This window comes from Gouania willdenowi, chromosome 12 (genome assembly GCF_900634775.1).
Source record: "Gouania willdenowi chromosome 12, fGouWil2.1, whole genome shotgun sequence".
Lineage (NCBI taxonomy): Eukaryota > Metazoa > Chordata > Actinopteri > Blenniiformes > Gobiesocidae > Gouania > Gouania willdenowi.
This window is the reverse complement of record NC_041055.1, coordinates 32,381,847-32,526,025: the sequence shown is the minus strand read 5'-3', so window position 1 is coordinate 32,526,025 and position 144,179 is coordinate 32,381,847. Positions and strand designations below refer to the sequence as shown.

Below are 144,179 nucleotides of genomic sequence, written 5' to 3'. Positions count from 1 at the left end.
TGTGCAGAAAAGCCATTAAACTTTGATGTAGAAGTGTCAGAAATGGGAGTAATGTACCAAAAATGCATTAAAAGGAGCAAAAAATATGGCAAAAAAAAAAGTTAAAACATGTTGAAATATGCCAAGTTTGGTGCAGTTGCAGAAATAGGGTAAAAATAAGCAAAAATGCGCTCAAATTGTTATTAAAGGCCTCTGGCGATCCTCTCTCAGTCTCTTGTGACCAAAATGCGTTCCTGACCCCAAGGTTGAGAACTCCTGGTTTAAAGTAACATGCAGAGCTCCGCCCTCATTTGTGCTTGTACAGTGAATAATTTTATTTTTTAATGATCTAAGTTAACATTTATCTGACATCTGTGTGACACCTTTTTATTGGAGCGACGTCTGTGTTTGCTTCAGGAACACACGTGTTTAAGTCTCACACACACACACACACACACACACACACACACTGATCATCCCTTCATTAGAGAAAGGTAATAATGTGTTTCTACAAGCATCAGGAGGGCTCAGGGTTCCACCCCCACCTAACGGAAAGGTCAAAATATTGGATTTCCTCAAAGGTTATTATTTATTCCTCTTTATCGACTGCTGAACGCTCCCTAACATCTGATCCAGCAGCTTAACGTCTCATTTCTAAAGCTGAAACAAGTGTTTCATTAGGAGCTGCTGAAATCCCTCCTCACTCCCTCTCTCCCTCTTCTTCTTCTTCTTCTTCTTCTTCTTCTGGTCATTTTTAGGAAACCTTCCACTTTCCTCTGTGAAGCCCGTTCCTTCCTTTTAGGGACCACCAACCCAAATCCTCCCTCTGCCATCTCGGAGCAGCGGGTCACACCCTGGAAATGACTCTTTTTATTACAGTTCATAAACAGCGGCTCCCGCGGCGGCTTCGGAAAATTTCCCATAAACTTTGATCAAACAGACGTTAGCCTCTCTGGTCCTCAGCCGCCTTTCTCCACACGTGGAAATAGCTCCGCTCAATCACAGGCAGAGAAAACACGGCGGTAACAGTGCAAATAGCAAAGCAGTCACAGATATATCAAGTCATTATTGACCAGAACAGCAGGGGAATAGATCTCATATAAAAACAATAAGTTACTCTTTGCTTTTTTCCTCCTCCTCCTCCTCCTCCTCTTCCTCTTTGAGCCGAGCCACGGATGTCAGGTGGTGATGCACTGGCTGTAAACTTGGTAGCTTAAAATTAACTGCTTCATGGGGAGCTTTGGGTGAGCCATGCAAAGTCAGAAAAGCCTCCAAGATGGAAGACGGCATAGAGGGAAACAGTGGAAATGAGAGGAAAAAGCTTTTTGGGATACAGTATTCAGCTCAGAATCCACGCTGAGGTCAAAGGTCAGCAATAATCTCATCATCGGTACCTGCTTATCTATTACAGGGTGAATAACTACGCTGTCATTGGACGTAAAACAGATTAAACCAAAAGGACGCCATTCTATCGCACGACCATTGTTGGTTAAAATGTCATTGTCCATGGTTACATGATGTTTCTTTTAATTCTGAATTAATTATTCAGAATAAATTTTAGATGCCAAATTTGTTCATTTGTCTTTATTCAATTCCGCTTTATGTCTGGCGGTTGGGAAGACTTCTGATTGGACAGGGAGGAACGTGACGTATTTACATGCACCGGAAAAACATTTTTTTTAAATTTGATTCTGAATTAAAGGGGAATTACAGCTCTCATAAACATAGCTATTGTTTGGGAGCCATAAAAATGACGACATTATAGATTTGACCTTTATCCTTTAAAACATCCTTCAGAACGGCCATATCCCAGCAGGACCACAAAAACCTAATAAACAATTAAAAAAACGTACAAATTCACATAATAATGCACAAAAGGACATCTAAAATACACAAAAAAGCAAGAAAAATACACACAAGACGATTAGAAAAACATAGAAGCATAAACAAAACATCATCAAAATCACACAAATTCTTTCAGGTTTGCTGTGTTAATGTTCTGATTGGCCATTATTCTAATGCTGACATGAATGTTGATCATGTGACCCTCTGATCGGATCAATCACATGTTTGTTTTTTGCTGTGATAGATTAGCCATCTTTGGTTTTGGGTCTGTTGACTTTTTTCGAGTCAGTTTGTGATGATTTTTGTCTTTTATGTATTTTTGTTGATATGATTTCATTGGACATTAAGACTCAACAAAGTCTTCAAATATCTTCAAATAGAGTTTTAGTTTAACGTAGTGTGGTCTTTGTTGTTAATATAGTCATGTTTAAAGTGAAGCTTTTAGAACATGTGGTTCTTCTGATCAATGCATGTTTTGTTGATGAAAGTCAGAGTTTAGATTAAAATGCTGTTTGAGGGAAAGTCTTAAAGATTTTTGTTCTTATTAGTAGATCTATGTCTAACAAAAACACATTATTATGCACCATATTTGTATAATTTCCTTTTAAAAATGGGACTACTTTACAGTTTTAGAGCCTGTGTTCCTCCACCTTGAAATCACATGACTGATGATGTCACACGGCCCCACTGCCTGTAAACATCCCATTGTTTTCTATTGGAGTGAAACATTCAGCCTGATTTATTGATCATTTAACAGATTTCTAGATCATTTAACCCTAAGTAACTTATTTATAAAGCGCTTTTTGCAGATAAAATCACAAAGTGCTGTACAGAGCTGTGGAGAAATGAATACAACAGGTGCAACATCATAATATCATAATAAAACATGGGTGTATAAACATCATTGGAGCAGCATTATAAAAGGATAATAAAAATTAAAAGTTTTTCTGAAAAGTAAAGTCTTCAACAGTTTTTAAAAGTGACCACACAGTTGAGCTCCCTGAGAGTCTGGGGGCCACAGCCTGGTACACCAGGTCTCCTCTGGTTTTACATTTAGTTTTTGGGGTCTTTAGGAGACCCTGACCTGAAGACTGAAGGCTTTGTCCTGAAGTGTAGGGGTACAACAAGACTGAGATATATTGAGGGGTCTGACCATGTAACGCTCAGAAAGTAAAAACTAAGATTTTATAGTTTATTCTAAACTTAACTGGAAGCCAGTGCAGAGTAGAAAGAATGGTGGTAATGTGAGATGTTCTAGAAGCAGCGTTCTGTATGATCTGGAGTCTGTTTAGGGTCGACTTAGTAAAACATGTAAAAACACAATTACAATAGTTAATACGTGATGATATAAATGTGTGTATGACCAGTTCCAGATCTGAAAAATCACGGTTCGATACGTACATTTAGTAAACCAACAATGTATTTAACATTATACAGAATATGACAATAAAGTTTAAAAAAAATACTTTACAGTTGTAAAGTGGCCTGGTAATTATAATATTGTCAAACAAAAAATACATAAAATATTTTAAAAAAATAAGCTTCTCACAGCTTGTTAACAGCTTTTATCTGTTGCTGTAAAAACTCTGATGACAGTTGTTCCAGCTTTGGTCAGATCTGAATTACTAGGCAGAGGCTGTTTGAATGCTGAGTCAGCTGTTATTGTCACAGTGATATTAACACTGTGACGTTTCCAGTGAGTTAGCATGTTCGTCGTGTTCCCAGAAACACACCTGATCTCAGCTGAACAATGTGAGCACGCTGCCCTTGTTTATCCACTGGTCGTTCTCCGTTGCAGTATTTCACCCGGAAGTTTCCCAAGCAGAGACTTTAGCGACAGGGGAGGGGCCTGCAGCTCTGGTTTCTCGCTAGCGTTAGCCATGACGTACACATGTAGCTGCAGGCAGAAGTAAACACACGCAACTTCCGTTCCGGAATCTCACCCGTGCACAACTCTGTACCCGAACCGAACGTCCTGTACTGAAATGGTTCAATACAAATACATGTATTGTTACACCCTTAGTGTATATATATATATATATATATATATGTTTTTTTGTTTACAGAAAGAGGATAAAAACTGTTCACAAATCTGTGACCACAGGGGTCGACAATTCCAACTCTGAGGTTTGGTTAGTAGACAATGAAGCAGAGAAGAAGAGCTCTCCCAGGGACCTTTACTCCCTTAACAGTGCGCTGACATGCTCTGGTGGCTGAAGTTAGAGAGTAAATCACAGGCTGTTGAAGACACACCCAAAAGTCCTTCTATCCTCAGCGTTTGTGCGTTGGTGATTTATGACCTCTTTACACAATATGTAAACAAACTGTTCCTAAACTCCTTCATTTATTTGTCTCGAGATTTTGTTTGTTAGAATTTTACAACAACTTGTCAAAGGATTATTTTTTTAGACACAAAGTAGAGAGGAACCTTGTCTGAATGTGAATCTCTGTTGCTAGTTTTATCTTATTCTTATTCCTGCCACTGTTCCAAATCCAATAAAGGGTCATTTTTCCTCCTCCCACAGAAGTCGTTAACACATTACAGAGACTACGGATCACACGCTGGATGATTTATTGAAGCTTTTTCACAGCTTTAGCTTCAATAATGAAAGCTTCTGTTTGAGTCACTTCGTCATGTGTGGTTCTGGTGACTCTAGTCCAGGATTTGTAGCAATCCCTAACACAGTCTAACACATCTAAAGTCACACACACACACACACAGGAGAGGCATGTATATAACGTACATAATATATACAAATATTTTAAGTGCCATGAAACACTGACTCTACATAATATACATGAATTCATTTGTTGTTCTTTTAAAAAAAAAATGAATTTACAACATTAATCTAAAAATTGTGATTTTTAATGACGCGGTTCAGCCTCACAGAGATTTTGGACTAAATGCTGGAATTCATTGGATTTTTGAATGTCTGAGGAAGATTTTGAAACCTTTAGATGAGATTAGACTCAGAATATATGGATTCAGTCAGACATGGCATCGCTTTAAAGGTGAGCAGTGATGGATTGATTATGACGCCATTTTTTTTCCAAGTTTGACGAATTAATTGTTTTAAGTGTTTGCTGAGATGGTTGTGTCAGAATGGTTTATATGAGGGACGGGCAACTCTATCACCTCTGGGGCCACACAAATGTGATTGTATCTGATCCGACGGCCACATTATTAGCATTAACACGGGGGAAAATGGTTTTGTCTTTGTGGTTTTATTGTTTTGTCAGTTTTCAGTCATTTTGGGTGTTTTTGGAATCATTATGTGCCGTTATATGTTTCTGTAATTACCTCCGCCAAGTGTGAAGCGCCAAAGCGTTCGGTTATGTTTTACCCTCAGTTTATCTGTCTGTCTGTCTGTTAGCAAGATAACTTGAAAAGTTGTGAACGCATTTGGATGAAATTTTCAGAAAAATTGATAAATGGGACAAGGAACAGTTGAGTATATTTTGGTGATGCTCTGGCTACCAAAAGAAAATCTTTAGATATATATATACATATATATCCCATTAATTTTCCCATCCACACTGTGGAACTTCTTGTTGACGACGTCATAGGTTTTCTCAGAATCAGCTCATTGTTGACAGGTAGTCATGGTAATCCTGAGTTTACCAAGTTACCGTGACTGGAGCGTGTTGACTAAGCTTGAGCTACTTGGCGGAGGTCTGTGCTCTCTGAGTGCTTTTCTAGTTTTTTGTGTTTTTGTTGTAATTGTGTGTCTTTTTCTGTCATTTTCTTCATTTATGTTGTAGATTTGTACCTTTTTGGAGTCACTTTTTGTGTTTTTGTTGTTCTTTCCTGTATTTTCCTGTCATTTTGTGGAAATTTGTTGACAGTTTGTGTGTCTTTGGCACTATTCTGTAATGTGACATTTTGTGTATTTTTGAAGGTTTTTGTGTACTTTGTGCATTTTTCTGGCAATTCGTGTTGGCCTTTATATTCCTTCCAACTTAAAAAAACATTTTTGGGAATTGACTGCACAAAATTAGACTGAGGGCCACATGTGGCCCCCAGGCTGCCAGTTGCCTGTGTTTGGTTCACATGGTCAAAAACATTAGATTCTAAGCATTCAAACAGTATATGGTACGTGTGATATGCTGCTGTATTTGAAAATAATTTAATCCCTATAGAGCGTGAATGAGTGAGAACATATATGTTGACTCGTATTCATGACGGTAGACGTTAACGACATTATCAATTATGTGACTAATCATTTTTGTTTTATTGTATATGGTACACACATTGTGGTTAGCATGAATCTAGACACGGTCTATATATTTAATTCTATTTCTTATTTTGCCCCCCCCCCCTCGGTAAGAATTTCTAACTCCGCCAATGGAAGGAGAGGCAAACATTTGCTGCCTCGCTACAAACTAATGCTCATTTCATCATCAGACGAGCTGACACCGATATATATTTACATGGAGGAATGTGGAGGCATGTTGCCTGGGAGATCAGACGCTGGGTTTAGAGAGAGGAGGCAGCACAAACAAAGAGCATGAGAAGGCCTCTGGCTGCACACACACACACACACACACACACACACACACACACACACAGACACCCACGCCTGTGAGCACCTGAGGGGAGGCAAACACACTTTCCCATGTTTGAAGTGAGTCTGCAGTGGCACGCTGAATAAAGCTTCAAACACGTATCAATACGATTGGCTGTGCCAGGCACAGCAGTTTAACCTCTTTAGCGCTTTAGCTGCTGTCTGCTAACGTCTTTCTTCACACAGACTCACACAGAGGCCTGATGGGTACACACACACAGTCCCAGTTTAACTGTGCCGTGCCACTTCCCTCCTTTGACAGTCCCCCAACACCCCCAGCGCACAATCATCCCAAGAAAACACAACAAATTCTCCCACTTTGCCACAGAATAAACAACAGAAATCAATGCGCACACAAGCACACAAGTGGTGATGTGCAGCAGGAATTTGCAAGACAGTAAATAGTGATTCAAGTTCTTCTCCACGACAGATGTCTCAAGTTAGCCTGTTTATGGGAATCAACTTTTCCTGACACTTTTCCTTCTTTTCTCCCTGAGAATGTGAGCTTATACAGCAGTGAAGGACAAACACCACGAGCCATGCAGGAAATATTTCAACTTACTTGTAAACACTGACAATTGTACAAAGATGAACAGGAGCCCCATTAAAATGTGTCACTTCAAACATTTCTCTGCACAGCTTCCTCCAATTATTCATAGGCAGCACATCTGACTGCCTGTTAAAAAAGAAAAGAAAAGAGAAGAAGTGAATATACGACGGATTCAAGCATTAATATTTGAAAAAGGAGGTTTGTTCGACAGATTCTAAGGCGGAGAAAAATTGTATTCTCATGCAGTGCCAACTGAAAACACACAGATTAGGATCAGGAATTCTACCTGTGTCCACAGTGTAACATGTGAAGAGTTCCTTCTTTTTTAATGTTGTACATTTGCCATTAATTAACCTCTGTTAAAAAAGAGAACACTGGATGCCTCTATACTGGCTAACTATAGACCAATCAGAACCTTCCATTCATGTCCAAGATCATTGAGAAGGTGGTCTTCAACCAACTGAGTCAATTCTTAAAATTCAACAAAATATTTGATAAATTTCAGTCAGGTTTTGGTTCTCATCACAGCACAGAAACTGTTCTGATCAAAGTGATCAATGACATAAGGTTGAACACTGATTCAGGAAAAGTATCTGATCTCATTCTATTGGATCTAAGTCTGCATTTGACACTGTAGATCATACAATTTTGTTACACAGATTGTAAACATGGGTTGGACTAAATGTTAAAGTAATGGTTTAAGTTCTACTTGGAGGATCATAGTTATTTTGTAAACATTGTAAACTTTGAATCTGACAGATTGCCAATGTCCTGTGGGGTTCCTCAGGGATCTGTTCTTGGACCTCTTCTGTTTAGCCTTTATATGCTTCCTTTAGGACACATTTTACACAACTGTAAGGTTGATTATCAGAGCTACGCAGATGACACACAACTATATCTATCACTGAACCCAGATGACTATGGTCCCATTGAGGTGTTGTGTGACTGTTTAGAAAAAGTAAACTGATGGATGAGTGAAAACTTCCTTCAACTAAACCATGACAAGATGGAGGTGATTGTCTTTGGTAACAATGAAAAGAGGACTGCTGTCAGCAAGTATCTGAGTCTGGATCTTTAGAAGATAAAGACCAAGTCAAAAACCTTGGTGTTCTGATTGACTCAGATCTGACATTCAGCATCAGATCAAATCTATCACAAAAACATCTTCTACCACCTAAAGAACATCTCCAGAGTGAAAGGTTTAATGACTCAGAAAGATCAGGAGAAACTGGTCCATGCTTTTATCTCCAGCAGACTGGACTATTGTAATGGTCTTCATCAAACATCTACAGCTGGTTCAGAACTCTGCAGCTCAGGTCTGAACCAGAACAAAGAGGTCAGAACACATTACACTGGCTCCCAGTCAGCCTCAGAGGAGACTGTAAAGTTCTGCTGCTGGTTATAAATGTGTGAATGGGTTTGGTCCAGAATACATCAGTGAGATGTTAGTCAGGTATGAACCCAGCAGGTCTCTGAGATCTATGGACACAGGTCAGATAGTGGAGCCCAGAGCTCACAGTAACCATGGTGATGCTGTGTTTAGTTGTTATGCTGCAAAGAAGTGGAACAAACTGCAGCAGAGCTGAAGTCAGCATCACATGTGATCATTTTTAAATCAAAGTTAAAGGAACTTTTTTCTCTACTGTGTATGATTGAGAGAGATTTATGGTCATGTTGATGATGTCATGTGTTTGTTGATGATTTTAATTGATTTTACTGATGATTTTAAATGTTCTTATTGATTTTAAACTGTTGAATGTTTTCTGTTGCACTTTTGATCATGTGAAGCTCATTGAGATGCCTTGTGCATGAAATACGCTATACAAATACATTTGCCTCGCCTTGCCTCTTTAGTTTAATGAGCACAACATTATTATTGTTGTTGATAAAAATAAAAAATATATATATATATAATGAACTAAAACGCCTCTTTTCCAAATATGGTCAGGGGTTCTCAACCTTGGGATCGCGCGATACTGCGATGCCTTCAAGAAACTAAGGACATTTTTTTAAATAATTTGAGCCCATTTTTGCTCATTTTTACCTTTTTTCTCCAACGACACCAAACTTTCCATATTTTAAACTATTTTCATCACTTTTTCTCGCCAGTTTATTTTTTGACAATTTTAACCACATTTACGATTCTTAATGCCCATTATTTACCAGTTTAAATTAAATGTACCACTTTTTCTGTCTGTTTTGCAACTTTTACCCAATTTTTGTGGTTTTTAAAATCACATTTCACCACCTTTTTCAATGTTTTTAGTCACTTTTAACCCATTTTATTTTTGATTTAAAAATGATTTACATCTACTATCTACTATGGCCCAAATAATAATAAACTTTCTAGATGACAGTGGATATTATTCAGATAAATTCCCTACTTCACTGTTTTTAGATGAAGGAAACAAAAAGGGACGATTTAAAAAAACAGTAGTCGCTGCAGTTGCATCCAAACTTACCATATTTTAACCTTCTTTCCTCACTTTTCCCTCACATTTGATGACTTTTCTGCACATTTTTCCACTTTCCAGACATGTTCAGCACTTATGAACTCTTTCCACCACTTTTCCACCTAATGTCCCATACGTTGACCCATTATTGTCACTTTTAACCCATTGTATTTGTAATTTAAACAAGGATTTACATTTTTAAGATGACTAAAACAAAGGCACAAAGAAACTTTCTGAGGTCGCGGGCTGGAAAAGGTTGAGATCCACTGTCTAAAGGTCTATCTTTGCTTAAAATGCAGTATTAGTGTTAGTATTTTTGGTGTAATCCTGCAAAATAACGAAACAAACAAAATCCAGTGAAACTAATCATCTCTGTGATGAAAACTGTAAACTCTAAGATTATACTGCTAAAATTCATTCATTCAAATGCTAGGAATTACTTTGTAAAGCCATCGTGTGCTAAATGCTAACCAGGATTCTCATGATAAGAACAATACTGCTCGACAAAAGAAGATTTTCTTTAACGATTTACCATCACGATGAGGACTGAGCATAGAGATCACACTACGAGCACAGTGTGTGTGTGTGTGTGTGTGTGCCCTATTGATCCCACACACACACACACACACACACACACACAGGCCCCTGGTGACAAGACGCTGCTGCCATCCAAACCCGGAACCGTCATTCTCCTCCACACACGGACACATGAAAAGGAGGAGAACACAGGGGAATACACTGTTTATACACACACACACACACACACACTGACAGGCCACACACAGGTGTTTTCCTGATAACTGTGCCAATGTCAACACATGCCGCTGCTGCTGCTGAACTTGCGTTGCAGCCATAATGAAGTCGAGCCTGTTTTTATTCTTCTGAGCTTCTTTTTGACAATATGCAGCTCGGCTCGTTCACTTCTGACCCCAAGGAGGAGGAAAACCAGAAGAAAGGAAGGCAAAAATAAGTGACAATGGCAGCGTGTATGAGTGTATAAAGAGTGTGAGGTGGACTGGGCACTGTGTGTGTGCTGTCTGCTTCGATCAGGCCGACGTCGGAACTAGGAAAGGCCAGAAGAAGAATTTCAGAAAAGTCAGAACTGTGTCATAGGTGGAGTTTGAGATTCTTTAGTGTTACATTTTCTGAAATGTATAAAATTACAGAAAATGACAACAAAAGTACACAAAAAGACAAGAAAAATACAAAAAATGACTCACAGTACTGACAAACAAGCTAAACAACAACAGAAATACATAGAAATTACTCTAAAAACACAAAATGACACACGCACAAATACACAATATGACTTCAAAAAACATATCTTCCAGGAAAATACACAAAAGGACTACAGAAATGCACTAAATGCCTCACAATGAGAAAGTCAACAACAAACATACACAGAATGACAGGAAAACACACAAATACTATAAAAATTATTTCCTGTATTAATGCTCAGATCGATTCATTATTCTAAATGCTGACATAAACGTTGATCATGTGACCCTCTGATCAAAATAACACATTTTTGTGGCCCAGCTGTGATAAACGTTGCCGACCTCTGGTATAGACCGCTGTAAAACAATACAACGTAACGTCCTATTTACAAGAAGAAAGCAGCTCCGCCCTGATATTTTCTTCCTTTTTAATCTCTGTGAGGCTGAACCGCCCATCCATCCATCCATCCATCCATCCATCCATCCATCCATCCATCCATCCATCCATCCATCCATCCATCTTCATACCCGCTCATTCCCGTTTATCAGGGTCGCGGGGGTCTGCTGGTGGAGGTTGAACCCCCTCATTAAAAATGTTGTGAATTCATGATAAAATCTTTCTGCTTCATTTTTTGCTGCAGTACCATACATGAACTGTTGGAGGCAGTGCTGCTTCAACATTTACATTGTGAAGAAGATTTGCACAACAGAAGAAGAACTAACCTAAAGTTCCTAAACTTTGGGACCATTTCACTGAAAACGTAGGCTGCGTCCCAATAACCACACTTGTGCCACCCCCCCAACCCCCCCCACAGTAACGCGCTCCCGCCGAAGGGTCTGAGTGCATACGGTGTCCCAATCATATGGAGTGGGCTTTAGCTCCGCCCACTATGCGCCCTTCACGCACACCTGTAAGAAGCGTGCATGCTAGTTGACTTTGATGAAGGGAATTACCCATGAGTCCTTTTGAGTCGCTTCACCATTTACATTGTGAAGAAGAATTGTGCAACAGAAGAAGAACCAAGTCACATGACTCAAGCACTAAAAAACCCTTGTACTGTATTTATAAAAGAACAACAAATTAATTCATATATATATATATATATATATATATAGTACAGTCAGTGTGTTTTATGGCAATGAAAAAATTTGTCTATTATGTACATTATATTAAGAATTGTATTCATGAAAACTTTAGATCACGGTTTTGGGGGAGGGGCATATGGCTCCTCCCCTGATGTAAAGCCATCCTCGGCTGTCGGAGAAGTTTTGTCTTCGTCTGTTCTTCAGATCTGTGTGTTTTCCTCTTGACTTCTTCTTGGCCTACGTTCCTCGCCGTCAACTCGCTGCTCATTGGCTCGTTAGCCCGGGGTCCTTGCCATGGCCTGGAGTTATGGTTCTGTCGAGGCAGCTGCTCGGTCAGCCCTGGGGGTCCTCGGAGGCAAATTAGGTGTCAATGAGCGGTCACTGAGGTAGACTGTCTGCCCTCACCAGCACCGCTCTCAGGTGTCCAATTAGAGACCACCTTTAAGTTCCCCTACTGTCCACTGCTGAACACACACACACACACACACACACACACACCTGCCCTGTTTGTAGGTGGATGAACTTCCCACAAGTCATTGCTTCTCGTCTCTCTCTTTGATCAGAACATCTTTAATCTCTCTAGAAACCAAACGTCTGTTTCAGCTGTGAGAACCTAATCAATCAATGGCCTCTGTCGTTCTTCACGGAGGTTTACATGTTCTCTTTGAACATGCGTTGACTCCAAACACGTTTATGCTGTTTGGACGTGAACGGGAGAAGAAAAACAAACAAGTCATTTCAACACGTTTCCAGGACAACCCACGCACTTTATTCAATAGTAACACTGTTCATTTTTAGTTTGATCTGATGAAAACTTTTTGAGGTATGAACAATATACATTAATATATATTCATCATCGTTATGCAGTCCTTTATGATATTTGTGATGGTTTTGGGTTCAAATCCTGTTGGGATATTATTTACGTTTATTTTGCTTTGTCGTGCTTATGTATCACAGCTGGAACTTTGATAAAGACAATAATTATCTGCCTTTATGTTTTATTTTCCCTTCATTCACAGAATTAGAAACAAAAAATGTTTTGATATTTTTACCACATTTGATGATTCGTTTTTTTTTTTTTATATATATATAAATGTTAGGAATAGTTTCTTCATGAGGAAAACTCAAGATTAGAAACTCTTGATTTATTTAAACCTTTAACCAACTCATGTTTAACTTATTTTGCTCATATGTACCTCTCCTTACTGTACTCTGCTCCTATGGGAAAACTTTGAAATGAGATTCTGCTTGTGGTGGTCGAGCCCGTGTAGCGGTTTGAGCTCTAGAAGAACAAATCCCCTCTTTCACATTTGCTTTTTATATGTTGTGGTATTTAACCATTGCCTTTAATAAAATGAACTCATTGTAGTTACAAATTAAAAAGTGAAGTTCCTTGAACTTTGGTATTTAAACTCATTTCCACTTTCAAGACATTTTTTATAAACCATTTCTACCACTTTTACACCTAATGTCACATATATTGATCAATTATTGTCATTTTTAACCTCTTTTCACCAGATTTCATGATTGTTTTTGCCAATTTAACCTCATTCACCATTTGTAATTCTCATTATTTGCCAGTTTAAACAAATACATTTCTAAATTCCATTACCCACAATTTGCCACTTTAACCAATTTCTGTTTTTTCTAAAAATCCCATTTTACCACCTTTTCCACCATTTTTGGATGGTATTAATAATAATAAACATTCCTGGATAACAGTGGATATTATTCAGATGAATAAATAAATGTGGTTATCACAGATTCATAGAACAATGGACCATCATTTTACTGACTTTATGGATGGACCCCAAAAATCTCTCCCCTTTATTTTCCCTTATAGATGGTCCTGTCTGCACCAGCTACAGTGGGGGTCCCTGCTCTCTGGGACCTTTATTTTGGAGGGTCGCGGGCTGAAAATATTGTGCTCTGGAGCCCACGTCATAACATCTTCAATCGTAGACTTTCTCACATTTTTCTTTGGGATGAAACCAGTCACCTGTTCCTCAGCACACAAAGAGCAACGACACGTCACATGGACCAGGAAGTAGTCTGTCACACGCTGTTGCTTCTTTCCTGCTTTAACGTCTCTGTGAACTCGAGGGTCTTCATCGTTTCAGTCCAACTCTTTCTTCCCATCACGATCAAACTCACATGTTGAGCATATTTCTGACACTCCTGTCAGCGCCCGTGCACGTTTCTAGTTTTAAATCTTGTGATTTTGGTTCCAAATGTCATTTCTACAAGCAGTCAGTCACAGATACTGTACGTGTTCAGTTCTTCTAGTTTTCATTGGGACGCAGGCCATGAAGGAGCTGAATTTAAAAGATGCTTCATTTGTTCTTCTTCTGACACAAACGGTGCCGGGTCAGTCTTTAGGTGTGTGTTGGGGGGCGGGGGGTGGTGATTGGGGTGAGGGGAGTTGGAGGTCGTGCTGTGCTCTCTGTCGTCCACCAGGAGACAGAATGGAAGACATCACAAAGAAGCCTTTAAAAATACATGTGGTACCACTGTTCATCATTTATTGATGGTGGCTCCAGCAGGCCTGGCCGTGGCCCCCACCATGGCCCCACCCACCACGCCCCCACCGACGTGACGCTTCACTCTAATCCAGACCAGCCTCAAACTGGGAAGGTTAACTATATGCAGGGATCACTTAGTGGGAGAACCACACCCAAATCTGTATAGCACCAATACCAGATATTCCTTCACTGTCTTATTATTATATAAATAACTATATCAACAATTATTGTTAAAGTGTAAAATAAAGATTACAATGATATGCTTGATTGTGTTTTAATGCTGTGTTTGGTCTGAGAGTCCTGGACTCGTGCACGTACATGTGACTCCTTGGAGCCGTGCACGTGGCTCCCTGGACTCGTGCACGTGGCTCCCTGGACTCGTGCACGTGACTCCCTGGACTCGTGCACGTGGCTCCCTGGACTCGTGCACGTGACTCCCTGGAGCCGTGCTCGGCTCGGCCTGGGGCACTCTGTGTTATTTTGTTAAATCAGTGCTATATAAGCGGCTGCTGGTCACACAGACAGTGAAGCCTGTTGGAAAGCTGCAAAGTATTGATTATATAATCTGTGACATGTGACCGACATCAGCTCCCTGCTGTGAGACACAGGAGCCCAGGAGGCAATGAGAGAAGACAGAGTCCTTCACTCACTTTGAAATGTACTTATTAGAAAATCTACGTCTAACAAAACACATTATCATGTGAGGGATCAATAAATCTATCTATCTATCTATCTATCTATCTATCTATCTATCTATCTATCTATCTATCTATCTATCTAATATTATGAACTATAGTCATTTAATTGCTTTTTATCATATTTTATTTACTCAAATAGGATTCAAACAGTTGTGACCCGAAAATAATCTGTGACCACAGGGGGCGACAGTTCCAACTCTGAAGTTTGGTATTAGACAATGAAGCAGAGAAGAAGAGCTCTCCTAAGGGACCGTTATGGCGTGTTCACACCAAACGTGTCAAAAGCAGCAGGTGTACATTCACAATACATGGTGGACGGCCTTCTAGGGAGCGTCAGAGGTCCCTCTGTGGATCCTGGGATTTTTTCCATCATTTAACATCTTATTACATCATTCAGTATCATTTTTTTTAGATCATTTAGTAGCTTTTTTCACATTATTGAGCAGCTTTTTAAAAATTATTTAGCAGCTTTTTAGGTCACTTAGTAGCTTTTTCTGTCACAATGACAACTTGTGCTACTTTTAGTTTCCATAAAAAACAGGAAATCTTTTTCAGATTGAGAGAAGTGATCAGAGGTGATTGTCCTGCTGACTCAGAGAAACTTTCATTCCTGTTGTAACTACAGACACAGACTGGATCTCTTTTCTTACTCGTCCTCTCACAATTCTTACATATGATTTTCTTTTTTCTTCTGTTATTGCTGAGTCATCTCATTGTAACACTAATCCAGCCCTCTGTGTACAGCTCAGGGCGTTTAATATCATCGTATATATATATATATATATCGTCCTCCAGTGGATGAAATCCAACAACCTTCTACACGTGTGTCCATTTTTCCTGTTCACGTTTGTATTTTCTCAGATCTCTGCTCAAAACTCTGAAAATATATATTCTGAGTTTGAATACATATGAAAGTCTGAATATTTATTTGTAAAGTGATATTTTTCCGTAAATATATCAATATCATTGAACCTTTGTTCACGACTTTAAAACATATATTTCATGAAATAAAAGAAATATTAATTCATCTTCAGTCTTAAATAGAATAATGCAATTAATTGCAAGTATTATTACAGAAAAATTTGTAATAACGAATTATTTAGGTTTTTTAATCAATTGACAGCCCTAATATGTATATATATCATTTTATTTCAGACCACTCAAGGACACTTTACAATAAAATAAATAAATAAAAACAATACAGTACATTGTAAAACAGAATAATTCAAAAATGAAAAGAACAATGTATAGGGGAATAAATATATATATATATATATATATATATATATATATATATATATATATATATATATATATATATATATATATATATATATATATATATATATACACACACACACACACACATTTGAAGTGTCTAAATCAATCAATGAAACATGTGTTTATATGTTTCTTGAACATATCCATTCATTGATCTATTTTTGATCTTTATCTGAGGATTTAGAAACATCAACATGCTGATGCGTGCACGCGCCTCGTTTGACCGCTGATAGTGCGCGTGCACGACACCGTGCTTTGATTTATTCCTCATTTTTGACCAAATTTTGCTGCTATTCTTTTGTCTCGAGTTATTGTGTAGTTATTATTGGATTATAAGTGTGTGTGTGTGTGTGTGTGTGTGTGTGTGTGTGTGTGTGTGTGTGTGTGTGTGTGTGTGTGTGTGTGTGTGTGTGTGTGTGTGTGTGTACTTCACTTCATTAACCCTGATCCGGGGACAATCCTCGCAAGGGGGGGTGTTGGGGGGGGATTTACTCCATCCTTTCATATGCTAAGAAAAGAGAAAAGATGGGGGGGGGGGGGGGGGGGGGGCTGGTTCCTGGTCGTGGTCGTTATGTGGATCCGTCACGCCCCTCCCTGATGTGTCTCTAATGATGTTTTAGTAGAACTTTAATAATTCTATATTTAATTCAATCACACGCTCCATCAAAGGCCGTCACTGTGATGTGTCACGCGCCCGTGGAGGATAACAGGTGCCGTGCGCGCGCTGCTGTCAGCAGGGCAGGGGGGCGGGGCTTCGGCTATCACAGCCATCATCGACTTTCAATTAAAAGCCATTAAAGTCTTTTGTCTAATCGTTAACGTCCTACACGTCATGCCGTGTCCGTCAGACTGAACCCCGTTAACCTCCACCGTGCGGGATCTGCGGGGCGGGGCGGGGCGGGGCGGGGCCCTGGAGGGGCCGCTGACCAGCTGTCCCACGCTGGGCCCGGTCAGCAGCTGTTAGAGGAAGAGGAGGATGGACGCCTTCATCTCAGCATCATCATCACTGAAGCACTTCATCTATTAATATTTTAATATTTCATCATGTGTCTGATATTAAGTGTTATAGTTAGTGTCCATTTTCGTTTTTGTTTAATTTCGTTAATCTGTAGTTTGTTGTTCCAGTCTATTTCACTATTTATTGTGTTGTATTTTATTGCGGCAACATTGAATTTCATTTAGGAGGAAGTTTTAATCGACTAAATTTGTTACAGATTTAGTCGACTAAAATACATTTTGTCATCAAATTTTTATTTTCTTTTACGTCAAAGTCTTTTGACTGAAATGCAGTTTTAATGCTTAGTTTTAGTCAAAATGTGTGTATAGTCATCAGGACTATTCAGTTATATACAGTATATTATGGTTTTAGTCGACTAAATATGTTAAAGATATAATGACTAAAATTCAGTGTTAATTTTCACAGCAAATTTTGATTTACTTTTAAGATATAAAGTCTGTTAAAAATGCAATTTTAATGCCAAGTTTTATTCAGGACTATTCAGTTATAGTAGGAAATATATATATATATATATATATATATATATATATATATTTTTAGTAATCATTGATCAACCTGATATTGTATAATATTAATGTTTGTAAACACACACGCAGACAGATTTTATGTGATCAATGCACATGATCATGTGATCAATTGGTTCTGATTGGATTTCGTCCCTGCATGTGACGAAATTATGTTCTCGTTTTTATTCGTCGACGGAAATATAAATATATTTTGATATAGTTTTCTTTCAGTTAAACATATTCTAGTTATTGTCTTTTACAAACATTGTAGTCGAGTAAAACGATGACAGAAAAATGTTTAATTGTTTCAATGTAAACGGTGACGAGAAAGTATTTTTACTTTTGAGAAAAAGACAAATGTCTTGATCAATATGAAGTCATCGCTGCTGATTATAGTTGATACACTTTATCACTGCAACACAAATAGGATCAATGATGATCAATGGTAAATTTAGTTTGATTAGTTAGAAAAAAAGTCCACTGAGGTTTATAAAAGATTTATAAAAGATTTGTGAAAATAGAAATATTAAATTAAATACTTAAATTAAATTATCTATCTATCTGTCTGTCTGTCTGTCTGTCTGTCTGTCTGTCTATCTATCTATCTATCTATCTATCTATCTATCTATCTATCTATCTATCTATCTATCTATCTATCTATCTATCTATCTATCTATCTATCTATCTATCTATCTATCTATCTATCTATCTATCTATCTATCTATCTATCTATCTATCTATCTATCTATCTATCGGTCTATCTATCTATCTATCGGTCTATCTATCTATCTATCTATCTATCTATCTATCTATCTATCTATCTATCTATCTATCTATCTATCTATCTATCTATCTATCTATCTATCTATCTATCTATCTATCTATCTATCGGTCTATCTTTAAAATAACCTCTAAACTAATCTGAGCTGAGAAGGAAACGCTGACTAAAGCGACTAAAATCACAATCTACAGGTAAATCTGCAGCGAAACAATCTTTTTCAGCTTGTTTACTGTGATTCACTTTTCTTTTATTTATGATACAATAAAATTGAATTTTTTTTTTTTTTTTTTTTTTACATATTCAAAGCCGAAAAGCTTCAAGAAACATATTTGATTATATACAATTTAATTACATTTATCACTCCTTCAATTTAAAAATACATTTGTGTCACTTTAAGGGAAACTAAATACTTATAAATTATTTTTTAACTTTAAACTTTATGTTTTATTTTGTGCCAACAATTATTAAACTGCTGGTTCTAATGTTTAATCTGTGTTGAATATAAAGCTATGGTATAGTATAGCTATAGTCGTGTCATAATCAGCCTTAAAGAGGTTTTTTGGCCAAAATCAATCCCAAATCCAACCTTTAAATTTAAATATATAGATTATTTTCATGGATTGGATTAATGATAGATTATTTCCTCTGGTCCCGGTCCACGCTTTAGTATAAAATCCAGACCATGTTTTACATGAAAGACTTTAATTTTCCACATTTAAAAAAAGTTTTCCTCTTTCACACAAACACACACCTCTGGCTGTGACTCTCAGCGCGTCAGAAAATTAATTAATTTCATGGAAAGACTTAAATAAAAAATAAAAAAACTACCCAGGAAATATACAAGAAGACCTACTCCACAACTTTGATATCTACAATATACAGATTTTATCACCGAATGAGAGAATAATAACAATCAAAGGTTTATCACGGCTTCATATGAAAGAACAGAAGTTTAAAAGCACAACGTCTGCTGGAATAACATCTAAATATATCAACAGGCCTGTTCGCTCCAATCAAGCCCCACACAGTGTATAAATCACTTTATAAACCAGCTGTTATTGGCCTTATTGAAACTTAAATAAGGACAAAAAAAAATCATAGAAGCTCATTTTATCCTCATCAGAACATATGAATTTACTCTGGAGTTTACTCTTTTTTTCATTATTATTATTATTATTATTATTATTATTATTATTATTATTATTATTATTATTATTATTATTATTATTAATATTCACACGCCTGTATAGCTTCTGGTGGCTAATCTATAGCCATTTATCTTAAACAGAACCGCTGTGATCACCCAAAGACCCAAAAGACCAAGAAAAACACCATTTTTTCTGAATAAAATGTAAAATATTCTTATTTACAACAAGTGCACATCTGCAAATACTCCATCATAACTTAGATCAGCAATTCTCAACTGGTGGGTTGCGGACCTGTACTGGGTGGGTGAAAAATAACAAAAATAAATACTGAATGTCTCTCATGTTGGACTTGTCTTTTATTTTGAAAGAAACTTCTCTTTTGACATGCATGCTGTGAAATGCATGTGTTGCATTGGAAAATATATAGATTTATGTTAAAAAAAAAAAAAAAATAGAAATAAAAAAAGATTGTATGTGTGTGTTTTTAACAGATATTTTTGATAAACTAAATTGAATTTTTTTAAATTTATTTTTTTAATAAATAGGTCGCGATTTAATGATGGGAGACCAGTTGAGAACCCCTGAATTAGATTATTATGAGCCTAATAATAATAATAATAATAATAATAATAATAATAATGGTAAAAGAATACTGAAACGTTGCACAATAAATAAATACATAACTTAAATGTTGTGACTGATACAGAAAAATAAATAAATAATCGATAAATAAAGCAGATGATTTTTCTCCTTTTACGCAGAGTCTCTGTCTCTGTCCGTACCCATGGTTCCGGTCCTCCGTGTTCCCGGTACCCGGTGCGGCTCACCGGGGCTGGTTGGGCCGCGGCAGCACACCGGACAAGGTCGGCAGCGGGGGCGGCGGTTCGCTGCCCCCCTGCAGGCCGTGCAGCAGAATCCTGGGGACTAGAGGTCTCTGCAGGGCCGGGGGCGGCGCCGAGGGGCCCCGGTACAGGTAGAGGGCGGCCCCCGGGTCCAGGTTGGACACCAGGCTCTGGGGGTAAAAGTACGGGGAGGGGAACATCCTCTGCAGGGCTGAGTAGTTCCCGGCCTCCGCCAGCAGCTCCAGGCCCACCGCGGTCTGCCGCTTCCACTTCGTCCTGGAACACACGCACACATAGCGGCTTTAGACAGGTGTGTGTGTGTGTGTGTGTGTGTGCGCGTGTATAAATATCACCGTCTGTTCCGCTCTGATCCGATTACTAAGTGTGTTTGTTGTTGTTCTAAAATCATCCAAAGCTCAGACCTGCAGCTTGTTTTCACACCCAGACCGTGTTTGGATCGCATCACGCACACACTCAAACACGCACGCGCGCACGCAGGTGAATAATTCATATTGAAGATAATTGAGTGGATATAGTAGTTTGTTTGAATTATTAATGCGCACACATGCAGCCATGCATTATTGATCCTCCAAAGTGTTGTTTTCTATTTATTTCCGTTATTTAAGCTGCGTTCATTTCACTCCCAAATAAATACAAGCAAAGAAAAACACTTCAGGCGCGTTTTTGTGCGTCGATACGGACGCTGTTGCGCGTGTGTTCGATTTGGTAAATTTGTTACAAGTCATGTTCATCATTCATGAAATGGTTCATGGCAAAAACGTTGTGAGAATAAATAAAATAAGAATAAATAAATAAATAATAATAAATAATAAATAAAAATAAGAGAAAAACAAGATTTAATTTAATCTTCGATACTTGATTTTATCTTATTCATTTCTTTTTTAACATGTAAAAAAACAAACAAACAAAGAACAATATGCATATGAAATAAAAGTTCATTTGCAAAAGTTCATTTTCCAAAACAAGTGTAAAAAAATTTCAATAAAACATTTATGCACGTTCAAAATAGCAGAAAAAAGTTAATATATAACCAGTTTAACCAATTTATCTATATATACATACACATGTATATGCTATATACACTATTTAGTTATTGTATATTTTAATGAATTAAAAATGAATAACTAATAAAATTGCTGAGCCTTAAGACTTTTCAATTTAAAATTAACAATTTTACACAGTGCAGTCCAGATTTTTAACTTGTTTTATAGTGAATATGAATATGAAGATTATCCAATGAAAATTTCTAATAATTTTTATTTTTTAAAGAGTCTAAAATGTACGCATTAATTTTTCTAAATGCTGATTGCCTTACTGCTCACCTGCGGTTCTGGTACCAGGTCTTAACCTGGGTGTCGGTCAGGTTTAGGGACGCCGCCAGCTCCATCCGGTCCTGGACACTCAGGTATTTCTGCCGCTCGAAGCTCCGCTCCAGTTGCGCCAGCTGGTGGTCGGTGAAGGCCGTGCGGGCCTTCCGGGGCTTCTTCAGCCGCACCTGGGGACTGTCTCTGCTGCTGGAGATTTCCCGGTCCTCTTCTTTCACTGCGCACACACACAGAATCAGACACAGGCTGCATCCATCAGCATCAATCACACACACACGGTTTGATTTATCAAAGCTCAAAATTAAACGCAGTGTAAATGTGAAATTATGTGCGTTTAACTTTGGAAACGATGTGAAACGTCCTTTATTTTTTATTAAGTGGGAAAATAAAATACAATAATTCAAAAGTTTATGATTGAGTCAAAATATACAGCTTAGTTTTGCTGCTTTATTTGGTTTGTATCTCTTCAACTTATGTCAATGTGTCAACAGACAACAATATTAATGCACTTATGAATTTAAGGATGAATATAAATATGAATGTATATTATATTTATTATAGTTTATACTCATTTCTTTTTATTATATTTTATAATCGTCCATATATGTATCATTACTATTATTATTATTATTATTATTATTATTATTATTATTAGGTTTCTGCTTGGGTTTTTGGGGGGGTTTTTGTTTTTGTTTTTCTTGGTCCATATACCAATTCCTTGTATTGTCTAAAAACTCAGTAAAACTGATTGTGATCAGATGATTGTGTGACTATAGCGGATTTAAATCTGTAATCCCTCTTTGGTTTAATCTTATGAAAAGCTTCTGAATAATTTCCTGTGTATTTGGGGCTTGATTTGACCATAAATCGTTATGAAAAGCTGCTTCTTCAAATGTTGGCACTTGAAATATGTGACGCTTTGTTCTTTCCGCGTGCGTGTGGGTGTCAGGGCGCATTAAAACAGCACAGAGCACACGCACGCGTTCTATAGTGCTATACTTGAATCAGTTGAGTCGTCTCTGGAAACGCAATAATCCGCCTAATTGAGCCACGAGGGAACGGACGGAGGCTTTTTCAAGCGCGACCGGAGGAACTTCACAAGCTCGGAGCGGAAATGAGGAGGAATCAGGACGCGCGCTGCGAGCTCCATCTAATCTGATTAGGAGCTCGGACAAATTGCATCAAATCCCGGGTTTCTTTTTTTTTTTTTTTTATCACACAGGAGTAGAATCACGGGTGGAAAATCAAAGGTGGAACACTGTGGCGCATGGCGCACATCCCCAGAGGATCCGTTCACTGCGTGAAAGACGCACGAAGAGAGATTTATACAGTAAAAAAAAAAAAAATGCCATTAGCCTTAGAAATAAATGAGAATAACATATTATTTTAACACTGAACGACAGAGTCGAGCAAATATAAGTGTGTGTGTGTGTGTGTGTGTGTGTGTGTGTGTGTGTGTGTGTGTGTGTGTGTGTGTGTGTGTGTGTGTGTGTGTGTGTGTGTGTGTCCATCGCCTGCAGCGCTGCTCTGCTCCCGGCTCCTCTTCATTACTCTATCACTGAGCTATATGACATGTCTGTTATGGCTGACATGATTGGAAACATTGAGGCCCTTGATGGCGCTTATCTGGAGGCGACCCTGTCACTGTCACCACCATCCTTCCCTTTCCTTTCCTTTCCTTTCCTTTCCTTTCCTTTCCTTTCTTTCCCCCTCTTCCTCACATCTGTCTACGTGCGCACCCGGGACACATTGGGCTCATAATCCGGATTGGACACCCGCGCGTAAATACGCACACACAGGCCACAGGTTTCCCCTCACGTTTATTTATGTATTTATTTAGTCCTTGTTAATCCAAAGGAATTATGATTACTCCAACTTTTTAAAGATAATTTTTCAAATTTTCAAAAAAAAAAAAAAAAATCCAAGTGATTTAAAAAAAATAAAATAAATCAAAATAAATAAATCCAAGTTATATAAATAAAATAAAACTATTTTTTAAATAATAATATTGTTTTATTACATGCATTGAATCATGATAATTTATAATAATGTGATAATTACGACCAACATGCTGAGCAACGACCTTGATTATATTTATCTTTTATTGTTGGATTTATTTTCCAATCTTTGTCTTCATTGATTTAGATTACAAATAAATTCAGGAAATGATTTAATTTTCGAACCCATGCAGAAAATATTACAATTATGACAACCAGAATAAAAACTAATTATACAAAGGTGTCATTTGTTTAATTTAAACAACTCAGAGAAGTGGGGATTTTGTATGATTTTTATTTTTTATCTTATTTTATTTTTTGTCTTGTAATGTGTGCATTTACAATATTTAATGAACAGTATTTTTCACTTTCTGTTTTTTCTTTGTTTATTTTTTTATTTGTAATGTCGAGCCTCTGTGACATAAGTAATTTCCCCTTGGGATCAATAAAATATTTCTGATTGTAATTTCTTTAATAGTTAAATATTTTTCATTATAAATGAATTAAATAATAATAATAATAATAATAATAATAATAATAATAATAATAATAATAATAATAATAATAATAATAATAATTACCTTTATATTCACTGTCTGAGGACGAGTTGCTGTGGATTTTCTCCAGAAAGTCCTCCGCGGTCTCCTGGGTCGGTTGCCCGTTGCTGGAGTACGGCGCGCACGCGGCCAGCGGTTTACAGTCCGCCAAAATGTCCCGGATGAGGAACGACGAGGTCACGGTTCTCTGTTGAGAACCGGCGGAGATCTGCGCGTGCTGGAGATGCTGCGGGTGCGCGAGACCGAGGCCCAGGTTGTGGCTCTGCCTCCGGGCCGCCTCGTCTCCAAAGTCCCGGTCCCGGGGGGAGGGAGGGGACGAGCAGCCACTCTCCACGTCAGAGCGCGGGCTGAAGTCCAGCGGGGAGTGGCACCCCCCCGCCAGGCCGTCCCCCTTAGACACCGGACTACCGGGCCGGTGGGACAGCAGCGAGTCGATGCCGAAGCTGGAGCCGTTGGTGGACGAATCCATGGTCGGGATTAGGATTCAGAACAACATCTGGGATTAGGAGGAAGTTTGGCTGCTCAGGGATTAACGGGTAGGGGGGCGGGGTGGGGGGGTATCCTGGTCCCGGTGCTCCAGGTGGTCCCGGTGGTCCAGATACCAGCAGCAGGTCTTTAAAGTGTTTCTAGATTATTCTAGATTAGAATCCTCTGGTGGAATAATCCAGGATCACCTTCACTCCTTGACTTCAGCACCGCGGACAGCGACCCAGTGCGTGTTTCCCTGGAAAGAGAATAAAAGCCTTTGTGGAGAGGAAGAGGAAGAGGAAGAGGAAGAGACGTCCATGGACGCGCACACGCACACGCGCACAGACAAAGTGGGTTAAAGAGTGAGCAGCACCAGGACCAATGAATCCTACAAATGAAACTTAGAGAAAAGTCAGGACCAGGTTTTAACGGCGCCGCGGCCACGTGAGTCCCCCGCATAGAGCCCTGATTGGCTGAGGGAGCAGGACACGCCCCCTCTATCCATCCATCCTCCTCCTCCTCCTCTTCCTCACTTTGATAGAAGAACCCGTGGATTCATCAGGAGACGCGGATCCAACTGTTTACAGGCAATTTTCGCACTGTTTGCTTTCATTACATCATTGATGAGGCTGATAATGGGTTATTACCGCGGGGGCACGCACGCACGCGCACTGCCTTCCTGTTTCCGACGTCCACGGCGATCATTTCCGCTCATCATTTTTTTTTAATCACTTCAGCCTCACATGGAAGATGCTTTTATTTTGTTACTTTTGGAGTTTACATCAACGTCTGCAGCATTATTTTAACTGTATTACTGTAAAATAAAAAAATACATAAGAATACTAAACTACTATTACTAATATTAATAATAGTAATAATATACGTTTATTATTGTAAAATAATATCAATAATAATAATAATAATAATAATAATAATAATAATCAAAAACAGTCTAAAACGTTTTTCTTTGGTAAAATAGGTTACATTATTCATTGATTCCTTGAATTATTAATTACAATTATTTATTTATTTTGAATAAAAGTGCTATAGTAATAATTTAACATTACTACTACTACTAACAATAATAATAGTATAAAATAGTATTATAATTATGGAATATTTACAAAATATATTATTATTATTAGTAGTAGTAGTAGTAGTGTTTGTTGTATTTGTTATATAAAAATGAGCTTTGGTAATAATTCTTTGAATTATTCATTCAGTTTTATTTATTTTCAGTAGATTTGAAATAAATCAATTCCTACCGTCTAATAGTTACAGTTAAATTAATATTAGTAAAGATTTATATTCCCTGGGATTTTCTCACATTTGTCCAAATTTGCCTCCAAGTCTGAAGTCTGAAGCCTCCAAACAATCTAACGCCTTCTCATCATCATCATCATCACAAAACACAGAACCCCCCCACCCACCCACACACACACACACACACACACACCACCCCATGTGACCACCAGATTGGAGGCGCGCGTCGCCGGTTTTAGACACCGGCAGGTTAGTGAATCCGCTCCCGGCCCCATGGGGTCCCATCACGGCTGCAAGCTGTCACATAAGAGGGGACACACACACACACACACACACACACGCACACACACACACACACACACACACACACACACACACACACACACACACACACACACACACACACACACACACACACTAACTGAGCCATGCCTGTCTGCTGGTGCGAAACGGCGCTGAGTTTATAAGATATATTGTTGTGTCTGTGTAACACACACACACACACACACACACACACACACACACACACACACACACACACACACAATAACAACAACTATTATATAACACGAAAGTAAAAATTATTATTATTATTATTATTATTATTATTATTATTATTATTATTATTATTATTATTATTATTATTATTATTATTATTATTATTTGCCCACAAAGATCTAACTTTATTTCTATAGATTTTATTTGGTGCATCATAACGAAAGAAATTATAAACAATTATTTACAACAATACAAAACAATAATAATAATAATAATAATAATAATAATAATAATAATAATAATAATAATAATAATGCAGTTTAAAGCAAAATGAATGAATCCTGAATCTCAGCACTTTCCAAACAGTTAATCAAATAAAAAAAGAAACGTTGACCTAAAGGATAAGATCTACAGAGGGAAGGGTGAATCGAACAGGTTCCAACTTATAAAAACAAACAAAGAAATACATATTGAATATTTTTTTAAAGTAATTTCTTGATTTTAGAGTAAGCAGGTCTGAATTTTTATTGATTCAGCTTTGCGACAGACAAGTTATAAAAGTGCATTAGAATTAGCTCCAAAATAAACATACAAAATAAAATAAATTAGAATACATGTTTATTGATCTCTAAATTCATATGCTGCAGCAACACAATACAAGAGCCGACCAGAACAAAAATAAATACCAACATGAGATAATATTGCTAAATATAAGGTTGTAGGAAATACATAAATTAGAAAAAAAAAACAACAACAACAAAGGTGCAAATGACAATTGATAATAACTTTAAGAACTCACAAAATTACACAGAGAAATACACAAAAACATCAAAAGTACCAAAACAACAATCCAATTATTGTTATTTTTTTTTTAAATTACAGAAATGATAAATGATAAAAACACAAACACTTTTTTGGTTCTTTCCTGTATTAATGCTCTGATTGGTCATTATTCTAAATTCTAAATGCTGACATGGATAATGTGCCTCAGATCAGACCATCTTTATGTGGGCGCGCCCTGATAAAAGTTTCACATCTCTGGTGTAAAGAGAGGGAAGGGATGGACAGCTGAGGATGGAAGGACAGAAAAACACACACAGGTGGAAAATGAAGTGTGTAATTAATGTGGAAAATACAGACAAATTCAACTTAATATGATGATGATAAAACTCAATATTTCCTGGTTGTGTTGGAGGAGCTGCTCTGAAGACACACACACACACACACACACACACACACACACACTGTGTCATATATCTGGGACATGACTTGTGTTGTTTAATTTATAAGTATTTACGAGTTAATTCCTCCATCAGATTACAGATGTTCACATCAGTTCAGATGATCAAGCACACAAACAAAGCCTAAAACGTGGCAGCGCTGCAGCTTCATCTGCTCTGACCTGTCACTGTTAATCATCCACCTTCAAACAAACACTTTATTCTGTTGTTTTTCTTGTTAATGATGGGATTCCTGCCCGGGTTAGCATGTGCTAAAGCTAATAACTTCCTTCCTCAGCATTCCAGGATTCATAGAGAAAGTGTAAAAACATAGGATACTTTAGAGCTTTTGGTGTTGTTTGGTTGTCGTGTAAAATGTGTGTATTTCCTGCTCTGCTTTGTTTTCTAGAGAGGGAAAAGAGTGTTGCCTTTGAGTAAACTTTGGCATCTCTATGGTTTGGGAACATGGAGTAAAGTGGTGTCTTTGGAGGAGGATAAGTGTAAGAAAATGACTCGTCTCCCCCCAAACAAACATCACGGGGGGAGGACGAGTAAGGAAGGGGAAGGGAGCAGCTCCTCGGACCAGTCAGGGATGCAAATGATGCACCTGAACGCCATCAGGTACCGCGAGTTGACAGAAAATAATGAGAACTTGCTGAATCTTTTATAAGGTTAACACTCACATTTCCCAGTCAGCTGTCACACAAGAAAGAATTTAGCACATGCATGCGGGCGAGATAACCCTTCATCGTCTCATTAATGCTGACAAGGCCCTGGACCGCCGTGGTTTGTGTTGGTAATTTGCAGCAGAGACAGAGCCCTTCTCCTGGAGAGAGGGAGGCAGAGTAAACGAGGAGAGGAAGAAGAAAGTGTGGGGGTGCTGGTGGTGGTGGTGTGTGTGTGGCGAGCGCACCAGGAGTCTGATTCCCTCCTAATTGGAAGCATTGGGCATTGTCAACGTAGGATCCTCAGCTCCCAGTGACAGGTAGAGCCGTCACCATCATCGCCCACTTGTCAGCGCAAAAGACCAATAAAAACAAACTACTTTTGATTTAATTGGAGGCCTAAGCACAGTGTGTGTGTGTGTGTGTGTGTGTGTGTGTGTGTGTGTGTGTGTGTGTGTGTGTGTGTGTGTGTGTGTGTGTGTGTGTGTGTGTGTGTGTGTGTGTGTGTGAGAGAGAGAGAGTGTGTGCCTGCAGGGCCAGGCCGGGGGGTGTAAAGGAAATCATCACTTCAGCCATCAACGAGCCCCCCTCGCCTCCATTAGGGGTCAGTGGTCGTCCCCCCCCACCACCACTGTGAGACAGGCACATTCTGATTCGCTCCCCCGAGAGTTCTTGAGCAGTTAAAGGAGAGTGAGAAAAGAAAGAGAGAAAAGAGTGAAAGTAAGAGCAGAGTGTGAAAAGAGTGAGGAGTGTGAAAAAGTGAGTGTGGAAAGAGTGACAGTGTAAAAAAGTGTGAAAAAAGTGACAGAAGAGTGTGAAAACAGTGAGAAAAGAGTGTAAAAAGAATGATAGAACAGTTATAAAAGAGTGAGAGCAGAGTGTGAAAAAAGTGAAAGAAGAGTGAGAGGAGAGAGAGTGAAGAGTGTAAGAAGAGTGTGAAAAGAATTATAAAAGAGTGAGAGCAGAGTGAGAAAAGAGTGGAAGAGTGAGAGGAGAGTGTGAAAAGAATGATAGAACAGTTTTAAAAGAGTGAGGAGAGTGTGAAAAGAGTGAGAGAAGAATGATAAAAGAGTGAGAGGGTTGTAGAAAGAGTGAAAAAATTGTGTGAGAAGAGTCTGAATAGAGTGAAAGAAGAGTGAGAAGAGAGTGAGGGCAGAGTGTATAAAAACAGTGAAATAATAGTGTGAAAAGGGTGATAGAAGAATGTGAAAAGAATGAGAAAAGAGTGAAAGAGTGAAAGGAGAGTGATACGAGTGTGAGCAGAGTGAGAAAAGAGTGAAAGAGTGAAAGGAAAGGAGAGTGGGAAAAGAGTGTGAAAAGATTGAGGAGAGAGTGTGAAAATAGTAAGAGAAGAGTGTAAAAAGAATGATAGAACAGTGATAAAAGAGTGAGAGCAGAGTGTGAAAAGAGTAAAAAAAAAATACTGTGAAAAGGGTGACAGAAGAGTGAGAGGAGAGTGTGAAAACAGTGAAAGAAGAGTGTGAAAAGAGTGAGGAGAGAGAAAACAGTGTGAAACTCCACAGTTTTCTCATTCTTATCTTATATCACATGATAGAAGTTGTTTTTTATTCAAAATCCTTTAATCTTCTTTCAATTAAATAAAATAAAAATTGGGCAGAAAATCAAATATATTTATATAGCTTCTGCAGGACTTAGTGTTTAGATTTTATCTGTGTTTTACATACTTTACATATCATTAGACGTGAAAAAGTGCAAACTAGTGCATGAGTTTGAACTCCTGGACTGGAATCTGGTGAGAGTCGACACTGGATGTGATTTTTTAAATCTTGGATTACTTTAGGGACGACGTTCCCATCAAATGTTTCATTTCTAACTCCCAGATAAAGAGTCATTCATGGCTACGTTTGTACAGTAAACCGTGTGTATAAAGAACATTTCCATCCCTCGTGCGCTGCTCTACCAACGCTCCGTTCACGCCTCCTTTAAGGAAGCCTTTCATTATTTCTGACAGAGTTCAGCGAACACATCTGCTCAGAGGAAAGGAGTGGGCGGAGGAACGGCGTCCACATGTGACCATCCATCACTCCGGCCCCTCATGAGAATGTCAGTGAATTCACTCAATGGGCCAACGTTGTGTGACCTTTGACCTGTTGGAACCTCTCAGTCACACAGTCCAACACGACTCAAACTTTGTTTGACTCAACCTTTTAACTTCCAAACTGAGCACAGGTTGTATTTTGTATTTGACCGACGGTGTCATAAAAATCTATTTTTACACATCACATTAATGTATAAGATAGTGTTTAACCTGTACTGTATGGTTGGCTTTTATTTTGGTTGTATTTGCTGTTGCTCATGTTAAACATGATGCTAACATTAATGTCATAGCACAGCTAATCTAGCAGGTGTGCTGATTGCAGTGCTAAGCTCCTCTGTAACCCAATGTTTCTCAAAGGGGGGTACGTGTACCCCTAGGGGTAAGCGATGGCACTACAGGGGGTACTTGAGAAAGAGAGAGAGGAAAATTAACAAATAAAAATCAATAGAAATATGGGGTTTTATAATGTTTATTTTAGTTCAAAATAATAATCATATACTAAATATTACCAGCAACTCACAAAACGACAACAAAAACACACAAATTAAGAGAAAAATATACTGAACAATAAAAAGTACAGACAAACAACAACAAAATACCCAAAATGACAAAGAAAACACACACACACGAAGAGAAAAAAATACTCACTATTACCAGCAAAACGACAACAAAGACACGATAAATGAGAGAAAACAAGATTACTAGAAAATACACAAAAATAACAGAGAAACACAAAAAAAAGACAATGAATACTAAAAAATACGACAAACAACAACAAAATACACAAATTGACAGAAAAAAACACAAAATGGTGATAGAAATTATTTTGATTAGAACATAAACTGAAAATACAAGAGTCAGTCTTGGTCCCACACCAGGTGGAAGATGATCGAAATTCATAAAAACTAGAGAAATAAATCTATTCAGGAAGCACTAAACACTGTTTCATTCCTCTTGTTTTCAAAATAAGATTCCTTAAAATATGTGTTATCACTCATTTATTCTGTCATTTTGATTAATAATTACTTTTTGACAGAATTCTAAAAAAATAAATAAATAAAACGTTGGAGTTGGACATAAGGGTGGGGGGGGTGGGGGGGAGTTAGAGAAAGGTGGTACATGAGCAGAACAAGTTTGAGAATCACTGGGTTAACCAATCAAAAAACAGGTGGAAAAGGAGGAGGAGTTATAGTTTTGGGTTGGCGTCGTTCTCCAGGTTCAGTAAATCAGGAAACGAGCTCTACTCTGAGGCTCTCAGTGGTGGTGCTGTCCATGGTGCTGAATGTGGCTGTATTCACACCTGTGTTAGAGGCTAATGGGAGACAACTGTCGTATATTTGTCTGTAGCATCACAAAGTCAGAAAAAATAAGCTGTTCTCTCATTCATCAGAAATCCCGGGAAGCTGTTAGCGTACAGTGAACATTTCAGATCATGCTGATATCAATAAACGAGCCAAACGATGTTCAGTTTGTCTGTAATCATCTTACAGTGAGCTGCTCCACAGTATGGAGGCATCTCTGAGAGTAGTTGGTGTAATGATAATAGCGATGATGATGATGATGATGATGATGATGATATATAACTACAGTGTGAGCTATCAGCGTTGCAGTGAAGGTATGGAGGCCTCTGTGTCCGTCACAATCCTTTTATGGTGTTTCTCCACGTGAAAACCAACATTAAAAAGTAAAAATGTTGTGATAAGAGGGACAAAATATTGTAAAAAAAATAAAAAATTAGCATGTGCTGGTGCATCGAGCATCAACATGAAAACAGGACTTTAATATGCTCAATTGCCACCAAGTGGTCAGTGGTGTGTATTACAATTCCACAATTTTTGACAATGACAATTTCTCTGTAATTTAAAAAAAAAAAAAGTTAAACCACAGGAAATGTTCAGAAAACATGAACCCTGAAAATGACTGATCATCAATTTTCCAAAAACTGTGTTAAGGGTCATTCAGTGCCATTGACGTAATAATACGTCAATTACGTTTTTTCACGGATGTTGCTAGGATACAGTGTGACTACTGTGAATATAAGAATTCTCTGTTGATGTAGTGACCACCTGTGCCCTACAGGTGGCAGCAGTGCACCTTTAGATGTGAGATTAGCCACTGATGCTACCATTAGCTCAGGAGGGAGATAATGGCGCTATGAAGTGATATTGTGACGTATCCAGCAGCTCACAGCACCACATACTAACACAGAACATGTGTGGACCTGAGTGGATTATTGATAATGTTGCGATCGTGAGATAAAACCATCAACTAACCGGGCAAAACGGGTCATCTCTGTGTGAAGGGAGAAAGTTACATTTGTGTGATTGACTGGGGGCTCACACTCAACCAGAGCATGTGTGGAACTACAGTAAGTGGACTATGGAGAGTGGCGTTGGTGATAGAAAACGAACAAAAATAAGGGCAAGGGTGAGACTCGGCATGTCCAGGAGGAGGAGGAAGTTACGTGTGTGGAGACTGACGGGGGAGAGACTTGGAGTAAATACAAAAAGAAATCATTCAACTTTGACCGAGATAGTAAAATAATAATAATGTTGCCATCAAATGCCTGGTCTCAGTGTTGTTTTTGTAGTTTTACAGAAGGAAACCAGTGTTGAGGTGTCACTAAATCAAAAAAAAAAAAAAATTTAATCAATTAAAAAAAAATGCTTCAAAGTCACTAAAAAGTTTTTTCAGAAAAAGACGTTTTTCTCAGCTTTGTGAGAGACTTACCTCTATTCAACTGCTGGTTACAGAAGAACGAAACAAGCTATAAACAAAATTCAGATTGTCATAGGACAAAATATTCTGTAGGTTTTTAAAAATCAGTCAAAATGCTCATAAACGGCTGGCACTGAATGAGTTACGTCATTCCATGTTATTTCACAAATGGCCCATGCACTTTGGTCTAAAAAAGTTCTGAAATTTTTACCAATTATTCAATATGCACTCTTAATTTTTAGTTTGATGTAACAAATACAGATATGGCCAATTTAGTGAGGTGGGGTATGTGTTTTTATTTTTCATCCATGTTCATCTTCCAATATATCAGTAACTCCATCACATAGAAAGGTAAATATGATATAGTAATAAGCTCCACCCACTCTCTCAGAATATAGAAATAGATCTGCTATACATCCTATCTGGTGGACATGTCAGCTCCTCTAAATAGTCAGTGTGTGTTTGGGTCTGGAACATGTTTGGGTCTTCAGTAAACTACTTAGCATATGTCTCAGCTCCCTGTAATGTGATCAGCTTAGAGCTATGAACATAGACTGTTCACATCACTAATGATTAGTCACAGATATACATTGGTTCTAGACTCACACGCTCTGGAATTCCGCCAAAAAACATATTTTTACTATTTTTATTGGTCCATAACTGCACATGGGAATGTAAGAAAACATCTGATCTGTTTTAATTTATAGTGTATAGGTTACTTTTTATTAAAGTATAAAACTATTTTTCTTTATGCAACTTTTAATTTTGGACCCAAACATTGGGTTATTTCACCACTCGTGAATATTAAAAATCCTTTACATTTGTCCATTGTAGCTTAACTCTGTGTCTTATAATCATTTATTGTTTATTAGTTTTGACTAATAATAACAATAATAATAATAATAATAATAATAATAATAATAATAATAATAATAAGCCATTGCTTGGACTCGCAGCAGTAAAGGATATCAGGATGTTGCACAGCTCTACTTTCTACTTTTTTAACACAACTTAACAATAATGTTTCTGATAATTTGAGTGTTGACTTTATTAAAAACACATGAAAGCAGTTTTTGGATAAAAATGTGTTTTTCTCTTTCACACGTTGACTTTATTGCTTGATCGACTGATCTGTCGTCTTAAAGTGAAGCTGTTTTATTCCTTTTTTAACACTTCAGGTTGTGCAATCAAAGCCAAATGTAACGATTCACTTTGACTTTGTCTCGTCATCTTTTCAAACATGTGTTTAGTGTCAAAGTTGTTTCAGTTTTCAATGATAATGGGCCTTGTGTGAATGTGTTGATGGTGTTTATAGGGCTCAGAGGGCGGGGCTATGGGGAGACCATCATATACACACAGAGTAATTAAACCAGTGAATTAGTGTTTGAGGCGATGCAGCAGAAACCTGTAAAACCTGGAACAGAAGCTGATGTCTGAGTAACTTATCTGAGTGATTTCATCATTACTCAGTGATGTTGGAGAGCTGTGAAACTCCCAAAGTTACATCCTCACGTTGAGAACCCTGAAGGATATGGAAGAAATCCTACAAAGTATCAGGATATTAAAGATAGAGCCAGCTTTTCCACAATGAAATATAATTTACATGAAATATCAAGTGAAACGTAACACAAAATAATGATTTCTGACCATTTGTTCGTATTTAAAATACAAGCTCTCATAATATAATAAATTCTCAAAAAATTGTATGACACTGACACAAGTGAGGTCACAACGTCTCAATCATTATTATTATTATTATCACCTCATCCTGTCAGAAGCTCCGACCGTGACTCTCATCGCTTCATTAGTGAACTCCACACGCTACACACACACACACACACACACACACACACACACACACACACACACACACACACACACACACACACACACACACACACACACACACACACACACACACACACACTGAGAGTCTAACAACCTTTGGCAGATCTCTGTGTGATGAGAAGATGATGAGGGAGGCCCACCTGATTCTAAGCTCCTCCTCCTCCTCTTTCTCTGATTTTGCATGTGTGTGTGTGTGTGTGTGTGTGTGGGGGGGGTCTCAGTTTGGATGATGGTACCTGTCAATCATTCCCATCAAACCTGTAAAGTGATGTCATGAACACAGACATGAACATTGAAGAACAGTCATGTGGAGACAGGACCATCTATAAGGGGGAATAAAGGGGAGAGATTTTTGGGGTCCATCCATAAAGTCAGTAAAATGATGGTCTATTGTTCTATGAATCTGTGATAACCACATTTATTTATTCATCTGAATAATATCCACTGTTATCCAGGAACGTTTAGTATTCTTATAATCATCTTAAAGATGGAAATCCTGGTTTTAATCACTAATAAAATGGTTCAAAGTGACCAAAAATGGTGAAAAGGTGGTGAAATGGGATTTTAAAAACCACAGAAATTAGTTAAAAATTGCAATTTAGAGTGGATAAAAATGGAGAGAAAAAGTGGTAAAAAGGGTTCAAAGTGTCAGTATTGGCTTAAAAGTGGCAGAAACAGGGGAGGGGGGAGTCATGTAGTTTAAAAAGTAAGAACAATTAGTTTAAACTAGCAAATAATAAGCATAAAAAATTGTAAATGAAAAAAGGGGTTAAAAGTGACCAAAAATTGTGAAATGGGATTTTAAAAACCACAGAACTTGGTTAAACCACGTGTTAAATTCTGTGGATTTGGCCCCTGAAACATTAGTCATTGTGTAAAAATAGTAATTGAGTTGTAGATATTTCAGCTCTTCCAAATACACAAATACCAGGTTCACAGTTTTTTTTAAGCTTTTATCACATGATGGCAGTCATTTTTAATCGTTTTTCCAAAATCCTACAATTTTAATAAAAATAGTCCACCAAATTTTCCCAAATTGAATCAAAATTCAATTCAAAGATTAGAGTCTGTAAATTCCATTACTTTACTTATAGGGCAGAATAATATTAAAATTGCTTGTTTTCTCACCTAGAACTCGGGGCCCACCTGTGTCGTATGTCTTTGGCCCTTGAACTAAAATATGTTTGACACCCCAGGTTAAAAGTTGCAAATTAGCACGAGCAAAATCAGAGAGAAAAAGTAATAAATGTGTCAATATTCAATCAATCAATCAACATTTATTTATAAAGCCTTTTACAACACTTAAGATGATCAAAGTGCTTGACAGTAAAATCAGACAAAATGAGAATAAAAAACAATTACATGAACAATTACTTAAACAATAATAAAATATGGAACAACAATCAAATGAAATCAACTGAATGATAAAATAGATAAAATTTCACCACATTACTGAGTATTAAAAGCCAGTCTGAATAAGTATGTTTTAAGTCGGGCTTAAAAATGCCAAAGTCATTGATGGTGCGTTTGTCAGGGGGCATCAGGGGGCATCTTGTTCCAGAGTCTGGGCCAGTGTTTGTAGATGGCTCTTGGGACTTCCAGCAGGAGCTGATTTGTGGACCTTAGCACCCTATTAGAAGATCTGACAGATAAAGAGGGACAAGGCTGTTGAGAACTTTAAAAACAAAAAGCTCATTTTTTAAATCAATCCTAAATGATTCTGGGACCCAGTGGAGGAAAAAGGACTGGGTGATGTGTTGACGTCTGGGAAACACCAACATAAAGTCCATCTCAATAGTCTATTTGTGAACTGATAAAAGCATGAATTGTCCTTTCAAGGTCAATGCAATTTAAAAAAAGGCTTTACTTTGGTTAAAAGACTTAGTTGATAAAAACTTGCTCTGACCACACTGTTCATCTGCTTATCAAATTTAAAACTGTTATTGAAAACCCCCCCGAGGTTCTTCACAGACAGTTTTAACTTTGAAGACAAGGAATCAAAGTTCACAAGAACATTGTCACCAAATAGAATGTACTCTGTTTTATCCTCATACGAATGGAGGACATTTTTCCCATCCACGACATGATGTCTGCAATACAGTCTGTTCGGGCTTTAAGGGCACCTCTTTTGTTTGGAAACACTGCAGAATATACAGTAGCTGAACATCATCAGAGTAACAGAGAAATGCTAAATTGTGTCCAGCAATGATTGACCCTAGTGGCAACATATAAAGTGAAAACAACAAAGGGCCCAAAATAGAGCCCTGGGGCACTCCACAAAACAAACAGAACAGATCATTTTAGAAAAAGTCCTAATATTGGCTTAAAAGTGGCAGAAATTGAGGGAGGGGGTGGTAATATTATTTAAAAAGTACAAACAGTGTAATCTGGCAAATAATGGGCATGACAAATTGTGAACGTTGTTAAATTGGCAAAAAAATATAGTGAAAAGAGGTTAAAAGTGACAATAATGGGTCAACATATGTGACATTAGGTGGAAAAGTGGTGAAAAGTGTTTATAAGTGCTGAACATGTCTGGAAAGTGGAGAAAATGTGTAGAAAAGTCATTGAAATGTGATTTGGAAGTGTTAGAAATGGGAGAAATGTAGCAAAAATACATTCAAAGGATGAAGAAAAAAGGGTAAAAATATGCAAAAATGAGCAGATTTCCCAACAATTCATCAAACACGACCAACAGATTTTTACTCCAAATGTACCCTTTAACCCTGTCAGTCCAGAACCTCAACAGAAGGAATGATGAGGAGAATCCTGGGCTGATGAGGACCAGAGGAATCAATCACAGCGGGGGGTCGAGGCTCCCGCCCTGATTCATTCCAACGTCCTTTGACTGGCCTTTAAGTGTCTCAGTGGTGCTAAACCCTACGGATGTCCTCTTATCTGTGAAAGCTCACCGACCCTCAGCTCCTCTGGAACAGGCCTTTCTTTATTCCAAGGACAAACACTAATGGACCTGTGGAGAGAACAGGATGAAGACTGCTGCTGCAACATTCCCCTTAAATATCCACTAAAAACTTAAGCTCAGGAATTTGAGGGTATTAAAAAATGGAAACTTTCCATGGGAACAACCAGGAATTGATTTTTGATTATTTTAAATCAGGGATGTCAAACTCATTTTAGTTCAAGGACCAAATATGGACCATGTGGATCACAAGTGGGCCACAGGTTTTAGGTTGGAAAACAAACCATTTAAACATTAATGTTCCCAAGTTTGCACTTCCAGTTATAAATTAAACATAAATTATGGAAAACATCAACAAACTGATGGATACTTAAATGTCCTTTGATTTTTCTTTTCTTTTTTTTTTTTGACCAGTTTTTCTTAAATTTTGGGAGATTTTGTGGAATAATTTGAGAAAAATTGCAGAATTTTGGAAAAAATGTAAACACTTTACAACTAAATGTTTTGGTAATTTAATCAATGATTCAAATTTTCACTTTCTCCTGAATAATATTGATTATAGCAACAGATTGAAGCTAAAACCTGATTGGATGAAAACTTCCTCAGAAAAGACAGAGAAAAGTTCTGTGAAGAAATGGAAAATGTTTCATATCAAAAGATTTAATACATTTAATGTGATTAAACATGGATGTCTCACAATCTCCAAACTTTGAACCAAGCATAACTTCACACTCGCACAGAATGAATCTTTTTGAGAAACAAAAGCACATTTGATCCTAACGTATAGCAATCAATCATCCTCCGACAGGTGACACGTTTCTGACGCCTGAAGCCTGGCATGATTCTGATCAGCCCTCAAAACATATCGATTGTTGGGATTGTTGCACCTGCCACACCCGACACGGACCACTCACCTTGGCCTCCACGTGTCCTTTAGCACCTGCTCGTCTAATACAGGAAAATCTAATACATTTATAATAAAATCATTGCTTAATAAGAAGAAGTTGGTCATGGGAATGTATGCAGGAGACAGTGCTGGGAGTTCTGTAGTGTCCCATGTCATCCCCTGTGTGTGTGTGTGTGTGTGTGTGTGTGTGTGTGTGTGTGTGTGTGTGTGTGTGTGTGTGTGTGTGTGTGTGTGTGTGTGTGTGTGTGTGTGTGTGTGTGTGTGTGTGTGTGTGTGTGTGTGCGTGTGTGTGTGTGGAGAATAAGACCCCAGAAAACACTCATTAGAGTTGACCTTGGCACTTGGAGTGAGCGTTTGATGGATCGACTACAGGGCCAAACAAGCCCCGAGGGAGCCCTGATCTTATCTCCTATTGTACACACACACACACACACTCTAACACACACACACACACACACACACACACACACACGCACACATCACAGTAAGAATAAATGTGTCTGATACAGAGGAGGAGGAAAAAAACAATATATCTCACTGAGGTGTCGTTACCTGTGTGTGTTTTTGGGAGAAGCTGCAGATGAAAGTTGTGTTTTTTTCGTGACACACACACACACACACACACACACACACACACACACACACACACACACACACACACACACACACACACACACACACACACACACACACACACACGTATAAACAACATTGCCATGACAACCACACCCTGTGAGATACACAAAGAAACATGAGGCAACATCCACCTCCAGGAGAGCAAAGACACACACACACACACACACACACACACACCCTCCAGCTGCAGGGTGGCATCACAGGCTGTAGAATCTTTGTGTTCTTCCTCTTTTTTCTTTTTCTCGCCACCGCCACAGGCAGGAAGTGACAGTGTGGAGTTTTATTGGAGGTTCACTGGTTGTGTTGTTGTGTTGTTGTGTTGTTGTGTGTTTCTAAACTTTTGAATCAGGCCGACCACGATGTGCAGAGTTGCTTTAATAGCTTCTTGTACTTTTTTGAGTATATTTTTAAATCAGTAAATTTACTTGTACTTAAATACGTTTTAACAGAAGTAAAGTACTGCTTTACATTTCTACCCCCAACAGTTACCGAGTAAATTATTATTATCATTTTTCTTGTGTTTATTGCATCATTTTGTGTGTTTTTTTTTAATTTATGTATTATGCATTTTTCTGTCATTCTGTGTGTGCTTCTTTCTTTTTTTGTCATCATTTTATGTATTTTTCCTAAATACTTTGTGTTTTCTGTCATTTTGAATATTTTATCATTAGAATCAGAATCTGATATACTTTATTTATCTAAGGGGAAATTACTACTTTTTACAGATGTTCCAGAAAATGTACATAATTAAATAAAAGACTGATAAATAAATAGGAACTAATTAGTGCACACCTCCAGGAAAAGTTTTCAAATATACAAATATAATACTGTATAATATTATAATATATACTACACATTTTACTGCCTTTTCTTTGGTTTTCGGAGTCACTCTGTGTGTTTTTTTAAGTTTCTACATGACATGTTTACCGTATGCAAAAGAACTGTTCCAAGATTTATTTCCAACATAAAACATTTGGCGAAAGTAGTAACTTTTATTTTCATTCAGCGACTTTTTACTTGTTTATTTATGACTTACTTGTACTTTAGTACAATTTCAATCAAGTAACAGTATTCTATATGAATAGAATACATTAGTACTCTTTACACCTCTGCTTTTATCACAATATTGTATTTTCAGTTCATTTTTCAAAATTTCTACTTTAATCTTGTCTTTTTTACTTCAATCCCAACTTTATCTTTAAATTTAATTTTAAAAACTTCAACTTTCATCATAGTTTTTATAATTTCCAGTCATCTCTCTCCTGATGTGACCTTTGAATTTTTAGTTCATGTTCTAATAAAAAACAATTTATATTATAATTTTTCGTGTCATTTTGTGTATTTTGTTGTTGTTTGTCTGTTCTTTTTATCTCTTTCTTTATGTGCTGTTGGTATTATTCAAATTATTCTCTCTCAGTGTGTGTGTTTCTTATGCTTCTTTTGTGTATTTTGTAGTGTAGTGTTTTTCTCATTTCGTGTGTTTTTGGTATCTTTTTGTGTATTTTGTTGTTGTTTGTTCATTTCATTATTGTCGTTTTGTGAGTTGCTGGTAATATTTAGTAAATACATTATTTTTAACTAAAAATAAACATGATGAAACACCATATTTGTATTGCTTTCATTTGTTAATTATCTCTTTCGCTAGTACTCCCTGCAGTGCAATCGCGTACCTGTAGGGGCACACGTACCTTTATTTGAGAAACATTGCTTTAGAATATAGTTTGGCGTGCTGGAGAAAGTTAAGGAAACGTGAAACTTCTTGTAAGTGACCAACTCATTCAGTTGTTTCTCAGCCCCTGCAAATACAAAAAATCTATTAAAATCCTGAATATTTGCACGGCTCAGTTTTCCAATGAGGCATGAAGTCATTTTGAATTTAGAATTGTTGAAATAACTCTCAATTTTTCAGCGCAGCATGAAAGTGATGATGAGTTTCCTTTAACTGTTTACCTGTTCACCCTCTCACTGTGAGGCAGAAGCTCCTAGAAACTCTCCCCCAGGTCCTCCCCACGTTTACGTTTGAGGGGTGGTCCCTCCCGCCCACCCTGATCTCACCGCCCTGTCTGTCTGTAGCTACAGATCTAGGAGGGGGGACTGTAGAGGTGGATGGATGAGCTCCTTCAGGATCCAACCCACCACCACCATCCAACGCCTTCTGACAGTTGCAGCAGCAGCAGGAAACAGCGCACAGATGTAGCTGTAATTGCACATGGTTGCGTCATGAAAAAGTAATAATTTGCTGTCAGGGACGTCAAGGTGTCAGCGTTCGGCAGGAGTTGATACGATATGGAGGAGTGCCTCCAGAGTCACTCACTCACTGCTTTAGAAAGTTCACTCCCAGAGAGAAAGGAGACGGGAAAGAGTTGGAAGGATGAGAAGGACAGGGTGAGAAGGTGTGTGTGTGTGTGTGTGTGTGTCTGTGTGTGTGTGTGTGTGTGTGTGTGTGTGTGTGTGTGTGTGTGTGTGTGTGTGTGTGTGTGTGTGTGTGTGTGTGTGTGTGTGTGTGTGTGTGTGTGTCAAAGACGGAGAGCTCTAGAAATAATTGCAGTCTATTTTCCTTTTTTGCTCACCTGCTTCATTTATAATGCATGCGTTGAATATGGTAAATTAAACATAAGTGATCAGCAGTGTAGGTTAAATTAAATAACACACACACACACACAGTAACACACACACGTACTGACACACTCTTTGATGTGTGACGACTCACTGAGTCCCAACACACAGGATCATGAGAAGTTTCAACCTTTTCTTCAGAAAGCTACAAATAACTTTGACCCAAAAAGTAAACTCTGGTTGTTTGACCTTTGACCCTCGGTAACTGGTGCACCTCACTGGGAGCTGCTTCAGTATTTTCAATTAAAGTGCAACTATAATGGAAATGTGTTTATTGTGTACCAATAAACTAAATATGTGCACATTTATTTTTTTAAAGAAAAACACATTTTAAATGGTTCTTCCACTGTTTTTATAAATTTGGTCTACAATCTTTGAATTTCAATTTCATTTAATTTCCTTTAAAAAAAAAAATAGGACTACTTTACAGTTTTAGAGCCTGTGTTCCTCCATCTTGAAATCATGTGATTGATGATGTCACACGGCCCCACTGGCTGTAAACATCCCATTGTTTTCTATTGGAGTGAAACATTCAGCCTGATTTTTACATCATTTAGTTACTTTTTCAGTCAAAATAACAACTTTAAATGTTGTCGCTGTAATGAATTTCTGGTCATCATTATGTGGACACTTTTGGTAACTTTAGGATGCATCAGTGTTTCCTAGGCTAAAGGAGGTTATAAAGGAAGCATTGAGACTCCTTTCTTTAGCTTTTTGAGAATTGGAACGCTCCTTATCATAGCCGCCACTTGAACACTTCCCGGGGTTTAAGGAAAAGTGGATAGGAAAGGAGTTAGGATGGAATGTTAGGACACACCCCTTGAAGAAACAAACCTGGAAGTGAGGTTAAAATGATAAAGGCTTTGTAAAATTCCAAAATGATTCCCAATCAGCCCCTGCAGTGAGCGTTCCCAGAGCTCACATCCCAAAGTTCTCCTGTAAACCACCCAGCTGCTCTGTAACCTTTGACCTCCAGGTCTTTCTTTGAACAGAGACTTCAGTGAAGCCTCTACGGCGTGATCCAGGCCTTTTTATTTCTGTTTTATATGAGTGAGAGGATAAAACACCTGCTGGCTTTGGTTCTCCAGAGTGAAACGTGTCCATGAAGCTCTGCTGTAGTTATTATCACGTCTCATTGTTGCTTAATGAACCTTCAATAGAGCAGCTTGGAGCAGCTTTACACTGCTGCTCTTTGTGCAGCGGCGAGGGAGGGGGGCGAGGGGGGGCGTTAAGGGTCAGGATTTGCAGAGGCTGAGGTACAATGACTCAGATCTTTCCCAGAGATCTAAAAGGACGTTAATCAGCCCGTTGTTGATGATCTCCGTGTCTGTTCATCTTCCCATGGAGCGGCTCTGGAGCTCCTTTCAGCCTCGTCCTCGCTGCTTTTCTTCTGCCGTGTTTGTGTTTGGGATTTTCCAAAGTGGCCCCTGAGATCAGTTGACCTAACCTTAGCTTGGCACTGGAACGGGTTGTGGGGTCTTAGCTTGAATCATCTCCTACATTTTAATCAAATCCTTCACTGCCACACACACAGGAACACACACCAAAGTGCACCAGTAGGACTATATGAGCTGGTGACATGTCAAATATTTAATATATATAATCACCAGACTCCTCCCACACACACCCACACGAAGATCTGTCACAAAAAATTACTTAGTGTCATTTTTGTGGGTGATGACATGATTTCCTCATATTCCCTCACAATTAATTTTCATGTTGCTTTGTGTGATTTTATTTTTTTTTTTGTGCTGCTTTTCACAATTTATTTATTTTTTTGCTGCTTTGCACAATTCATTGATATTTTTTTGTGCTGTTTTGCCAAATTTGTTTATTTTTGAGCTGCGTGACACGTATTCGTGTGGAGCTGAATAACGCTGAACGTTCGTGATAATCAGCACGAAAAAAAAATGTAAATTGTGTTGGAAACACAAACATTGTTATTTTTGTGACAGTGTCACGTTTCTCTGTGAGATTTTGTTGTTTATACACGACACAATGTTTGTGCGCTGTCATGATCGGACGTTTGTTTGTATGAGGTTGCAGCATCGCCATGACAACAAGCTCGGAAACATCTTGTTTGGACCCACTTTTTATCCACATTTACGGTGAAGGGATGAACACATGGTGAATACCTTGTAGTGTATGTCACCAAACAACACACACACACACATACAGTGTGTGTGTGTGTGTGTGTGTGTTTCAGCTCCTCCTCCATCATTGTACACACACCAAACTGACAGATATTAATATGCAAAACAGAAGGATGCTGAACAAAATGATGATAATTAAATGAAGATGTTCTGTGTAGAATAGTGCTTAAGAGCGCGCACGTGGGACCGAGCACATGGTGAGCCATATGCCTGTGTACGGTTAGTGCTGTCCTTAGGGTGGGGGTATGGGGGGATGTGAGTGCTTTCCTTAGATGGGGGGGGGTCCATTAAAGCACAGAGCTAATGAAGCTGCTCACTCATGAACTGTATCTAACTTCCTCCTGGTTTTAGGAAGTCGTCAGACGACAAATATCAGCTCTGATTCACTGTCACAGATGGAGGGATGGTGGCTCAGAGGTCAAAGGTCACTGAGTTCTTCACTTCCTCATCTTATGTTTCACAGAGACGAATAGAAATGAATCTGACTTTCCTTCCTTCCTTCTTTACGTCCTTTCCGTTTTCCTTACCTTCCTTCCTTCCATTCTCCTTTTCTGTCCTTCCATCTTTCCTTCCTTTTTTACTTCCTCATGGCTGATCCTTCTTTCCTTCTTTTCTATCCTCTTTCCATCTTTCTTTCCTGTCTTTTTCCTAGCTGACCCTTCTCTCCTTCCGTCTTTCCTTCCTCCTCTCTGTCATTCTTTTCTTCCTTTCTTTCCTTCCTTCCTCTTTCCGTCTTCCTTTCTGTCCCTTTTTCCTTCCTTCAATCCTTCCATCTTTCTCTCCTTCCTCATAGCTGATCCTTCTTTCCTTCCTCCTTCGCTCTTTCCAGCCTTCCTTCCATCTTTCCTTCCTTTTTCCAGGATGATCCTTCTTTCCATCCCCAGAGGCGTGATGCGGGAAGTGGGGAGCGTCTCCGTGTTGCCGGGGGCGACAGGCTCCACTTACACAAACGGCAGGATCAGCGCTCCACACAAGAATAATTAGAAGATAATGGGTAGTAATGCGGCCCGATCTGTCCCGATTATCTTCTGGCAGCGAGCGACGCAGCGCCATCTGGTGCCAGATCGTGGGGCAGCGGCTGCTGTGGCACATGAAAAGACGGTGGCTTTAGGCCTAATCCCTCCCCCGTTCTGTTATTGACTGTGAGTGTGTGTGTGTACAGTACATGTGTAGGTGACAGACAGAGTCTCTCTGATAGACTGGATCAATGTCTGTCTCTCACTCAGATTCAATTCCTGCGTCTGCCTCTGCGTAGTCTTTCTCTCACAGATCTACGTAGATTCTCCATGACAGGACGTCGCTCAGCGTGTGTGGCCTGAGATTTACTGCGTTAGGTGTTGGGAAAAGAATGTTTGTGTAATGTTAATTTAAAGTGTGAGAGACAACAGGACAAAGGTGGTCTGTGATGGTCAATAAACCTTTTCACACTCTCACTCTGGTTCAGTTCTTGTGCATGAGGTCAAAGGTCAAGAGGGATAAACTCGCCATAGCTGACGGTGTAAACAGTGAGTCAGATAGAGATTTAGATGATTTTTCCCTTGTTGGAGCATTGATTCTTTGAAAAAAATTGCAGAAATGTGGTATCGGATCGGCAAGGTAGAAATGCAGAGTTAGCTGCTAAAGCTAATGCTGCTAAAGCTAATGCTGCAAGCGAGCTAAAAATTCAGGTTTTTCCTGACTTTTCAACAGTGATCAATCAGCTGATCAGCATTGTTTCACTTATTGATCTGTCCATCTTGTGCATTTCCTTTAAATTTGTAAAATAACATCTTACTAATATTAATCATGGACCTGGTCAGTGAATGGTGGACCTCATACATTTACCTTTTATAAGTGAGAACTCGTATATCTCACTTTACCATCAATAATAACCATACATTTTATTTATAAGCACTTTTTAAAAACTCAAAAACACTTTATTACAACTACACAAGTCAAAAAAAACAACTGTCATCAATAAAAGTAAATAGAAAATACAGGAGTTGGAAACAGAGGAGGTTGGTTGCTTTGACACGTCTTCTCACATTGGTTTTACTAAAGTGTTCAGATATGTGCATCATTAGAGTCTGAATTCCTCCCCCTGGAGACCCAGGTAGTCAGTGTTTTCATCAACCAGGGGTCACCTGTGTGGAAGCGAGAAGACTGCCTTGCTTCCATACTGCTGCTGAGCTGCTCCATCGGTTTTTAAAAGTGCTCGGATCGGCCGCAAGTGACATCAGCGGAAAACCCTGGTCCCTCCTCCAGTCTGAATATGTGTAATATTAATAATATAAACTATTAAAACACTAAAGATCTCTGGAATAACATTACAAACGCTGTTAGGTTGGAATCATCAACAGAGTGAACAAGTTTATTTATGTTTATATTCCTCTGACCTATGACCCCCCAGGTAACACATCCAGAACAGGCTTTTTCTAAAGGTCCAGGGGCCAATCCGGCCCTTTGGAGCTCAGCAGAAGATTAAAGAGAAAACATGAATCTTTGTGATGGTGATTCATTTGTAGGTTCCTCAGTTCATCCTAATTCAATGAAACCCCATTTTTTAAGCTTTTTTCCAATGCTTATGTCACATGTTTTCTAATCGCAAATTGTTGAAAGACCTACATTAATTTTATAAAATCCTGCAATTTTTCAGAAACAATACCACAAGATTCCCCTAAAAGTTACACAAAAACACAATTTAGATAATATTGTATTTATATGTGAAAGTGCAAACTGCACAACAATGTTGAAATTGCTATTTTTCCACCTAAAACCTGCAGCCCACTCCGTATTTGGCCCCTGAACTAAAATGAATTTGACACCCCTTAATTAAAGGCTTGAATATAAATATATTCTCATTAATAACCATAAAGTAGGTCGCAATGGATGGATGCTCATATTTCTTTAGAAAAATTACAATGAAAGGCAGAATCGGGATCTGATCTGGATGGAATTCTGTTTGATGATTGAGGAACTGATCTGATCAGGTCAAAATGAATTCCAATTGAGCCTATATTTCAAACTAGAAATAATCAAACTTTATGACCTTACCTTTAGTTCTTACCTCTTGATTTGCTTGAAAGTCGAGATTTGCAAATTTTTCCAGCTTAGAAAGGCTGGAAATATTCCATTTTGGTAAAAAAACACATATAAACAAGAGCAAAGAAGAATCTGTGGACTCACATGGTCTATCTGCAGTGAGTGCAACCTAAACACGTCACAGAAAAACATTTCACACTTATTCCAGATTACAGAAAGACAGAGCATATCACTATTCTATTTCTATTTCACAAAATTCTGTTACATTTCTAATACATGCCAGCTGACAAATATCAACATTTTTATATTTGATATAATGCACGTCACTGCTGCTATTAGTGCCAAAGACTCATTGACTGATGCAGGCCGTGACGTGTCCACTTCAGGTGCGTCCGTACATTCTAGAGTGTGTGGCAGAGTGTTCATGGAGAAAGCTCAGACACGTTCTTCTCAGAAAAAACTGCTCCATCGGCAGAGAAATGAGCCGTCAGAGGATTCCTCAGACACCCCCCCCCCCCCCCCCCCCCCCACTGTGATGTGTGCACACAGAGCCTTAGGTCAGAGGTCATGGGTAGCAGCCTTTACCAGTTCAACTACAAGGGCACTGACCATTTCTGATGTCAGCTGACACTGCCCGCCCCCCCCCCCCAGTGGCTACTATGCACACACGCACACACACATCCTTATTTACATGTGCTCGTTTGTTATGACTTTATGATTATATATGGGCCTTTGTCTGCACGTGCATGTAACTTCAGCGCTAGCAGCTGCTCCCATTAATAACAGGATGCAGAGCGGGGATAGCGGGCGCTTGTTAGCATCACACACACACACATACTCTCACACACACACACCTGCAAAGTCACCTGCACTACTTGTTCCCAATCTGACCATAAATTTGAAGTACATGACATGTTAGTATTTGTCCTGGAAATTGAACAAAACCGTCATGGAATATTATTGTGGAACTGTGTGTGTGTGCGTGTGTGTGTGTGTGTGTGTGTATAATGAGGATGACTGGACTCTATTGTGGGGGTGTGTGGGGGGGGTCCCCAAACGGCAGCAGAAGTCTTTTCAAAGATTGAAAAATTGTGTCCGTCGTTGATCTGCGCGCCGGGAGCCGTTCGGGAATAAAGGCGTGGAAATAGGATTTATTTAGCACGCCTCATCAAAAGGGAATTAACAGGGTTTGGGGATGGAAAACGGGGCTCTGTTTAGAGCTGGGATGAATGGCGGGATCATCTCTGTAATCCCACCACCCAAAACACTCAGTCCGAGGCCACGCCCTCTATGCCCCCCCTCCAGCTGAAGATGCCTTCTGCACCCGCTCACAGCTCGGAATCAGCTTTGTAAAAGAGGTTAAAGCACAACACCTGCAATCCATTCCTTCTTCTTTCTTCTTTTTTCCACTTCCTGTCTCCCTACAAACACATCGCTGCGTCGCTGTCAAGCTCGATGATAGCGAGGCTTGACGGCGCCAAGCTTTGGCGCCCCCAACATGCAACAAAACAACAAGCGAGCGTGTAAACTAAAGCAAACAAAGCCCTCCTCATCACTCCTGGAAAGACGGCATCCCTCCCACCTGCCAGCGCCGCCGCCGCCGCCGCTGATGATGAAACGTACAGTAACACAAGCAGCCATTAGCTGGGCGGGCAGGAAGTGCGCTGTACAATAGGGGGGAGATGTGGGGGCTTGTTGTGGCACATCTCTCACAGACATCCTCATCTCTGCTCATATTTGTGAGTTTACTAGTTTGTGAGACCTGGCAATGCATCAGCAGCTGTGGGGGAAAATATACAAATAGGCAACAGAAACCAATAAAATTGGATAAAAATACACAAAATGACACAATAACCATCCAAAATTACAGAAAAAAATACAAAACGTTAAAAAAAATACACACAAAATTACAGAAAAATACACAAAACAACTACAGAAAAGCCATAAATATTATTAATTAGGCTCATAAAATTAAATGAAAATACACAGTGACTTAAAAACCTTCCAAATTTACAGCAAAACACACAAAATGACAACAAAAATAGACCAAATGACTTTAAAAAAAACACACAAAATTACAGAACAATACAAAGAACAACTACAAAAGCCTCCTAAATACCAAATAGAAAACTTTTTGACTCCAAAAACACAGTAAACTGTGTGTGTGTGTGTGTGTGTGTGTGTGTGTGTGTGTGTGTGTGTGTGTGTGTGTGTGTGTGTGTGTGTGTGTGTGTGTGCGTGTGTGTGTGTGTGTGTGTGTGTGTGTCACCTGACAGGCTAAACAGTGCGGGACGAGCAAATCGTTCTCAACGAGACACTAAAGTGAAGTTTTGCTGAAGTTCCACATGCAGCCAAAGCTCATCTCTCAGTATTTGTGTAAGCATGGGGGGGTTGTAGGGGGGTTTGGAGGGATGTCGATAATTGACAGGGAGCTCGTCGTTTCACACGACAAGGACAAAATGAGGTGAAACGACCTATTTTTCCTGGTGTCACAGAGAAAATAAGCTCCACGGTGTGTATGTGGGGGCTTGTTTTCTAACGTGTGTTTTTCTGAGTCACAGAGGCTTAAACGAGGCTAAAATCTGCACATTTAGACAAATGACGTTTTAATTGTGGTAAAATATGCAACAGTTTTCATCTGCACTTGCAGTTCCCAGGGGGTGGGTGGGGCCTTCCTCCTCTTCCTCCTCTTCCTCCTCTTTAATGGGCTGGGCCACAATGAGCAACGATGTGTGTGTATACGTCTCATCGGTCGTGTAATTCCAGCCGGTTTATGTGTTGCGGAGGGCCCCGGCAGCCCCACAGCTCCTTTATGTAACACCCAGGAGATGATGGCACCAACCAACCCCATCACTAACCACCTTCACCCCCCTCCTGTTTCTCCAATCCATCCATCCTCCACTGTTTTCTTCTTCTATCTCCTGCAGCCCACAACCTAATCATCTGCAGCTCCCATTGCTGTGATTTATTGCCCCATGTGCTGCTTAGAGCCAATAGATCAGGCCTGCAGCAGGGGTTGGTGATGGGAGGGGGGAGGACCTGGAGAAAAACCCCTCTGTGATAAAGTGCAGCTGTGAAGCAGCAGGAAAAGCAGCAGCTAACATCTAAAGCTGTGTGTCAGTGTTCTGCTCCCTCAGCGTGAACGTCACTGATCTCTGATCCTCTGACTCACTTTGGTCATCAACACTTCTCAGATGTTTCACTCACGTTTTCAGCTCTGTCTTCACTCACAGCTACAGTCTGGACCTGCTCTAAGCTTCTTTATTCACTGACTGATCTTCATCCATCTTCTTCCTCACATCAGATCCATGAACTCCTCTGAACCAGTGGTTCTCAACATGTTCTAATTAATGGGGACCCCCACTGTAGCTGAAGGTGGTTGAACCAATGGACGCACACTGTAGCTGTTCCCACTCAACGTTCTTGAAGCCAAAATACAACGCTTAGGGGCGCTGCCATCTTGCAAATTTGACATCATTTGGAGCCAGAGTCTGCGCAATAGGGTCCGGTGGGAGGAGCCCTGGTAACAAGCCCCACCCATTTAGCGTACTGGCCTGATGACTTATGCAGCCCAGCTACAGTACGCCAAGAACTTAAGCATCCTTCCCTTCTGGAAACTCTACCGACGTCTTGTTTAGATCATAAAGTTTAGTACAAAACCACCATACAGTATATTTACACTTTAATATCTAAACGTACTCTATCTAAAAATGAAGACGTTCCGTCACTCCTTATCTGCTATCAAAAACTGGTTGACTTTGAATTATCTGCAGATAAATTCTGGTAAAACAGAAACTCTGATCATCGCTCCAGATAAAAAGTTCCCTTTGATCAAGAACTCCCTTGTTGTTCTGGGCTCATGTGTGAAAAACAGTCTCAGAAACCATGGGTTGTTTTTGATAAATCAATGTCTTTGGGTCACTGTCATCAACTGACTAAAAACTGTTTTTATTATCTGAGAAATATCTCCACAGTGAGGAATCTGCTGTTCAAACCAGATATTGAAATGATCACACGCATCCATCTCGTCACACAATGATTAGTGTAATTAAAGTCGACTCTAAAAAAACTTCAGATTGTTGCTGCTCCCAGAACGTCCCACGTCACCCCATTCTATCTGGTTTTCATTGGCTTCCAGTTAATTATCACATTGAGTTTAAAATTCTAGTCCTTACTTTCCGTGCGATGCGTGGTCAGACCCCTCAATACATCACTGACTTGTTGTACCCCTACACTTCATCAGGTCATTAGGACAGGGTCTCCTTATGATCCCAACAACTCATTTTAAAACCCGGGGTGACTTAGCGTTCCAGGCGGTAGCACCAAGACTCTGGAATAACCTACACCTCTGTGAACTTGTCTGTGTGGACTCTGAAGACCACGCTTTTCAGAAAGACTTTTGGTTAAATTGGTTTTAATTTGTATTATCTTTTTATGATGTCCTTAAATTATCTTGTGTTTTATTATCCTTTTGTGATGTTGCTGCTGCTGTTTTAGTTTCATTTTTGCCTGTACAGCACTTTGTCATTTTATCTGTGAAAAGCACTATAGAAATAAAATGTACTTACTTGAAATGTGCCGTAGAAGTGTCAGAAATGGGAATAATGTAGCAAAAATATATTAAAAGGAGCAAGAAAAAGTGATGAATATAGGTTAAAATATGGAAAGTTAGGTGAAGTGGCAGAAAAAGGGTAAAAATAAGCAAAAATGGCCTCAAATTGTAAAAAAATAATAATAATGGAGGATTAGATAAGCATATACTATACTTAGTATACTACTATACTTTTTCCTATACTAATGTAAACAAAGATGCTTAAGAATTTGAAGATGTATGATGCTGTTTTGTTGTTTTTTCTTTTATTCTGTTCTTAAACTGTTTTTAAGTAAATAAATGAAATAATCAAATCAAAATTGATGCTATAGTCCAATTAAAAAGCTTTAACCACGTTTGACACACACACACACACACACACACACACACACACACACACACACACACACACACACCCACACACACACACACACACACACACAGCGTGGCCCTCTGTCTGTGCGGCTGAGGCAGAAAATGAGATTACTGTATTCCAATGACTATGCTAATGCTAATGCTAATGCTAATGTGCTCGTGCTGTCGGCCCAGAAGGATAAAAAAGGATTTATCCTCCGCTCATTGTTCACAGTTTTGCAAAGTGCAATCGTCCTGCTTTGGTTCACAAAGGAAACGTCATTTAAAAATCATTTCTTCTTCTTTTCTCACTCGTCCGATTTGCTTTATTCACGGTGTGTGTGTGTGTGTGTGTGTGTGTGTGTGTGTGTGTGTGTGTGTGTGTGTGTGTGTGTGTGTGTGTAGACTTAGTCACAGCATTACTTACACAGATAGGATTATTTTTCCCAAACAGATTGACCGACACAATGCGTCCCACAGTGGAACCAGATGACTAAGGTAGAAGGTTGACTATCTACCTGCTTGACTTGGTCTGAATCACTAATAATTCATTCATTTCACTGATAAAAACTCAACTAAAGATTAAAAACATCATATCAACTGAATCCAATGAGAACCATTTGTGTTCAGTGTTGACGGATGGTAAAGTCTGAGCTCTGAGTATCAGGTTCTACTTCATAAAACCAGACCACAGGAGAAAAAGGGAAACATGTTGTCATTCAAAATAAAGTGTGAGGATTTGAACCTATGACCACATCCTCATTCCTGGTCAGTGTCAAAGTGGACGAAGTGAACCATAAGAAAAGTTCTTCAGTGAGTAATTGAAGATGTGCAGGGCGTTCCCACCTCGATTGAAATGTTTGAGAACTAAATGGAGGTGATGAGGACTCAGTGAGGACTACTACACATAGAACACAAACTGAAGGTTAGAACAAGAGGGGAGTGAAAGTAGAAACAAAAATGAGGGGTTCTGATCTAAAAGTCCAGGTATTACTTAAGGTTTGAGATGAAGCCTTTTCTGCACATTTTTTTTCCACTTTCAATACATTTCCACCACTTTTCCACCTAATGTCTATATGTTGACCCATTATTGTCACTTTTAACCTCTTTTCACCATGTGTCATGTTAATTTTTGCCAATTTAACCACATTCGCAATTTGTCATGACCATTATTTGCCAGTTTAAACTATTTGTTCCTACTTTTTTCTGCCACTTTTCAGCCAATATTGACACATTGAACTCTTTTTACCACTTTTGTTTTTGTCCACTCTAGATTGCAACTTCTAACTAATTCACCACCTTTTCCACCATTTTTTTTTTACACTTTTAAGACATTTTTAGCACTTATGAAGACTTTCCACCACTTTTACACCTAATGTCACAGCGGTTTACCCACTTTTACCCCTATTCGCTGCAATTTATGTTTATTTTTCCTACATTTTTAAATTCCATTTACCCACAATTTGCAACTTTTAACCAATTTCTGTGGTTTTTAAAATCCCTTTTCACTTTTCCACCATTTTTGGTCACTTTGAACCCATTTTATTTGTGATTAAAACCTTTAAGATGACTATAATGATAGTAAACTTCCTGGATAATAAATACAGTAAATGTGATTCATAGAACAATGGACCATCATTTTACTGACTTTATGGATGGACCCCAAAAATCTCTCCCCTTTATTCCCCCTTAGGGCAACCGTGGCTCAGGTGGTAGTGGATCCTCTTCTGATCGAGAGGTTGGGGGTTCGATCCCAGTACCTGACTATGTGTCGAAGTGTCCTTGGGCAAGACACTGAACCCTAAGTTGCTCCCAGTGGTCGACTAGCGCCTTGCATGGCAGTCCTGTCCCACTGGTGTGTGAATGTGAGCGTGATCGGGTGAATGAGCTGATATGTAAAGCACTTTGAGACTGTTTCAGTGGTGATAAAGCTCTATATAAAATCAAGTCCATTTACCATTTACCTGATAGATGGTCCTGTCTCCACATGACTGTTCTTCAATTTTCATGTCTGTGTTCAACCACCTTCAGCTACAGTGGAGGTCCCTGCTCTCTGGGACCTTTATTTTAGGGGTTGTGGCCTGAAAAGGTTGAGAACCACTGCTTTAAAGCTGGTGACATGTGATTAATTACAGATTCAATTCAATTCAACTTTATTTACATAGCGCCAATTACAACAAAAGTAATCTCAAAGCGCTTTCAAAATATAAAATTTGTAATAAAAGAAAAAAAATCCATCAAATCCACATGAACAAGCATAAGCAACATTGGGAAGAAAATATATAATATATAGGAATAAATCTCCGTTAGAACCAGGTTCAGAGGTGGCAGCCATCTGCGTGGACTGGTTGGGGTTAGTGGACAGGAGGACCAACAGAACAGGATAGAGAGATAGAACATCAGAGTGTCTCAGACTGGTTGAGTCGTGAACCACAGATCAGGAAGTGACATCATCAGCTTCACGACACCTGAAACAGAGCAGAGAGAGAAGGACGAGGAGAAGACACTGACTGCAGAAAAACATGATACAGTGGAATGAGAATGATATATGGGGTGGACGTCAGTGTTAATGGTGTGAAGCAGTGTGAGCAGTGTAATGGGTTATGCAACAAGGGACAGAAGTGGGGGGTTGTCTACGACCCGGCACAACTGTGTCTGACTGGACATCATCCCATTGCAGCCCATTAGAGCTATGTGTGTAGATGGTGGATCATGTTTGAATATATTCTACTATATAATCTTAGTTCTTAGTTCCTATTTGTAGGTTTAGAGCTTTATTCCTAGTGGTTAAATTAACGCTATTGTACGGTATACGCTTTAGTAAATAAGTAGGTTTTGACTTTAACCTTAAAGATAGAGAGAGTAGCAGCCTCCTATACTAAGACTGGGAGCTGGTTCCAAAGGGGAGGAGCCTGGTAGCTGAACGCTCTGCCTCTTGTTCTACTTCTAGACATTTTAGGAACTTCCAGAAGACCATCAGACTGAAAGCAGAGTGATCTACCTGGACAATGGGGCACTTTATTTACCTTTTTATGCTAAGAGCTTCACCCATTTGTGAAAGATTCATAGTTGATTCCTATTCTTAAACTTGACATATTTAAACAATTGTGTTGCGGAATAATTTAATACTCATAAAAACAAAAATCAATGATTATTGGTGTTTTGTTTTTCACAAAATCACATCATCCGGTGTGTAACAATAAAGTTATACAACTTTGAATGAAAAATACAGTCAAAGGAAGACTTTTCTTTGTGTGTGTGTGTGTGTGTGTGTGTGTGTGTACTTTGGGAATATCATCATATCAGATTGAAGAACAAAAGAGGAGCGCGGGAGCAAAAGCTGTTTCCACACAAGCTGTTCTCATTCTTCTCAGCTTCCGGTCCACTGGAACAGTTGATGGAGTTTAAATGAAGCAGAATTAGGAGATCAAGCGAGACACAGGAACTGGTTGATGGTATCCCAGAAAGACCCCCCCCCCCAATCCCAAAGGATGAAAAACAGAACAGCTGACCAGGAGAGAATCAGAGGAGGGGGGTGTAGGGGGCGGGGCTATGGGCCAGATAAGGGGATGAAGTATCTCCTAAATGTGATAATCTCCAATCACCTCTAACATCAGTTGTGTCAGGGCTGGGGGGTTAATGAGCTCAAAGCCAATCAGGCGTTATGTGCCGCCCCCCCCCTCTCCTCCCCCGTACTTATTCTCATCATCACTGTTGTTCTTCTGGATTAATCCCTTTTACTTCAGCTGATTTGAGCACGAGGACACAGAGGGAAAAGCCTATTACCCAAGCTCCTCTGCTTTCAACTATCTAAATGCTAACGATGTGGGGGGGTGAGGGAGGGGTGGGGTGGGGGGGAATGGAAACCAGAGCAATGTGGACGTGTTGGCAATAGAGAAAATCACACACTGACCATCCATCATTTATTCATCCATCCAGTCATCATCCATCCATATGTCCGTACATCCATCCATACGTCCATCCATCCATCCATTCATCCATTCATCCATCCATCCATCCATCCATCCATCCATCCATCCATCCATCCATACGTCCATACATCATCCATTCATATGTCCATCCATCCATCCATCATCCATCCATCCATCCATCCATCCATCCATCCATCCATCCATCCATCCATCCATCCATCCATCCATCCATCCATCCATCCATCCGTCCATCCTTCTGTCTATGCGTCCATCCATACGCCCGTACGGCCATCCATCTGTCCATTCGTCCATCCATCGTCCATCCATCGTCCATCCATCCTCCATACGTCCATCTGTCCATCCATACATCCATCCGTCCATCCATCCGTTCATACGTCCATCCCTATTTTATGTATGGCTTATTTGTCCTTCTACTTGAGTAGATATCACTGCTCTTTCTGATCATGTCATGTGTCACTCTTGCGACTTTAAACAATCCCTGTGATTCATTTCCATCTCGTTTCGTTGCTATTGTTCAGAAATACTCTCGTTTTTTATCTCCCTGAGCAGCATCAGAGTAACTTTCTACTTCTACCTCTCACATTCTCTCCTCTTTCAGAGAAAATCCCATTTGAAGTCTTATTGGCCAATGAAACAGTGCAGGGTGAGAGGCAAGTGAACAATCAATCTTTGTAATGTGATCCATGGATTGAGCGCGAGCGAGTAAATGTTTGCACAGGCATCCATCCAATCCAACGGCATCCATCCAACGGCTCGCAGTCAAACGAATACTGCAGGAATAAAGGAAGCCAACCAGGGCAGGCCTCGTCTTCTTCCTCTTCCTCTTCCTCTTCCTCTTCATCTCTCTCTCTCTCTCTCTCTCTCTCTCTCTCTCTCTGTGCTGCCCGACAGCAGCAGGGGATCAAGCACATTATATTCCAGCGCTCTGTGCATTTTTCATATACACCCTTCTTTTTATGTTTTATGTACGCAGGCTCAGGGGAGAACAGCTGTGTGGGCACTGCATCCTCTGGAAGTTTAGAGAAGAGGAACTCATTCCAGTGTAAGAAGTGGAGCAGAATGCCAAACACAGGCTCGTATTACCTGTGAACATAGCCTCAGCTAGCGTACCACATTAGCATAATACACGGAAACAACACCTCAGCTCGCTCACACTGCACTGATTTAAAAACACAAGTTCTCAGCTCGTCTGACCTCCATGACCTCCGTCTGAAACAGTCAAATCCTCCTGTGCAGGATTAATGGCAGACGTTGAAGACTTTCTGGAGATAATCTGGTTCTTACCTTTGATGGGAATCGATGTTTTAGGGCTGCGTCAGATTGAAAATAAACAGAAAAGTCAAGGATGTGGGGTGATTTCATAATTGACTCTGAGCAACGTACAGACTTTATAAATCTCCTCCCTCAGAGTTACAGAAAAACTTCCTGAGATTAAGTCGTGTTTTTGTATATTTTATATTTAACTGAAGTTTCACCAAATGTTTCCTTGTTTTGTCTCGTGATGCCACAGCGATCTTTATTATTATTTATTGTTTCTGTGTCAAACAGGATGTGCAGAGAATAAAGAAAGGAGGTGTTGCAATTACATTTTCAATTATCCATAAACAATTACAACTAAATTATGATTACAGTGACTAGCATTTTTTCCAATTACAATTAAAAATACAAATATTATTTTTTCACTGAAAGTCAATTAGAATTGTTCAAATTCAATTAATCACAATTACTGAGCCGTTAATTTATAGCTTTATTAAATGTAACCTTCCTCTTGCGTTAGCTTTCTGTTAGCATCTCTGATGCTAACGGGTCAGCTTGACCTTCATCTTAAATCAGATGTAAAATACACTAATAAATATTATCTATCATCTAATGTATTTCCTATTTATTGGTTACCTTGTTAGGCTTCCTAATAAATTAAAATATAGGTTTTAATATTTTTGGTGTGGACGTCTGAGTTTTTTTTTCTGTCACAATACCCATAGATTAAATATATTTAAAAATAAATAAATAAATAAAATGATCCTCAAGAGAACTAAAATGTAGTGGGAAAACTTGATATGAAACATATTTTAATAATTATTAACTACTGTGTAATTGTAACATGATTTTCCAGTTTTGCGTTTTAATTAAATTGTAGTTTTTATAGAATTCCCCAGCCCATTACCATTACAAACTCATTTTTTCCAATTTCAATTAAATTTCAATTATTTTTATTGTCAGAAAGTCCATATACAATTACTTTCTCAATTATTAAAGTTCAACTACAAATAATCACAATTACTGAGCCATGAAATAAATAACCTATAAAAGTTACCCTTTCTGTTAGCATCTCTAATGCTAACGGGTCCTAAATCAGCTGTAAAATACACTAATAAATATTAGTAAATAAATATCATCTCATTTATTTTCTATCTATTGGTTACTTGTTAGGCTTCCTAATCAATGATTATATAGCTTTTAATATATTTTTAAATGGTAAAATGTGGGAAACCTTGATATGAAACACATTCTAACAATTATTAACTGCATGTGTGTAAAACTGTACATAGAACATTGTTCTCCAGTTAATTGACAGTTAATAAAATTTTCATGGCAATTACAATTACAAAGTCAATTATCTGAACTCAATTACAATTTCATTATGATTATGACAGCAACAGATTTTTTTAAATTACAATAAAAATTACACCATAATTGTAATTGATTATCAATTACACAATTAGAATCAGAATCTACCCCAACCCTGGTGTGTGTGTATGTGTGTGTGCGTGTGTGTGTGTGTGTGTGTGTGTGTGTGTGTGTGTGTGTGTGTGTGTGTGTGTGTGTGTGTGTGTGTGTGTGTGTGTGTGTGTGTGTGTGTGTGTCTGTTTTCAGGGTACACACTGCCACCCAGTGTTAAAACCTTCACGTCCATAAGGCTAAACAGGAGCTCAACACACACACACATACACACACACACACACACATAACCCATGTCATATTACAAAGTGTGACAGGAATCATGGCTGTAACCACAGTTTTCCACTATTTTTATCCCGTGTGTCTCACTCTGTGTGATTTCAGACAGAAAATGGAAATGACTGAAGCTACAGCTGTGAGACACGAGCACAGCAGTGGATGTTTGAATGTTTGATGACCATCATATGTGCTGTCTCACTCAATCAGTCATTCTTCATCTCCTATGCCTGCTGCTATACTCTCCGCACTGACTGCTACTGACTGCTACTGACTGCTACTGACTCACTCATTCACTATAAACTCATGATCCACAGACTCCACTTTACACAACTTAAGAGTCAATGAGGTATATGGGCATCATCTGGCGAAGTTGGCATGATAATATGTGAGAAATGAAAATAGAAATACTTGTAAATCTCACAGCAGGGGTTCTAAACCTTGAGGTCGTGAAACACTGGGAAGGGGTCCCCAGATGCATTCAATTTCAGCCCATTTTTGTTTATTTTTACCCTTTTTCTGCAACTACACCAAACTTTCCATATTAATAACTTTTTCATGCCAAATTTTTGGCTCCTTTTAATGTATTTTTGCTACATTTCTCCCATTTCTGACACTTTTCCATTAAATTTCAATGCCTTTTCTGCACATTTTTTAACTATCCAGACATGTTCAGCACTTATAAACCCTTTCCACCACTTTTACACCTAATGTCACATATGTTGATACATTATTGTCACTTTTAACCTCTTTTCACCGTATTTCATGATTATTTTTGCCAATTTAACCATATTCACAATTTGTCATGTCCATTATTTGTCAGTTTAAATCAATTGTTCCAATAATGACACTTTTTCTGTCCTTTTTTGCCCACTTTAATTTGCAAATTTTAACCAAATTCAGTGGTTTTAAAAATCCATCTCCTTTTCCAACATTTTTGATCACTTTTACTTATCTTTTACATCTTTAATGTAATTTTTATTTATTTTATTTTTTTTGGGGGGAGGTCGCGCTCCTAGTCTGCTTCCATAGAACCTTCAACTTTTATCACAATATTGTATTTTGAGCTCATTTTTGAAATTTATTCTCTAAATTTTGACTTTATTCTTGATTTGCCTAAAATTATTTTCTCCATCAAAATGGGCATTGGCATGTAGTCAGGGTAGGCAAGATAGGCAGTGCCTACCCAAGGGTGAATTGATATTTTGATTATTTGTTTTAATTATAATATAATTATAAATGATTTATTTTTCCATTTCCAATTGCCTACAGTACCTATAAGTTTGAAAGTGTCTGCATTTTGTGCGTTTCATAGCCCAAATTACTAAACAGCGCTATTTCCTGGAACGGCTGCCGTCTCACTGCACTGTAAGGCAGGAGGAGGAGCCAGGAGGAGGCCACACCCTCTTCCAAAAGCACATTGCTGCTCTGCCTCTGTTCCCATAGCGTGTTTTTATGTGTTTGCACATGCTCAGTCAGGTCCCCAAGATGAAAACCATTTACGTCCAAAGACAGCTCTCTACTCTGCCTTTGGACGTAACCGTGCTATGCTAAATGCTATACGTACGTTCACAGTGCATTAGTGAATTGATCTAGCGTGGCTGCTGCTACGTTCTCTAGCTAGTGGGCAGGATAACACTACAGTCATGATGACAGCGCCAGAGATGATAAATAAACTTTCTTTTGAGGAAAAACAACATCTTTTAAAAGATGGAGACCAACACCTGAGCTACCAGACCTTCAGCAAAGGTAAGGTCAGAACATTGTTGGTACTTTCTACAGTGAATGGAACAAAAGGAAGGATTGACTTTGTGGATGCTCCTCACTGAGGCTGTTCTGAGTTGTTGTTGTTGTCATTTTCTCTGTTTCTGTGTTTCCAACACAAATAACAGATGTGCTGCTGTGTCATGAGATATACTGTATGTTGTTGGGAGAGTATGGAGGCTATATTAAATTATTGTTTATTTTCTTTAATGATGTTTATGATGTTGATTTTGTTAGTTTAACACTTGCCAGTAGAAACATATGAAATTGTAATTGATGTTAACATTGGTGGTCTGGATTTGCAACGCCCCGCCTACCCAACCCTAGTGCTCACAGCACGCCACTGATAATGGGCCCTAATCCGTTTCCGTAAAATCCAACATGCAAGAGTCAACCAAAAAACAGACAAACAGCAGAAAAAAAAGCTAATGTAAGAATAATAAATCAAAACAAAAACATAATTCAATGATTTTAGGTCACATACTTGTTTTCTCAGCCTTTGAAATGTTGATTTCTTCACTAAAATGAAGTTAATTGCTGCAGTTCTTGGACTCCAGAGGAAACGGTTTAGAGAGCGTTTCTTTTCCTCTGGGAGAACAGAGCTTTGAAACTAGAGGAAAACAATAAAAAAAAATGGTTCCTCGGGACTCCAAAGAAGCTCCATCTGTAGTTGGTGTTTGATGGTCTTTAAAATAACAAAGGGACAACATTACTGTGTATGAAAAGATGAATAATGAATGTATGTTCACATTATAAACGAATATAATCTAAAATAGCTTTATTCTCTTCATATTTAACATTGAAAAGTAGCTTCATAAATGAGTAGCTCCATGAACCAATCACAGGACGACTTTGCTGACTTCTGACTGCAGGTAACAGGTGCAGTGAAGTGACTCCATGGCATGATGACACCTCCACCGTGTTTCCACACCTTCTTTGTTTCGAGCTTCACATCCAGGATGAAAACAGCTCCGTCTGAGCCTGCTGTCTTTAAAAAAGCTTCACTCACTTCTCAACATTCTCTTCACTACTTTATTTTATAGCAGAATGTCATTTTCACTTGCTGTGACAGTTACGTTGTTAAAGTAACTGACCTACAGCTGTTATTCTTTGGTTAGATATTGTATCTTCTACATTGATGTCAGAGGGTTCTTCTTATTTCCTCCCAGATTCTTGGGATTGTTTTAACGTTGTTTAAATTAAGCAAAGCTGCAAGAATGCCAAAAAATACAGCATTCCTCTCTAATCAGGCTTGAACATATATATCCTCCAAAAATGTCTGGTCACCAACTGATAATTCTGCTCTCTCTGTGTATTTTCCTCCATGTACATTTTACTGACCACTCCTCTCAGTCATTACATCACTTGTCTCAAACTCAAGGTCTGTGGGCTAAATTTGGCCCTTTATACCATTCAATTTGGCCCACAGGAGAAAGTTAAAAAGACAGAAAAAACCTAATTTTTGGTCTAGATTACCCAATAACTCAGTTCTCAGCTCCTCAAAATACACAAATTTAATGAAACTCAACAATATTTGGAAGATTGCCATTTTCACTTGCTTTTATCACGACAGCAATCATTTTAAATCTCAAAGAACTCAATTTTCCTGAAATTATTTCATTTTACATATCTTTTTTGCAAACTTCTGGACATTAATTGCCAAAATGCTTGTTTTCCAGCCTAAAATCTCTGGCCCACTTAAGATCAAACTATTTAGTATTTGTATTAATATTTCATGTTTTTCAAGAGTTAAAGTGTGTAATCCTCCACTGGTTTTACAAATGTGGCCTAAAATATTTTAAATGTAGAAGATCTATGTCTAATAAAACACAATATTGTGCACCATATTGGTTTTAAATTAAATGATTACTTTACAGTTTAAGCCTGTGTTCCTCCATCTTGAAATCACTTAATTGATGATGTCACAGGGCCCCACTGCCTGTAAACATCCCATTGTTTTCTGTTGGAGTGAAAAATTCAGCCTGATTTATAGATTATTTAGAAGATTTTTCAGTCAAAATAACAACTTGTGCTGTTTTTGGTTGTTCTAAAAAACCAGGAAAAGTTAAAGATGTCGATGTAAACCTCTTTTGTTTACCAAAAAAATATAAAAACAGATGTGACACAAAAAAAATCTGTGACCGCAGAGGGCGACGGTTCCATCTCTGAGGTTTGGTAGTAGACAGTGAAGCAGAGAAGAAGAGCTCTCCCAAGGGACCTTTACTCTCTCACTTAAACAGTGCATGGCTGAAGTTAGTGAGTAAATCACAGACTGTTTAAAACACACAAACCCTGAGGATGGAAGTCTTTCAACTTTCTGTGATTTACTCCCTAACTTCAGCCACCAGAGCGTGTCAGCGCACTGTTTAAAGGAGAGTAAAATTGGCATTTTGACTGAAAAAGCTACTAAATGATCTAAAAATCAGGCTGTATGTTTCACTCAAATAGAAAACAATGGGATGTTTACAGGCAGTGGGGCAGTGTGACATCATCAATCACATGATTTCAAGATGGCTCTAAAACTGTCCTATTTTTAAAAGGTAATAAATCAAATATGGTACATTGTAATGTGTTTTGTGTTAACCACTTTGTACTAAAAACAATGGAAGGTCTTATTAAATTAGCCTTGTCAGCCTGATATGAACATCTCTAACATTGTGTACGGCCAACACTGGACCATTTGGCTCCTAATTGTTCCTTTTGTTCTCGTCCATCTCGATCTGCATGAGGCTGAACCTCCTAAAAAAGGAACGGGCCGCAGAGCGTGGAGATAAAGAAAGATAACGAGGAGGACTAGAGCCCTGTAGGATTAGCAAAAGTGTGGATAACATCAAGTGAGAGTGAAAACGATGGAGTGAAAATGAGCTGATGATATTCTGTAAGTTCTCCTTGAGCTCCCAGAGGAGCCCGTCTGCAGGTAGCCTGAGGGAGACGCCGGCTTTCCTTCACGCTTCACCGAGTCTTTGTCATACCTGATGAATCCATTGACCGGCCCAGCCTGGTGCTTTGTCAATGTGCTGTGACTAATCCAGGAGGGGACACACTCTGGTTCTCACCCTAATTAAAAGAGGATTAGAATGGGATGGAAGCTCTGGACCTCGCCTTCCCAGTCCTTCCAGAATATTCATGCAGGCTGGAATTGTCTGTGTTTCTGTGGATGCCAGCACCTGAACTCCACCAAGCGTCTGTCGCTGGCGTGCTCCACGCTAACACCAAGACGGAGGCTTTACAAATTTGGATCAGTCCATAAAAAAAAACAAAAAAAAACTAAACTAAAACCAGCACAGTAGCATTTCACCAACTGGAGCGTACATATGGTGTGCAGCGTGAATCTGCTCCAATGTTGTATTTCATTACTGATTTTAAAATCTAATCCTAGAGGCTTTATTGTCATGTTGTGTAGGGATATGTAAAGTGATTCCGTTTACAGTGGCTGCTTTGTTCCTGTCACAGCAGCCTGGTTATTTTTAGCTGAATCAGCTGAATCAATCTTTCTCTCTTCAGTGGACAGGGTTAGAGAATATTACACTTTAGGGGGCTTCTCTACTTTAATACATCTACTTCTGTGACTGATTACAGTTTGTTACATTTTTAAAAAAAAGGATTAAATGGATCATTAGACATGATTTCAATCCCAAGTCTGTTTCTGGACTGAGATCTCAAGGCCCAATGATGGGATTCTGATGTTTCTGATATTATTCAACAGATTTTTGGAAATGTCAGAGGCTGAGCCCATGTTTTAAACCAGACATAAGCAACTGGTGGCCTCTGGGCCAGATGTGGCCCTCGCTCTAGTTTTATGTGGCCCCCAAAGTAAACGTACAAATTGACAACTAAAATACACAAAAAGACAAGATACAAAAAATGACTCCACAAACCCACAGTACTAACAAACAAGAAAAAAACAACAACATAAAAACACAAAAAATACTCCATTAAATGCAAAATGACAACACAAATACTTAATATGACTCCAAAAAAAGATATATTGTTTCCTGTGTTAATGCTCAGATTGGTTATTATGTTAAATCTCGACATGAATGTTGATAATGGAGCCGTTTGATTAAACAAACACATTTTCGTGGCCCCGCTGTGTGGAAGTTACCCACCTCTGTTTTAAACCAAACACTCAACACCAGGGATGTCAAATTCATTTAGTTCAGTGTCCAAATACAGACCAGTTTAATCTCAAGTGGGCCGCAGATTTAAGACAATTTCATCCTTATTTTGCCCTAGTTTTCATTGCAATAAGTAACAAATATCAGCCTCAGTATCAGGATCAGGATCTTTACTTACCGGTAAATTTTTGTGATTTTGTGACCCATTTGTGTTTAAATTGGGGAAATTGGTGCAGGATTATTTGAAGACGTTTTCAGTACTTTGGAAAAATTGGGAGGTCTTCCAACAATTTCAGATAAAAAATGACTGATATCACTTGATATAAGTGTACGAAAACTGTAATTGAACTGTAATTTGTGTATTTAAATGAACTGAGATAGTCATAGGATAATAATTTACACAATAATTCATGTTTACCTTTCTCCTGTAGGCCAAATTAGATGCTCTAAAGCAGGGGTGTCAATTTAATTTTAGTTCAGGGGCCAAATGCAGATCAGTTCGATCACAAGTGGGCTACAGGTTTTAGGCGGGAAAATAAACAATTAATGTGGCCAAATTTGCACTTCCAGTTATAAATTAGACAAAGTATGGAAGGCATCAATAATATCTAAGCAATAAGTGACAGATACTTAAATGTCCTTTGATTTTTTTTTTTTATTTTTTTTTAGACCAATTTTTATTGAATTTGAAGAGATTTTGCCGAATAATTTGAGAAAAAATTGCAGGATTTTTTGGAGAATTTTAGAGTTCTTTAAACAACAATTTACAACTGAATTATTTGGTAATTTACACAATTCATGATTCATGTTTCCTGTCATTTTCACTTTATCCACCGGGCTGAATTGGATGCTCTAAAGGGCCGGATTTGGCCCCTGGGCCTTATTTTGACAATGGGGTGTACATTGACTGGCTAAAAACATGTGACCTATCTGATCTGAGGGTCACATGATCAATTTTTATATCAACATTTATTAATAACAATGACTAACCTGAGAGTTAACACAAGAATTTTTTTGGAGTTCATCTGAGGGTGGCCATTATTTCCTGATATTTTAATGTATTTTTGTTTTTGTTTCGATATATTCTTCTGTCATATGGGCCATTACTACAACACTGGACTATATATTATCGCTCTAACTTCTAGGATTTATTCTATGTGTGCTGTACTACGACGCTGGTTAACTTTTTACCACGTAAAGCGATAGGATTAGATCGAAGTGAGTATAAAAGCCCCGCCTCCTGACCAATCAGTTCTCTTGGAAAACGACCTGTTCATTGTTAGAAGATTTTGATTGCTGCAAATCTTCTGGAGCCATTTTGTGTGTCATTTGTGTAATTTTGTTGTCATTCAATGTATTTTTTTTTTTTGTCATTTTGTTTATTTTTTGTGTTTTCTGAGTTGTTTTAAGTGTTTACTTTGGGGGCCACACAAATTTTGACTGAGGGCCCATGTCAGCTCTACATATAAATATTAATTTAATCCTGTAGATAGCGCTGTGGTGTAAGTTTAGCACTTCTGCGTCACAGAAACAAGGGTTTGATTCTTAATTTAGACCTTTCTGTGTGGAGTTTATTTCACAAGCTCTAACTTACAATGAACACACCTCACTTCTCACATCAATAGGCATTACAAAATAAAAGTCATGGAAATGGGAAACAACAATAGAAATCCTTACAATAGCCTTTCAGTTTTTGAATTTTTATGTAAATTTGATTATTGTTGAAAATCCTCCGTCTCCTTTGATGTTTCACTGAAGCTGAAATCAGCTCTCAAACAATTCTACAGCTGCGTGCTACAAATAGTTAACCTACAAATAGCTATAGCTAAGTTTAGTGAGTTAGAAACACAGGCCTTTCAGCTTCTGCCACAGGCTGTAATAGCACAGACTTGGAATGCAGGGACACGCATACATGTATAAACCATCATATAGGATGCAAATCTCCAAACATACGCATACACTTTATTTGAACACACACACGTACACTTGGGCAGATTTATTTCTTCTTCAAAACATTTTTAATTTTAATTTTTACAATTAATATTTCAGCTGGAGATATTTCTTTAATCAGAAAAACACAGTGTGTGCCTCATAGATCAATACATCAAAGATCATTTGCACAGAAATGATATTGAAACTACTGCTCATACATTTGTTTTCTTCTCTTTTTATTGACATTGTCATAAAAGTTTCGTGCATTGCATTGTGGGATATGGAGTCCTGTAGATAGATGCATAGAAGTGTTTTTATATGTCATTCTTACTGGGATTTCTTGTATTTTTTTTGGCAGATGTGGAGGACAGTGATTGGTTCTTTATCCTTTACCACAAGACATTATTAAACTGACATTAATTAGACTGTAGCTAACTGGTAAATATCCAAGTGTGCTCAACTTTTACTGTTCAAGCACCTGCATCTTTATGCCACTTTTGACATTTGAATAAGGGAATTCCAGTGCAACATTTCCAGTGAAAGCATGGAAATGTTTAGGTTTCAGAAAAATTACAAAAAAGTTTCAGTTTTTCATAATCCTGAAGAAAAAGGGAGTGTTAGAGCTGTAATAACTAGAAAGGAATCACACTGATTTAAGTTCATATTTTAATTTAATTTCAAAATTAGTCAGTGCATTTTTATTTTGCTAGAAAACTGGTTCCATAATCTCTTTAGGATTTGTACTCATAACTCTGTTACATCTACAGTAGTGCTACTGGGATCAGTTTCTATTCTGGCAAAATACGTCCTATTTTTTGTATAGTTTTTTTAATTTAATTAACAAAATAACAATTCCCCATTAAAACACACAAACTGCAAGGGAATGATTGAATGCACGAATAATATTATACACAAATAATAATAAACACAACCTGGGATGAGGGAACACTTTATGGCAGTGTTTTTCAACCTCAGGGCTGGAATTCATTTGGGGTCACCTGAAATGTCTAGTGAATAATTTTAAAAAAAACAACAACAAAAAATCTGATTAAAATAAATTTTTTGTATTTTTTTAGATTAATATATTATTTTTCGAAATAAAACACCACAGACAATCTCAAGCAACTGTATTATATACTTTTACTTCCTCAAACATAAATCTAGTAAAAAATTTAATTAAAATAAAAAACTATCACTATAGTGCTACTTCACACTATATCAACATGATCAAAAAGTAATGTTTTAGAAAAAAAAAAATGATATGGGGTCGTCAGAAATTTGTGATCACGGCCCAAAAAAGGTTGGGAACCATTGCTTTATTATTTATTTATTTTTATTTTATTTTTTTAATGTTTATACAGTTGGCAATGATCTAATTGTACTTGTGTAAATTTGCTGAAGGAGGATTCACATTACTAAACACATATAATTAATGTTTGTTTGAGGTTACAATTAAAAGTCCTGCTGCGTCACTGCGCTTTTAAGACTAAAAACAGGGTGTGGTTGCCAAGTTGGGTAGTTCCCCGCTTTTTGATTGCGTTTTTGCTCGTTGTTTAAAAGCAATCTAAAGTTAAAAAATATAAACATGGCTTCCGGTGTAAATACTTGTAAATAGTAAGCTGCCTTTGAGACGTTTTTAATGAGTTTGAACACTTTGAACGCAGGTGATGATTGACCCAACCTGGCAACCCCGATGGCACACAGCCTGCCTGTGTTTGGGTGTACACACTTCACTGTGACGGGCTACTACTGCTGTTTAAAGGCTCTATTCTACACATTTCTGATTTTATTGTATTGCTCTTTTCTTCACCATGCATGCTGAAAGTGAAGATACAGCGATGAAACCGAGCGAAAGACGTGAACGTCAAACGGGTAAAAGTATAAAAGTAGCTTCTTTTTTTTGGATCATGTTCGTGATATAAACAAGGTCCAGAGGTGGAACCGGAGTCAAATCAGTTTGAAGTCGTTTAGTTAAGCCAACATTCTTTGTTTTTAAATGTTCTAACCATATATTGTTTCTATTTAGTCTTAATTTTTTTAGCACAAGATGGATATTTTGGTAGCTAACGGAGCGGCTAATGCCCAGCGCGAGCTAAAAGTAAAGTGTTAGCTAGTGGTTGTTGAAGCTAAAGCTCACCAACAACACCACGTTCACCTCGTGCAACAATCCATAATATTGAAGCTCATTTTACGAATCATCTACAGTTGTTACACACGGCCCACATGTTGCTTCTCAACATGTGGGCCGTGGTCCTGGGGTCCGCCCACTATCCTATCAGCGGCTTTAAAGACCTTATGTTGACAGTTTCACTGGTTAAAGTTGCTTATTTTATTCATTTTGAGTATATGAATTTGTGCTAATGGACAGTATATATCATGTTTATATCAATGTTCTCATGATATATTTTAGTCGATTTATCAGCTATTAACTGATTTATCAATTTTTAAAAACCCTGATATTGTTATCGGCAAAAAATACCATATTGATCGGGCTCTGATTAACGAGATTATGAAATGATTTTTTTTATTATTGCGACAGCGTATTAGGCAACTTTAAAATAAAAAAAGAGGAAAAAAAATGTTTATTTGTACAGTTACGGTATGGACAACCCCCAGTGCTATTAGTACGTTTACTAAAGTACACCTATGCAGTGTACTGTTAGGGTTTTTTTACAAGATTAAAGTCATAATTTTGCAAAATTAACGTTGTAATATTTTGAGAATAAATTCACAATATTACGAGAATAAAGTCTCAATTTTATGAGAATAAGTCTTAATATTGCAAGATTAAAGTCGTACTATTTCAAGAATAAGGTTGTAATTTTAAGAGAATAAAGTTGTATCTTAATAAAATAGTTTTTTATTAGATCAAAGTCATAATATTTCAAGATTCAAGTTTCAATTTTTTTAGAATAGTTGTAATTTTATGGAAATAAGTTTGTAGTATGGTAAAATCGTGATATTATGAGATTAAAGGCGCAATATTTTGAGAATAAAGTCCTAAGATAATAAAGTTGTATCTTAATAAAATAGTTATAAAATCTGGGATTAATTTGTGAAGCTGCTCAGTTCATTATTTTTACGTGAATTCTCACTTGGTACTCGGCTGATTCCCACATGTGTACGCTTTACTCCACTGTGTCACCTGATGACATGCTGACCAATCACTGACTCTGTCTGTAGGTCCAGACAAACATGCTTTTCATGATGCTGAAGGTACGAGTCTCAGCATGAGCTCCAAACATTGGTAGTGATGTGAATGTAACCAGATGCTGAACCTTCCTGACGCCACATTACATTTAACAAACAGGAAGTGGAAGCTAATGGAATGGAGTGTTTGCATCGTCCAGTGTGTGCCACAGAATCATATATTAACCACTGATTGTGCATTAGTGTGTGTTATTTTATTAAAAAGCTTTATTTATTTCATCTTTTTCTTCCAGTTGTGATAGAGAACGCAGACGCTGACATCGGAGTGTGTGGATGGCTCCTGGTCATCTTCTCTCTGCTCCTCATGCTGGTCACGCTGCCCATTTCCATATGGATGTGCATTAAGGTCAGTTTACTGTGCAGATAAAAGTCTAAACTATCACATTGTTCCCTTAAAGTCTGAATTAGTGCAGTGCAATATAACGACAGGGTTGGGGTCAATTACATCTTTTAGTTACAATTATGTTTTCAATTACAATTAATCACAATTACTGAGACTGAAATAAATAATCAAATAAAAGTTAACCTTCCTCTTGTGTTAGCTTTCTGTTAGCATCTCTAATGCTAACGGATCCTAAATCAGCTGTAAAATACACTAAAAACAAACATATATCATCTAATTTCTTTCCTATCTAATCTTTACCTTGTTAGGCTCCCTAATAATTGATAATATAGGTGTTATAGATTTTTGGTATGGGCGTCTGAGCCTTTATTTTTTGAAGAGTATAGCCTGAGATTTAAACATTTTTTAAATGGTAAAATGTGGGAAAGCGTGATATGAAACATATTTTAATAATTATAAACCACAGTACATATACACGGTTCCCCAGTTTTGCGTTATATTATAATTGACATTTTTTATAGAATTTTCATCGCAATTACAAGTCAATTATCTAAACTTAATTACAATGTAATTACGATTACAACAGCAAGAGATTTTTAAAATTACAGTTACAATTCTCATTACAACATAATTCTAATTAATTATGGATTATGGGATTACAATTGCAATTGACCCTAACCCTGTATCATGATATATGTCATAGTGTAATATAAAAAGATCTACCATACGACATGACCCTCTATTGTGTATAGCGCTATTTTTAGTCATGCACCCAAAATTTAGCCTCCAAAATTTTTTATCCAAAAATTGCTCAAAAGTGAAATAAAAGTGCATTTTTGGTTGAACTTTCTGTGTTTCAATCCATCTGAGAAGGGCTGGCTTTAGGTCATTCGGTGCCCTACGCAAGAGTGGACTTTGCCCCCTCCCAATAAAAATGAATACATCTAAAAAATGTTGTTTAAACACACTGTGTACACATTATTATTTATTTTAAATATCCAGACAAAACAATGCAATTCTGTGACACATCAAACCATATAATTCCCTGAGGGAACAACAACAACAATGGTGCAAAATCCAAAAGCAATGCAAAACAGAGCAATCAAAAGTTAAAATAAAATGTTTGGTTTTACTAGTCAGTAACACAATACTTAAAACGAAAGAACACAATGTGCAAACAACACAATAGAATTATATAGAATAGAACAAGAATTACTACATTTGCAAAAAAGGCAATGCAATGAGGGAGGTAAAATAAATAAAAGAAAATTCAATAAAATAGCATAAATATGGGCAGAAGATTAATAGGCATTAATATTTCATTAAGAGAAAACATGGTCTGTGATTGAAAGGGTATGTTTCACATTTATTATACATTTTTAAATTATTATTATTATTATTATTATTATTATTATTATTATTATTATTAATTTTAAAAAAAAATTGGGGGGAGGCCCTGCATCTGAGCACTAAAGCCTCTCCTAAGCAGAGGTTGAGACGGAGTAAAAACAAAGAAAAGTTTACTCTCAGGTTAGATTTATTCAATTCATCTTTATTTATATAGCGCAAATTACAACAATAGTCATAGTGCTATCAAAATATGAAATTCTTAAGATACAAGTTGGGATGAACTACGGCCGGGCCCATGGAACATCTCCCTGTGCTGAATAGCACGTACCATGTTCTCGAGAATTCGGTCAAATGACTTGGTTCCACTTTGTAAAAAAACGTCTCCAAGAGGCTCAAATTATAGCCAGATTCAACGAGCTTTAACGGAGGAGTAAATAATAATTTCGTTCAGAGGAAATGAGCAAAAATAAAGTGAAGTGACTTTGACCTGAACTAAATCATGAAAAAATGTTTAAAAACTGAGTTATCTGCTTTCACAAATTAACTTGTATTCTTTTTCTCTTTTCATTGCTGAAAATGAGATTTTTGATTGACTTTACTTTTTTGTTTTTGTGGTTCAACTATGAAAGATAATGAGTAAAGTATTGAAAGTATACGTCCGCTGGTGGTTTATCTGGTTTCTCTGCTCCTAGCCCCACATAGTCCCAGACTTTCATTGGTGACCAGTTTATCTGGCGTCGTTTTCATTTAGCGTCGGTAGTTTTCACAGGAACAGCAGAAGAAACGGTAGAGCTGTTAAAAGTGTTGGTGTGTGAGTAGTGTGCAGAGCTCTGGTCATGAATGTAATCAGCTAATGGACGAGAAAGACATAAAACTGATTTATTTGTTTGACTTTTCCAGATCGTGAAGGAGTACGAGCGAGCCATCATTTTCCGCCTTGGCCGTATTTTACGAGGAGGAGCGAAAGGACCAGGTCAGATACTGTTTATTTTTACCATCTATCCTCAAAATTGTGTTTGAAAAAAGGAAAAAACACACATGAACATATACAGATACTGAGTCACATGACCATGTCCTGGCTAGTCCTTCAGCTCTAATGCCTTTAACTTAGTTAGGGAATGATTTATTATTGATTGTAATATCTAATCTAATCATCAGCCATGACAACACAGAGGCTTAAAGAGCAGGGCTGAGATTAACCATGCTCAGTGTCACTATAAAATACAGCGTCGAGCCTTCTGGCGTTTGTAAAACCAGTCCGTTGATGGTGGTAGGATCAGTCATGTTTTATGTGAAAATTAAAATTGAGCCGGAAACGAAATTTGAAATTAGCAAAACGCACGACTATGTTAAAGCTACTCATCACGGGCAATTTAAGCAACTATAGTCATTGAAGTTGTGTTCAATGTAACAACACTTCTATGCATCCGTCTACAGCAGTGTTTCTCAAATGGGGGTATGTGTACCCCTGTGGGTACACGATAGCACTACAGGGGGTACTTGAGAGAGAGAGAGAGAGAGAGGATAATTAACAAATAAAGCGTCAGTCTTGGTCCCACGCCAGGCATGAGAGGTCCAGAAATTATTAAAAAAAACTATACAAATAAATCTATTCAGGAGCCACTAAATCAGTGTTTTTCAACCTTGAGGTTGCCTGGAGTTTAAATGAGGTTGTCTGAATTAATGTGTCTGTGTGACATTTTACATCAGAAAACTTAACCCAGAATTGCTTTATTGGAATTAAAATTATCAAGATTTATATCGTATATCTCCATTTTGAGAAAAAAAAAAAAAATATATATATATATGAGATATGAGTTTTGGTCCATATCGGCCAGCCCTAATCACAACCCGTATGGTCAGGAACCCTCAAGGATTCCTGACTTCTTCTTCATTTACATTTGGGATTCTTTTTCTAAATATAAACACACACTGTTAGATGACACTTTAAATGTTTACATTCCATAATTGTTGGTGGGCAGCTGTTCACATAGACCACATGTCAAACTCAAGGCCCGGGGGTCAAATCCAGCAACATCCAATTCAGCCCACTGGAAAAAAGTAAAAATGGAAGAGAAAACATGAATTATTGCATAAATGACCAGATATTTAAGTTGTCGCAGTTTTTGCCTTTCCAAATACACACATTTAATAAAATGATCCAGATGTAAACATTGTTGTTTTGTGCTTATACCACACAAGTGCAGTCTTTTTGTAAATTGTGGAAATAACAAAATTTTTCTGAATTCCAACATTTTCCCACAAAACTCTCCTAAATTACTAAAAAATGGTCACACAGTCAAGGATTTTTAAAGTGTTGATCTTTCATCAGTTATACTGTACGTGGACGTGAAAACAAGGGCACATTAGTGCACTTTATTTCTAACTAATCTGTGTCCCATGTGAGCTCAGACTGCACTGGATTTGGATTTGAGTTGGACACCCCTGCCATAGAGGATCTGCTGTCTCCTAATTTAGGAATGCCATGGCTGTTTATTATCTGCTGCTCAGATACAGTTCTTATTCTTTGGATGTTTAGGATTTCAGTCCCAGGTCAGAGTGAAGCCTTGTTTGTGACTCTGTGGTCTCAGAAAAACACTGTTTCCTCTCCGTCTCTGGACCAAAATAAAAGCATGTCTTATGTTAACAGCTGTGAGGAAAGACATTGAAAATGTCAGTAACAAAAAAAGAGAAGGATATGGTGAGAAATGTGTGTACGTTGTGGTTTTCTTTCCTGGCCCTCCCCCTCCTTCCTGTTTCCTGATTGGCTGGATGTCAAAAAGCCAGAGTGGCCACAGTTGATTGTTTTCAGAAGAAGTTTGAGTAAAATAAACTCCCATGAGATGTGCTTTATGTTCATTTTTTATTTGTTTTCTAAAAACCAGGATGTAACCTCTGAAAATACTGAACAGGGCTGTGCTGTAAATGTCCCACTAACGTACTATACTCTACAAACTCAATGCGTATATACTGTCTAGTATATACTATAGTATGATTAGGATGATGAGCGTTCCCACTGAAGTATACTTCCAAGTTTCCCAAGATGCATCTGGAACCTCCGGCGTTAAAAACCTTGTTCACACTGAGGCTAAATATCTCTGTTGATTCACCACCTTTATTTTGAACGTTCTGAAAACATTTGAAGTGAGAAAGTGACAAAGTAGAACATCAACATGTGCTCATTGGATCCATAAAACTCACATAGACATATTTTGTGCTGACATTTCTGAGATTTTCAGAGATCCTCTATTGTGTTACTGACTAAACTTCCTGTTAACTTCAAAACAAGAGCCCTATTTACAAAAGATTTAAAAAAAACTAATGGAAGACAAGAAGAGATGCTTTTATTTTGAAAAGGGGATCTTTGATTTTTAGCTTGAAGCTGGTCCCAGGACCATTTTACATTCAGCTCCAAATGCATCATGGGACGTTTGAGTATGACTAGTGTGCCCACAGTGCCTATTTATAGAATGTCCCCATGTAGTATACATCCTGGTATTTTTCACATACTCAATTTATTCATACTATCTAATGCACGTGTGTCAAACTCAAGGCCCAGGGGCCAAATCCAGCCCTTTAGACCATCCTATTTGGAAAGTTAAAAAGACCAAAAAAACATAAATTATTGTCTAAATGACCAAATAAATCAGTTGTATTTATCTCACATATCTAATATTTGGAGGGTTGACATTTCTCCAGGCTTTTTTCACGACTGCAGTCATTTTACATCTGAAATTACTTCCAAGAACTACATTTTTCTGAAATTATTTGACAATTTCCCCCAAATTAAATACAAATTGGTCACAAAATCAATTGAAATTTAAGAGAGAGATTCCTGGAGAGTTGAGGGACTTCCCTTCTGACAGCGCAGGGTTAATAAAGCAGCTCATTCTCCATCTATTGATAAGTTTAGATGGTTAACCATGTATTACAGAGGCTGTTGAACATAATGAGTTCTGATAGCTGTAAGATATTTGTCAGATATTGAAACATTATAGCTCTAATTCATTGGAATTGTCAGAATCGTCTTCATTTCAACCACTGAACAGATGGCTGAGATCTCTCCGTTTAAACGCACAATATCTTGACGGGGAACGCAGCCAGCGCGTGACAGGCTGGCTCAGTATTAATGTTTGCTAAATGATCGCACACCTAGCACATGTCTGTCTCACTCAGGCCCCGGCCGTCGCCGTCGCCGCCGCATTGTTTGAGGTGCTAATGCGACGGCAGCGACTGGAAGCCAGCTTTGCTGGGTTGTCAGCACAGCTGCAGACTTATGAAAGGAAAGCGGGCTTTGGCCTGCTGCCAGGCTTTGATTCATCCTGGTGTTCCCAAACATCGCAGAAGAACACTTCTCATTATTGTGTTTACCAGGGCTTTAGTCCTCCTTTCAAACTATTTGCATTCTTCTAATTCCGCAGGCTTGTTCTTCATCTTACCGTGCACTGACAGCTTCATTAATGTGGACATGCGCACCATCAGCTTTGACATCCCTCCTCAAGAGGTATGAACACACACACACACACACACACACACACACACACACACACACACACACAAACTTTTTAAATTAGCATCTCCTGAACAAAAAGCAATGTAAATGCTGTGAGCTTAGCCCACTTTGCCTGAGGATTGTAAGAGAAACATTAAAGTCAAAATGAAAGTGAACATCAAAGGAAACTAAAGTAGAATTTTAAATGTTATATACTGTATAATGCTGACATTTTTTAAATATGCGAGCTAAAAGTAGCTACTGTGTTTCAGATTGTAAAGTTTATTACAACAAAGCCTGAACATATGAAGTTACTGTAGATGAAACCACACACACCCTAAAAGCTCCTATAAACACTTTCTCTGCATTTGTAATGACTCCAATTTTTCCTTTCATAATTGATCTAATTCACTTTCAGTGTTGACCCATTGCAACTTCGTTGACACATTTTAATTCTGTTTTATTTCAAACCAAACATGCCTAATGCGCTTAATGTAATAAACTAACGTGATTATTTTTCATATTGAAACACAGCAAAAACGCATGGAAACAAACACGCTGAGATCACGCCAGTCGTTAGCTACACATGCTAAAGCTAACATTAGCCCACCTATTGTAGAGTGAAAAATATTGTGATATTGTCCCAAAACATGAAGGTCAGGGTTTAATGATAGGGCCCGAGATTCCTAATGTGTGAATATTAACAGGTCCTGACCAAAGACTCAGTGACGGTCAGCGTTGACGGCGTGGTGTACTACAGAGTCCAGAACGCCATCCTGGCCGTGGCCAACATCACCAACGCTGACGCTGCCACTCGTCTCCTGGCCCAGACCACGCTGAGAAACGTCCTGGGAACCAAGAGTCTGGCAGAGATCCTGTCTGACCGAGAGGAGATCGCACACAGCATGCAGGTAAAGACAGCAGGCTCCGCCCACCAGCACCACCTGTTCTCATCTACTCCAACACATCCACTCTGTAACAGACCCACCACGCTCCACACAGCTCTACAAGCAAATCTCATTTGTACACAAAACATTTAAACGTTTGTTTTTCAGTCTGAGGGAGGGTAAACACAGCCGTTCGCGGCCCACCCATCTGTCCATGTGGGACCGCTCTGGTCTTTCTCATTCAACATACACAGGAGTGGAGAATAGGAAAAGTACAGAATCCAATAATCTGGGTTTTACCGCTCGACATCCCGTCAATATCAATACGTAAAGCTCTAGAAACTAATGGAACACTGACATTATAGTTTGATGTTTCAATCCATTAAACGCTTTAGAGTGAGTGAATGTGGACTTTATTTATAAATTAGAGGAACTAATTATTACTGTCATCAAAAAAGAAAGTCAAAATACCTTAAAGGGATCTTCCACTGATTTTACAAGTTTGGCCTAAATCCTTTTACTGTCTTTTTAGATCATTTAGCAACTTTTTTAGATCATTTCGTATCTTTTCAGATCATTTAGCAGTTTTTTGGATCATTAAGAACTTTGTTTTAATTATTTAGCAGTTCAGAATACTTTGAAAAAACAAATATTGATGGAATGAACAAGTGATAACACACATTATAAAGACTCTCATTTTGTAAATAATGCGAATGAAACAGTATTTAGTGCCTCCTAAATGGATTTATTTCTATAGTTTTTATAATTTCCGGTCATTTCCCTCCTGGTGTGGAACCAAGACTGACCTTTGTATTTTCTAATCAAGATCATTTCCATCACCATTATTATCATGATCATTTTTAGCTAAAAATAAACAATATAGAACCACACATTTTTAATGCTGAAAATTGTTAGATATTGACTCTTAAGAATTTTAAGATGCAAGACACTGTTTTGTTGTTATTTATTGATGTTAATGTTCTTTTTTTTAAGTTGTCATTTACATGATCAAAATAAAAACAATGAAATTGTAGTTGACAATGAAGCAAAGAAGAAGAGCTCTCTTAATGCCTTAAACAGTGTGCTGACACACTCTGGTGGCTGAAGTTAGAGAGTAAATCAGTGACAGTTTAAGGGTTCCCACCCAAAAGGACTTCTACAGTTAAAGACACTGGGAGGGGGTCTCCCAGTGTCTGAGCCCATTTTTGCTTTTTTTTAACTCTTTTTCTACAACTCCATCAAACTCACCATATTTTAACCTTTTTTTTGCCATATTTTTCTCCTTTTAATGTATTTTTGCTACATTTCTCTCATTTCTGACACTTCTACATCACATTTTAATGACTTTTCTACACATTTTTTCCACTATCCAGACATGTTCAGCACTTATAAACCCTTTCTACCACTTTTACACCTAATGTCACATATGTTGACCCATTATTGTTACTTTTAACCTCTTTTCATCATATTTCAAGATTATTTTTGCCAATTTAACCACATTCACAATTTGTCATGCCCATTATTTGCCAGTTTAAACTAATTGTTCCAATATTAACACTTTGAACCCTTTTTACCACTTTTTCTGTCTGTTTTTATCCACTCTAATTTACAACTTTTAACCACTTTCTGTGTTTTTGCTCCAATAATTCATTTAAAAGGGTTTTCCATTTGAATTTTTTTACTCACATCTGACTGAGGGATGAGCAGCTGCTGTCATTTCAGCAGTGAGAAAGACATCTTTACCTCCATCTGCTGGACATGGACATGAACTACAGGAGAGTGCGTGTTTGTGATGGTGGCAGAATGTTGTCGAGCACTGTTGGACTCCTGAGGGGTATTCCGTAAAGGCGGGTTAACAAACTCTGAGTCTATCCATAAACTCTGGGTCAACATACCCCGCGATGGGAAACTCTGGGTATCGGATTCCATTAAAGCTGGTATGAAGTGGGTTAATCAACCCTGAGTATGTAAACCTTGGGTTACTGACGTGCACGCGCACGACAAAAAGCCATCATCAATGGATCAGAGATTTAATCGAGCTGCCATGGCAACCAAACGGAAAATAGTAATTTATTCACCCTAATGGGTGAAATAAGTCAGTGTTTGAGGAATATGATCCTGTTCTAAAGGTGTGTTCAGTCTTCAGTGACTATAGTGGCTTAAATCACCCGTAATTAGTCACACTTTTTGGTCACTTCATCACTTTATTGCTTCAGTGACGTGACGAGCGGTGAATAATATGAATAAAATGTGTTTGAGGAGACGTGGCAACAGCATAGGATGTCTGCATAGAGAGTCCTCCTGTTACACTGGATATAAACACAGTAAATGCCGCTTGATATTGCATCATTTATATTGATTTTTTTATGTAAAATTGTCGCCAGAGTCATCTCTACGTCCTAAAAAATGTCATAAAAAACACTGAAGCGGGACGCGAACCCGCGACCCATCACTTCCAAGCGCTGTCACACTTCACTGCCCCATCATAACTTCGAAGACGCATGATCTACAGATTTAACTGTATAACAATATAAAACAACAATTGAGCCTTAAAAGTGGATTTATTTAAATGATCATCTCCTCCTTTATATTATCCACAGGTTTGTATTCAGTGAACTTTACTACAGACGTCAGTAGATGATTTAATGTAGATCAACCTCTCAGTGTGTTTCACTTAATGATCTACATCTACAATGTTAGAAAGAAAATTACAGTTTGATAAAAAAATAAATAAACATAAATCAACACAACATTAGTAATGATGTGAACACGTCTGTGGTGTGTGATGTTACTAATGTGTTTCAGAGAAAAGTGTTAAGGTTCATTAAAGTGTTCAGAAATGGTGTTCAGGTGGGCGGAGCCAGGTAGAAACCCAGGGTTTCTTTGATAAAACCTGCCACTGACCAGGTTTAGTTCACGAACAATGTTACCATGGTAACATACTCAGAGAAGAACATACCTCACTTTTTGGAATGGGATACTCAGAATTTCCCTCATTTGAGCCTGAACATACTCAGAGTTTGAACATAACACGCTTTATGGAATACCACTCTGGTGAATAACCATGACCTTGTTGTTTGTTGGACCAATCAGAGCACTCTGGACGACGCCACTGATGACTGGGGTATAAAGGTTGGTCGTGTGGAGATCAAAGACGTGAAGCTTCCTCTACAGCTGCAGAGAGCCATGGCTGCTGAGGCTGAGGCTTCCAGGGAGGCCAGAGCTAAGGTAGGACCAGGACCAGGACCAGGTCTACTTTAATCTGCTGTGATGATTATTAACTCTAACTCTCTGTCCTCTTGTAGGTGATCGCAGCTGAAGGAGAGATGAAGGCGTCCCGTGCCCTGAAGGAGGCGTCGCTGGTAATCGCTGAGTCACCATCTGCTCTACAGCTGCGCTACCTGCAGACGCTCAACACCATCGCAGCTGAGAAGAACTCCACCATCATCTTCCCCCTGCCTCTGGAGATGATGCAGAGCTTCCTCAAACGCTAGGAGACACACACACACCTATACACACACACACACACATACACGCTACTCTACACAAGTTTTTGTTCAATATTTTTGCCAAATGTATTGCTTTGATGTCAGGTTTTACTGCAACTTTATAATACAGTGCCTACACACACACACACACACACCTTGCTTTCCCTTCGTTGTTGTCCTGTTGTCGGTCTCTCTGACTGTCATCGAGTAGCCAAGCACCACCGCAGTTACCAGTTCAGTGGTTGCTGTGGTAACGATGGCGTCTCCGTGCCTGATCGTTGCATACGCGTGTCTCTCATTTAAGTGCCTTTGAGCAAACGCATGTTCGGTGCCAAAGTAGCCGGAGATTCTGACGAGTGTTAGTTACAGAGAGCCGAGTACACAAGGACACGTGCACACTCTCCTGCTGCCTTTGATGGTTGGAGCTCCTCCTCCTCCTCTTTCCTTTGATCTTTTCAGATCAAAGGAAGATCTCCTACTGAACTTTAACTACAGCTTTAACTAATGTCCTGTACCTCAGAGGCTCCTCCTCTCTCTGAGATCATCAAGTATAAAACAAAGTATAGAGTTTGCATGTTCTCATATATCAAAGTAATGAGAGTGTATTCCATGTTAAAGTGTTTCTATGTTCTGTTACATTATGAAGCTGCCTGTAGTCAGGTGTAGCAAAGTGATTATTAAATGTTATAAAGGATTTACTAACATTACACTAAAAGGACTAACACACGTATTATTATTATTGTTACAAGCTTCCTGTTGGACAAATCACTTGCTGTATGTGATGTTTTCCTTTGATAACATGAATAAAGATGTCCAATAAGTATGTTTGTTTCCAATATTCCCTTAATGTTCTACGTAGCGTCTTTTCCTTTTTCTCATGGAACACTTTTGATAAAACAATATCCGACTCATGGTCTTTCATGATGATTTATTGAGTGGAAGAAGAAGCTGAAGGAAACCAGGCAGCCACGCCTCAGTTTCCAATAAAAAGATGAGCTTTCCAAATAATAAATACACGTTACATTTGATGGAGGACCTTCAAACTAAAAGTACCGTAGAATGTAGGCTGACTGGGATCTAAAAGGTATAAAAGCTGTTAATAAAAAATAAAGCCTCGCGTCTGCCAAACTTAGTCCAAATTAAACTTTGATCTCGTTTCTTTGATGCAGGATTAGCCGTAGTGCTTTATAGCTAAAATACAAAATGTGGAATAAAGGGTTTTTAGTGCAAAAACTAAACAGTTTGACTGCTGTGTTTATTAAAGGCACTGCTAACGTAAAGGGAATCAGAGCTGGAGCTCACATGGCGAGCTCAGCCAGGGCCCGCTCCAGAGGGTCCACGGACCAGTAGTCGTCGTCCCAGCCCAGGAACCAGCCGCTGAAGGTGGGGGGCTCGAATCCCTGCTTGATTCTGACGATGGGGGTCCGGGGGTCTCTGTTGGCCGGGTCCGTCTTTATGTAGCGCACCGCTGACCAGGACCAGAGCACAATGTTAGCGTCCAAACTAGTCATTTTGTGTATTTTGTTCTCGTACATAAGTAGTCTATTTGTGTTTTATTATACTGTATTTATATTTTTCTATTATATTTTTATGTGTAGTGTTTTTTTCAGTAATTTTGATGTCCTTTTGTTAAATCTTTGAATAATTGTGTGTTTATGCTATTGTTTTGTGTATTTTTTTTATTTTTTTTGTACATTTGTAATCATTTTGTGTTTTTTCAGTAATTTAGTGTATTTTCTTTGTGCTTTTGTAGATTATTTGATTACATTTGTGTGTTTGTATTTGTTTTGTTTATTTTTCTATTATTTTCTGAACATGTGTTGTCATTTTTTGTGAATGTTTGTAAAGAAAATTCTTGTTTTGTGTGTTTTTTGATTATTGTGTGGATATGCGTTGGTTTTTTTTTGTAATTTAGTGTATTTTTGTTGTCATTTTTATATTGTTTTGTATATATTTCTATCTTTGCGTACATGTTTAATCATTTCATTTGTTTATGCAGTCATTTTGTTGTCCTTTTGTGGATTCTTTGATGAATTTTGTGTTTTTTGGTCACGCTGTGTTTTTAGATTATTCGTTTGTCTGTCTTAAAATGTTGTGTGTACAAATATTTGTCTGCTTGTCTAACTGGATTCCAAACAGACTCCCACATGTTGCTGATAAACACCCTGAAGGTCACATGTCTCTGACTCGTCCCCCTTTATTTACCTGATGCCATGGCTTCAGTTTTCTCTTCATCCTGAGCCTCGTTTCCGATCCAAACAAACACCTGGAGAAAAACAGATGTTATTGTGTGTGTGTGTGTGTGTTTCTTAGACACATGTTGATATGAGGCGCCGTGTAATCACCTGCTCCCAGGTATCCAGGATCATGACATCATCAGTGGCGAGGTCGTCCTGGGTCATTTCCCCTGGAACTTCCTCAATCTGCAGGAAGTGAGCACAGAGTGGCGTAGTGTGAGCATGTGACAGTGACGGGCATGTGAGTGGAGCCATCATAAAGCTGTGGCTGCTCTGAGGGTAAAACGTACAATGAAGTTTCCAGTTTTGTTGGAGCAGGCGAAGAGTCGTGGGGGGTGGGCGTCCATCTTATCCTTCAGTCTGCTGGATGTACGATAGTCACCCTTTCCTCCCAAACACTCCCAGAACTCACCTGAGAGAGGTCAAAGGTCACGGGTTAGGAGTGTAAACGCAACAATAGACCTCTAACAACGTAAACAACGTAGAGCCAGAGAAAGTATTGATGCAGATGTTTATAAAGCAGCAGCTGTCAGAGCCTGAACATCACAGATCAATGACAGAGGTCAAAGGTCATCAGAAACATGACTAGAAACAGGAAGGAAGGTTCTACCTGTGTTAGCATGTGTGTGTGTGTGTGTGTGTGCCTTTACGTGAGTGTTTGTCTTTGTGTGTGTGTCCTCACCACTCTCCCCTCCCTCAGACTGGGCAGATGCAGATGTTCCCAGGATGTCACACAGCTGTTGAGCTCCATGTTTCTCAGTGTCACTGGCTCCTGTTCCCACCCACAGGAAGGAGCCGCCAGGGCTCACCAAAACAAAAGCATCGTTGGAGTTCAGGTTGGATGCCACTGCGTCCAGCTGCAGAAGAAGAAGAAGTAGAGACACGTTCAGGTCCTTCAAACACTAACTTTACACTTTAGAAAACACATCAAACATCATTTTCATCATCATTCAATGACATTTAAACCAATCAGTCTGAATGAACATCATTGGCTGCTAAACCCAAACAAACAGTTACAAATACATTAGAGGCTCATGGGAAACATAGTGAAGTCTAAAAAATATTAATTTTCTTTTCTAAAATTTACTGAGGTAAATGTTGAAATAATATAAAGTAAGAAGTAAAGTACAAACTGTCATAAAAGCAATAAATACACATTAGTATTAGTTACAGTAAGTGTGAAACAGCCTGCAGTAATACTTGTGTGCCACCAGAGGGCGTCCTCTGGTAGTTTTGTTCATTCTTGGAGTGATTTTATTAATTCACCTTTAATTTTGTGTTTTTTGAGTAATTTATGTGTATTAATGTTGTCATTTTGTATACTTTTGTAGTTGTGTGTTTTTAGAGTAGTTTTGCCTTTTTGTGTTGTGTATTCTTGCCATCATTTTGTATATTTTTGTTGTCCTTTCTGTGCATTTGTGTTGTCCTTTAGTGATTTTTTCTGTCATTTGGTGTGTGCGTGTGTGTGTGTGTGTGTGTTGGAGTTATTTTCTTACATTTCCTTTCATTTTGTGTGTAGTCATGTTGTCATTTTGTAGATTCTTGCTGTAATTTTTATATATTTTGTGGTGATGTTTTCTGTAATTCTGTGTGTTTACTTTAAGGTGCTTTTTTGAGTCATTTTGTGTATTCAAGTTGTCGTTTTGTACATTTTTGAAGATATTTTGTTGTCCTTATGCATCTGTATTGTCCTCCAGTGAATCTTTCTATCATTTTAGGGTTTTTTTTTTTAGTGATTTTGATTATTTTCCTTTCATTTTGTGTTTTTTGAGTCATTTATGCGTATTTGTATTGTTGTTTTGTATAATTTTGTGTATTTTTTGAATATTTTTGTGCATTATTGCTGTCATTTATGTATACTTTTGTCCATTTGTGTAGTCCTTTAGTGGATTTTTCTGTCATGTTGTGTGTTTTTTTTTTGTATCCTTTTGCATTATATTATTATATATTATATTATTATATATTCTTTTACAACACACACTGACTCACCTCCACAGCGCGGGTGTGTCCAGCTGAGTTGGAGCGGACCTGGAACAGTCGGGTCTCTGCTGGTGCAGACTGGCCCCCCTCCCTGGAGGTCCCCCCCCTGTAGACCACCATGGGCTGCCCTCCAAACAGACTCATCAGGTGAGCCGGCTCTTTGCCCTGCATCACCCTCACCTGGAGGAACACACACACACACACACACACAATGAGCTGGTGTGTGAGAGAGCTCCATCATGCTGAGTGTTTCTGATCTCATCACAGCACACGTTACACGTCAATCACTGATGGAAACTAAAGACATCTAAAGTGAAAGATCTGTGTCGCTTCCATCTTCAGACTCTAGATGGCGTCATGGAGCTGCTTCACAGTTAACACAGGCTCCACCCCTCAGCCTGCAGCTTGTTTCTGGTTTATTCCTGATTGTGGAGCACTTAAGGCTGTTATCACCATCTACATACGGGGTGGGGGGGATTTCTGAGGCTTTTAGATGTTTCCCTGAACTCCAACAGATCTGGTTGAAACCAAATTGTTGTCATGAAGCTCTGCAGACGCAGGATAACGAGACATTCATTTGATTCAGGTGTGTTGGAGCAGGGACACATCTAAAAGTCTCAGGACTGGAGATCCCCACCTCGGGTCTACTTGTTAATCACATGTCTGACAGCTGGACAACAGCTGGACACTATGACAGCTGCACAGTTTGGATTCCTCCACTCATGCATCAACACAAAGAGCAACATGGACCAACGTGAACATGCAGCGTTTTAGCTTCACGTGCTCATATTCTTATTATTACAGATCAATAAATCAAAGATCATTAACTCGACAAGAAAAAAAGATGGAAAATGTTTATATTTCAGCTTAAAACTAAAAAAACTGCAGAAAAGTGTTGGGAAAAACACTTAAATGCATCTGTCTAAGATAGGTGTTCTCAACCTTGGGTCAGGACCCCATTAAGGGTCTAGAGACACTGGGAGGAGGTCAGCAGATGCCTTTAAGAAACCAAGAATATTTTCGGAACAATTCGAGCCCATTTTTGCTTATTTTTTTTATCGTTTTTCTGTAACTACACCAAACTCACCATATTTTAACTTATTTTCATCACTTTTTCTTGCCATATTTTTGCTCCTTTTAATGTATTTTTACTACATTTCTCCCATTTCTGACACTTCTACATCACATTTCAATGCCTGTTCTGCACATTTTTTCCACTTATAAACCCTTTCCACCACTTTTTCACCTATTGTCACATATGTTGACCCATTATTGTCGTTTTTAATCTCTTTTATTGTAGTTTTTCTACCACTGTTAAGCCAATATTGACACTTTGAACCATTTTTGTTCACTCTAATGTGCAACTTTTATTCAATTTCTGTAGTTTTAAAAATCTCATTTCAACAGCTTTTCTACCATTTTGGTCACTTTGATTTGATTTTACATCTGAGAACCACTGCTCAAAGACTCCACATCCCACAATGCAATGCACCAAACTTTTCCCACAATGTCAGTAAGAGAATGTTTTTATTTTTAGAGCCAATGATCTTTGATTTATTGATCTGTGAGGCCTCTCTGTGCGTCACCTGCAGCTTTGTTCAGCTTCAGTAAAACCACAAACATCACTCAGCGTCCAAATGAAAGAAGTGGGAGGAGCAAAGGAGGGAAATACCTGCGTGGTGATAGGAGCACCAATGACCTGACAGAGAGCACAGGAGCAGTAGCAGGAAGGATGGAGGTGAGACACAGCAGCACCAACACTCAACACCACACAGATAAGCTCCTCCTACCTGAACGGGACCGCCCCCCAGCTCCTCATCCAGCTGAGCGCCAAGGATGGCCGACGCTCCGATCTCGTCCTGACTGGAGTCTGATCCCTGCCTGAGAAACACACACACACGGTCTAATCAGGATGGAGGCGGAGCCTTTAAATGGAGGCGGAGCAATACGATGGGTTTCTTACCACATGTAGATGATGTGTCCGCGGCGTCCTCCGTGCTGGTAGCTGTAGAGGATGATGTAGCTGTCACCACCGTAGAACTGTCCGTGTGTGGAGGAATCCACCAGAACTTTATCAGAACCTTCAATACGCCAGATCTGTTCAAACACACACACACACACACACACACACACACGCGCCCTGGTTTGAATTTCCACGTATAAATTATATATAAATGATAAATTATGTGAATATACTGTATCAGTTCCTACACGATCACTTAAATCTTCCTAATTTGGGGAACATTTGTGGAATAATTGACAGTTATTAAAACAGATTAAAAATGAAACTGAACTCTGCAAATATTGTGGAATTGTTGTTGTTTGGTATATTTTACTCACATTCCGTGCATTTCTTTGTTGTTTTGTGTGTTTTTGTTGTTTTTTTGTAAATAATTCCACATTTTGCGTATTTTCAAAATTATTTTCTGTGTTTTTGTTGACATTTTATAAATTTTTCTATCATTTTTAAATGAAAATTGTCCATATTTTGGATTAAAAATTAAAAATGACCGTCATGTGATATAAAAACTGAAAAACTCAGCTCTGCAAAGATTGTGTATTTTACTTAGTGTTGTCCTGTTACCGATTCCCCGTTGCATAGTACAGCGGTGTTTAAAAACGATATTACCTGTTTTTTGCCGATTTTTACTTTCTTGAGCGGGCTGAATTTGATGCTCTAAAGGACCGGATTAGGCCCCCGGGCCTTGAGTTTGACACGTGTCCTACCCTCACCTGTTTCTCTCCGCTGCCATCGTCCACCATGCCGTGCTGGGCAGCCATGGCTTTGGACTCGTGGAGGCTGGCGGCGTCAAACGGAACCTTCTGGATCCTGGCGATGCTGTTGGCAATGTAGGCCACGCCCAGTCCCTCCGTCTGGTCCTTGTCGCGCCAGTTCTTAAAGAACTGCTTGAATAGCGGCGTCTCCCCCATCTCAGGGAGGATCTGGACCTGCGTGTGTTTGGGGTAGCCCATCTTCTTGATGAACTGGTCGGCCGCCTTCATCGACTCCTTCCTCTCGTCCATGTTGGCGTCTTTACCTGAAGGTCAAACGCTGGATTATAGGTCAGCTCAGACCGACACACGGCGCCCACCGTTGCCGCACCACGGTGTAAACCTGACCTTTCCAGACGAAGATCTTCCCGTCGGTGCCGTGGTCCAGGATGAAACAGTCCCCAGAGTCCAGAGCGCTTTGGGCAAACGGGTTCTCAGCCGCTACCAACGCTATGGTCATCCCTCCACTGGCGTTGGACACCTGTAGACGGACAGAGGAATGAACATCCATCCACCCATCATCCATCCATCATCCATCCATCCTCTCACCTTGTAGAGTTTGGCTCTCTTCCTGTTCGAGGCGTCTGCTTTGATGTCATCAGAGGCTCCAGGAGGAAGATCAGGTTTGGCTCCTAAAACCTGTCGACCACGAGAGACGTTTGACCAACTTCGCTACTTCCTCACTTCTCAAAGATTATGGAGAAATTATTTTCACTAAGACCAGATTTTCTCCCGTGTGGGGTCACTCAAATAGGGTCAAGTAATAATAGAAATATATATGTTTAAAATTACATGTATTTTTACTTTCTCAAATGTTAATCTAGTTCAAATAAAATGCAATTAAAAAATATCTGAGCTGAAGAATCTTGTGACTTTGTGCAACATTTTAAAAAACTAACTCGAGAAAAAAAAGAAAATGTCTCTGGTTTTGCCAGAAATTTGTGATCCAATGAGGTCACGACCCAAAAAAAAGGTTTTAACCTCTGAGTGAGACTGAACATATTCATAGATAAATACGTAATGCTGAGTCATGGCCAATACGGTTTTCTGTCCAATCACTCATCAATCACATCAATAATGGATTTTACGGACGTTGATAATAAACATTACCTTGTCAGTGTTTTTGAAGATTTTCAAAAAGCCTTTGACACAATAAATCATACAAGAAACGAGATAAAATGTAGAAATATGATATAAGAGGGGTGGTGTATGAATGGGAATCTAGTTATTTATAGACGGGAAACAGATTGTCCAAAATAATGACATCAAATCAGATATTTTTATTATCAGTTGTGGAGTACCCCAAGGCTCAGTCCTAGAACATATTGTTTTTATTATTTATATGAATGATATTGTGTAAATTTTGTGATATTTACTTCAGTGTATATTATTTGCAGATGATACAACCATATTTTACTCTGAAAGAAATATAAAACATGTCTTAGAAGTTGTAGAGAACTAAATTAGAAAGTTTAAGAAATGGTTTGATGAAACTAAATTTATGATTTTTGGTTGAAAAGCACCAGATATTGAGGCTTATTTATTTATTAAACAGTTTTTGGGGTGACTCACCTCCAGCATCTTCTCTCGCTCCATCCCCTCATCACAGACGTAAACCCGGGCCCGCCCACTGCGCTCGTTGTCACGGATACCTTTAGCCACCTGCGTAGCCTTCAGCTTCTCAAAGCGGTTGCTCTGTGAGCCGCACCATTGGTAGATCTCCTGTAGGGGCGTGGCCAACAGGATCAATCGATCACATTGATCTAACCATTGATCCAGTGATGCTGATTGTTAATCTTACGTTTCCCAGGTCCAGGATGAAACAGTCGCCCTGGTTGAAGCTGTCCCAGGTCACCGCTACCTCCGTTGCCCTGACGACGCGCCGACCCTTGACCTGGAGCATGCGCAGCATCACTACCTCGTTAGTGACCACGTGTCTAAAACCAGAAGCCACGCCTCCTTTCTGGAAGGTGAGTTTAAAAAATGTAAAAACAGATGAAAGATAAAAACAAAACTTCAGTCTTTTCTGACAACACTACTGCTGACAAGGAGGGGGCGGAGTCAGCATCAGAAGCTCATGGTGATGAAGTCCAAGACTAGCGATGAATAAAGTGACAAAAAATGAGTAACAGATGGAATAAAATGGTCCAAATGTGGCAAAAACACGTGGCACGAAAAGAGAGAAAAGTGACAAAAATGAAGAAGTCAAGAGTGGCATTTAATGGAAAAAGGTATTTATTAGGGAAAAGGTAGCTTATTTTATTTGGATGAAACATGACAAAAAAATTAAAGAATGAACAAAAAATAGAAAAAAAGGGACATTTACCAAAGAAATGTGTAAAAAATGATAAAAAGTTCTGCATTCTAAGGTTTTCTAGAGAACATATAATTAAAATTAAGAAATAAAGAGCCACATGTTGAGCATCATTGAGTTAATAACATATCATAGTTTTAGTAAATATTTGCTTTGTCACGGATGGCTCCACACATTGGACACATACATTAAAATATCATATTTTTTAAAGTTCGGCTCTTTGTGTTTTTTTCAGAGGAAAGTCTCACCATGTACTTGATCCCAGACTTGAAATATCCCAGGAAGGTTTTGGACTCGTGTCCCTGAACCTCTCGGTACTGGATGGGTTTCCCCCCCAGGAAGTCGTCCATCTGAACGGTGAAAATAGCTGCTGAGCCGCTTTCATCCTGAGAGCAGAAATCACCTGTGAACGCACACACACACACACGCTCCATCTTAGTGTTCACACTGTGTGTGTGTGTGAGCCATAGGGTCAACGCTCACACAGGAAGACGTGAACCCATGCTTCCATAACACTGGTTACATCACATTATTGATCGTGGAAAAAGGTTCAATGATCAATACAGTGACGTCAGCGCATCAGAAACAGCAGCAGTGAAATGTGACGCATCACAGACGTAAAATCATTCCTCACACACCAGGAGAACTGGGTCTGTGACACATTGGTCATCATGTGACCCTCTATGGGGCCACTTTTAAAAAATGTATGTGAATTTTGTGATACTTTTCTCAAAAAAACATAATGTCAATGTTAAATCTAAATGTTAACATTTAGATTTAACATTTAACATTTAGGTTTAACATTTACAGTTAGATTTAATATTTAACATTTCTCAACCTTGGGGTCAGGACCCCATTTGCGCTTGCGAGACACTGGGTGGAGGTCGCTAGATGCCTTCAAGAAACTAAGAATATTTTCTGAACAATTTCACCAAACTCACCATATTTTAACCTATTTTAATCACTTTTTCTTGCCATATTTTTGCTCCTTTTAATGTATTCTTGCTACTTTTCTCCCATTTCTGACACTTCTACATCACATTTTAATGACTTTTCTGCACATTTTTTCCACTATCCAGACATGTTCAGCACTTATAAACCATTTCTACCACTTTTACACCTCATGTCACGTATGTTGACCCATTATTGTCACTTTTAAACTCTTTTCACAAGATTTCATGATTATTTTTTGCCACTTTCACAATTAGTCATGCCCAGTATTTGCCAATTTAAATAAATTGTTCCTACTTTTTAAATAACCCCCCAACGCCCCCTATTTCTGCAACTTTTAAGCCAATATTGACACTTTTCTCCCTTAATACCACTTTTTCTCTCCGTTTTTGCAACTTTTAACCAATTTCTGTGGTTTTTAAAATCTCATTTCACCACCTTTTCCACCATTTTTGGTCATTTTTAACCCATTTTATTTCTGATAAATAAAAAAAAACAAGGATTTACAAAACAAATCTATAAATAGAAGTATTTATTTTTCTTTATGAACCTAATATTCACATTTTAACACAGAGAGAAGCTCTCTGATCTACTTCCTCTAGTTTGTTTACTTTCTTCATACATTATGGTTAATAATTATTAATCAATATCAGTGTTTCCTCTTTAATTATTTACAGTGGAGGTGGTTTGAAATGTGTCTTTAGGTCTTAGAGAAGAAGTGTGTTGGTTTTAGAATGTGGACCATGTACTTGTAACATTACAGGGTGTTTTTGGTATGAAATCTACTATATGTAATTATCTATGGTATATAGATGTAAATGTATATTAGGCAGACATACAGATGTTGATGAACAGTGGACGTGTTTGTGTAAAAGTAGCCGTAACTCTACTATAATGTCATATAATTACAGGTACAGTGAATCAGTATCGTTCAGACACAGGTAATGACATGTTCTCTGATATATAATGAATGTTTCCTCTCATCCTGTAAACATCTGACTCTAAACTAAACTGTTGTTGCTACTCAGGGCGTGTAACCCAGTATGAAGCATCAGTCAAATGTTCACACGTGTATAATTAACACAAACAAGTCAAATACAACTCTTTCGGATCGAGGGTTCAGTGCACACAGACAATGTGAGTATTGTGTAAAGTGAGTCGTGTAAAGTTAAATATGTTAATGTAAACCTTTTGTTTACAGATAAAAACAGTTGTGACCAGAGGAAAAATCTGCAGGGAGCGACAGTTCCAATTCTGAGGTTTGGTAGTAGACAATGAAGCAGAGAAGAAGAGCTCTCCTAAGGGACCTTTACGTGCCCTTAAACAGTGTGCTGACACGCTCTGGTGGCTGAAGTTAGAGAGTAAATCACAGACTGTTGAAGACACACAAAAAACCCTGAGAATAAGAGAACTTTTGGGTGGGAGTCCTTCAACAGTCCGTGATTTACTCGCTAACTTCAGCTACCTGAGCGTGTCAGCGCACTGTTTAAGGGAGAGTAAAGGTCCCTTAGGTCCCATTTTTAAGAAGCAATAAAATGACTATGGTGCATAATGATGTGTTTTGTTAGACATAGATCTACTAATAAGGACATTTTAAAGATTTTAGGCCACATTTGTAATAACAGTGGAGGATCCTTTACCTACTCTAGGAGCTCCGCCCATAATTAAGGCATTTTCTTAATTTCCCCTCTTGTGGCTGTTCAGCTAAAATCTCAGGGTTTAGTTACACTTTAAAAATCTCTCGTACAAAGTGTTTCCTGGTTTTATCCATTAATATTTGTGATGTAACGCTATTTTTTTTAGTCAACATTCCTCTCCAAAGTATCATTTATTTTTTATTAGCAAGTGTTCAAAGGTTAATTCTACATGTAATGTGAATACATGTGATGTTATTATTTGGAACGATAACTCATATATTGTTTCTATTCAATAACAAAAATAAGAACACAATAATCCATATGATGGACTCAATAAATCTGAATCAATAATTATATATCCAGCTCTAAATCTGGTCACTCACCCAACCAGAAGTGGAGGTCGTACTGCAGACTCCCTGACCGCTGTTTGATGGTGTTCAGGATGAGGTACGTGTCCCCGGTGTAGAACCCCCCGTGCAGCTTCTCGGGTACGGGCACCAGGTCAAAGTTCTCCACCCTCCACACCTGGAGGCCGGCCTTCTGTCCGGCACACTCGAACTGAGGATGGGTGGCCATGTTTTTCCTGTGAGGAAACCACACAGATGTTACTTATAGCCCAGCGTCGCCGTGGAAACATAAAAGTTTATGGCTGTATTTGGATGTTTGAATGAGTCAGAGCTGCCTGGTGCTTCCTTAAATTCAGCTCAGAGAGGAAGTCATGTGAGTGACTCAGAATGTGATTCACTTTGTTTCTCCTGATGGAGTTTTTTCCAAAGACGTGGAACTCATGCACGGTTTTAAAGACGTGGAACTCGTGCACGGTTTTAAAGACGTGGAACTCGTGCACGGTTTTAAAGACGTAGAACTCGTGCACGGTTTTTAAAGACGTAGAACTCGTGCACGGTTTTAAAGACGTAGAACTCGTGCACGGTTTTAAAGACGTAGAACTCGTGCAGGGTTTTAAAGACGTAGAACTCGTGCACGGTTTTAAAGACGTGGAACTCGTGCAGGGTTTTAAAGACGTAGAACTCGTGCACGGTTTTAAAGACGTGGAACTCGTGCACGGTTTTAAAGACGTGGAACTCGTGCAGGGTTTTAAAGACGTAGAACTCGTGCACGGTTTTAAAGACGTAGAACTCGTGCACGGTTTTAAAGACGTAGAACTCGTGCACGGTTTTAAAGACGTAGAACTCGTGCACGGTTTTAAAGACGTAGAACTCGTGCACGGGTTTAAAGACGTAGAACTCGTGCACGGTTTTAAAGACGTAGAACTCGTGCACGGTTTTAAAGACGTAGAACTCGTGCACGGTTTTAAAGACGTAGAACTCGTGCACGGTTTTAATCTCAGTTCTTAACATAGAAAGGAGCCATGGCGCCGGTTAAAGCGTTTAACGTGAACGTCTGTGCTGCTCTCTTTCATATCTGACAGTTTGAGTGCTTGAAGAGCACAATAATCACCACTAATAGTCTCTGCTGACCTTCAGAGTCAAAGGAACGTATCAGTGGGTCGCTTTGCTGCAGAGAACAGAAGTTCTGTGTGTTTTTGTTACGTTTTCTGATCAATCATCAACTCCAACCCTGACCCTATACACACACACACTTATGTCATAAAATAGGCCTCTTATCAGGTTTGGTTTTTTTAAACTTTATTTTTGTTATTGTTTTTCAAGGTTTAAGAAAGAACAACAGCTTATAATACAAACAAAAAGATATGAGAACATCTGGAGAAAAGATCGACTGTTTGTAGGAAACAGAAAAAAAATAAAAAAGCAAAACATGATGATTCGGATCATCTCCAGCTGTGTTTCCAATTCAGATTTTCCCAAAATAAAAGCGATGTTTCTATGTTTCCGATGTTTCCGTGAAATCTCATCCCGTGAAACTTCTCTGCAGGAAGACGGACGCTCCAAGCCTCCATGGAACACTCTGTATTTATAGGTTGTTTCACGTCTAATGTGGCACTAATCATTATTAAGTCTAATAATAAGAAATATCTGGGTCTCCTCTTTGGTCCACAGGTACAGAGTCTTGTTTTCTCAGAAAGAAGTGGTCATGTGACCAGGTACGTCATGTTCTATGATGTGTAAAAAATGTTTCCATTGCACTTTTGTGACATTTCAATATCAAAAAGTCTGAAAAACCTCCTCATGAAAGTATGAAAAGTTTTCTGTGATATTGAGTGTTTTTCCAAAATTCAGGTGTTTCCATTTCCAGTTTTTTTATTGAGATATTTAGATTTTGTGCAGGGAAATGGAAATGGAAACACAACTTATGGCTACATTATGTTTTAGAAACAGCTCCCGTCATCCCTCAGGACTGACTGGAGTCAGAACAGACATTAGTTTGGTTGTCATAGTAACACAAGTCACTGCAGTGAGCTGCACGTTGACAATGGGATGCCGCAGGGGCCGTGGTTAGGTCCCCTTTCATTCTTAAAGGTTTCAGATAGACTTTAAAAGTTCTACCAATAAAATCCACCGCTATCTCCAACTTCTTTAGTGGTCCGCTGTTCTATTAATCACAATAGTTGCTTAAGTAGCCGTGTGTTTTACTTCAACGTGTAGTCTATTTGCCCAAACCAATAACAATATTATGTTAATCAGCTTGAGTCTGACACTTAGTTAACGGGGGTTTACATGCTGAGGGTTAGGTTATGTTTTTTTTTTTGGATGAATACGATAATCCCACAGTGAAATATTATGATATATCGCAGAATCAAGTTTTTTCTTACACCTTTACTCCCATCGATGTCTTTAAGCTCTTTGTGCCAAATGTTTAACAGAATTACAATCAAATCAGAGTTTATCAGCAACTATTGAGTTACATTCACGAGGTTTAAACTTACATACAGTATGATGAGATAGAAATTGACTAAATGAAGAATGAAAAAGCTGCTTTGACGACAACATTAAGATGTTTCTACATCATAAAACATGTAGAGAATGAACCAATGTGTCTGATCTCCTTCAGAATAAGTTCACAGATCAAGTTTAACATTCAAACTGTCAGTTTTTACCTCTGAGCTACAGACTGGAGGTAGAACATGTTGGAACACACACAGCTTCAAGCACAGGAACACTGACTTTTATTTTGGAGGGTCCAAACATCCACACCGGACCAGGATCTGTCTTCCTGTCAGCAGCTGCTGTCTGACCACAAACATGGAAGGAATCTAAGCCACGCCACGTAGCTTTCACAAGCTCCGCCCACTGGCGACAGTTAAACTCAATAACTCTGCTACAGATCCACGTTTTAGAGTTTCAGTGACGCAGTAAAAGCTTTTTACACCCAGTGACAGTGTCTATTTATAGCTGCTGTTTTATTTAAATATGCCTGAGGATTGACTTTAAAGTTCCTGTTTGTCTGCGACACTGAATAATTAAATAAATAAAGTAGGGCTGCACGTGTTCTTTTCCCTTTGTTTGCAGAAAGACAACAGTTTTTACACATTAGAAGAAGAAATACATTAGAAAGCAACTTATTCTGAGGTTAGAACTATTAAAGTAGATGCATTTGTTAATAGTGGAAAAAAAAACATTTACAAAATATAGGGTGAAGATTGTAAATCTGCAAATAAACAGCAACTTTTTTCAACATTTAGCAACAAACCATGTTTAAACAACGTATGTACATTCTTTTTCGTTACTTTTGCCCAGATTTACAGCGACAATTGTAAAATTTGTGATTTTTTTTCTCGTAAAAATATATAGTCAATATTAAACCTTAATCTAAATGTTAATATTAAATCTAAAGGTTAAATCTAAATGCTTTTAAGAGCTTTTATTTTGGTACTTCCGATGAATTTGCATTAAGATTTAACATTTAGATTTAGATTTCACATTTAACATTTAGATTGAACGTTTAACATTTTTATTTTACATTTACCATCAAACATTTAGATTTAACATTGACATATTTTTCCAAGAGGAAAAATGTCACAAATATTGCTGTAAATATAGTTTAGAAAATGTTATTTTAAACGTGAATTGTTGCTAAATGTTGCAAAAAGTTGCTGTTTATGTTTGTATGCACAACTTTACAATTGGTGATTATTGTGTTTAAAGGGAGCTGTGTTTGTTTTATTATTATTTTGTGCTTGGACACACCCCCCCCCCCCCCCCCCCCCCAACAGATATTGATTTTAGAACATAACTTAAACTCTTTATGTTAAAAGTCAAAAATATATGTTTAAGTGTAGAACTTTGGGGTAAAAGTGTTGTTTTACTTTAATTCATCAATGTAGTTATTTTTATTTACATAAAGTTACATTTTAGGTCTTTATTTAAAAGGTCATGTGATGATATTTTGTTGTTTGTTTTGTGCTCAAGGGGATTTTTGTGTCACATGAACCAGTTCATTATGAAAAATGATGACGAAGCATAAAGCGTGATTGATCTATGATTAATCAATGAATCGCTGAAGAACTGAACAGATGAATTGATTAATAACAGATTAAAGTGATACAAAATGAGGACGTGAAAGTAACTGTATTAAAGATAGAACAGGGCACTCTGGGTGAAGGAGGCGGAGTCTGCAGAGGCACAGGCTCCTCCCTCCCACCCACCAACTCAAAACCAGTGGACCCAGTGATGGGCCTCCATGGAGCCAACCGTCCCCCTCCCCCCAGTGTTCATAACAGTCTCAGCTCTGGTCTGGTCCACACACACACACACACACACACTGTGTTTTCCTCAGATTTTTCCCTCAGGATGAAGCTCAGCTATGACTCAGTTACTCCACAGTGAGCAGCTGCACACACACACACACACACACACTCAACTGCTTCCCTTTCCTCTGTGTACACACGTCACAATAAATCTTTTATGACTTCTGCTAAAATCTCCAGGTGACAGTGTGCTTTAAATCTGGGGTTCTCAACCTTGGGGTGAGGACCCCTGATATGTTCAGAACTATGTAAACCCATTTTTATTTTATTTTTTTGCTTATTTTTACCCTTTTTCTGCATCTATGCCAAACTTTCCATATTTTAACCTATTTTCATCACTTTTTCTTGCCATATTTTTCCAACATTTCTGACACTTCTACATCACATTCAAGACATGTTCTGTACTTTTAACCCTTTCCATCAAATGTCACATATATTGACCCATTATTAACCTCTTTTCACCATATTTCATGAATATTTTTGACAATTTTAACCATATTCACCATTTGTCGTGTCCATTATTTTCCAGTTTAAACTAATTGTTCCAATATTCACACTTTGAACCTTTTTTACCACTTTTTCTGTCTGTTTTTATCCACTCTAATTTGCAACTTTTAACCAATTTCTGTGGTTTTTAAAATCCCATTTTACCACCTTTTCCACCATTTTTGGTCACTTTAAACCATTTTATTAGTGATTAAAACCATGATTTCCGTCTTTAAGATGATTATAATAATAATCAGATAAATTCCATACGTCACTGGTTTGAGATGAAGCAGAAAGTGTGACTATGTCCAAGCGACTCATCACAGGTGATTAAAACAACAATAGTTATGATTGATGTGATAAACCATCAGACAGTGAGGTTCACTGTGTCAACATATACTGTAGGTGGGATTATTGAAAACATACCTTAATGTGGAACTTTGGCCCCAAATGTGACACGAGTGAATGTTTTGGGACAATATCACATGTTGACACTATTTTCCTCAGGAAACAGGTGATTGAATGTGTAGCAAACACCAATAGGTCTAATTTAGCTCATAATCTTGTTCAAAGTCTCACACTGTGATCACACGTCTACTCTGTACACGTCTAGGGACATTATCACACACATTAACGCAAACACAATGTGTTTTAGTGTTAAGTTAAAAAACAGTTTAAGAAGTCAACATCTAAAGCTGTAGATGTGATGGAATGAGTTCATCAGAGGGAATGTGAGGAGGAGGTAGTTTGGTTCTAAATGTAGGAGAGAAGATGATGCTCTGTGATAATAATAATATTAATAACATTATAACCACTCAGTTATAACTTAGTGCCACAGAGGAGAACACACACACACACTCATGTGGCTGTGTCAAACAGGATGTCAACCACTTCCTCACAACACTGCCTGTTAAAACGTTTCCATGACAACCACAGAAATAAGTTTTGCTGTGTGTGTGTGTGTGTGTGTGTGTGTGTGTCCTTATAAGGTCACAGACTGCAGCAGCCTTCACTGCTTGCGTTGCATTTACTTTGTTTCTCATTGTGTGTCTGAATGTCACACAGAGACACACACACACACATTCAGACACACGGTGTGTGTGTGTGTGGGGGGGGGGGGGGGGGGGTAGTAGTAGTAGAGGGTCTTACCTGGGACAGAGCAAAGATCAGAACCACAGCTGGACCGACGTAGAACCAGGTCTGTAAGATGTAGCGGGGGAGCAGCAGCCTCTGGTCGGTGTGACAGTGGACCTCAAACCTCTGATTGAGCTCCGTTAGGATTAAAGGACACGCCCTTTGATGTTCACTGTGGCCCTCTACCGACCATACACAGAACTGCAACTATGACTGTGTTTCTTCCTTTCTTTGAGTTTTATATAAATACACTTAATTCACCTTTTTCTCCTTTTCAAAGACACTCATTAAATTATTAAAAAACACCACAAACAATTGTTACTAAATAACACATGATTAGAAAATAAAGCTGTAGGTTCTTCCATTTTCTGACCCTCTTACTTCTTCTTTCAGGGTGGTGGGGGTCTGTGGGGGTCTGCTGGTGTCTATATGAGGCGACACACACACACACACACAACTGCTTCCCTTTCTTCTGTGTACACACTTCACAATAAACCTCTGCTAAAATCTCCTGGTCGACAACGTGTTTTAAATCTGGGGTTCTCAACCTTGGGATGAGGACCCCTGAATATGTTCTGAACAATTTAAACCCATTTATTTATTTCTTTTCTTTTCTTATTTTTACCCTTTTTTATTTTTTCCACCAAACTCTCCATATTTTTGCTCCTTTTATTGTATTTTTTGCTACATTTCTGACACTTCTACATCACATTTCAATGACTTTTCTACACATTTTTTCCACTTTCCAGACATGTTCAGCACTTATGAACCCTTTCCACCTAATGTCATATATGTTGACCCATTATTGTGGCTTTTCTGATTTTTTTTGACAATTTTAACCACAGTCACTATTTCTCATGCCCTTTATTTGCCACTTTAAACTAATTGTTCTAATATTGATACTTTGATTATTATTTTTTTTTTTTACCACTGTTTTTGTCCATTTTTGTCCAATCTAATTTACAACTTTTAACGAATTTCTGTGGTTTTTACTTTTTAAAATCCCTACTTTCCTACTTTCTCTGAGGCAGATTCAAAGGTTTGATGAAGATGTTGATGTTTTTTGTTGCTTCTCCTCGTACTAATCATACCAAAAAAAAAAAGAAAATCTTTATCAAGGAAACATAAAACTATCATCGAACAATGCAAAATAAAGATTTTGTTTGTGTTAAAAGCATAAACACAGAAAAAACAACAGTAACATTAATAGAATATATACTAAATAATACAATTACTGCATATATATATATATATATATATGTGTGTGTGTGTGTGTGTGTGTATATCCATCCTTTATCTTTATTTTTATAGTGTTTCTGGTTTGTTTGTTTTTTGTTCTTCACTCCATCCACCAAGCTAAATTCCTTTTATTGTTTTTTTAAACTGTACTTAGAAAATAAAACTGATTCTGATTGGTAAATATACAATAATAATAATACAACAATATACAGAATACAAAATAATATTTTCAGTAATTTATTTTTATTTTTTATTTTTTTTTAATGTTTATAATGTTCCAAAACAGCCGTAAAAACACCATCACATTAAAATCTACCTGTCATTCCTGTTATGATCACTAGGTGGAGTTGTGGGCCTGTGAAGCCGCTTTTTAACCATCAGCAGAAAAGCATCAAAGAAGCAGCGGCGCGTTGCTAACGCTACTATAATCATTTTAAAAACATATTTGACCTCTTCGTGTAGTTATTTTGATGCTTTTTGTCCATTTTCAGGCTGTTTCCGTGTCTGTAAAGTGAACTTGGAGTGATTTATGTCCGTTTTAGAGCAACTCTGATTTATTAACAGACGTACTCGTGCCCGCGGTCCTGTGCGGGCGCGCTCTCGGTGTGTAGGGAATGCAGGGACGCAGTGCATCGTGGGAAGTGAAGTATTGGCAGCTCGGAGCTGCGAGGCAGAGAGCGGGAACCGGAGGAGGCCGAGTGAACACGGCGTGCTGCGGTTCAGTGGGCAGGCGGTCAGCCCCGCGGACACACGGACAACACCGAGCCGGAGCGGACCGTCCCCCACCCAGCATCGCTCCGCTGTCGGCCCCGCCATGGCAGGTGAGTCGGTGTAACATCCACAGCCAACGCCCGGTCGACCGGCGGCTGTGGGGCTCCCTACCCCGGTTCTCAGTTTGCTCCAGTCGGCGGAGTGTCGGCTCGTGTCAGGCCGAGTTGTAACACACCGTGTCCGGTCACTGGGCCTGTTAGCACCGGCTAGCTCAGAGCTAGCCCCGCATGTTTACTCCCTCTCAGGTGTAGCGGCCAAAAGTGAAATACTGCTGACAGATGACTGCTAGTGGGGGGCGCGCACGGTCACGCGCAATGCCTGAAAACAGTGGTTCTCAATCTTCACAGCCCGCGACCCCCAAAATAAAGGGTCCAAAGAATAAAGGGACGAGATTTTTGGGGTCCATCCATAAAGTCAGCAAAATGATGGTCCATTGTTCTATGACTCTTTGATAACCGTATTTATTTATTCATCTGAATAATATCCACTGTTATCCAGGAAGTTTACTGTTATTATAGTCATCTTAAAGATGGAAATCCTGGTTTTAAGCACAAATAAAATGGGTTAGAAGTCACCCAAAATCCCCCCCACAGAAACTAGTTAAAAGTTGCAAATTAAAGTGGGTAAAAACGGTCAGAAAAAGTTGTAAAAAGGGTTGAAATTGTCAATATTGGCTTAAAGTGGCAGAAATGGGGTGGATTGAGGTAATGTAGTTTAAAAAGTAGAAACTATTAGTTTAAACTGGTAAATAATGGGCATGATAAAAATAATCATGAAATATGAAAAGTGACAATGATGGGTCAACATATGTGACATTAGGTGGAAAAGTGCTGACAATGTGTTGAAATGTGATGAAGTGGCAGGTATGGGACAAATTTAGCAAAAATGCATTAAAATGAGCTAAAAATCTCAATTTCAAGTTTCAGTGACACTTTTTAAGTAACTACAAAGTAAATACTCAGGGTGGGAATCTTTTTTGCACCTCATGATTCTATTGGACTATGATTTTATTATGAATGAATGTATCACAAAAGTCTGGAGTTCCCAAATATTATTTTCTAGAATTGTATTTTTGATTTGCTAAGATAAGAATGATTAAAAAGGAAGAAAAATACAGAATGAAAATATGACATGGCATCGTGTTCGGCATTACTGCATATAGTTGTTTAAGATTAGGTTGTTTTAATTTGAAAAGAAATAATAATTACAAATTATTTTATTTGATATTTAATCAGTAAATAACTCATTCCAGGTGACCCATCCTTAAGGTTGAAAATCCCTGCTGTAACATACAATGAAGACATTAAACAATCTAAATTGCACATTATTTACAGTTGATTATATAAAATAACATAAATGTGCAGCTCAATCATAATAGTGCTTTTAAAACGTTCGTTACGTTTCCAAAAATGTTCATGTTGTAGATTCCACAGAATAATCACTGATTTTCAGGGAATATCATTTAAAAATTCACAACTGGGCATGTCAGGGTCAACTCTAATATATTAATTATAATAATGGATTATGTTATATCAGAATGACGTCACGTTTGATTCAAATTACTCAACGTTTGTGTGAATCTTCATCTCAGTGTGTGAAGGAACCAGTGATGGTGCAGCTGGTCCAGGTGGATGATGCTAACAGCTGCTAGCTAACGGCTAACTGCTACAGTGAAAGGCAAGATGACTCATGCACATCCTTGATTATTTCACACAAACCTCCATGGGAAGAGGTTTTTGATCGATGAGTCAGAGCTGATCCGCTGCTATAGAAAAGTGTGTGTGTGTGTGCGTGCGTGCGTGCGCATCACATATTATATTGTAACTATTGTGTGTTTTTGCAGGGCCTGGAGCAGACATGCAGTGGTGCTTTTCTCAGGTGAAAGGAGCCATCGATGATGACGTCGCTGAAGGTGAGAGAAGCTTCTCCAGTATCTGAAGCTCTTTATATGTTCTCTACTATCAGTTATAACATGAGGGCTCCTGCAGGGATAAAAACACTCTGTGTGTGTGTGTGTGTGTGTGTGTGTGTGTGTGTGTGTGTGTGTGTGTTTACATATTCATCACAGTCACGTGATAAGCTCGGTTTGCTGACGACAGACGCTCCAACTTAACTGAAGAAATGAAAACAGTGGTTTAACGTGAATAAAAATAAAATTAATTTAAACTTAATAATCCTAGAAGATCATTCATATTCATGAAAAAATGTTTCTGCTCTTAAATCTATTTATTAGGAATTAAAGCAGCTTTGGGAGAAGCAGGACATATTATAATAATAAAAATAATAACTAGGCAAGACCTGTATTCACTCTGTGAATACGTCATTGGCATTTCAAAATGTAAAAAAATTGGCTAAAATGACAACCTGTATCTGGAATTGTTGACAAGTTTGTTCTTTTCACGAAATAAATTGAAAGTAATAATACAGGAAAAACAGAAGCTTGACCTTGACGTTCAAGGTCACACATTGAAAGGAAATGTTCTGTATTTATAGAGGACAAATGTTTTTATTTTTGTTTTGTTTTTTTGTGACTTCATGAACTTTGACCCCTACCGATCTTTTTACTGGTAGGTCGTCAATGTAATAAAATACTCCACTTAAGAGGAGCTTTTCATAAATGTAAGCATCGAATGTGTACAATGAATATTTGGAAAGATATGGAATTTTTTTGAGGCTTGACGTGACCTTGACCTTGATATTTTGGCTCCAAAAAAGGTCGACTGTTACATCCTTGTCTATGAGATGACATACGTGTCATTAGTGCTGCATTCATAGCCTTGGAGGATTTTTGAACGAAAAATAACTTTCAAAAGAACAATGTATTAACAATAATATTTTAATACATTCAGTCTCTCTCTAGACTATTGATTTTTATTGTAAGTGCAGAGCATAATTTAACTGTTATTGCAGCACACTGGTCAATAATGTAATAAGATTCTGAGCCCAAACATAAAAACATTTTGTCTATATTTATATATTAATGTATACCCTTTAATCCATAAATCACCGACTCACTCTATGATGTTATACAATTATTAAACTATTAGTGTAAAAATATTTTTGCCTGCCTCAAAATGTAATAGCGAACATAAGATGACCCAAAACGTTTTGTGTTCAGTATCAAGTTTTATTACAATCTTTTCTTTGTTTTTTTTTTAAACTTTCTTGCAGAATAAAACATGTAAATCTTTAAAAACATGTCGAGTACACACACAATAACAGGCTTAATAATAACAATCTATTATTGTTCTGATTCTGTGGCCTTCATTGTAATAAAATTACCCCATTTCTATTATAAACAAAATTAATGTGTGTTAAAATAATCAACAGTCTTTTACTTATTGAGTAAAATAATGAAAACTAAATGTATAATTTAAAAAAATATTTGATTAACTACTAATTTGTAAATGATTAGTAAAAGTTCACTCGATTTGTTTCTGTGTGACATTGACTAAATTTATTATCAAAGCATTCAGTTTTTATTATCATAGGTAAATAGTTTTAAATATTATAAAATTAATAATAATTATCATCAAACTGGGTAAATGTAAATAATTTATGAGAAACTTTATTGTATTTATTTAAGCTAAGCCTATGTTAGCTCCTTTAGTTAGCCTGAGGCGCTGCTTCATTCATTAGAATCAATGTTTCTGCTCTAGTGGTCATCAAAGGGTTAACCCTAAGAAGAAGAAGAAGTGGGTTAATGACATCCAGGTCACTCTGAGGTTCTTTCATTTGTTACAGCTGACATTATTTCCACTGTGGAGTTCAACCACACGGGGGAGCTGTTGGCCACTGGAGACAAGGGGGGGCGGGTGGTCATCTTTCAGCAGGAAATAGAGGTATGAGTTAAAACCCCTATCACTGTGATATCTACGTACTGTATGTCTACGTTTGTCTGAATTACGGTTTTTCTCCACAGAACAAGAATCTGCCTCAGTTCCGGAGCGAGTACAATGTTTACAGCACTTTCCAGAGCCACGAACCAGAGTTTGACTACCTGAAGAGTTTGGAAATAGAAGAAAAAATCAACAAGATACGCTGGCTTCCTCAGAAGAACGCTGCTCAGTTCCTGCTGTCCACCAACGGTGAGAGGCATTTAATCACCAGAAAGAAATGATAGTTTGACTTTATGTATCAGATTAGCATTAGAACACAAAGTGGGTGGAGACATTGGCCCTTTGTCTCCAGATGTTGGACAGCTGTGTTTTTACTAGCGATGCACAGAGTTTAAGGTTTTTGGCAGAAACCGAAAATAAGAAAAACAAAGGTCGAAAACTGAGAGAAATAATCATGCCAATTAACATTACCATTACATTTCTGGCTCCGAATGTGACTAACTTCACAAAAATGAAATAATTCCAGGGTCATGTTAATAGGCAAGTACAATTGTTCAAAGTTCCAGTTGTTTCTCTTGTCTATCAACTTTCCTGCTGTGATTCTTTGTCTTTTTCTCAGATAAAACGATCAAACTGTGGAAAATCAGTGAACGAGACAAAAGACCAGAGGGCTACAACCTGAAGGAAGAGGACGGACGATACAAAGACCCCAACAGCATCACTGCACTGAGGGTTAGTCTCACTATACCTATTACCCATGATGCGGTGTTCTACACCAAACTGACCAAATGGTGGTAAAGGTGGCAAAATGGGATTTGAAAAAACACAGAAATTGGTTAAAAGTTGTAAATTAGACTGGGTAAAAACAGACAGAAAAAGTGGTAAAAAAAAATGGTTCAAAGTGTCAATATTGGAAAAATGTGTTGAAATAATGGCCATGATAAATGGTGAATGTGGTTAAATTGTCAAAAAAAAAAAAAACATGAAATATGGTGAAAAGATGTTAAAAGTGACAGTGTCAACATATGTGACATTAGGTGTAAAAGTGGTAGAAAGGGTTTATAAGTGCTGAACATGTCTTGGAAGTGGAAAAAATGTGTAAAAAAGACATTGAAATGTGATGTAGAAGTGTCAGAAATGGGAGAAATGTAGCAAAAATACATTTAAAGGAGCAAAAATATGGCAAAACTTGATGAAATTAGGTTAAATATGGAGAGTTTGGTGTAGTTGCAGAAAAATTGGCTGAAATTGTTTTTTTAATTCATTTTGTGCATTTACTTCAGAGATTGTTTGATTGTTTATCTTCTGAAGATATTTTCCTGCTGTCTGTGATGTCATCAGTGTGTGTATATTGTTATGGTGTTCCAGGTCCCAGTGCTGATCCCCATGGACCTGATGGTGGAGGCCAGTCCACGGAGGGTGTTTTCTAACGCTCACACCTACCACATCAACTCTATCTCAGTCAACAGTGACAACGAGACGTACCTGTCAGCGGACGACCTGAGAATCAACCTGTGGAACCTGGAGATCACTGACCGCAGCTTCAGTATCCTGACCACGCACACGCACACACAGTGACACACACACACACGCTGACCTTCTTTAACGTGCTAACCTCAGACATCGTAGACATTAAACCAACCAACATGGAGGAGCTAACTGAGGTGATAACAGCAGCAGAGTTCCATCCTCTCCACTGTAACACGTTGGTCTACAGCAGCAGTAAAGGAACCATTCGACTGTGTGACATGAGAGAATCAGCTCTGTGTGATAAACACTCTAAGTGTGAGTTTGATCTATAACATGCTGACAGAGGACTTTAAACATCACATGATCATTCTCATTTGTAGGCGGGGCTACCGGACTCAAAACGCCCTCACTTTGTTGTTGTGTACACTAGTTAAAATCACTACTCCTCTGTTATTCATGAACGTATCAGGCTGATATTTGGTAGATATAATCTATGGATGTGTACGCATCGGCACTTGGAGCCTGATTTTAGATCTAGGGCCCAGGGGGGCCCCAAAAGAAGAAAAAAAAACAAAAGTTGACTCCACAATTGTTTACGAGTCAAATATTTTGATGGTTGGTGGTATGGAATCATTGGCACATACCAATATATAAATGGGACCCATTACCCAGTACGTGTCAGGGGGACCCCGGGGGTCCCATTTTTCAAATGACTACTCTTCCGTTAGTTCTCGTTAGGTCAGAATGCAGTTTGGTATAAATATGATGAGTTCCTCAAAGCCCTTTTTTCCGGTAATTTCCAATTTATGGGAACATAGTCGTGTGATATATATCGTTTCAAAGGTAATTCAACGTAGATTACAATCATGCCTCGCACAATTGGATTAGGGGCCCGGGGTCCCACCCCCATTTTTTCGGCAATTTCCATAAAAGTCGTTTTGATTCAGGGCCCAGGGGAGCCCAAAAGAAAAGAATGAAAGTTGATTCCACATTTATTTGGGAGTCAGATATTACGACAGTTGGTGTTACAGAATCATTGACACGTACCAATATATGAATGAGGCCCATTACTCTGTATGTGCCACGGGAGTAATGGTCACAAATGACAACTCCTCCGTTAATGCTCGCTGAATCGGGCTGTAATCTGACATAGGTATTCTATGAGCGGATGTCTACAGCCTCTGAGACCTTTTTTTACTTGGTGGAACCGAGTCATTTCACTGAATTTGACGCAGAAATGTTCCACTGGCCTGGCCGTAGTTCATCCAAACTTGTTTATTTTTCTTCTCTCATTCTTCTCTTCTTTCTTCTTCCAGTGTTTGAGGAGCCTGAAGACCCCAGTAATCGTTCCTTCTTCTCTGAGATCATCTCCTCCATCTCTGACGTTAAGTTCAGCCATAACGGTCGTTACATGATGACCAGAGACTACCTGTCAGTGAAGGTCTGGGACCTGAACATGGAGAACAGGCCAGTGGAGACGTACCAGGTGAGGACCCATCCATCAGTGTTGAGCTGGATGCTTTCACACACTCGAATAAGAAGGCTGATGATGTTTGGATGAACAGCCCGAGAGGTTCAACGTGCTGCAGGAGCTCCAAATACACAAATTCAATGAAACTACAATGTTTGCAGCGCTCACAGTTTACCCCGTGTTAGGAGCACATGATGGCAGCCATTTTTAATATCTAATTGTTGAAATAACTCTACATTTGTCCAAATTCCCTCATCTTTCCTCAATTTATTCTACAAACTGTCCCCAAACTAAATAAAATGTGGTTAGTGTAGCGACTTATATCGGTCACTTAGTTCAGGTAAATTGTCTGTTACATACTTTTTTTATTATTAGATGTGCACTGATTTAAATTTTCTGGTCGATCATCAATATTTAAAAAAGTCTGACCTGTTGATCCTGATTTATTTTATTTATTTTTTTTACAACTGTCAACATGCACCTTGAATGTTAGTCTTATTTTATTGTAAAAATTGAACATAACCTGTGAAACAAAACAAAGTAGTAGCGTAAAATGAAAAAAATGTGGAAATGCAGCAGCTTTAAGGATATTTAAATCTAAAAGCTTACAGTATAAAAGCTCCTAAAAGTTAAACATTATACAAAAAACATAAAATGCAGCATGTGTAACAAGTAGGCATGAGTGAGTACAGCATTATCTGTTAACCATATGAGTTATCTGTATCTGTAGTTGGAGCCAGCTGAAAGTTTAAATAAATAAATAAATCCCCTGACAGGCAGAGACACAACGCGAGCCACATTCTACCAAGCACCACGTCTGAACGCACCCATGTTTACCAGAACTCTACTGGTTAATAAGTACAAACTGAAGTAAAAACAAACCTGAAGTTGAAGAAACCCTAAACGTTAACGAAAAAGACCCACAAACCTGAGTGAGTGAGTAGGGGAGGGGCGCTCTGATTAGCCTGCAGACAGTCAACGCTAATGAGGATTTTCATTCAATCCGAGCACAGATAATGACTCGTATTACTCGTACTCGGCAAAAGTGATTTATGCGTACCGGATACTCGTTTCAACCCTACTAACAAGTCGACGTGTAATGAGTGGAATGAACATTGCACAGGTTAGTTGTTCTCAACAATGACATGAACTTCATCATTTTCCTTGTAGTATCTTTGCTCTTTTCACTGCTCGTAAGAGCTAACAGTGCTAGCTTTAGCATTAGCTTGATTGATAGCTTCAAATGCTGCATACTCAGTGGTGTGGTAACGTTCTGTTTGCAGTCCCACTGACTATCCCTGACTATCTATTCCTTTTGTATAAAACTAGTGACATTCTCGGTTGATCATGCTCAAGGTGTTGTTAACAACAGTGTGCATACACAGAATGAGACAGTGGTAGAAAGATGAGTTTCATAAACGGGTACAGTATCAGCCCATCGCCCAAATTTAGGGAAATTTGGTGCATCCTCAAACTATGGCACATTTGTGTCTAAATTACTTTAGAAGTATTTGTTCCATAAACTAAAATGAGTTGAACACATTTGTGTTGGTGTTTCTGTAACATTTCTGACCACTAGGTGACTCTAGTTAAAAAACTAATCACTTCACTCCCTCATTTGTTAAATGTGCTCCTGGTTCTTGTTTTTTTTTTTTTTCATCAGCACATGTGAAATCACTGTTTCTCCATATCTCCACAGGTCCATGAATACCTGAGGAGCAAGCTGTGCTCGCTTTATGAGAACGACTGCATCTTTGATAAGTTTGAGTGCTGCTGGAATGGAAACGACAGGTAACGTTAGGGCTTGTGTGACCTCCAGTTTAAAGAGGAGAACTTTGCTTCTTTTCAAATGTGTTGCTTTAAATGTGGTGGTTGTTCCACTTCCTGCTGCAGCGTGGTGATGACGGGCTCCTATAACAACTTCTTCCGGATGTTTGAGCGCAGCCAGAGGCGTGACGTGACCCTGGAGGCGTCCCGTGAGAACAGCAAACCTCTGCAGGTGCTGAAGCCCCGTAAAGTGTGTGCTGGAGGGAAACGTAAGAAGGATGAGATCAGCGTGGACAGTTTGGACTTCAATAAGAAGATCCTGCACACGGCGTGGCACCCGCAGGAGAACATCATCGCCGTGGCAACCACCAACAACCTCTACATATTCCAGGACAAGGTAAACTAGAGTTGTAGGACAGTTTAGGGTGTGAGGACGCCTCCCCCCCTTGGCCCCGCCCCCCTCGCCGTGTTGGTGCTGGTGCTAAATTACAGCAATCTGAGGAGGTGACGGCGCTGATGGACGTGTGTCACACTGAGGTACACTCTGACTGGGGCCGTCAGCGGCTCTGTGTGGGGCCTCGCTGTCTGTGATGTTGTGCCAATTCTGTTTCGTTGCTCACGTTCTCTGGATCTGGTTCTGGATCTGGTTCTGTTTGCCAGTCCGACGTCTTTTTTTTCTCCTGTGACTCAGAGTTTAGTTTCAGAATACAGACGTAGATTTTTTTTTAAATCCTTCCCCCTCTGAACGGTTAGTTATGATTATTATTATTAACTCTGCTCACTGATTCACTTAGTTTGTTTCATTTTTGTGTCTTTTTTGGTTCCTTTTTGTTTTAAAAAAACAAAAACCTGATGAAACGAGTGTTACAGTTGCCATATTTATCTGAAAACATGCAGAACGTGTCTGTGGTTCTGCTCCGTCCTGTTGAATGGTCCTTTGAGGGACTGTTGGACTGATAAATGGGGGGGACCCTTTGGTTTAACACTGGACTCTTTAAAGAACTCTGTGTTTGTGTGTTTGATGGCTGTCGTCGTTAAAAAGAAAACTCAGAGTGTTTGAACTACTGCAGCCCTGGTATCACTACACTACACAACCTTTAAACCATTATGATCTATTTATGCCTCCAAAACTATGTATTACTACACTTTTAATCAGTGGCAGTGGGAAAAATAAAGGAACTACTTTTTGCATTGTTGTGATTATTGCCTGATTGTAAAGTTTCATTTATTCAGACAAATGTTCCTCAGGAAATCCTCTTTGATCTCCTGACATGTTCAACTGACAACTGCCAGTCTTTGTCAGAGGCATCTGCTGAAAACCTTCAAGTTTCCTTGACTTCTTTTTGAATATGTTATGATTTAATTTATTCAGACAATTTTCTTTGATCTCCTTAATTGTTCTCGACTGACGACTGCCAGTCTTCTTCAGAGGTGTCTGCCGATCAGTTTTTTTGACTTCCACATAGTAATTCCAGCGGGATCAGTTTTGTCCTGTTTTTTTTTTTTTATACATAATATGTTAAGGTTGAATTTTTCAGACATTTTTTACAGAAATGTACATAAATCTCTTGTTTCGACCTGCCAGTCTCCTTCAGAGGTGGTTTCATTTATTCAGACTTTTTTTTTTTCCAAAAAATCCACTTTGATCTCGACTGACTACTGCCAGTCTTCTTCAGAGGTGTCTGCTAATTGCTTTGATCTTTCATTTGAAGTTTCCTTGACTAGTGCTCAATAATTCCAGCAAGATTCTTTTCCTACGGAAAAATTAAACCTAAACATATTCAAAAACAATCTTGCTGGAATTACTTCCACGTACAACTTATACAGTTTGTCAAGCACTGACAAGTGCTACTACTTTAAAAATCTTTCATTTTGTTACTCTTATTTTATTTTTGTTTGCAAGAATTGGAAGGTTTTATATTTTATTTATTTATTTTTACTTTTTGTGAGGCGTTTCATTGAAATTGTGGATTTAGAGGAATGGAGATATTTACAACTAAATTAGTCTGTAATTTACTTTACAATTTACACAATGACTCATGATTTCCCGTCACATTTACGTTCTCTCGTGGGACACGGATACTCTAAAAGGGACAGATTTGGCTCCCGGGCCTCAAGTTTGATATGTGTTCTAGAGATTATCAAAGGAGGAAAATTTGCTAGAGAAATGTGACAGATGAGAACATCTGAGAGTTTAATATCTACCACAGGCACCGTTTAAATGGAGCTTTACCGAGATACACACCAGCTCATCTATCTATAAAAGCATGGAATCTCTGCGAATCAGGCTTAGATTGACCTGAGACTTTCAACATGGCTGCTGCTTGGTTCAAGGATGTGTAATGTTGTTTTTGTTTGGACAGCAATGACTCATTCATAGAAGCAGCTTTGCCAAACAGCTCAATGTTGACAGATAGTCATGGTAACATGGTTGCCAACTGACGTAAAACTACACAGAAGAAGAATCTACAGGAGTGATGGCACAAAGGGATTTTAAAAATGACTAAAGTGGGTCTAAAATCCTAATAAATTTTTTTTTTAAAACAGCCTGTAAAAATCAACCAGCAGGTGTCCTTAGTGAGCAACGTTTGTAACTAAGGTAAGGAATAAATATAATTTAAAAAAAGGCTTTCACTATATATATGTAGCCTATATTCTAGTGCTAAATATTATCCTCTGCACAGTTCATTTTGTTGACTAGCTCCAAGTTAGTTTGTTTATACGAACAGATTTCATCCTATTTGAGATGTTAGCGGATGTTGCACATTTTTATGACGATGACATGAATAATAAACATTTCCAATTCATCAAACCCTTCTGAGCTGTGACTGTTAACACCTCATTCACTTTCAATGTAACATTCGGGGCATGTTTTGGCCTGGAAAGTGTGTGTGTGCCAGAAAGTAGTCATTTTTACACTCAACAGCAGGTATGGGCACTGCTTGGCAAATGTTTCAATATCCTGTACTGTCTTTGTGAAACGAAGGGGGTTTTATTGCCTGTTCTAAATAAGTCATCTCCTTGGCAACCTGAGTAGAGGCCATCCATGAAAAAGCTACTGAACCTCCCACTTTTCTATAGCCAAACACACTGGTGTTTCTTTAAATGTGATGGTCATGTGAACATATTAAGACTGTACTTTTACTTCCAGTAAAACAGAGTGGAAAAAGTTCAGTCATCTTAGAGATGTAAGCTATTGTTTTATTTAGAAATAAAATGGGTTCAAAGTGGCCAAAAATGGTGGAAAGGGTGGTGAAATGGGATTTTAAAAACCACAAAAATTGGTAGTAAGTTGCAAATTAGAGTAGAAAAAAACAGAGAAAAAGGGTTCAAAGTGTCAATATTGGAACAATTAGTTTAAACTGGCAAATAATAGGTGTGACAAATGGTGAATGTGGTTAAATTGGCAAAAAAAAGAGGTTAAAAGTGACAATAATAGGTCAACATATGTGACATTAGGTGTAAAAGTGGTAGAAAGGGTTTATAAGTGCTGAACATGTATGGAAAGTGGAAAAAATGTGCAGAAAAAGCATTAAAATGTAGCAAAAATGCATTAAAATGAGCAAAAATATGGCAAGAAAAGTGATGAAAATAGGTTAAAATATGGAGAGTTTGGTGTAGTTGTAGAAAAAGGATAAAATAAGCAAAAATGGGCTCATATTGTTCAGGAAAAAAATCTTAGTTTCTTGAAGGCATCTGGAGACCCCCTCCCAGTGTCTCGCGGCCCTAAAAGTGTGTCCTGACCCCAAGGTTGAAAATTATTTGTATATGACGTCATTTGAAGTGACGTGTACGTGGGGGCGCGCACGTACAGACACTTTATTTTACATCTGGGTTATTAATAGACACCCCCTCCCCAATCTTTGTTTAGGTGGGGGAGTGTGACTTCACTGTGGCCCCGGAAGGTGAGGGCTCTCTCGGGTCTGTGTTTCAGCTCTATTCCCTGCTCCTGGTTCCTAGTCCCTGGTTCTGGTTCTGGATGACTTCACTGACCCACTCTGATCATGTCCGACGCTGCTAACGATGCTAATGCTGCTAACGCCGCTACAGCTAACAGCGGAGAGCCCGGGCTGAACGGTGAGCTCTTGCATTAACAACTTCCTGTCGTTTCACACGTAGCTAGCTACATTAGCCTTCTAGCTACATTAGCCTGCTAGCTACATTAGCCTGCTAGCTTAGCACAGCAAATATGTTGAATATCTTTATCCCATTGCGCAAAGGGGGCGGAGTTAGAACGCAATGTTCTGTTTATTGATCGCAGCACAGCCAATGGGGATCCTTGAAGAATATGACGGGCGGCCCAGGCGGCCAATCAGCTGCTAGGGACAGAGATGGGGGCGGGGTCATGTATTGTCAACAAGGCTCTTGAACATGGAAAGAAAAAAACCAGCGTAATTTTATAATTTCTACGGTTGTTTTAAGGTGATTTAAGTGTTTTATTTGTCATTGCTGTTGTTGTTGGACAGATTAATTTACGGACGTTAGAAATAACACGCATTAATCAGTGGAAGTGTTCATACTGAGCCGACAGGAGGCGCTGTCCACCTTTAGTAGAACGATACACAGAATGTTTACGTGTTATTTATAACCAGAGAACAGTGGAGAACATTCAGCTGGAAACCAGTTACACTCTGCTGGGGTTTGATTCTTGATTAATAAATACATGTTTGATTACAATTATATATCAATAACAATGGAATATCATAAATAAATACATATACAAATAGTATGCATAGTTTACAAAACTAGTATTTATTTAATTATTTCGTATATTTTATGTATGCATTATTTCTGTATTATATATAATTAAAATTATATATACATAAATATGGAATATTATAAATAAATACAGCATGCATTATTGAGGAAATAAATATTTCATTTCAAACATTAAAAAAACAAGTATTTCATTATTTGTTCATTTATTATATTATTGTATTACTTATATATATAAGTATTTTTTCAATGATTTCATGTCTGCATTTATTTGTTCATTTATATATTTATTTATTTGTAATTATGTGATAATTTTTTGTCGTTAAGCTCCACCTCCTCCTTAATAGATTTAAAAACGTTCCTTCTCGTTGGCAGCTCTGGATCTAAAAGCTCTTTCCTGAGTCCTGATTGTGTCTCAGTCTGAGCGTTGAGGAGCTTTGGTCTCCATGGTAACAGTGTGCTGGTCTGCTGACTGGAGACAATAGGCTGTGTAATCACAGGAGGCCAGGAGAGGGAGAGCTCCTCTCTGATTGGTTCGTGTGTCGGATGTTTCCTACGCGTTGGTAGAAAGTCTTTCTTCTTCTTCTGATGATGATGAAACCAGGATGAAGCTCCTCCCCCTCCTCCTCCTGCTGATGGCTGCGGTTCAGACAAACTTCAGAGCAACAATTTTAACATTTTTTGTCTTTTTTTGTTCAAACCTTTTCTAAAAACTAAACTTCCAAAGGATTCCATGGAGGAAATTATGAAAACATGTTTTTGTTGGAAGATCATTACAGACTAGAACAAACATGGCTAAATAACACATACTGTATATCCTCCACCATGTGACCCTTTAATATCCTGATATCTAGGGGTGTCCCGATACGATGCCCATATTGCAGCCTTAAGAATTAACCGATATTGATATGATTAACCTAGAGCTGGGCGATATATTGACATTCAAAATACATCAAGTTTTTTATTTTAGCGATACAGAAAATTACAATACTGCAAATATCGATATATATATTTACATCTTATTTTGTATTAAAATACTCGTTTTACTTCTCAGAACATTTAAAACTCAGTTAAGATGATTATTATTATTATTATTATTATTATTATTATTATGATCACTGAGTGCGTTCTAACCCAGAAGCCACACTACAGAACTCACTCACACATGCTGTCCCTTAGTGTTTGTGTTTATTCTGTTGTTAATAAGTGTGTGTGTGTGTGTGTGTGTGTGTGTGTGTGTGTGTGTGTGTGTGTGTGTGTGTGTGTGTGTGTGTGTGTGTGTGTGTGTGTGTGTGTGTGTGTGTGTGTGTGTGTGTGTGTGTGTGTGTGTGTGTGTGTGTGTGGCGCAGGCTCCTGGGTGGAGTTAGAGATGAGTCGAGGTCACCAGGTGCCCACTGACCTTCCTCCTCAGGTGGAGGAGGAGGAGGCGGAGTCTATGGTTGGAGGTCTGGAACACGTTCCATCTTCATCCTCCATCCATAACGGAGACATGGAGAAGATCCTCCTGGACGCTCAACACGAGTCCAGCAGGAGCAACTCATCATGTGACAGGTAGGACCATCATCATCATCTTCATCATCTTCATCATCACTCTGACTGACTGGTTTCTAACCCACAGCCCCCCACGAGCCCCCACCCCCCCTGAGAAAGAGAACGAGGAAGAGGAAGGACAGATCATGTTTGATGTGGATCTGAGCAGCAGGAGAGACAGTCAGGTTAGAGATACTGGTCCACCATTACACAATCTAATCATTCTACTAGTTCTTCTCCTCATTCTTCTAATACTTTTTCTTCTTCTTCTTCTTCTTCTTGTTCTTCATCTCCTCCTCCTCCTCGTTCTTCTTATCCTTGTTCTTTTTTTTCTTCTTGTTTTTCTTCCTCTTCTACAAGTTCTTCTAGTTCTTCTAGTTCTTCTTTTTCTTTTTTTTCTAGTTTCCCCCAGTGATGCGTGTGCGTGCGTGTGCGTGTGTGTGTGTGTGTGTATTCCAGTCTGAGGAGGACGTGTTGGAGAAGGACCAGGACATGGATCTCCTGATGAAGGACTCAGACTGGGTCTCTGATTGGTCCAGTAGACCAGAGAACATTCCCCCAAAGTAAGCAACACACTCCTGCTTTGCTTTGCTGAGTCATGTTTAGCTCCCCGACCAATGAGATGTCTCCATCCAGAGAGTTCCATTTCCGTCATCCTCGTCGTTCCGTGACTCTCAGCATGAGGAAAACAGGAGCCATGAAGAAAGGAGGAATCTTCTCTGCTGAGTTCCTCAGAGTCTTCATCCCCTCACTGGTGATGTCACACATCCTGGCTCTGGGTCTGGGGTAAGACCTGATACCACCTCACACCTTCACTGCACCTCATCACGTCACACGATGGACTTGAGGTCAGCGCCACCATCAGCTTCCTGTTTAGAGACTTTAGTTATTAAACATCATAAAATCACACCAAACATGATCAGTATGTTAATAGTGTCACTACTGTTAATAATTTACATTTTTATTACGCTACAAAATCAGTTACACACAAATCAAATGAGTTTACGTCATGTTAGCAACAATGCTAACTTTCAGCTAATCGTTTAACAGTAAAAATCCCATAGTAATGTGTGAACCCTTTAATAGCATTAACAGTACGTTAGATCAGCGTACTTCAACTTTGGGGGCGTGACCCCATGTCAGGTCCCCTGGAAAAGAAATGTGGTTCATTGAAATCTCTAGTGAAAATAAATACATTTAAAGCTAGGGTAGGTAATTTTCTCGAGATACACTTTTTAAGTTATTGGTTGAAATTGTCTGACAGAAATTAAGATCTTATGTTCTCTGAAAAAATCCATCATCTGTAGCAGCTGTAAATCTGTAATAACTTTTTTTTTTAACCAATCACGTCTCTCTGCTCGTTCTCGATCCCTCACGTGCACGAGCTCACACTGAAAGCTCGTCACTGCTGACAGAGTTAAAACAGTTTTTGGTCACATTTTTTAACATATATAATGATAAAGTTTATTGTTTATTTACTGCTGAATGAGACAACGACGTTTCTACACAATACAAGTGATGAGCTGAGCTCCTCTTCTGCAGCAGCTGTGAGCATGCATGTGAGTGAGACAGAGGGGAGGGGGGAGGGGGTAAAGGCGGAGCTGTCTGGGAGGCTACATTCAAAATCATGCTAGCTTTTGAAAATCACCTACCCTACCTTTAAATGTAAAAGATACTGATTAAAATTTTATTTTTAAAATTTCATTTTTTTAATTTATCTATTTTGCACAGTTAAAAAAAACAACCATAATATCACAGAAATAGAAGTAGTGAAAGAGCTTAAACATATTATTATTCTTTTTTAATACCACATATACACTCTAACAACTATTATCTATACCTTAACTTTCTTAAATAAAATAAAATGCAGTGTAAAAAAAATGCATTTAAATGAGTGATATGATATGCTCTACGTTCATTTCCAGTTACAGGATAACATGATCACGACTTGAACCGTAACACCTAGTGAGGGATTCTGAACGGGATTATGGACGTAACTGTATTTGTCGTTTGTCAAACTTGATAAATATTTAATCACCAGTTTTCCAGATAAAAATAACGTGAAATGTGTGATTTTTGTTCCAAAACATGCACGTGAGACGTTTCCATGTCATGTTGCTTTTTCTGTGTCAGGAAGTGAATTCTGTTTGATCACAGGAAACTAAACCAAAGAGAGATTTGGCTGTGAAAAAAAAAGGAAAAACGGAGGAAAAAGGAAATTGAAAAAAGAGAGAAAGAAAGAAAAAAAAAAGAGGAAGACATTAGAAAATAAAATTACAAAACAGAATGAAAGCGGAATAAAAAAAAAAAGAAATAAAATAATGTTGAGTGTGTAAAACAAGAGGAAAGAAAGGACAAAAGAGAAATGAAATAATGAGTGTTTATGAGGATGACAGTACTCAGTATATCCATGTGTCTGTTCTTCCTGTTTCCAGAGTCTACATCGGTAAACGTCTGACCACGCCCACAACCACCTCCTTCTGAACCCCACCCCCCACAGACAAACTGTCTGTGTCTGTGATACCTGCTCAGTGTTGGACTGGCCCCGCCCTCCTCCTCCAGCTCATATCATATTTTTATGGATTAATGGAGCGATGATGAAGACACACACACACACACACACACACACACACACACACACACACACACACTAGGTGGCGCTGCAGCCCTGTCACTAACAGGAAAAAGGAGAAATGCCTTTAATCTTTACAGCCAATCAGTGATTTTTAAACCCTGCTCTGACCCTATGCTGCTCTTTATCGCCCCCTAGTGTCCACACATGGTTTTACTACTGGTTACTATTAAAAACAAGGATTCATTACCAGATTTAAGATGAAAGATTTCTGAATGCTAAGTGCTTTAGTTTTACGTGTTACATGATTAAAATAGTTACATTTGAGTAATCTGTGTTTATCTAAGAATGAATGTGATATCGAGGGATGTGAACCCTGTGAAATGTGACCTTAAAAATCATCCCATTTTCACACAAAAGTCCTAAAAGTAGATAAAGCGAAACCAGTTAAATCAATCAGCAAATCACAGTAAGAATGAAAACATTTTAATGTTTCTGTCTACACCAGGGTTCTCAACCTTGGGGTTGTGAGACACTGAGGGGGTCGCCAGATTCCTTCAAGAAACTAAGAATATTTTTTTTGAACAATTTCAGCCCATTTTTTCTTCATTTTTACTTTTTTTCTACAACTACACCAAACTCACCATATTTTAACCAATTTTCATAAAATTTTCTTGCCATATTTTTGCTCCTTTTAATGTATTTTTGCTACATTTCTCCTATTTCTGACACTTTTACATCACATTTCAATTACTTTTTCTGCACATGTTCAGCACTTATAAAACCTTTCTACCACTTTTACACCTAATGTCACATATGTTGACCCATTGTTGTCACTTTTAACCTCTTTTCACCAGATTTCGTGATTATTTTTGCTAATTTAACCACATTCACCATTTGTCATGTCCATTATTTGCCAGGTTAGAATAATTGTTCCAATATTGACAATTTTAACCCTTTTTTTAACCATTTTTTTTCTACATTTTTTGACCACTTTAATTTGCAACTTTTACATAATTTCAGTGGTTTTTTAAATCTAATTTTCCACCATTTTTGGTCACTTTTAACAAAATTTATTTCTGATTAAAACAAGGATTTACATCTTTGCCAACAGGACTCCACATCCCACAATGCAATGCACCAAACTTTTCCAACTCTGTTTACAGTGGACATGAAAACAAAGTTTGTAGCAGCAATTTAAACCTTTTACATCTTTTTATTTTCTTTAAATGACTAATTTATGGATCAATGAGGCTGATACTATGTCTTTATCTGACAAAAAATGATTGTATGTATAGTTTTACGTCTAAATGAACTGTTAAAGGTTCTCATACGTTTCCCTCTCACAGATACGTAATCATTCAGAATAAATAAATTAATCTGATTAATAGAAATGGCTTTGCTTTATTTACTTTTAGAACTTTAAAGTTTTATTATTTCACATGAATTCAGAATTATAGAAACATCTAAAGGTTTTTAAGCTACACCTGTTTCCTGACACCTCGTAAATTTGCCAAATGTTAATAAAAACGCAGGAATATTCAGTAAAACATGGAGTGAGTGTGAGTTTGCACAGACAGGAAGTGGTACCCATGTAGTGACTGGAGGGGGAGGGGTTTAGTTCATGTTTGTCACAGTTTTCTTCTTCTGCTCGTTGTTGTCCAGCCTGTGGTTAGGGGAACTCCAACAGGACGTCTCCTCCGTGTGCCTTTAATCAGACAAGATTTCACTACACAACTATACACACACACACACACACACACACACACACACACACAGTGGAGCGAGCACAATGAAGGATGAAGCACAATCATCGCATCCACATAAATCCTCCATGTTTTTCTCTCTCTGTGTGTGTGTGTGTGCGAGCTCAATATTTTTGTTTTTTTTATCTCCATGTTGGAGAAATTGAAAGTGTCGACATTAAAGAGCAAAAATAATAAATAAAAAACTACATTTAAACGATGACAGATGTTGGTTTTTATCATGATTTCCTCCTGCTGCACACATTGGATGCTTTAAAGCAGGGGCTCTCAACCTTGGGCCAGGACCCCATTTGGGGTCATGAGATACTGGGAGTGGGTCGCTAGATGTCTTCCAGAAATTAAAAAATATTTTCTGAACATTTTGAGCCCATTTTTTGCTTATTTTTACCCTTTTTTCTGCAAATACACCAAACTCACCATATTTTAACCTATTTTCATCACTTTTTCTTTCCATATTTTTGCTCATTTTAATGTATTTTTGCTACATTTCTCCCATTTCTGACACTTCTACATCACATTTTAATGACTTTTCTGCACATTTTTACCACTTTCCAGACATGTTCATCACTTATAAACCCTTTCCACCACTTTTACACCTAATGTCACATATGTTGACCCATTATTGTCACTTTTAACCTCTTTTCACCAGATTTCATGATTATTTTGATCAATTTAACCACATTCACCATGTGTCATTCCCAATATTTGCCAGTTTAAACAAATTTTTCCTCCTTTTGCAAATTACATTACTATCAAATTTGACACCTGCTCATTCTAGACATTTACAGAAAGCCAGCAACACTTCATCTAATTTCCCAGAATGCAGCAGTTTGGTTAAGGTGAAGCTCTCTGCACGTCTCCTCTCTGAATTTTCAGCAGTGGTTTAGCAATAATCAAACTTATTGATATATGGGAGGAATACGTTTACTGTAATTCAATTTGTTTTATCTTTATTAGTTTTTTTTTCCATCCCTGATCATCATCCATCCATCATCATCCATCATCATCCATCCATCATCATCCATCATCATCCATCAAGACAAAATATAAGACAGAATCTTTGAAACCATTTTATTACACAACAGAGAAACACAGAATCCTTCAAGTTAAACTGCATGGAAATCATTTTATTATCAATTTTTTTCACACCAAAAAGATTTAAAAAAAAAAAAAAAATGTGACTGGAAACATCTTTAAAATTTTAAAAATGTCTCCTGTTGTGAAACAAATCATGGTTGTTTATTTGAATCATTGTAAGAACCTTAATTTAAGACCAGATACAATAAAAAGGATAAAATACAATAAATATATTGTGCAAATACAACAATGACAAATTATATTGGTGGAAATCAAAATTATTTGATTAATAAAACACGTTTTCATACATTATTTTAGATATTATGCCTGCATTGAATTATTTACATTTTATGAGCCTGAAAAAGGGGCAAAAATTAGCAAATAAAACATTTTTTTTATTTTAAAAAAGTTTTCTTTTTCAGTCATTGCAAAATGTAACAAAGGGGGAGAGTGTGAGGGAGCCACGCCCCACACACACACACGCACGCGCGCGCACACACACACACACGCGCGCGCACACACACACGCAGACACACACGCACACACACGCGCGCACGCACACACACACACACACACACACATACACACACGCACACACACACACACAGACAGACACGCACACACACACACACGCACACACATACACACACGCACACACACACACAGACAGACACGCACACACACAGACACACACACACACACGCACGCACGCACGCACACACACACACACACACACACACACACACACACACACACACACACACATACCCTCTCCAGTATCAGACCATCACATCATCTCCTCCAGGCCCAGGATGTGGACCTCTGCTCGGGACTCCAACGGACGCTTCTGCGGGGGCTTGTGCCCGGGGCCGGGGGTGGGTGTGGGCACCGGGGAGCGGAGAGCTGCGGGCGGGGAGGCGTTGACCGACGGGAGGGTCACCGAGCACCAACCCCGGAGGGTGGAGGTCCGAGTCAGCACCGGGAAGGAGGCTCTGCAGAACCTGGACCACACACGGGTACCAGAACCACAACCTGCACATCCCACACACACACACACACACACTACAGTAACCAGAGTGCACTGCGGCACAGAGGGCGTGGCATCCAACCATGAATGTTTTACATTTTATTAGAACAACTGCACAGTGGATGTGATCAGGTGTAGTTTGCATGTTCTCTGCTTCATCTCCATCCGTTTAATGAGAGTTTGTCCTGAAACACGTCATTGATCAACTGTAACTGTATAAAGTTCAAGGGTTTTTATTGACATTTTCATGTTTATATAAAAACGAAGAAACAAATGTTGTTTTTACGGAAACATGAAAATGACAATAAAAACCATGAACCTTATGTTGAGAACCAGAGGGTGTGATCCTGCAGGATGGAGGAGTTTTTAAAGCTACAGGCTCAGAAACTAGGGCTGTACAACCATTAATATCATGATACGATTTGCATGTCACCATATGATTTATCCCGATACTAAACTATATGCTAATTACAAATGTCAAAGTACAAAATGGGATGAAATACAATTTAATTTAGGATTTTTTTAACATGTGAGAACAAGTAAATGGTAACTCACTGTAATTAAAACACAAATATCAGAAACAAGGGGAATGTTTATCACACTGTTCAATTACATTTTTCAAAAAAATAATTTAATATATATATATATATATATATATATATATATATATATTTAAAGTAACCTACTGTGGAAGCTCATTGCATTCACTTGAAGACTAAAAGGGGAGAAAAAATCAGTTTTCTCTGGATAATTTATTATTTTGGTTTATTTTTCAGGCTATTTTTTTTTCCAGGTTTTTTGGGGAAAAAAACTTTAATTTAATTTTTTGAGTCATTTTTTCCAGTTTTTCTTGCAATTTTTTTCTGTTTTTGGACTAGTTTTAGTTTTTCAGACAGTGTGCAGCTGAGGAATGAGTAGAAAGTTGAATCGTGCAACAAGGAGTCGCCGTCGGACGATGTTCTCACAGGAAAAAATAGCACAAAAAAACTCAAGTGATGCAGTTCCGTATAAAAGTGTTTTATGTAAATAAGGCTAAAAGTCATTGAGGAGTGACGTAGTTTAACAAGGTCTGATGGTGCGTTCACTGGCACCTAGTGACTGGGAGTTTACGTGCTACGCTAATTTTAATACGATAATTGCACGGTGAAATATCGCGATGTATCGCAGAATCACAATTTTTTCTTACACTTTTTTTATGAGATTTGATCTGTAAACTAAAGGCTCAGATCGATCATAATGAGATCAGATCAATGTTCTTTGTTCTTACAGTTTCAGATTAGAACTGATGATGATGAGGGGCGGAGTTTGCAGGTTCTCTTTGTGGTTCAGGTCCTAAATGAAGGATCAGATCTTTTCACATTGTGGACCCTCCTTGTTCAATAGAGTCCTGATCACCGTGCACGCGCCTTCAGCTCCTCATTACTGTCAGTGGGAACAGGGCGAGGCTCTGCGCATGCTCGGTGGATTACTCCCCCTCCCTCCCCTCCCTCTCTGCTGTCTGAGCTTTGGTGCATCAGCCACAGTCGGATTGTCTGAATCGGTTTGCTCTGATCGGATCGGGCTGTGAGCAGATTGGTAATCAGCGCACGCGCACACACGCAAACAGGCACGCGCGTCCTGTGCAGAAAGGAAAGATGTCCGGATTCCAGGGAAAGAGGAACATCCCCCGCATCACGGTCTGTGTGTGTGTGTGTGCGTGCGTGCGTGTGTGTGTGCGTGCGTGCGTGTGTGTGTGTGTGTATCGGCCGGTCAGCTTGTCAAAGTGTGTGTGTGTGTCGGTCCCTCTCCTTCAGCTCTTTGTGTGTGTGTGTGTGTGTGTGTGTGTGTGTGTGTGTGTGTGTGTGTGTGTGTGTGTGTGTGTGTGTGTGTGTGTGTGTGTGTGTGTGTGTGTGTGTGTGTGTGTGTGTGGTCGCTGCAGAGCTGCAGGGTGTGGACACCGAACACACGTGCGTAACGCGCACACGTCACTGTGCTTGTGAGTTCAACGTGTGAACAATGTGTTACTGATGAAGAAAGTTTCCTCTTCTTCACACCGAAAGTGTGTGTGTGTGTGTGTGTGTGTTGCTGATAATAAACTGTTGTGAACATCATTCTCAATGGGTGGGGCCTGTCCTGCTGATGGAGCCCCGCCCATCACTCCGATATTAAATTAGTAATTTTGTGACGTAGTTTTTTGTCAAATAATTTTTGTCACATATTTTTATCACATATAAATTCAACTATGATGCAACATGTAAACTGTAGAATTCTGTTGAACATCTGATTTTCCATGATCGCGGGAAATAAACGAAAAAAATTGAAATAGCAATATTATTATTATTTATTTTTGGAAATAATTTCTGTTTAGTTATTTTTTTAACAATATGAAGATGGCATCAAATCTTACATGATGTCAGCGTGTGCTATTGAAATATGAAATGACTTGTTAACGTCAATAGAAACAAACAAAATGGAAAACGTACCTCGGTTTATGCAGATTAAACATCAGGAGTTTCCATTAATCCTAAAATATGAGAAGTGTTTGTTTATAATATTTTTAGTGGTAACTATGTACTGGGTATCACACACACACTGTTCCTAAACGTTCCAGTTTTAGCATGGATAACTGAGGATTAGGGGTGTGGTTTTCCCAGCTCTGATGAGGTCAGACATAACTGGATCAACTTCCTGTTCCTAAACATCAGACAGGAAGCAGCTCGGAGGCTGAGATCATTCCTCCTGTCACTGCTGCAGCATCAACACTCTGAGTTTCTGAGTTTAGATTTTAAAGATAAAAAACAGAACCTGACATCATCCGCAAATCAGGACCCAGAACCCTCCAAGTCTAGCGCTTCCACCCAAATCCCGTACATCTATGCTAGCAGTAGCCTAGTCTTAATTTAGCAAAAACCTAGAATTAGCTTAGCATCAACTTAGCATTAGCCTAGTATTAGATTAGCATTAGCACAGCATTAACTTAGCATCAGCTTAGCATTAACATAATATTAACTAAACATTAGCATTAACCTAGTATTAACCTATCATCAGCTTAGTATTAGCTTAGTATTAGCTTAGTATTATCTTAGCATTAGCCTAATATTATCTTAGCATTAGCTTAGCATTGACCTTGTTGTAGCCTATCATCAACTTAGCATTAGCCTAGCATTAGCCTAGCATTAACTTAGCATCAGCTTAGCATTAGCATAGTATTAGCTTAGCATTAACTTAGCATTAACCTAGTATTAGCCTAGCAACAGCTTAGTATTAGCTTAGCATCAGCTTATCATTAACGTAGCATTAGCCTAGTATTAGCTAAGAATTAGCTTAGCAATAACCTAGTATTAACCTAGCATTAACTTAGTATTAGCCTAGCATCAGCTTAGCATTATCTTAGCATTAGTCCAGTATTATCTTAGCATTAGAACTAGCCTAGAATTAGCTTACCTAAAACATTGTTGCAACATATCAAATCAAAACAATGGTATTTGTTAATTTTGTGGCTTTCACAAAAACACAGAAAACGACCGAAATGTTGTCTCGCAGAGATGTCACAACACGGGAAACATGAGAAACCAAGCCAAATAAAAATGGCGTCAGTCCCAGTTTTCCTTCGTCTGACGAAGAAACTAAAGAAATCACAGGAAGAGCAAAGCGACTTATTTAATATCAGAAATAACATCGTCTCATACGAGTGGTGACGAAATCTTAAAAAAGTTAGTGTTTGTACATCAGTGTGTTTGTAGTGTGCAGATTACCCAGAATGCTGTGCGTATGAGTGTTTTGATGGTTGTTAGATTAGTGTCACTCCCTTTGTGCCACACGTTAGCTGGAGAACCTCAGTCTGTATCAACACACACACACACACACACATACACACAGGCCGAGCTGTTTCCTGTTGTGGGCGGAGCTTATATCCTCCTCTGTTTGGGAATGTTGTGACTGCAGTTGTCAGGAACACTGACGGAGGAGGATTGGGAGTCATCGTCTGTTTCTGTTTTACTTTCTAATCCATAAATCAACGTTCCCTTTCCTTCCACCGTTCCCAGGATATTTTCTGTTTGGACACAATTCAGATCAAATGTTTTTCTCAGAAAAAAAAAAAACGAGTTCTTCGTCCTTTAAACACTTGAACACATTAATTAAGCATCAGTTTAGTATTAGGTTAGCATTTGCATAGCTTCAGCCTAGCCTAGTATTAGTTTAGCATCAGCCTCGTATTAACTTAGCATTAACTTAGAATTAGCATTAGCCTATCAATAGTTTTGCATGAACCTAGCATTCACTTAGCATCAGCGTAGCATTAGCCTAGTATTAGCATATCATTGGCCTATCATCAACTTAGCATGGCATTAACCTAATATTAGCTTTGCATTATCTTAGCATTAACCTAGCTTTAGCCTAGCCTAACATTAGCCTAACATTAGCTTATCTAGGAGGTTACAGTGTATTCTGAGAAAACCCATGTTTTTTCCTTCATGTTTTTTTAATTGGTTATAAAGGTGTTAGAGGCGTGGTCTACTTGTGGAATCTGCTCCCATTGGTCCATTACAGCTTGTTTTGAATATTTCTGCTCTGGCCATGAGTTAGCATTAGCATTAGCTTTAGCTGCTCCTGTTTGAGCTGTCTGAATGTGGTATAAGGTTGTGGATGTTTAGGACTTCTGTGGTCGTTAAGGACTCGATCAATAATCAATGATCAATCATCAATGATCCATATTTGACTGATTATCTGTGTTGTTATTGTTGTTTTCCAGAGCGATCGTCTCCTGATCAAAGGAGCAAAGATCGTCAATGATGATCAGTCGTTCTGTGCAGATATCTACATGGAGGATGGAGTCATTAAGTGAGGTTTAAAGCGTCACATGTTAAAGAAACACTGTGGTCATCATAGAAAAGATTCTAAAACCGCGGTTCCATTGGTCACTGTCCTTTTTGTCTCATAGACAAATTGGGGAGAACCTCATCGTTCCTGGGGGGGTGAAAACCATCGAGGCTCATGGGGGGATGCTGATGCCAGGAGGGATCGACGTTCACACTCGTTTCCAGATGCCTGATCGAGGAATGACATCAGCAGACGATTTCTACCAGGGAACCAGGGCAGCACTGGCTGGAGGAACCACCATGATCAGTGAGTCAGCAGTTATGCTATGCTATGCTATGCTATGCTATGCTATGCTATGCTATGCTATGCTATGCTAATGACACCATGCTACGCCAATGACGCTACGCCAATGATGCCCTGTTACGCTAATGATGCCATTCTACGCTAATGGCCCCATGTTACGCTAATGATGCTATGCTAATGACCCCATGCTACGCTAATGATGCTACGCCAATAACCCTATGCTACGCTAATGATCCTATGCTACGCTAACGATGCTACGCCAATAACCCTATGCTACGCTAATGACCCCATGCTACGCTAATGATGCTACGCCAATGACGCCATGTTACTTACGCTATGCTACCCTAATGACGCCATGTTACGCTAATGACGCCATGCTATGCTAATAATGCCATGCAACGCTAATGACGCCATGCAACGCTAATGACGCCATGCAACGCTAATGACGCCATGCAACGCTAATGACGCCATGCTATGCTAATGATGCCATACTATGCTAATGATGCCATGCTACGCTAATGACGCCATGCTACGCTAATGATGCCATACTATGCTAATGATGCCATGCTACGCTAATGATGCCATACTACGCTAATGACGTTATGCTAATGATGCCATACTACGCTAATGATGCCATACTACACTAATGACGCTATGCTAATGATGCCATGCTACGCTAATGACGCCATGCTACGCTAATGATGCCATGCTACACTATTGACGTCATTCTACGTTTATGATGCCATGCTACTCTATTGACGCCATGCTACGCTAATGTTCTCAATCTAGTCTGCTGTCAGTCCAAAGCCTGCTTTTGAATCATTTTGGACTTGTATCAAATACTTTAACAGCAGGTTAGAAAAGCAAAAACTAGCATTAGCTTAGTATCAGCCTAGTTAGCTTTGTATTAACATTAGCCTAGCTTTTACTTAGCACTAGTCTAGCATTAGCTGACCTAGGAGATAACAGTGTATTATGTATTCTCTGAGGAAGTTTGATGTTATTTGGGCCATACTATATAGTCATAAAGATGTAAATAATTTTTTTAATCAGAAATAAAATGGGTTAAAAGTGACCGAAAATGGTGGAAAAAGTGGTGGAATGGATTTTAAAGACCACAGAATCTGGTTAAAAGTAGCAAATTAGAGTGGACAAAAACAGTCAAAAATGTGGTGGGTTTTAAGGTAATATACTTTTATAAGTAGTAACAATTAGTTTAAACTGGCAAATATTGGGCATGACAACGGTTAATGTGGTTAAATTGGGAAAAATAAGCAAGTCATACGGTGAAAAGAGGTTAAAAGTGACAATAATGGGTCAACATATGTGACATTAGTGCTGCAAATGTCTGGAAAGTGGAATAAAATGTGCAGAAAAGTCATTGAAATGTGAAATGTAGCAAAAATACATTAAAAGGAGCAAAAATATGGCAAGAAAAAGTGATGAAAATAGGTTAAATAATGGCACGTTTGGTGTCGGCGTAGAAAAAGGGTAAAAATAAGCTAAAATGGGAAAATTGTTAAAAAAAAATCCTTAGTATCTTAAAGGCATCTGGGGACCTCCTCCCAGTGTCTTGCGACCCAAAATGGGGTCCTGACCACTGGCTTAAGAAAATGTATGTATAATAATGGGTGTGTTGTATACATTATATGAAATGAAACATGTTTTACTTTGATTATTATGAGAGAAGCATGTCACTGTATATTCAGTTCATATTGGATGAACTTTATAAGACAATATTTAAATGTATTGATTATTAATGTCCTCTATGTGTCCCCGTAGTGGACCACGTCCTCCCAGAACCAGGTCTCAGTCTGCTGACGTCCTTTGAGCAGTGGCGTGACATGGCTGACAGTAAGGCCTGCTGTGATTATTCCCTTCATGTGGACATCACTGAGTGGCACCGGGGCCTCCAGGACGAGATGGAGACTCTGGTAAAGGACCACGGTAGGTTCATCATGTTCCACCTACTGCCCCCTGGTGGCTCTAAGGTGTTCTACTGATGGGTTTCCTGTCTCCTCCTCCTCCTCAGGGGTGAACTCCTTCCTGGTCTACCTGGCCTACAAAGACCTGTTCCAGCTTACTGATGCTCAGGTTGGTGACATCACTTCCTGTCTGAAGAAACTCCCCCAGATACAGCTGAGGCTGATGTTTGTTCTGATCCCACAGGTCTACGAGGTGTTCAGCGTGATCCGAGACCTCGGCGCCGTGGCTCAGGTCCACGCTGAGAACGGAGACATTGTAGCAGAGGTAATAGGACACGCCCCCTCTCTCTCCTATTGGTGCACATGCTTCCTGTGTGACGCTGTGCTCGTGTGTTTCAGGAGCAGCGAAGGATCCTGGAGCAGGGCATCACCGGACCTGAAGGACATGTGCTGAGTCGCCCTGAGGAGGTGAGTCATTAACAACACTTTATCTCACCCTAGGTTTGAGAAACATCTGGAGCATCTTGATCTGTGGGATGTTTGGACAAATATACAACAACCTCCAGGGGTTCAAGGAACCAAACAATGCCTAAAAAGTCTGAGAGAAGAGCTGCTTTAGGGCAAAATAGGCTTATACACAATATAATACACAAAATGACAGGGAAAACAACACAAAAAACATACAAAGTGACATAGAAATACATGAATTTATATAAAAACACATGAATTGAAAGAAAAATACACAAAAGGACTCCAAAAACAACAACGAAAACATATAAAATGACATAAAAATACTGGAATTAACATAAAAATACATTCAGTCTTTCTCTGTAATGAAAGTTTTCCAGTATATGTTAAGGTTTCATTTATTCAAACAACTTTTTTTTTAGGAAATCTAGTTTGATCTCCTGATATGTTTCAACCGTCAACTGTCAGTCTTCCGCAGAGGCATCTGCTGATCGCTTTGATGTGTCGTTATGACTTATTTCTGTTGCCTGATGGTCTCTGGAGAAGAAGGTCCCAGGTGTCCCTGTTGATGTTGAAGCTTCGCCTCCTGATCTCACTGGCCATCGTAAGGAAACATCAAAGCAATCAGCAGACGTCTCTGAGGAAGACTGGCAGTTGATGGTCGAAACATGTCAGGAGATCAAAGTACATTTCCTGAAAAAAGTTACCTGAATAAGAGAAATTTTATTTAAAAAGAAGAGAAAAAGAATTTGGTGGAATTATGATGGTGTCTGACTCAGACAGTAGGTGGTGCTAATGTTATGGTTGTTGACACATGTATCAGTGTCATGTGACTCTCTGCTTCCTATGGTTTAACAGCCGACCAATGACCAATGACTGTGTGCAGGTGGAGGCGGAGGCCGTGAACCGCTCAGTGACGATAGCCAATCAGACCAACTGTCCTCTCTACGTTACCAAGGTGATGAGTAAAAGCGCCGCTGATGTCATCGCTCAAGCCAGGAAGAAAGGTGTGTGTATGTGAGGGTGTGTGTTTGTGTGAATGTGTCTGTGTGCCCATGTCTGTGTGTGTGTGCACTGTATTACTGTGTGTGATTGGTGGACACTGTGTGATGTCACTGTGTGATGTCACAGGTACGGTGGTGTATGGAGAGCCAATCAGTGCCAGCCTGGGCTCAGACGGGTCTCACTACTGGAGTAAGAACTGGGCCAAGGCCGCGGCCTACGTCACGTCCCCCCCCCTCAGCCCTGACCCCAGCACACCGGACTACCTCAGCTCCCTGCTCTCCTGGTACGCACGGGTTAAAGGTCAGAGGTCACGGGCTGGGACTGAACTCTGACCTCTGTGTTTCAGCGGTGACCTGCAGGTGACAGGAAGTGCTCACTGTCCGTTCAGCACCGCCCAGCGCGCCGTGGGAAAGGACGACTTCAGTCTCATCCCTGAGGGCGTCAACGGTGCCGAGGAGAGGATGTCCATCATCTGGGACAAATGTGTGGTGTGTGTCCAACAGAAAGCACACACACACACACACACACACTCTGACTCCGCCCCCTGACTCTTTGCTTCCTCTCAGGTCACTGGGAAGATGGACGAGAACCAGTTTGTGGGCGTGACCAGCACCAACGCCGCTAAGATCTTCAACCTGTACCCCCGTAAGGGTCGCATCGCTGTGGGCTCAGACGCCGACCTGGTGCTGTGGGACCCCGATGTCACCAGGATCATCAGCGCCAAGACCCACAACTCGGTACGAACGAGAAAAATACACAAAATGACTTCAAAAACAATAACAAAAACATACAATATGTCAGAAAAATACATGAATTGACAGAAAAATACATGAATTTACTGAAAATACATAAAATTACTCCAAAAACACAAAATATTCAATGTAAAATGACAGAAAAATGCACAAATTAACAGAAAAATGCATGAATTGACAGACAAATATACAAAATGGCTAAAAAACATACAGAATGACATAAAAATACATGAGTTGACATAAAAATGCACAAATTGACAAATAAAATACACAAAAAGACTATATAAACATGCACAAAATGAGGAGCTGTATTGAGCTATAGCTGTAGCTATACTTAGAACGTGAGATTTTTTTCTTTTTACTTTAAATTAAATTAATTGATGTTATTTTATTTGAAAAAGAATCGTACATTTTAACAAACCTTTTATTTTATACAGATGTTTTTGTGGAAAATAAATTAAGTTTCTACATGAGATGTTTACTGTATGCAAGGGACCCGTACCAAGATTTATTACCAACAGTAAAGGAAAGTAACTTTTACTTTGAGTACTATTTAATTGAGCTACTTTTTACTTGTACTTGAGTATTTATCTGTAGCTATATCAGTACTCTTGTTTTTGTCTCAGACTGTAGAGTACAACATCTTTGAGGGTTGTGAGGTCCGTGGGGGTCCTCTGGTGGTCATCAGCCAGGGTAAGATCGTCCTGGAGGAGGGGGTCCTCCACATCACTGAGGGGTGTGGTCGCTTTGTGGCCAGGAAACCATTCCCTGACTACGTCTACAAGAGGATAAAGGCTCGGAGCAGGGTAGAGAGTAGAACCTACAACCTTCTCCTCGTGTTTGTTTGGTTGAGAACCAGGAGAGCATCGACCAATCAAATGTCTCCTTTCTTCCCCAGCTGGCTGAGCTGAGGGGCGTTCCCCGAGGACTGTATGACGGTCCTGTCTGTGAGGTGTCAGTCACACCTAAAGCCATGACTCCATCGTCCTCAGCAAAGACTTCACCTGCAAAACAAGCCAATCAGCCTCTACGTAACCTCCACCAGTCTGGGTTCAGCCTATCAGGTACCAGCGTTCACTTCCTGTGTGTTTAGATAAAGCTTCAGGTTTATTTCACTGAGGTCAGATGTAGAGAAACAACATTCATGTTCTGACACAGAAAAAACAATCTGAGATGTTTTATTTATTCTCTCTTTATTTCTTTGAAATCTACAGCATGTATGTAATAATATGTAATAATTGGTCAATAATGTAACTGAGCCCGAACAAAGACTTTTTTTTAACAACTTGTTACATTCTGAGTTCGTTAATACATTATGGGGTGAATAAAACATTTTTGCCCTAAAAGTGTTAAATTTTTTTTATTTTATTACATAACTCAATGATTTATGGATTAAATTGCGTCAATGTAGAGAGCAGTATCATACACGTGTATATACATATACTCTATATACCTTCACATTCTTGGTTACTTTTTTACTTGCCTTATATACATTATATACCCAAAATGTAATGAAAAACTATATGTATATATATACAGTATAGTTTTTCATTACATTTTGGGTCTTTTATTTTTTACATTTACTTTTATAACAATTCTGGTCGTTGTTACATTTTAGGCTCTAACATGACACAGAAACCTCACATGCATGTTTATTGTTAAGGGACAATCACACATTTACACACTAATGTTATCAATATGTCAAGAAATGTCTTTGAGTTTGACAAATATCTCCAATTCTTCCCATAACCCCGTTCAAAATCTTTCAGTCATGTTATCCTGTGACTAACAATGAGTTCAAGCTTCATCTGAAGTGTTTTTAAAGTGTTGGTTCAGATATTATTGACTAAAAAGGTTCTTCTACAAAGCCAGGTTTATCTGATGGTGTAGTAGCTGAACTGGTGATCAGTTTATCTGGTGAAGCTTCTACAATCACACACTGTGTGGAGGTTTAGTTTAAAACATGAGGATGATTCTCTGGTTGGAGGAAATTCAAGGTTTTGGGATCCAATCACACATTTCAAAGGGATTTTTCCTGCTAAGCGGCTAGCTGAGGGTTAGCATGTGGCTAACGGCACTCTTGCAGTGTTGATTATTGCTGAAACAGGAAGCAGCTTAAACCTTCTCTTTGATCTCTACAGGATCTCAGGTTGATGACAACATTCCTCGTCGTAATACCCAGCGCACCTTGGCCCCCCCGGGGGGCAAGGCCAACATCACCAGTCTGGGTTAGACTCCTCCTCCTCTGGGGGACGATGAAGATGTGAGAGAGTTCATGGAAACAAGAAGAAGAAGAACAAGCAACGTTATTACTTACACAGTGTAGAAGAAGAAGAAAAAGAACCCTAAACAACAGCTGACAAAGTCATCTTCAACACACACACACACACACACGCACACACACACACACACACACACACACACACACACACACACACACACACACACACACACACACTTCTTTTGTCTCTGTACTTTCTTTGTTTCTGGGATGTCTGTAGCTCAGGGTCAAACCTAAGTGTGTGTGTGTGTGTGTGCGTGCATGTGTGTGTGTCCGCTCCGTCCTTCCTTCAGCTGCTGATGGAGTTTGTTTGTTGTTATTTTATTTTGTCTTTCTTTCCACTGGGTCCATTGTCAGCTCTTTGGTTGCTGAGGGTTGCCGCGGTTGTCGTGGTAACGCTCAGCTCAAAGCAGCGTCCTTATCCTTATGGGGGGGGTTTGGGGGCTGTTTTTTGTGTTTCTTTTCTACCTGATATGTGCCTGAACCCAGAGCAGACGTGCCACTGCTTTTTGACTTTATTTTCTGTCCTTGGCTTTGAGTTTTAGGGACGATGATCAAAGACGATGATCAAAGGTGTGATTAAAGCTCGGACTAACCGATTTAAAGGTGCCAGACTTTGGGCTTTCAGAGGCTCCTCCCCCTTCTGCTGAAGCCCAAATCTCTTCATGTTTTGCAGCTCCATGTCAAACTGCTTCTTTATGTCACTTTGTAACTAAAGGCCCTGAGGCTGAGCACTAAGATTTATTATCATTTATGATTTATGCTTGAAATGTAGAAACCATTGATGTTAGTCATTACTGTGCGCTAGGGCTGGGACACACACACACACACACACACACACACACACACACACACACACACACACACACACACACACACACACACACACTACTTCACAGGTCAGGTTAATATTTGTCCATTCCAATGATTAGAGCTGAAGACTGAAAGGTTTCCTTCAGAGTTAGCACATGTGTCAAACACAAGGCCCGGGGCCACATCTGGCCCTTTAGACTGTCCGACTCAGCCTGCAGGAGAAAGTTTAAAAAAGACAGAAAAAACATAAATTATTGTCTAAATTCCCAAATAATTCATTTGTTGATATCTGAGCCTTTTTCTAAATTTAATGAAACTTAATATTTGGAGGATCACATTTCTCCCCCCATGCTTTTATCACATGACTGCAGTCAATTTAAATCCCAAATTGTTCAAAGAACTAATTTTTTCTGAAATTATTTCACATAACTTCCCCAAATTAAATAGAAACTGGTCACAAAATCAATGACATTTTAAAAACAAATCATTTATATGTAGTATAAAGTGCAAACTTGAGGACATTAATGTTGAAATTACTGGTTTTCCCGCCTAAAATCTGTGGCCCACTTATGAACTACATCTTTGGCCCCTGAACTAAAATGACTTTGAAGGCTTTAAAACCAGTAGAAGATCAAAGTTAACTCACTCATGGTGAATCTTTGGATTCAGGGTTTGTCACGAGGACGCTTTGACCAACTTCTCCATTAGCTCCGCCCCCTTTAGCCACAGTGTCATGTCAATCAAAGGTGAGGTAAAGCTTCCTTTGGATTTCACAATAATGTACACGTTTAAATCAAAAGGGCTGCTTTCGATTGGCTGATAATAATACTTGGGATGCTGCTATCATCCTCTGGGTTGTCATGGTAACTTCACTTAACCTCATCCAGCACCACACACACACACACACACACACACACACAGCCTGAATGCTTTTCTAACTTATCTAATGCTAATAATATATGAGTGATGTGTCCGTGTGCTGCAGAATGAGACGCTGATGTTGTAGAAAATCCACTCCTTTGTCAAAGTAACGTGTGATGATGATGATGATGATGATGATAATAGGCGTGTTTCTGAATGCTTGCTCTGTGGGAAACACGTCATGTTGGAGATAAAAAAGTTAAGAAAAGAAGGAAACAACGAGAACCTCCGACAAAGAAAATAAAAAATATTTCAATCTGCTTTTGTGTAAAACATGTCATTTTTATTCATTTCTTTTCCTGCTTACATTTCATATTTGTGATGTAAAAAACTGATTTTTTTTATAAGATCAAAGCAGCCTGTGTTAGAATTATATAGATGAGGAAACAAATGGATGAATTCAGTAAATAATTCTACTTTGAGATTGTTACGATTGTTATTGGAATCTTGGATTCTTCATTTTAAAGCAGATATTGGCCAATAATACTATGTAGTATTATTATTAATTAATCTGAGCTTTAATACAGGAAATAACAAAAACATTGCGTGGTTTTTGTTAAATATTTTTGTTTTATGTATTTTTGCTGTGATTTTTCATGGTGATTTTATATGTTTTGCGAGTCGTTTTGTGTATTTTTGTCATTTTGTGTTTCCTTTCAGACCACATGAGCTATACATCATGTCCACCAGGGGGCAGTGGTGTTATGTGAGGTGATTCAGGGAGAGACTCCGACACAGGTGTAGTGCATAGTAATTAATGGCAGTGGGAGGAGCTATGACAGCACTGAGCATGAAAACCCACTAAACCCAGTAGGTATTGTCTCTATAGTATCTATTAGTCCTGCTACTTTATCTAACTTCATCAAATCTGACTCTGACCAACCAACAACCCTGAAACATTGTTGTTTGGTCATAAAACAACAGTTCTGTTTTGGAAAGTTATTAAATGTTTTGACCATGACAGGAAAACTGTAGCAAAGTATACTCCAAGTTAGAAAGACTGGCTTTAATGTTGTTCTCCATCTTTGTTCTGCTCTACATTAATGTTACACATCATTAACACAATGTTCTTAATTAGTTTGATCTACAATGCGCTGCAGATTTTAGGCCAGAAAATCAGTAATTCCTCCAATATTGTGCTTATCAGTCCCAGTGAGATCTGCAGTTTAAATCTCCTTCATTTTGTGACCAACGTTTGTTTAATTTGGTGAAGATTTGTGTTGTGTTTGTTTGCTTTCCTGTTCCTGGTCTTCTGTTTGGTATAATTAGAAGTTAAACATCCCAGTTTAAAGGACTTTTCATGAAGCTTTCTTTGTGTCCTGCGTGGGTAAATAAACATTCTTAAGGATTTATTCCTGCTATTCCTAATTATTAGTTCTTAGACGTGCATCGACAGGACAAACAGAAAAGATGAAGCAGCATCAATTCAACACTAGAATTAAAATAAATGTTTTTATTTACTGTATAGAGTGAAATCTCTCCAACTTTTCCTTTTCAAGTCTCTTCATCACCATTTTTGACACCATAAGTTTTTAAAAGGCAGTGGCTATCCATACGGTTGCCATATCAATATACCGACATTCTATCCGTACGCAGCGCCCCTCATTGGCCAGTTTAGGTCACATGACTAAAGGTAAACCTAACCGTAATCTTAAAAATGGTTATGATATAGGGGTATAACGTAAGACGCTACGTACTTCGGTAAACATACCAATAGCATCGGGGGTTGTCCGTACGGCAACAGTAATAAACATGTTCTATTTAAAACCATCTTATTCTATGAAAAATCAATTCTGCCGATATCCAGATTATGCTTTATTTGTCAATATTCTTTAATTTAACATCGTTATTTTCACTTTCGTCCAGTGTCTGGTTAATTTTGGTGAAATCAAAGCGCTCTGATTAATATGAATGTAGAGGAACTGTATAATAAATGTATCTAATAATTATATATATTTTTTATTTTCATTATTTATTATTAATATACAGTGATTTGAACAGATAACGGTGCTGCTGTGAACTTTGATAAAGGAGAGATGGTTTCGGTGTAGGAGGATCAAACACAGCGTACTGCTGCTGACTATAATGATGATTGTAATCTGATTACAATCTGCACAGGCAGAACATCTGGAATGTTCCAGGATGAAATTATTCTTCACTTTTGCCTTGATTGTGGGCTCGTACGTTGGTGTTTTTACTAATGTCAGATTTTCATTATTTTGTGTGTGTGTGTGTGTGTGTGTGTGTGTGTGTGTGTGTGTGTGTGTGTGTGTGTGTGTGTGTGTGTGTGTGTGTGTGTGTGTGTGTGTGTGTGTGTGTGTGTGTGTGTGTGTGTGTGTGTGTGTAAAATAAGTAAATGAGTGTCTGTGAAGGACAAAGGAACAGAACAGTGAGAAGCTTTAAATATATGCCGGTGACCTTTTCAGATGTAATTAAAGTGTCTGTTCCACTCCCACTCACCTCTACAATGACTCGTCTTTACATGATGGGACAGAATTACTGACCATTAAAGGGATCCTCCAATGTTTTTACAAGTTTGGCCAAAAAACCCTTTGAAATGTTCTTATTAGTAGATCTATGTCTAACAGAACACATTATTATGCACCATATTTGTTTAATTCACTTTTAAAAATGGGACTACTTTACTGCCTGTAAACATCAAGCATTCAGTCTGACTTTTAGATCATTTAGCAGATTTTTTTAGTCGAAATAACAACTTGTGCTAATTTTGGTTGCTCTAAAAAAAAAAACAGGAAAAGTTAAAGATGTCGATGTAAATAAAAACAGTTTTATTGTGAAAAAAAGAGTCAGTGACCGCAGGGGACGACAGTTCAAACTCTGAGGTTTGGTAGTAGACAATGAAGCAGAGAAGAAGAGCTCTCCTAAGGGACCTTTACACTCCTTTAAACTGTTGAAGACACACAAACCCTGAGGATAGAAGTCCTTATGGGTAGGTGTCTTTCAGCTGTCCATGATCACTGACTAACTTCAGCCACCGGAGCGTGTCAGCACACTCTTTAAGGGAGGGTGTTCAAGTGGATTTGTTGGGATTTTTCTTAAGAATGTTATATTTTGAGATGAATATTGTTATACTTTGTGCTACATAAACGTTGAATTGAATTAAAGGTCCGTTAGGAGAGCTCTTCTTCTCTGTTTCATTGTCTACCACGAAACTGCAGAGTGGGAACTGTCGTCCCATGCGGTCGCAGATTATTTTTTTATACTTTCACGACAAAAACCTGAAGCACACTGAGGCTAAATATCTCCATTGATTTTCCACCTTTGAAAGTTATGACAATATTCTAAGTGAGAAAGTGACCAATTAGAAGATCAACGTTGTTGCTTCAAACCTCAAGTAGTGTCAAACTCTGAGGAACAAACACAGCTCCACCTTTATTTGTCTACAGCACTAATAAAGAGGATGTGATCTCATGTGTAACGGCAGTACAGGGTTAGAAGTTTAGGATACTTTGGACTGCAGCAGTGGAGGCATTGAACCCGTGGACCGACCTGCAGTTCTCAGGCAGCGACAGCTCAGCAGGTTGGAGAAGTTCTTTTTAAACTCGCGGCTGAAGCATGGGTAGATGATGGGGTTGATGCAGCTGTTGAGGTAACCCATCCAGAATGTGACCTTGAAGACGGTTTCAGAGGGTTTCCACGATGGGAAGATGGATCCTACACAGAAGAGACGTGGCTAAGGTTAGCATTAGTCAGACACAGCAGAGCTCAGTCAAAATTGAAGCAAAACAGGACTTGAGATTGTTTTGTACAGAAGCTGTGTTTCCATTACAGTTTTTCACAAAAGTTTCCACAAAGTATAATTGCTCTTTGAAGGTGTTTCCACTGAAGGTTGTTGTAGAGCCTGGTAACTTATCTCATCCTGTGAGATTTCTCTGCAGGAAGATGGACATTCCAAACCTTCTTAGAACATTCTGCATTCAAAGGTTGTTTCACGTCTAATGTGGCACTAATCATTATTAGGTCTAATGCTAAGACATCTCTGCATCTCCTCTTCTCTGCACACGTACCACGTCATGTTTTCTCAGAGAAAAGTGGTCATGTGACCAGGTACGTGACATCCTATGACGTATAATTGTGTAAAAACCTCCTCATGAAAGCGTAAAACTTTTGAGCAATATTTGAGTGTTTTTTGTTTTTTTTTAATCAAAATTCAGGTGTTTCCATTATCAGTTTGTATTGAACTATTTAGATGTTATGCATTTTAAAGAGTAATGTAAATGTAGCTAGAGACAGATGTAGCTGAGCATGTGCTTCATGAGTGCTGGGAGCATCTGAGTATGGATCAAAATTAACCTTTGCTTTACCTTTGTGTTTATCATAAATTTGGAGATGATTTATGGTGTCACATTAGATTAAAAAAGCCACACGTGTGAAAACAACAACCTTGCGAGCGGGCACTCTTGCACTCCGTTACTTTCACTCTCTGTAACTCCCTGGGTGCTCGACATCACTTTCTGCTCGCTCAAATGTCTTGAAGAAGGCGGGCCACCTGTGTTAAAAGGTGGGTGTTTCCAGAACCAATAGATGGTCGCTGCTACTTCTCTTCATTTTGGTTGGTCAACTTAAACAACAACATCAGAGCCTTATACTCAATATCTGTCTATTCTTCAATTCACCTCTTTATCCTCAGATATATTTATGCATCTAAAGTTGCCACAAGAATGACCCGCCCAACACTGCCTGTGATTGGCTCTAGCCTGGACAATGTTGGCGTTTAAGTTGACCAATAAAAAAGAAGAGGAGTAGCAGAGGCCTTCTATTGGCTCCCGAAACACCCAAAACACCCGCCCTCTTCAATATATTGAGTGAGCAGAAAGTGACGAGAGAAGCCACGGCGAGCACGTGCCCACCCGCCAACTACAGGTTTTATACGCGCGGTTGTTGTTTTCATGCGTGTGGCTTTTTTAAAGAAATTTGATGCCATAATGATTCTAAAAAAGCAGCCCACTGATCAATTAGTAATGAAGAAGTTATGGAGGTGTCTGATGAGGAACAGGATGACGGTATGGTACCTACCGATGGGTAAAACCAGGAAGAACGGGAGCCAGCAGAGAACGAAGCAGCCGACCACGATGCACAGAGTCTTTGCTGCCTTCTCTTCTCTGGACACTTTGGGTTTCTTTGGCAGGATGCGAACAGCAGAACATCTGTTCTTGGAGATCTTTGTGTCTTCATGTTTCCCTGGTTGAGTGGGACTTCCTCTGTGTATCCTCAGCACCACCCCCTCCACCTCCACGCCCGGCCTCGTCCTGCCTCCCTCTAGCATTTGGCTCTGCTTCCTGGCCACGGTGTAGACTTTACAGTACATGACCAGGATGATGGCCAGGGGGACGTAGAACGATCCCAGCGCTGAGAACAAGGCGTAGCCCGGCTCCTCCGTGATGGTACACACCGCCTCGTCTTCAGGATCTGGTTCCTTCCAGCCAAACAGTGGCCCCACTGAAATGGCGGCCGACACGACCCACAGAACAGCTACAGCCGTCAAGCCCCGCCTCCCGGTGACCATGGCCGGGTACCGCAGAGGGTAGCTAACGGCCAGGTAGCGATCGATGGAGATCACGCTAAGGCTGAGGATGGAGGCCGTGCAGCAGAGGACGTCCAGGGCGGCCCACACGCTGCAGAATGGACGCCCAAACACCCAGTGACCACGAGCCTCTGAGGCGGCAGAGAACGGGAGGACGGCCGAGCTCAGCAGAAGGTCGGCCGCCGCTAGGTTAGCGATGAAGTAATGAGTGACGGAACGCCAGTGACGGTGGAACACAACCGCCAGGATGACCAGGATGTTTCCCAGGACGCCAAACACCATGAAGACGACAATGACCATGCCCAGGAGCACGGCTTTGGCCACACCCACCTGGGGCTGCGTGCAGTCGGGACAATCTTCAGCTGGAGGAAACACGCTGACGTTCTCTGAGGAACCCATTCTGCTCTGCCAGGTGGAAACAAAATATAGTAGCTCTGTCCCAACATCTCAGAGCTTCCAGAACCTTCTGTGGCTCCGCGTCACATCACGACAGGTGACGAATGTCCAGTGGGTCACTTTTAGTCCAGAACCAAGTACACAACCAGAAGCAGAAGGTCAAAGAAGAGAAAATGAAACCTGTGGAAAAGGCAAGAGACGGAATCCATTAAACACCAACATTTAAGCTGTGGTCGAAATCGTATACTAACATACTATACTCTACAAACTCAATGAGTATATACTGTCTACTATATACTATAGTATGATTAGGATGTGAGCGTTCCCACTGAAGTATACTTCCAAGTTTCCCAAGATGCATCTGGAACCTCCGGCGTTAAAAACCTTGTTCACACTGAGGCTAAATATCTCTGTTGATTCTCCACCTTTACTTTGAAAGTTCTGAAAACATTTGAAGTGAGAAAGTGACCAAGTAGAATATCAACATGTGCTCATTGGATCCATAAAACTCACGTAGACACATTTCACTCATTTTCAGAGACCCTCCACTGGTCTACTGACTAAACTTATGGGCAACTTCAAAATAAGAGCCCTGTTTACAAAAGAGTTGAAAAACTAATGGAAGATGAGAAGAAATGCTTTTATTTTGAAAATGGGATGTTTGATTATTAGCTAGAAGCTGGTCCCAGGACCATTTTGTATTTTGCTCACAAAGCATCGTGGGACGGTTGAGTATGACTAGTGTGCCCACCGTGCATACTTACAAAATGTCCCCATATAGTATACATCCTGATATTTCTCACGTACTCAATCTATTTATACTATCTAATGTGAACGCAGTACATACTCATTTAGACATCACACATAGTATGAGTAGTACGTTAGTATAACTCCCACCCAAAAAGACTTGATTACTCGCTAACTTCAGCCACCGGAGCGTGTTTGCACACTGTTTACCCTGAGAAGAGCTGTTCTTCTCTGCTTTGTCTACTATGAAACCGCACAGTTGGAACTCAATGGAGACCCTCCATTGTGCTACTGACTAAACTTGCTGTTAACTTCAAAACAAGAGCCTTATTTACAAAAGAGCTAAAAACTAATGGAGGACATTCTCTCTCTTTCCACCTCTCTGTGTGGCTTTGGTTCCTGTAGTTGCTCAGCTGGTCCGCGGGCCGTAGTTTGCTTCGATCAGTCATAGAATGCATCTAAATAAGAAAGCGCAAATATACAATATCTAACTTAGTGTGCACAGTGTCAGAATGTGAGAAGACGGAGGACAAACTCCATGAAATCGTTCCTTTGACTAACAGAGAGAGAAACATTCATCCACTTCCTTAAAGCTCCTTGAAGCAGCCGATGGTTTTAAAGATAGTGTGGGCTGTAGTTTATCTAAAGACGTGCAGATGAAGCACATGTCAGCCTCCTTTCTAACGCTGCTGTCTCCATGATGGATCGCTCCACCTCGTGCACTTCTCTCTATATTCTTCAAAGGTTTCAGGTTCACTCTTTTATTCCTTTATGACATCAATCATCAAAGCACAGCCACAGGCTCTGACCTGCTGCACGGATACAAATACTTCACTCAGTTTTACTTTGAAAGGATCTTTGAACTTCCCATACTTCAATATTAATATTAACACTCAGGATATTTACTTTCTGACCAATGATGAGCTTCAGCATGATTCCTCGTCTAATGATGAGCTTCAGCATGAGCTGCTGACAGGATGTGTGAATAAAGGAGTGATGAAAGCAGACTTACCTTCTGTTTCATCTCAGCCTCTCCTCCTCCTGCTCTGCTGGAGGAGGAGAGAAGTCAATACCATCTGACCATCACTCTGCCACGCCCCTAACAAGATAGGCCCCGCCCACCACAGATCACGATAGAACATTAAAACAAACATTTCACATGTAGATTTAACATTTAGATTTAGATTTAACATTTAGAGTTGAATTTGATAACTAACATTTAGATTTAGATTTAACATTTAGATTCAACATTTGATATTCAGGTTTAACATAAATTTAGATTTTATTTTTAACATTCAGATTTAGATTTAACATTGACAATATATTTTTACGAGAAACGTAAATATCACAAATTGCCGAAATATTGCTGTAATTCTGGTCAAAATTTAGATTTAACATTTAATATTTAAATTTTAACATTTATATTTAGATTCAACATTTATTATTTGGATTTACCTTTAACAATATATTTTTACGAGAAACGTAATTATCAGTATTACAAATTTCCCAAACATTGCTGTAAATCTGGTCAACATTTAGATTTAACATTTAATACTTAGATTCAGTATTTAATATTTAGATTTGATATTTAACATTTCATATTTAGATATAACATTTACAATATATTTTTTATGAGAAATGTAAATCTGGTCAAAATGTTGTTTTAATATTTAGATTTATTATTTAATATTTAGATTAGAGTGGACCCTTTAGATGAGGTCACAGAAGAAGAATGGATCATGATACATGAACGATGATGTAATGAATTCTGAATTATGTAGATCTCAGTAGATGTGAGATCATCGTTCAGTGAACACTTTGTTCTTCTGCTCACCTGCTGTTACCCTGATGTCTGCTTCACCTCTCCTATGAGGATGACTGACAGCCTCGCATCTATCAGACAGCGTGCACACTCCTCTAACTGTGTGCACAAATGCATTTCAGAGAAAGGACGTCCATCCTAATTAGATTGTGTTTTCTG

The 144,179-nt window shown here is 38.7% G+C and overlaps 7 protein-coding genes across 12 annotated transcripts; 4 read left to right on the top strand and 3 right to left on the bottom strand.

Moving 5' to 3' along the window:
* Nucleotides 1–20,283: 20,283 nt before the first annotated feature.
* Nucleotides 20,284–25,241, bottom strand: barhl1b (BarH-like homeobox 1b). Its single transcript, XM_028462179.1, has 3 exons — nucleotides 24,416–25,241; nucleotides 21,835–22,054; nucleotides 20,284–20,767 (listed from the first exon to the last, which is right to left on the bottom strand). Exons 1-3 carry the CDS (start codon nucleotides 24,858–24,860, stop codon nucleotides 20,473–20,475), a joined length of 960 nt encoding a protein of 319 aa, XP_028317980.1. The 5' UTR covers nucleotides 24,861–25,241; the 3' UTR covers nucleotides 20,284–20,472.
* A 43,491-nt stretch (nucleotides 25,242–68,732) lies between these two features.
* stom (stomatin) lies at nucleotides 68,733–81,643 on the top strand. 2 transcript variants are annotated; one of them, XM_028462182.1, is made up of 8 exons: nucleotides 68,733–68,922; nucleotides 70,234–70,266; nucleotides 70,494–70,606; nucleotides 72,854–72,926; nucleotides 76,375–76,457; nucleotides 77,153–77,356; nucleotides 80,426–80,560; nucleotides 80,638–81,643. In XM_028462182.1, exons 1-8 carry the CDS (start codon nucleotides 68,862–68,864, stop codon nucleotides 80,824–80,826), a joined length of 891 nt encoding a protein of 296 aa, XP_028317983.1. In that variant the 5' UTR covers nucleotides 68,733–68,861; the 3' UTR covers nucleotides 80,827–81,643. The 2 variants fall into 2 exon arrangements, with proteins under 2 accessions (XP_028317983.1, XP_028317984.1); XM_028462183.1 differs by lacking the exon at nucleotides 70,234–70,266 and having other exon boundaries at nucleotides 68,734–68,922.
* Nucleotides 81,644–81,731: 88 nt separating this feature from the next.
* gsna (gelsolin a) lies at nucleotides 81,732–99,396 on the bottom strand. Of its 2 annotated transcripts, XM_028462165.1 has the most exons (17): nucleotides 99,013–99,396; nucleotides 93,095–93,294; nucleotides 90,372–90,526; nucleotides 89,611–89,772; nucleotides 89,382–89,531; nucleotides 88,359–88,448; nucleotides 88,158–88,290; nucleotides 87,771–88,075; nucleotides 87,001–87,134; nucleotides 86,828–86,918; nucleotides 86,710–86,736; nucleotides 85,047–85,217; nucleotides 83,740–83,914; nucleotides 83,348–83,469; nucleotides 83,166–83,243; nucleotides 83,026–83,086; nucleotides 81,732–82,288 (listed from the first exon to the last, which is right to left on the bottom strand). In XM_028462165.1, exons 2-17 carry the CDS (start codon nucleotides 93,285–93,287, stop codon nucleotides 82,119–82,121), a joined length of 2,217 nt encoding a protein of 738 aa, XP_028317966.1. In that variant the 5' UTR covers nucleotides 93,288–93,294; nucleotides 99,013–99,396; the 3' UTR covers nucleotides 81,732–82,118. The 2 variants fall into 2 exon arrangements, with proteins under 2 accessions (XP_028317966.1, XP_028317967.1); XM_028462166.1 differs by lacking the exon at nucleotides 86,710–86,736 and having other exon boundaries at nucleotides 99,013–99,395.
* A 1,407-nt stretch (nucleotides 99,397–100,803) lies between these two features.
* On the top strand, nucleotides 100,804–110,743 carry LOC114472884 (serine/threonine-protein phosphatase 2A 55 kDa regulatory subunit B alpha isoform). Of its 2 annotated transcripts, XM_028462175.1 has the most exons (11): nucleotides 100,834–101,057; nucleotides 102,599–102,684; nucleotides 102,851–102,919; nucleotides 104,752–104,849; nucleotides 104,930–105,095; nucleotides 105,466–105,578; nucleotides 106,215–106,392; nucleotides 106,467–106,631; nucleotides 107,633–107,802; nucleotides 109,487–109,578; nucleotides 109,681–110,743. In XM_028462175.1, exons 3-11 carry the CDS (start codon nucleotides 102,865–102,867, stop codon nucleotides 109,958–109,960), a joined length of 1,317 nt encoding a protein of 438 aa, XP_028317976.1. In that variant the 5' UTR covers nucleotides 100,834–101,057; nucleotides 102,599–102,684; nucleotides 102,851–102,864; the 3' UTR covers nucleotides 109,961–110,743. The 2 variants fall into 2 exon arrangements, with proteins under 2 accessions (XP_028317977.1, XP_028317976.1); XM_028462176.1 differs by lacking the exon at nucleotides 102,599–102,684 and having other exon boundaries at nucleotides 100,804–101,057.
* Nucleotides 110,744–113,378: 2,635 nt separating this feature from the next.
* On the top strand, nucleotides 113,379–118,699 carry bnip3lb (BCL2 interacting protein 3 like b). 2 transcript variants are annotated; one of them, XM_028462184.1, is made up of 6 exons: nucleotides 113,379–113,631; nucleotides 115,620–115,821; nucleotides 115,889–115,985; nucleotides 116,203–116,363; nucleotides 116,437–116,586; nucleotides 118,236–118,699. In XM_028462184.1, the coding sequence occupies exons 1-6, from the start codon at nucleotides 113,559–113,561 to the stop codon at nucleotides 118,282–118,284; spliced, it is 732 nt and encodes a 243-aa protein (XP_028317985.1). In that variant the 5' UTR covers nucleotides 113,379–113,558; the 3' UTR covers nucleotides 118,285–118,699. The 2 variants fall into 2 exon arrangements, with proteins under 2 accessions (XP_028317985.1, XP_028317986.1); XM_028462185.1 differs by having other exon boundaries at nucleotides 113,384–113,631; nucleotides 116,260–116,363.
* Nucleotides 118,700–121,989: 3,290 nt separating this feature from the next.
* LOC114472877 (dihydropyrimidinase-related protein 2) lies at nucleotides 121,990–134,664 on the top strand. Of its 2 annotated transcripts, none has more exons than XM_028462170.1 (14): nucleotides 121,990–122,231; nucleotides 126,975–127,063; nucleotides 127,164–127,348; nucleotides 129,128–129,292; nucleotides 129,378–129,439; nucleotides 129,515–129,595; nucleotides 129,670–129,738; nucleotides 130,625–130,745; nucleotides 130,870–131,026; nucleotides 131,090–131,231; nucleotides 131,310–131,480; nucleotides 132,122–132,301; nucleotides 132,394–132,559; nucleotides 133,637–134,664. In XM_028462170.1, exons 1-14 carry the CDS (start codon nucleotides 122,028–122,030, stop codon nucleotides 133,726–133,728), a joined length of 1,884 nt encoding a protein of 627 aa, XP_028317971.1. In that variant the 5' UTR covers nucleotides 121,990–122,027; the 3' UTR covers nucleotides 133,729–134,664. The 2 variants fall into 2 exon arrangements, with proteins under 2 accessions (XP_028317971.1, XP_028317972.1); XM_028462171.1 differs by lacking the exon at nucleotides 121,990–122,231 and adding an exon at nucleotides 123,708–123,918.
* A 4,306-nt stretch (nucleotides 134,665–138,970) lies between these two features.
* Nucleotides 138,971–141,454, bottom strand: LOC114472958 (alpha-1A adrenergic receptor-like). The gene is made up of 2 exons (XM_028462276.1): nucleotides 140,548–141,454; nucleotides 138,971–139,185 (listed from the first exon to the last, which is right to left on the bottom strand). The coding sequence occupies exons 1-2, from the start codon at nucleotides 141,452–141,454 to the stop codon at nucleotides 138,971–138,973; spliced, it is 1,122 nt and encodes a 373-aa protein (XP_028318077.1).
* Between the last annotated feature and the right edge of the window lie 2,725 nt (nucleotides 141,455–144,179).

Bases quoted from the DNA above. Each gene is read 5' to 3' on its own strand.
- barhl1b (XM_028462179.1), bottom strand. From the start codon at position 24,860: ATGGATTCGTCCACCAACGGCTCCAGCTTCGGCATCGACTCGCTGCTG. The intron at 22,055-24,415 runs GTAATTATTATT...GTGTGTGCGCAG, and splicing joins CTCAGACAGTGAATATAAAG to TGAAAGAAGAGGACCGGGAA. The intron at 20,768-21,834 runs GTGAGCAGTAAG...CGTGTGTTCCAG, and splicing joins ACCTGGTACCAGAACCGCAG to GACGAAGTGGAAGCGGCAGA.
- stom (XM_028462182.1), top strand. From the start codon at position 68,862: ATGCATGCTGAAAGTGAAGATACAGCGATGAAACCGAGCGAAAGACGT. The intron at 72,927-76,374 runs GTCAGATACTGT...CTAATTCCGCAG, and splicing joins AGGAGGAGCGAAAGGACCAG to GCTTGTTCTTCATCTTACCG. The intron at 76,458-77,152 runs GTATGAACACAC...GAATATTAACAG, and splicing joins TTGACATCCCTCCTCAAGAG to GTCCTGACCAAAGACTCAGT.
- gsna (XM_028462165.1), bottom strand. From the start codon at position 93,287: ATGGCCACCCATCCTCAGTTCGAGTGTGCCGGACAGAAGGCCGGCCTC. The intron at 88,076-88,157 runs GTCAGGTTTACA...TTTGACCTTCAG, and splicing joins GAAGATCTTCGTCTGGAAAG to GTAAAGACGCCAACATGGAC. The intron at 83,087-83,165 runs GTGATTACACGG...GTTTTTCTCCAG, and splicing joins TCCTGGATACCTGGGAGCAG to GTGTTTGTTTGGATCGGAAA.
- LOC114472884 (XM_028462176.1), top strand. The intron at 107,803-109,486 runs GTGAGGACCCAT...ATATCTCCACAG, and splicing joins GGCCAGTGGAGACGTACCAG to GTCCATGAATACCTGAGGAG. The intron at 109,579-109,680 runs GTAACGTTAGGG...TTCCTGCTGCAG, and splicing joins TGCTGGAATGGAAACGACAG to CGTGGTGATGACGGGCTCCT.
- bnip3lb (XM_028462184.1), top strand. From the start codon at position 113,559: ATGTCCGACGCTGCTAACGATGCTAATGCTGCTAACGCCGCTACAGCT. The intron at 115,822-115,888 runs GTAGGACCATCA...TCTAACCCACAG, and splicing joins AGCAACTCATCATGTGACAG to CCCCCCACGAGCCCCCACCC. The intron at 116,364-116,436 runs GTAAGCAACACA...GTCTCCATCCAG, and splicing joins CCAGAGAACATTCCCCCAAA to AGAGTTCCATTTCCGTCATC.
- LOC114472877 (XM_028462170.1), top strand. From the start codon at position 122,028: ATGTGGACCTCTGCTCGGGACTCCAACGGACGCTTCTGCGGGGGCTTG. The intron at 127,064-127,163 runs GTGAGGTTTAAA...TTTGTCTCATAG, and splicing joins ATGGAGGATGGAGTCATTAA to ACAAATTGGGGAGAACCTCA. The intron at 132,302-132,393 runs GTAGAGAGTAGA...TTTCTTCCCCAG, and splicing joins GGATAAAGGCTCGGAGCAGG to CTGGCTGAGCTGAGGGGCGT.
- LOC114472958 (XM_028462276.1), bottom strand. From the start codon at position 141,454: ATGGGTTCCTCAGAGAACGTCAGCGTGTTTCCTCCAGCTGAAGATTGT. The intron at 139,186-140,547 runs GTAGGTACCATA...TCTTCTGTGTAG, and splicing joins CTTCCTGGTTTTACCCATCG to GATCCATCTTCCCATCGTGG.